We start from the raw sequence: 131,168 nt of genomic DNA on the forward strand, positions 1-131,168 counted from the left end.
CTATTTATTGTTGGCTTATAAGAAAGTAATAATTAGCCTGTGATTGGATTCTGAGAAGTTGGTTTACTTATTAATCAGTCCCATTTTATTTATTTTTTTTTGCTGGTTCTTTGGGAGTTTTTGATGTGGAAATTGTTATTTTATTTTTACTTTGTAAAATGTATAATTATTGTTTCTTTTTCTTATTATACCAGCTAGAATTTTCAGTGTGATCTTGAATAGAAATAGTAAGACATGACATCATTGTCTTGTTTCCAATCATAGAGGGAAAATATCTAATCTTTTCAGTACTAGATACAATATACTAGCTGTAGACTATTTGTGCACATTTTTTTATTTTATTGAGTTGAAGGAGTTTTCTGAGTTTAAATAGGCCTAGTGTCATATCTATTGAATTATATTGGTTAAAGCAATAATACAGTCCACTTAATTCAAAGAGAAGGATGATAGGTCCACTTTTATCATGAGAGGTATTTCAAATATGCAGCCATCTTTACCCATCATGGTTTGCCTTGAATTGTAAATAGTTTATATTTGTTCTACATGGAAAATATACTCACTTCTAAATCTCACTGTCTCATCCTCTTTCAGTATTATTATGAATTCCAAAATTTCAGTCCACTTGAAATGAGGACTGGTATGTATTACACAGCTTTATGTATGGCTTCTCTGGAGCTTAAACTGTGATTAAGAGCTAAATTATCTTTTTTTTCTCAACACACAATATACAATGATGATATAGTCATTAAAAACAGCAATAGACATGTTTGTTAAAAAAGGAGGGGAAAAACAGGAAGCATATGGGAATGTATGGCCCATAGCAATTGTGAAATCTAGTTAGGTAATGTGGCCATTTTAATTATTGGAGTCCAGTGCTGTTGAAGGATAAGATTCTCATCTGGGACATTGGATTTATTTTTCCATTCTATAAAACATGGTTTATGTTTGTAGCTGAGTAGTTTTCTCAGCTTTATGTTTATCTACAGAAAATTAGAGACTCAACTGCCTTTTTCATTCTGTAATGTAACTATATTTTTCCAGTCCAACTGGTATAAATCTTTTAAAAGCTTTGTAAACTTTTTGTGTATTAATTTACAATTCATTCCAACAGACAACACTACACCCACAAATATTTTCAAAATAGATTCTTCTACACTTAGAGCACTCTGTGAAGTTAAAAAAATGACCTCAAGATTTTTGTAAGCCTACTATTTTAACAAATATATTCTACAGGTTTTTCCTAAGAAGATTTTTTTTCTTTTTGTCCTTTGTAGTCATTTGGTCCAAATGAAAGAAACCATGAAAAAACACCTTTAGTCTTGCTGAGGTCTTAAAAAAGGGTTTTACATGTTCACTCTTGGCTTCACTTTCACCCTCAGACCATGCATTACTAAGAGGGACCTGCATGTGACATCTTCTCTGAGTCTATTTCTTACTTTTTAGTTTGGAAAAGATGTCCTGAGATGTTAGTATTTTTTCCAGGAGTTTTTCAGCAGTTTGGCTCTTTAATCTTTCATTTTGGCTCTTTAATCTTTCATTTTCATAGGAAGTTAGGAAAATTTGAGCCTGCAAATCTTAGCAAGATTTCTGAGATCACAAAGTTCTTTTATGTTTTCCATACTATTGTAAACAATAGTTTTGCTAGCTGCTCTCTCTGTATATAACTCAACTGTACTTTATAATTGGCCTTTAATAAAGTTTTCCTCATCATCCATAATGTTCCAGTAGTCTCCCTAAGGCCATTCAAATGTTCATCAATAGTTCCATCCAGTTCCTGTCTACATACAACTTGAGTTTCAAATATTCTGTTTTAAAAACTTTTTTTTATAATAGCAACACGTTTACAGGTATCAAATTTTGTCCTATCTATCTATTTCTGAATAGCAAATTACCCTAGGACTTAGATGCTTATAACAAGATATGATTTATTATATTTCATGATTTTCTGACTCACTAATTTGATAGGGCTTATATAGCCTATACTTCTCTTTATGATGTTGAACAGTGCCATTTTCTAAGATTCATCTGGTAGATGGGATAGTATGCAAAGTCAATATTACTTTACAAACATGCCTGGTCCCTAAGTCTTTGATTTGACTCTTGGTCTGGTCTGAGTTCTCTGAGACTTTTGAACATAACACATTTATCTTAGCACTGAGTTCTTCTAGTAGATGGATTTAATATTGCAGTTCAAAGTTCCCAAAGTATTTCAAGAGACAAAGAATTCAAGAGAGTCTTCTAAGGCCTTTGGCTGGAAACTGACTTGAGTATACATCCAGTATATTCTATTACTCAGAACAGTCACAAAACCCAGGCAGATTCAAGTTTAGTGAACATAGAGCCACTTCTTTTGGGGAAAAGTCTCAAAGATTCTTTTTGGTCATTTCTAATTTATCATACCTTCTATTTTCTATTTTTAATCAACTGTAACAAATTGAATCTTGAAATATGAATTTCTTTTTGTCATAGTAACTGTATACTTTTACAAGTCTTGAAACTCGATTACCAATTAGTAGTCATTCTGTTAGGAAAAAATCTATTTAAAAATAAAAATACATGTTAGATATTATCTAGCCCTGTTTCTTGGAAGAACATACCTTTAAAAATGGAGGATCAGAAGCTTCCTGGTCAATGCCAGTTCTATTATCTATTACTCTTATAAGAACTTTGATTTCCTCTTTTATAAAGTAGGAATTTACATCCATAGTATTCATATAATTTAGTCTAAATTGCAGCATGTTGGGGAATACTAAAATTAAAATGGGCATGTTTCATTTGTAGTAGTCTAAACTTGAGATATCTCAGTCAAATTTCAGGTTGTCTTTCTATTTCTCAAGACTTTTTGATGGCCAATGTTATGATTTAAATGTAAAATATTCCCCCAAAGCTTTTGTGTGAGACAATGTGAGAAAGTTTATAGGTGAGATGACTGGGCTATAAAAGCCTTAATTAAATTAGTGCATTAATCCCCTGATAGGGATCAATTAGGTAGTAACTCTAGGCAGGTAGAGTGTACCTGGAGGTGGGTCACTAGAGGTTTGCCTTTGGGGTATATATTTTGTCTGTGGTAAGGGGAGTCTTTCACTGTCTATGTTTTCTGATGCCATGCCCTGATTGCCCTAGTCTGCTTTTCTCTGCTATATCTTTCCTCCATGATGTCCTGACTTAAATCAGGTCCTGTGAAATGGAGCCAGCCATCTCTGGACTGAGACCTCTGAATCCCCAAATAAACTTTTCCTTGTCTAAAATTGTTCTTCTCATGTCTTTTTGGTTACAGTGGTAAAAAGGCTGACCAAAAGAATCAAATATATCAATGAATATTCAAAAATATCAAACAAAATAGGAGTAAGGTAATGATACACGTCCAAAACTTTGGGGGATTATTCTTATCATTTATTTAGTAATTCTAAATCTGTTCAAATCATTTTCACAATAATAAATGTCTACTGCTGATCTTTAATTGAAAAATTGTCATAATATATTTTAAGGTAATTCCTTTGATCACCATCCACTTAGGCATGGTAGTCTTTCCTGATCTTTTACAGCAACTCATGTCTTTTTAGTTGAACAATTGTCAGATTAAGTAATACTGGGTCCTTTATGTCCCATGTTTCTTCTTATTAATATAGTTTTAATTACAAATCTCAGGACAATTTTCAAACTCATCACTCATTAAATAAAGCTATCCTTTTACTTAACTACAAATGAAAATCTTTAGCTTAGCACTTGCAAATTGAAACCATTCTAAAACACTCTAATTCAAAATAGTTTATTATAGACAATAGTCAATATTCATTCTGATTTTCCAGGTCCAGAATATAAGGCTCCACTCTGGCATTATATTTTGTGAATTCTCTCCTCACTCCTGCATTGTTCGTCTTGCTGTTTGATTCTGATACAGTAGGATCAGCATATGGGGAGCTGTATTCTTGATAATCCTGGGGTAATAAAGACATGGAAGAATGACTCTGAACAAAAACTTGAAGCCAACTGTTTGCAAATATAAAAGTGCTCTTCAAAGACAGTAAATTTCTTCTTTGTGGGAAATGGAGGTACTCAGTGACTGTCTGGAACTCAGGTGTGAGGGAACTGAGAGAACAAGATCAGATCATGCCTAGAAACAATTTTGACCCAATTAGCTGTCCAAAGAGTAATGATTAATCTATGGCCTCACACCATTCCAGTATTGGACCTTGGGTTTTTATTTGAAGAGAGTTTTATCTTACAAAAAAAAAAAAACAATTGTGATCTCTGTGTTTAGAATCTATGTAATATATGTGAGATTTGATTAACTTTGCTAAATGTACAATAATAATAATGAGTGCTTACAAAATTTAACAAGAACATGGAAGACAAAGGTGAGTTTGGAGGTTTGAAAAGTTCCAGGGAGCTTCTCTTAACAGGGGATAATCATCTATTAGAGTGCTTAGTTCATGTTTGGGTTCAGATTGGGGAGTGTCACCAAGGTGTTATGAAAGGAAGCTCAGGAAGTGGTATCATGTACATATACACAAAACTAGAAAACTGCTTCAAAGTGAAGTTTTAAAAACAACTACCATAACCCAATTTATCCAAGATTTGATACACTCATATCATTTGTAATTTAATGTTGTATTTGTTTAATTTCTCATATATTTTGCAGTATTTCATAGACTTTGCTTAGAAATGTTATTTTAGTGTATATTTTCCTTCTATTCTAGGCTTTTTCTAATGTTAGATTACAAATACTTTCTTGTAGATTAATAAAAAGTATCAATGGTGCCTGCTTAAGTGGCATCAGTCTGAGAAGAGGTATCAGCTTTGCACATATTGTCAACAACAGACTTAAGCATAGTGTGAATCATGAGTTCCCACTGTAGTATTAAGAAGAAAACTACAGCACTCTTTTCCCCTTTTAAAGTATGGCATTTCATTCTTCTGTCCAAAGAATAATAATTAAAGAAACAATCCACGGTGCATGGTGTCATGGCAATATTTGGTAGAAGGTTACTTGTTTTGATAATTTATTTCACCAGTAGTTTTATTTGCAAGAATCACTTACTTAAAAGTAACTGTAATAGTCACAGAAAACAGTTCTATTGTTTTCATTTTGAAGAAGTTGCATTACATGGGATGAAAGAGACTTTTCTTTCTTTGATCTCCTTGTCCTTACATTTCTTTATACCGGCAACAAATTTGTATATAACCACTTTTTACTATATAAGATATTCAAAGTTGATAAAATGAATGTTCAAAGTCTTCAAAGGTTTTTAACAAATAAGACTTTAAAATTCTAGCTAGTAATCTTTGACATTAGGAAAATATCCAAAACAATAGTGTTCTTTGAGTTGATATGATTAAACTGTGAACTAGATACATTTTATTCATTAAATATAATGCTATTTAGCATTTAGTTCTGAGATGATAAAGCTAATGTTATTTGCTTTAACAATCCTCTCAATGAAAATATACACTATGATTGAATTATTGCCAGTTACATAAGTCTTTGTGCTTTTTGTAAGTTTTTCATTTTTAATATTAAATATAAAAATCAACTATTTTCTAATTATATTTGTCTTCATCATACTCATATCCAAAGTTCATATTAACCCTGTTACATCTTTCTTTGAAGATTTTGTGTATGTGTATGGTACTAGTGATTGACTCCAGAGCATACTAGACAAATGTCTTATCATTAAGTCACACAAAAGTCCCATAATTTCTTAGAATGTTTCAAAATGAGGAAGTCTTAATTTTTATGTATTTATATCAAGGGTTAAACTACTTTATATCTCAAATGTTGAGTTTTGATTATATTTAGTTTAGATAATGTTACTAATTATTATACAACACAGAAACATTTTTGTTCAGATATTTTCTTTTTGCCTATGTAGTTGTATTATCCATTTTACCTTTTTCTTAATGAACATCATAGCCCCATGATCATATTATATTTTATTTTTTTTTCTTTTTGCAGTGCTGAGAATCAAACCCAAGACCTCGAATATGCTAGGCAAGTGCTCTATCAATGATTCATGCTTCTAGCCTTTTTTAAATAGTTTTTAAGTTGATTTTTTATTAATATGATCTTTATATTTTTAGTATATTTGATGAAACAGTTCTTATTTTTCCATTTTAATTTTTCCTATCAAATTACTCACAATTCAGCTAATACTAGTAGATTAAAATTTATTAAAATATTATTTGGACCTAATTAATTCTTAAACTAACATGGTCATTATGATACAGTGGACACAGCATTGCAAAACCACACAGGAGAGGAAGGATGGTTTTTCCTCACCTGATACCACCTCTCAGATATTTTTTTTTATTTAGTATTTGGGAAGTGTGGTGGTTACATTTGTAAAATAGGTAAATCAGAATTAAACTACTGGAACGCGGGAATGTCTCTTGCGTTTCATTCTCATTCTATGATCCCAGATTCCCTGATCTTTGATTTCCTTGTTGGTGTGGAGCATTTGAATTTTTGATGTTTGTTGATATAAACAGAATTTTTTCTATAACCCTGAGTTTTTAACTTCCATTTAGAAAAGCTTAGACAATGTCCTTACTCTTTCCCATCTCACATTATGTATATTACATGCTTACACAATATCAGGTGTAAAATTATTGGGATGTGACTTGATATGATTCCAGTAAGGAAACTGAGTGTGAACAGGTGTTGAAAGCAATATAAAAAGAAGTGTATGTCATACATAGAAGAGAAGAGAATGAAAGTCTGCTAGTTCTATGACACTGTCAGAAGAAGAATGGAAACAACTATCTCAATATCTATACTGGCCTTTGAGTTATTTGGTGAGGATAGGGTAAGAGTGGGGAAAGGAGGAGATGGAAAGAGATAGTAACACGTGCTGGGGTTGTGGCTCAGTGGTAGAGCACTTGCCTTGCACGAGTGAGGCATTGGGTTTGATCCTCAGCACCACATAAAAATAAATAAATAAAGATATTGTGTTCATCTACAACTTAAAAAATATTTTTTTAAAAATAGGAGGTAGTAACACAGCTCAAGGGATGGATGTGGCTTTTGTCAGAACATTAAAGAATATCTTCAGTTTCACAGTACAGATAATATTTTAAAATAGCTAATAAATTAATGATTGATGCTGACCACTACTATGAAATATGGTGCTATAACTTCAAGGTTTGTAGTGAGCCACTATTGACATCTCTGTTACTTCCCGCAAGTCTTTCTTTAAGTTTGTGAAGTTTTTAAGGGAGTTTCATGATTCATGGGTACCCATTAAATGATCAATTTTTCTTTATTAGATTTTTTTTCTGCAATATTGCTAAATAAAATAACATCAGGATTATTACATAAAACCTTATACTGAGATTATCTTTAAGAAGATTTTATAATAACTTATTACAGTCTAAGCCTATCTCCCAAAGATCCACGTGTTAAAGGCTTGATCTCAGGGATGTGCGTTTAGATGGTTTTGTAGACTTTTGGGAGTTGTGTACCCTTATAGGAGGTCTTTAGATCACTAGGAGTATGCCTTCAAAGGGGACTGTGGGACCCCAATTTAATTTTTCTCTGTTTTCTGGCTCCTGATGTGAGAAGTTTACTCTGTAATGTGACTTGCACCATTACCATCTGGTATCCCCACTAATGGCCCAAAGTGACAGAGCCAAACTTTCTTGGACTGGAAACTCAAGGACTGTTGAGTTAAATAAACCTTTTCTTTTTTATAAGTTGCCTCAAGCATTTCATTACAGCAATGAAAAGCTGTAGTCTGAAGTTGTAGTCTTCAGTTAGTCTCAAGTGTCTTGTAGAGAAATAAAAATTTAGAGTTCTAGAAATTAGATATGAAAAAATAGATTTTTTCCCACATTTATATTGGTGCATTATAGTGGTACATAATGGTGGTATTTGTTGTTACATATTCATAAATGCACACAATATAATAATATAATTTGGCCAATAACACACCCCAGTACTTTCCCCCTCCATCCCACGAACCTTTCACATTCCACCTGTTGGTCCATTTCCTCTACTGATCTCCCTTTAATTTTCATGAGATCCACCCCCATCTTTCTTTTCCTTTTTCCTCTTTTGCTCCCACTAGAGAAATGAGAGAGAACATACCACCCATAACCTTCTGATTTTGACTTATTTCACTTAACATGATGGCCTTTACATTCACCCGTTTTTCTGCAAATGATGTAATTTCATTTTTCTTTATGACTGAATAAAACTCCATGGTGTATATATACCACATTTTCTTGATCCATTTATCCATTGACGAAAATCTAGGCTAGTTCCATAGTTTGGCTATTGTGTATTGTGCTGCTATAAGCTGGTATGCATTTATCAGTATAGAATAATCACTTTAATTCTTCAGGATAAATATGAAGAAGAGGTATAGCTGGGTCATATGGTAGTTCTATGCCTAGTCTTTTGAGGAACCTCTATATTGATTCCATAGTAGTTGTACTAATTTATAATCCAACCAACAGTGTAAACGTGTTCCCTTTCTCCATATTCTCTTCATCATTTATTGTTATCTGTATTTTTGATGACTGCCATTGTGACTGTCATGAGATGAAATCTCAGTGTAGTTATGATTTTTATTTTCTCTAATTGCTAATGATGCTGAACACTTTTTTCTATATTCATTGATCATTTGTATTTCTTCTTTTGAGAAGTATCTGTTTAATTCATTTCCATTTATTAATCGGATTACTTCAGTTTTTGGTGTAAAGTTTTTTGAGTTCTTCATATATTCTAGATATTAACCCTCTGTCAGAAGAGTAGCTAGCAAGATTTTTCTCCCTTTCTATATGTTACTTCTTCACATTCTGAACTTAGTTCTTTACTGTGCAGAGCTTTTCAATTTGATGCCATCTCATTTATTAACTCTTAAAAGTATTTCCTGAGCTTTAAGGGTCCTATTGAGAAAATCATTGCCTGTTTCTACACCCTAGAGTTTTGAACCAATGTTTTCCTCTATGAGTTGTATCGTTTCTGATCTAATTCCTAGTTCTCATTCTTCTACATATGGATAACCAGGTTTTCTAGCACTATTTGTTTAATAGGCTGTATTTTCTCCAGTGTATGTTTTTTGGCATCTCTGTCAAGGGTTATATAACAAGATGCATGGGTTTGTCTCTTTGTCTTCTATTCTGTACCATTAGTATATATGTCTGTATTTATGCAAGTTCCATGATATTTTTGTTACTATAGCTGTATACTATAATTTGAAGGTTTTGTGATGCCTCTATTATTGCTTTTTTTTTTGGTTTAAAATTGCTTTGACTATCCTGGGTGTCTTTTTTCCTTCAAAATGAATTTTAGGCCTTTTTTGTAATTCTATGAAGAATATCATTGTTATTTTGATAAAGGATTGCTTTGGGAAAAAAAAAAAATATATATATATATATATATATATATATATATATATATATATATATATATATATATAAAATAATGGTACATAATGGTGGTATCTGTTGTTACATATACATTTTACATATTTGTTGTTACATATATATAAATATATAGTTTTGTTACATATATATATATATATATATATATATATATATATATATATATATATATAGTTTTGATAGTATGACCATGTTGATGCTATTATTTCTGCCTCTCCATGAACTTGAGAAGTCTTCCCATTGTCTGAGTTCTTCTTAAAATTTTTGGTACAATATTCTATAGTTTTCATTGTCAAGTTCTTTCACCTCCTTGGTTAGATTTATTCCTATGATTTTTTAAAGGCTATTGTCAATAGAATTGTTTTCCTGATTTATTTCTCAGCAGATTCATTGTTGATATATAGGAAAGTTGTTGATCTTTGTCTGTGATTTTGTAATCTGCTACTTTGCCAAATTAGTTTATCAGCTCTAGCATTCTTCAGGTGGAATTTTTTTTTTATCTTCTAGGTATAGGATTGTCTCAGGCATTTCATTATAGTAATGCAAAGCTGACTAATATATCCTACAGTTAGCCTTAAGATTCTTGTAGAGAAATAAAACTTTAGCACTCTAGAGATTAGACATGAAAGATATCTCTATGGAAAAAAAATAAACAAAAATTATGTGGATAAATGAGACTTTACCAGGAAATGAGGAACAATAAATGAATGGAGTTGGAAAATATTATGCTAAGTGAAATAAGCCAGTTCCAAACTAATTTTCAGGAAAGGAGGAATTCCATAAGTAGAGTCTTGGAAATGAGAAAACAAAGTATGGTCAGAGTATGTTCTTTTTCAAAGTTGGAATGGGGGAAAGAGACAGATCATGAGGTGGAAATTATGTATCAAGACTTTAGCAACAGTAACTAGGAAATATCAACAATTCATCACTATTAAATTAATATTTTAGAAAAGATGAAAAGAAATAATGTTCCTTGGCTTAAATATAATGTTGTATTTAGATAGTTTATATTTAATATTTTTTAAAAAATTAAATATAATCTATATTTATTATATTGTAAGTACATTTATAAATTACCACATTTTCTATGTGGTGATGGGAACTTTTGTGAAATATGTCTAGTATCATACACTGAGAGCAAATGTTTTAATAGATACTATTTGATAATCTACTGAATAGGGACAACATTGTGTACCATTTTGATCTATTAACTTTTATGAAATTAAAATATTGGCAAAATTTTCCAAATTCACATATTTTATTTATGCATTCGTCTGTTGAGTTGTGGAAAAAGTGATTATTTTAAGCTAATTTTGTACTCAAACTTCTTTCGAAGTACCACAAAATGTTAGATCTTTCACTTCTTCTTATAGTTTGAAATGTAAATCAATTAACATTCTGACTCTCTAATAATTCTTCTAATAAAAGATTTTTAATTGCCTTTATTTTAGTTGAGTACTAATGCTCTATTACTTGGCATTTCATGATTCTTCTAAGATAATGGCTCAATCCCAAAGTCATGTCTTTTCACAAAGTCTCCAAGAAACCATGAAGAAAGAGAAAAGGAAATAGCATTAGCCATCGCTTATGTTTAGATATAACTAGAGGGAGATGACTGCAAGTTTCAACTCACACAAATTGAGTAAATCAGCACTCAAAATAAGAACAACATTCTGAACCTTTCAAGAAAGCAGAGAATTATCAAAGATTGAACAGAGGAAAGGAGGATGAGAGGGGAATACCACTGTGAATGCAGTTTGAATCATGTCAATCAGTGCTGTGTGAGGCTGATTATGAAAAAATCTGATCAAGAGTGCAATTAAATAAAAGTTAGAAACTTAGAATGTGCTTTGGACAAGAGAATGTGTCATTTTTGAGGAGAATAGTACCTCTATGAGATCAAGTAGCAGCATAGAAATAGGAGGTATGAACCAGAGGTTTTCTTGCAAGAAAAAAAGAGGAAGAATTTGATGAAAAAGAGCCAATGAAACAGGAAAATGCTCAGTTATTAATTAGACCATCTGTGAATATACATCCACACCATACGATTCAAAACAGACTCATATATACAACCAAAAAACCTAATCAATAAATGGACTAAGGAACTGAACAGGTAATTCACAGAAGAATATATATAATCTATAACAAATATATAAAAAAATGTTCAACATCTCTAGCAATTAGAGCAACTTTGATTTGTATTTCTGTAAGATTTCATCTCACTCTAATAAGAAAGACAATTATCAAGTATACTAGCAACAATAAGTGTTGGCAAGGAAGTGGGGATTGCTGTTGGGATTGGAAATTAGTGCAACCACTCTGGAAAGCAGTATGGAGATTCCCTAGAAAACTTGGAATAGAAGCACCATTTATCCAGCTATTCCACTCCTCAGTCTGTACCCAAAGGACTTAAAATCAACATACAGTAGTGACACAACCACATCAACGTTTGTATCAGTTCAATCACAATAGCTAAAATATGGAACCAACAGAGATGCCCTTCAATAAATGAATGGATAAATAAACTGTAGAATGAATATATGAATATATGGGTACACACACACACACACACACACACACACACACATACACACACACGATGGAATATTCAGCCTTAAAGAATAGTGAATTATGGCATTTTCATTTAAATGAATGGAGTTGGAAAATATCATGCTAAGTGAAATAAGCCAGTCCCAAAAAATCAAAGGCCAAATTATCTCTCTAATATGTTGATGCTGATCCCTAATGGGATGGGGTGGCAAGGGAAGATTGGAAGAACTTTGGATTGAGCAGAATGTTGTGAGGGTAGGGAAGTGGGTATTGGGGTGGAAAGATGGTGAGTGAAATGGACATTATTATCCTGTGTACATGTATGATTGCATGAATGGTGTGACTCTGCATCCTGTATAGCCAAAGAAATGAAAAGCTGTGCTTCATTTGTATATAATGAGTCATAATGCATTCTGCTGTCATGTATAACTAATTGCAACAAATTTAAAAACTAAAAGTTTTTAAAAATAAGAGCTGACCAAACTAAGGAAATAATTTAAGGAAAGAATAACCATATCAATGATTCAGATTCATTACAATGTGCCCACAGGAAAGTAGGTACATTTGATAAAAGCAAAAAAAAAATAGTAATGAGAACAAAAAAGCTGAAAGAATAGAATGATCAAGAGCAATGCAGAACAGACACCAGAATGGCAATATGTAAATCAATGGTTGTGCAACTGATGTGATTCTGCAATCTGTATATGGGGTAAAAATGGGAGTTCGTATCCCACTTGAATCAAAGTGTGAAATATAATATATCAAGAACTAAAAAAAAAAAAGAGCAATGCAGACAATCATGGAGAAAGGGACTGTTGTAATTGGAGCCCAAGAACAAGAACATCAAAAAATGTGATGATGGAAGTGAACTACAATTTAAATTAATGATCTAAGAAAATATCCCAGAAATAAAAGAAGACATGATTATACACACTGATAAATGTCTTCCATACACTGAAAAACTTGTTTTTGAAATGTATTCTAGTAAAATTAGTGTACTATAAGGATTAATTTTTTTCTCCAGGTTTTTAAGACTTAAAAGGCCACTTAAAAAGAAAGGAGTACTAGCTCACCTCTGGAATTCTTGATAGCAATATACAAATCAAGACAACTGAAAAATGGATAAATGTTTTCAAGAATCGCTAGGGTAGAATGAGTAAGATTTAATATCTAGTCAAATTTTCTTCAAAAAGTTATGCTTAGGGAGCGATATTGGCCAAATTAAATTGTTATATTGTGTGCATGTATTAATGCATAACAACAAATTTCCATCATTATTCACAACTATAATGCACCAATAAAAACTCTGGAAAGAGAACAAAAGTTATGCTTAAGAACTGGATATGGAGATTACTGAAACACAGTAGGAATCCCAAGGACTTTGGGAAGCTAAGGAAGAAGGATCATAAGTTATAGGGAAGCCTTAGCATCTTAGTGAGATCTTAAGCAATTTACCAAAACCTGATCCTAAAGTGAAAAATAAAAAGGCACTGAGGATATAGCTCAGTGGTAACATGTCCTGGGTTTAATCTCCAGGACTACACTATACACACACACACACACACACACACACACACACACACACACACACACACATATATATATGTATATTATGTTAAAGAAAAACAGTTTAAACTTGTAAGAGGTTGTGTGAGACAATATGAGAGGGTTCAGAGGGGAAAGGATTAGGTTGTGAGAGCCTTAAACCAATCAGTGAATTAATATCCTGATGGGATTAATTGAGTGGTAACCAAAGACAGGTGGGGTATGATTGGAGGAGGTGGGGCATGGGGGGGCATGGTTTGGGGTGTATATATTTGTGCCTGGCAAGTGGAGAGCTATCTCTCTGCTCTCTGATCATAATGTGAGCCACTTCCCTCTGCCACACTCTTCTGTCATGGTGTTTTGCCTCACCTCAAGCCCGGAGGAATGGAGCCTGTTGTCTATGGATTGAGACCTCTGAAGCTGTGAGCCAACAAATAAACTTTTTCTCCTCTACAAATAATCTGGTTGGTTCCTTTAGTCACAGCGGTGAAAAAGTTGACTAAAACAGAGCTCAAATATATATATATCACAATATATTCCTGAAGAAGAATCCACACTTTGGAGCTATCTACTCATTTTGCTAAAGGAATTTGTATCAAATACAATAGATAGTGAAAGTTAAAAATGTTCAGATGGATTAAAGTATGGAATAGGAGCATGGACTTTGGAACAGTGCTTGACAAAAAAATAGTACAACTAAAAAGGAAATGAGAGGAGACGGGAGAAAGTGTTAGTAGTAAAACCTCATGAAATAGTATGTCATTAGCATTTTGGAGTAAAAAATTACTAAATTACTATTTCAAGCTGAGAAAACAAGTAGGAGAATCTTAAGTAAAGAAAAAAGAAGAATAAGGACAACATAAGTAAATATTATCCCAAAAGTAATCATTAGGAAAAATACAAAGCTTTTTATCAAAAAAAATTAAAAAAGACTCCTGACCTCCATGAAGTGAGAACAGGGATCCTATGGGTTAAATAAGTTGTTCCAAGCCCTGCAGTAGCTATCACAGAGGTGGTTGGGTATTTTTCATGACTCCAGGACACATAATCTACCCCCCACAATCAGTAGTCCTCTAATTTGAGAAGCAGGGCAGTATTAACTGCAGACCCATTTTATCTATCCTGGTTCTCTGGAAGGGTGTCCAGGCCACCATGACATTAGGCCAATGAGGTTCATGGGCACATACTTTGGACTCCATCTTGGACTGCTCCCTGTATGGGAACCTCCAGCCAGAAGGTTAGGATGAATTTCTATATGGAAGAAGATGAAGGCCTTGTGGGAGTGTTTTGGTTGGAATTGTGGTCATTTGTGTGGTGGTTGTAAAAGATGACTGGGTCAACCTCAGCTTGAACTCTGTTGTGATTCCCATTAGAGACTCAGTTCTGGAACTGACCTCAGAGAAGTATTTCCATGAATAGTGTTGGGATTTGAGGAGGCCAAGCATAAGAGATGCCCTTGGAACCTAAGATCTAGCCCCAGGGTGGCTTTCTCCACTGCACTGGGAATCTTAGCCATGATGTCACATGATTTTCTTGTGAAAGCCTTGTCAGCCATAGTTGAGAGCCAAAACACACATGGACCTCACATTTTGCACCCCAATGGGCCTGGCTTCTTGTGACCTTTTGGCCACTCTTTCAAAAGACTTCCCTGTGTGAGTTGTACAGAGCTTTCTTTGAAAGAATATTCCTCACCACTTAATGGTTACTAAAAGAATCAAAACCTACAGTGCCACCTCCTTCATTCTTGAATGATGGTTAGACCAAGAGCATGAAATATTTGAAATTCCCATGACCAGGAAGCACTGGAGAACCTTTGGATCTCTTGTTGCTCATCATGACTGAACCAGATAGTGCCTTTATTGACTAGAATTCATGAAAAAGGTTTAGAACAGAGATTCCATTGAGTTGGATTCTGCTGGGAACTGGGTCTGGAGTAGTGGAGTGCAGGTATGTGATAAAACATCTGTGGTGGGGCCATGTGGATCTGCCTTTGGCCTCCAAATGACATGTGACTGACATGGGGCAGCCATCAGACCCTTATATATAAAGGCATCTTGTTGTGGGGAGATGTTTTGGGGTGATGCTCAGAATCAGGTTATTATGCTCAAGTGGGAAATATGTATGGGATAGCAACCCAGTTGGTGTTTTCTCCTTCAGACCATGACTCACCACCCGTGACAGAACTTCCTCCAGTGCTGTGTCCCAGTTGATAGTCTTGTATTTCATGAAGCAACTACCAAATTCCCAGTGAAACTGAAATAAAAGCCATTGGAGGATGACCCAATGGCTTCACAATTCACCCAGGGAAACATTAAACCCACAGTGGACACCATTTATCTACAAAGAAAGGATTTAGCTCTGCTGCCTCAATTTCACCGGAAAATATTAAACCACGTCCTCCAGTTCACACAGATGCAAAACAGCTTTGATGGTCTCACTACAAAGGAAGCTAATGCTCCTAATATGAACATATATTTCAAGAGCCCAAAGATCAGAGGCAGGTTGTCAAGAAGTCACTAGGACAGCACAGTGCCATGTTTGTGGAATATTTACCCTTTCCCCTACTTTTGTAATCTCCTCTGCCACCTCCAGTTGTGAGCTCCTGAGGATTTTTCATTCCCGATATGTATTCACAGATTTTCTTCCTCTTTTGCTCTAATTGTGTCTTGGGGTGATGGTAATGTCAAGGCATTGTTCTGGATGACTGTGGGAAGTTTTTTGTGTAGCACATATTCGCATACACATTGCATACATTTTCCTATTTTCCATTCAACATATTGAATCTCTGACATTAACCCTTACCCTACTAGACTCTGACTACTAATCCTAACATTATGGATAAAAATAACCTAAATGAAAAGAAGTACAGGCAGTTTATAGGAGGCATGTTGTATACTTGCACTTTCCTTTTGCTTTATCAAGGGTATGTGTTATAAAACTAGTCATTTTTTTATTCTAATACTTCTCCATGAATTTTCAAAGTTAACACTTTGTAACTTTATAACTCCCTTTCTCTGTAGCCTGGGTCAGACTATATATATAATTACTCTTCACATTTTTTCCCAATATGAAATATATGTGTCATATGATACACTACCTTGATTCTTTCATATTCATGTATGTGGATTTATAATCAACTTTTCACAAGATCATTCTCAGAAATATTCATTTTCCCGACATAGATATTCATTTCCTAGTACTCAAAACTAACTTCAGTGAATATTGAGTACTAATCCTAATATTTCTACTGTAACTGACCCCCATTTAACATCAATGCAAGCATATTTATATGGGACATGATGTTTATTTTGACATTAATTTTCATTCAACATTGGTACCTTAGGATTTCTTCAGTATATAGACTTCATAGGATATATCCTTTCATCTACAAGTTCACATATTTTTATGCATATGATTCACATTCAATCACTTCCTGCATTAGAACACATGTATTCCTCCATGTTTCTTTACTTGCTTTTTCATGAGACTTCTTTCATAACACAGTTTTCTATTTCTATATTTGTTTTTAAAGCAAAACTCACACACATTTCGGTATAAATAGTAACCCTAATACTAGCACAAGATGTATAACTAGTTCGAATGAATGTATGTATGTGAATACCAGATTTCATGCATATTTTAAAATACCAATTCAATCTATTACTTACTATTGGAACCAGTTATATTATTTATTCCCAGTATGGTCTATTCATGCATCATGTCTATATTCATAGACACAGGGTATACCTATTTGTATCCCCAAATACTAATTTAAGAGTTTCAAAACATGCTCCTAGACATAGTGGAAGAAATACTCATGTCACCTGATCTACATATCTCTTTCATCACAGTAATATTCTGGACACAAAATGCAAAGCTCACACTTATGATTCTACCAAAGCCTAATTTTAATGAGAGCCTGGATAACTAAAACATCCATGTCTACATTGCCTAATGTGTTCCAATTTTAATCCTATTTGTGACTATATATTAGATTCCTTCTAAGATTATATATTCAACTGCCCACATTTGAAAATATTTCTAATCCTATCACTTACTTTATACTTTGCCTTATCTCCTAACTTCTATATTGATATCTATTTTTCTACATATTTTCCCAAGTCCATTCTTGTGACTGACTCTTCAAGTGTGCTGATATTCACATTCACTCTCTAACAGAAACCCTATTGCAAAAGGACTTTTTGTCCAAATCCTAAACTCACTCATCTTTCTAAACCTACACTTCAATCCTACCTACTAACTATTTCTCAGGATTTCTCTTCTACATTCAAAAATCCGAGGTACCAGATTCTTTGCCATTGTATATTGATTAATATGATACATCTGTGCAGAACCTATTTCAAAACTATGTATCCATATCAAGAGCCCAATGTCCTTCTGTGCTTTAAATCTTACCTAGATTTCTGTTTTCATACTTATATTTCACCTTACATTCTTATAAATATCAAAGTTTCTTAATACCAGTATTCATCCAGCAGAATGACTCCTAACCCATATTGAACATGATATTAACCCTAACCATACTCTGTTCCCTGTATCTCATTTCATTTAAGACCAGGTACAGAGTTTATCTTGAAATTTAGGTATGAAGAAGATCCTACACCTGCTGAAAACCTCAAAGATAGATGCAGAAATGATCCCTGGAGAAGATGTAGGCAACTATGTAGGATCTGAGAGGCCTAAAGTCATCTTTCATGGCAAACAACCTGTCAGGATGATGGGATCTGTCTGAATCAGCCTCTCTCTTCTCAATGCAGGCAAGATGGACCAAACCAGGTCTGTGTGGATAGCTGATCCTGGGGCGCCTATGGTATGTATACCTTTCTAACTTTTGAAAAGGTTACAGGAACATGGGGTAGCCACCATCTCCTGGAACCCTTGGAAACCTCCATTAGGACAAAGTGGTTGCCAAGTGAGTGACCTTCCTTGAAAGAAGTGACCTCACCTCACTTCCTCTCTAACTTTGGATCCAGGTATCCAGGTACCCAGAGCCAGCCCAACTCCCAGTGGGCTCACTTTTTTGGATTTACCAAGGACAGAGTCATTCTTCCTTGGCACCTACTGATGTGGGGATGGCCAAATGCCAGGAAAGCTCTGAAGAGGGGTCTTTTCTGAGAAATAAGGTACTGGCTCATTGTTGGTTCCTGACAACTTCACAGTGTTGTCCAAGGAGACCAGAGCTGAGACAGGATAGGCCACTCCTGGGGAACACAGTGTCACCCATCAGTCAGAGGACACTTTGGATAGACGCAGACCAACTCAAGATGGGTGTGTGTGTGTGTGTGTATGTGTGTGTGTGTGTGTGTGTGTGTGTGTGTCCTTGTGGTTTTGTCTCATGTTCTAAGAATATGGAGGAAATATGAATTGTTCGGTTTGGAGTGGACTGTTTATTAGTGAGTCCTTTTGCTCAAGGTGAGTGTTTCTAGGTTGATGTATCCCAGTGTGTCTGTGGTCATAGAAAGTAGAAAAAAGAATGTATCAGTGGATGTGTCCTGTGTAGTGGAAAGCTTTCCACCACTCATCCTGGCCAATTTAGGAATGGACTGCTGCTTGCCTTGCAGATAGGCAACACCTACTATGGTCCTTATTTCCTGTATTCTTCCTGAATTTTGGACACTCTCCGGAAGGGGCTTGTGGTTTTGCATCCAAGATATGTACCACCTTCAAGCTCTGTGACATGGCAATGGACTTGATTGCTGAAGAGAATGCCAAGCATCTCAGAAAACTCAGAAATCAGTGTGAGCAGTAAGGCTCTGAGTGGAGAAATCCTGCTTGGCTAGATAGCAACCCAAGTAGCATGATCAAGAGCTGTCAGTGCCCTAGTGTTAACCATGTGGAAAAGTCTGCCCCAGGGCTTTTATCTTACCTATTGTTCTGTTCCTCTGAATGTCAGGAAAGTCTTTGCCTCAGGCCACCCCTTTGTGAAACCTCAAGAAAACAGTTTCAAAATGAAAATAAAGGTGCCTCACTGTGGCTCTTTGGTAAAGTGCTTTGTAAAGGGATGTGTCTGAATCAAACTCTTGGCCCTGTGTGAGGCTGTGCCTTAGATTCTCAGCACCCCATTAAACTAAATAAAGATGCCATGAGTCTATCCAAAACTAAAATGACCAAAAGAACAGTAATTTTCGATGAAGTCTCTCACCTTCCTCTGGTAAGGCTCCTGACTCCATGAAGTGAGAACAGGGATCCTTTGGGTTAAATGAGTTGTTCCAAGCCCTGAAGTAGCTAGCACAGGTGTGGTTGGGTTTTTTCATGACTCCAGGACACAAAGAATCTACCCCTGGCAGTCAGTAGGCCTCTAATTTGAGAAGCAGAGCAGTATTAACTGCAGTCCCATTTTATCTATCCTGGTTCTCAGGAAGGGTGTCCAGGCCACCATGACATTAGGCAAATGAGAGGCATGGGAGCTTACTTTGGACACCATCTAGGACTGCTCCCATATGGGAACTTCCAGAGAGAAGGTTATGATGAGTGTCTATATGGAAGAAGATGAGGGCCATGTAGAAGTGTTTTTGTTGGAATTGTGGTCATTTGTGAGGTGGTTGGAAGAGATAACTGGGTCAATCTCAGCATGAACTCTGGTGTGATTCCCATTAGAGACTGAGTTCTGGAACTGACCTTAGGAAGTATTGCCATGAAGACTGTTGGGATTTGAGGAGGCCAAGCATGAGAGGCACCCTTGGAAACTGAGCTCTAAGCCCAGGGTGGCTTTCTCCACTGCACTGGGAATCTCAGCCATGATGTCACATGATTTTCTTTGAAAGCCTTGTCAGCCATAGTTGAGAGCCAAAACACACATGGACCTCACATTTTGCACCCCAATGGGCCTGGCTTCCTGTGACATTTTGGTCACTCTTTCAGAAGCCTTGCCTATGTGAGTTGTCCAGAGCTTTCATTGAATGGATATTCCTCACCACTTAATGGTTACTGAAAGAATCAAAACCCACAGTGCCACCTACTTCATCCTTGAATGATAGATAGATGAATAAAATGAAATATTTAAAATTTCCATAACCAGGAAGCACTGGAGAACCTTCCAATCTCCTGCTGCTCATCATGACTGAACCAGATAGTGCCTTTATTGACTCGAATTCATGAAAATGGTGTATAATAGAGATGTCATTGAGTTGGATTCTGCTGGGAACTGGGCCTGGAGCAGTGGAGTGCAGGTATGTGATAAAACATCTGTGATGGGGCCATGTGGATCTGCCATTGGCTTCCAAATGACATGTGACACTGACATGGGGCAGCCATCAGACCCTTATATATAAAGGCATCTTTTTGTGAGGAGAGGTTTTGGGGTGATGCTCAGAATCAGTTGCTATGCTCAAGTGGGAAAGATGTATGGGATAGCAGCCCAGTTGGTCTTTTCTCTTGTAGACCCTGACTCACCACATGTGAGAGAACTCCTTCCCGCAATGTGTCCCAGTTTGTTGTAGGGACAAATGAATCAAGGCATTGAACATAGCAGGAAACAGTTTTATTTGACTGCAGCCAGGTTCAGAGATCACAGTGTTTGTTTGTAATCAATTAATTTTCTGAACCCTGGGTTTAGGGAGTTTCAGAGTTTTATACCCAGCATGTAAGGGGAGAGGCTTAGAAGTTCACAGTCCGCAGAAGTTCACATAAAAGCAGCTTTTTCTTTCACTGTTCTGGGCAAGTTAACTCTTCACGGACAACACCTGAGAATAGGAGAGCTTCTTCTCCCCTGCTTTTCTCCCCCTGCCAGCTGTTACCATGGAGCCCATTTGTAACTTATCTCAAAAATGTAGACATCTCTGTGAAGCCCAGATCAAGGCCAGAGTCCTTGTTTGCACATTTCTTCAAAGTACTATACTGGGGCTGGGATGTGGCTCATGCGGTAGCGCGCTCGCCTGGCATGCGTGCGGCCCGGGTTCGATCCTCAGCACCACATACAAACAAAGATGTTGTGTCTGCCAAAAACTAAAAAAATAAATAAATAATAAAATTCAAAAAAAAAAAAAAAAACAAAGTACTATACTGGATACGTTTGTGAAAAACTAGTAAAGGGGTGTCCAGCACCTCGAGTGCTGGTATCTTCCCAGCCAGTGGCCAAGTAAACAGGGCAAGATGAAAATGGGAAGTTTATCTACATTGATCTCTTTTGCAGAGACTCTTTGGCTGAGGGTCCCCAAATAAGCCATAGAGAAGAGGGAATCAGTGGAGAAAGGGGGTGCCACTCCTTTGGGTCCCCTTCTTCCTCCAGGGAGATGTCTTTTCTGCTGTCCTTTAATAAAGCTTCAACTTTCCACTCTAAACTTGCCTTGGCCTACTTCTCTGATGTTATACTTCAGCATTGTGGAAGCAAGGCCTCATTACCAGTAAACAGCGGTAACAATAACAGTCAAAGTACAGATATAATGCCAAAAATAAAATCAACATTTAGAATTGAAGATAAAAATAATCTTTAGTGATAAGAATTTCTTAATTTGATACTTATAAATAATAACAACTGTCTCCAGGGGGCAAATTTGTGACATATGCAGTCAAGGGGAGAAATAAAGAATGTGCAAAATGTATAAGACTTTACTCAGAAAATCCTGAGATTGCTACTCATTAGCATTTGTTTTATCTCAGTGAAGTTTAAAACATGAGTAAATATAAAATAAGGAAAATAAATGGATCATATGTATTAGGGATAAATACTTACCAGTAACTTATTTCTAAGAACACATTATGGTATGCCACTGTTTCCAAAGTTGTTTTGTACTGAAGTAGGAGATTACTTGGAGCAAAGTGTTTGTTTCTCTTCTCAAAAGGGAGAAAATGATACACAAAACCAGAATATTTGCTGTACCCACTTTTCCTCTTTGCTTAACAGTGTGAGTAGTAATACACATTAACACAACAAGAGAGTGAAGTCACTTTCCCAAACTATAAGATCTACTATTAGAAGCAAGGGTTTTGAGATCATAGAAAAATCATCTCTTCCTGTGGAAAATATTAAAAGTCTTTTCTCTTTATAAGGCTACTCTGAAAGTCATCATGGGACTGCTTCAGAGAAATAGAGTTGAATTAAGAACTTAATTCAGTGGGACAAACAATGCCACCCTCACCTCCAAGATACGTACATTATGGTTATAAACATATAGATTTAAAACACCCTATACTTTCCCATGATTAATAGAGTTACTCTTTAACCATGTTACACACACACACACACACACACACACACACACACACACATTTGAAAACAGAAGAAAATAATTGAGGAAACATTTTCTTTCTGCACATATCTATCTCTTTTTGTTTGCCAAAGTGTATTACTGAAATTTCTTTGTATAAATTCTGGCATTCTGGTCTCGTGAAAATTGTAGGTTTCATTTTGTTCTGCTAAACTCTACAAATTTATTTCAGCAAGGTTTTGGCTGTATATCAGAAGGTGATAGAAGTCTAAAAGCTTAATTTAAGAGTGGTACCTTCAAGGTTAAAAAATAACAAAAAAGACTTATTCTTTATGAGTCATTATCTTAAATTTCAACTGCACAAATGACAGACAAATTTGGGTGAGTGAAAACATTTCTTAAATACAGGCAGATATGTAATTATGAAACCTTTTAAAAATTTTTAAAGCAGTTGGAGAGCTATTTAGTCTGTATCTTAACATAAAAACTCCTAAATTGGGGGCTGGGGATATGGCTTAAGCAATAGTGCGCTTGCCTTGCATGCGTGTGGCCCAGGTTCGATCCTCAGCATCACAAACAAAACAAAGATGTTTTGTCCACCCAAAAACTAAAAAAAAAAAAAAAATTAAATATCTCTCTCTCTCTCTCTCTCTCTCTCTCTCTCTCTGTGTGTGTGTGTGTGTCTCTCTCTCTCTCTGTCTCTCTCTCTCTCTTTAAAAAAAAACTCCTAAATTGGTATTTTTTTCAGTGATTAAACTAAATTTCTTCATTCAGAAAACAAATGCTGAACATCTATCAGATGCTAGGATTTGCTGTAACTAGTTTTGTCATAAATGTCATCATTTAATTTTAGAGTCAGATAACATTGTGTTTTAAATCAAAATAGGAGTTCACACCCCACATACCAAAGCTTTGGAAAACAGCAGACTTCATATAAACAGAGGTCCTGTAAGTCTGTATTTCTTGGCATTGCGAGAGATCTGAAGTGTGTGGGTGTTCACACCCATGATAACTGCATGTTTTTTTGAGTTACTGCATGTTCTTTTGAAGTATATCTGAAGTTAAATATGGTTACCTTTAAATTGATTTTTCCTAGAAAACAAAAATGTATTTTTATGTTCTGGCTCTTTGTATACTGTTTTAGTATCCTAATGAAAATTCCATATTCTCTGAAGCTTTTCTAGTTTAACACTTTTAATTTCTCCTTTAATCTTGTCTAAAACAAACATAATTGAAAGTAGATCGTACAGAAAAGGAATTTTGAAATAATTTGGTAAATTTACAAGTTTAAGGTGATTTTTTTGCCCTCTCTTAGATCCTCCCCAGTTAAAAAGATAATTTCAAGTCAAATAAGTTTTAAAGACTTATTGTTTATATACAAATTTATGAATTAAGTAGTAATAGATTTATCTTCATAAAATGTGTCGGGTATACCTATAACTGGGTTACAGAGTAAAAGCATATTCAGAAATTCTTCTTTCAGTATGTATCTTTTGGGGCTGGGGCTGAAGCTCAGCAGTACAGTGCTTGCCTAGCATGAGTGAGGTGCTGGGTTCAATCCTTAGCACCATATATAAATAAAATAAAGATGTAAGAAATTTATCTTTTGTATTACTATAACCCCAAACTGGGATAAGAAATCTAAAACCTGTTATACAGTTTTTATGTTTCTTTTATGGTAATACTTTCAGCTTACCTTGGTGATCACTATGTACTTTACAAACAACTTAATATCCACTTTTGAACAAGAAAGGACCTAGTATTTCATCTAATAATGAAGACTAATATCCTTCAACAGATGAATGAAGAATATGTCTGTGTGTGTACACACACACACACACACACACACACACACACTAGAGTATTAGCCATAACAATATATAGTCTATTGTCATGTACACCTAAAAAACATAAAAAAGTATATGTCCATTCAATATAGAAATCTGAACAAATTTAATTTATGAACAAGAGTGAATTTGAATAAAATAACTTATAATCAGTTTCCATTTCATTGTTTAATGAATGTTATTGTTGAAAGTATAGCTGAGGGTCTAGCTCAGCACTAGCATATCACATTACCACAAAACCCTGGTTTGTTCCCAAGCATCAGAATAAAATCTATAAATGTATAAAAACATGTTTTAGGGCAGTGAAAAATGCCTCATTGGTGGAATACAAACTTTCTTGAGAGCAACTTATAAATCCTGAAATCTTTTTAAAGTTTCCCAACTTTAACCAAATAACTCTATATTAAATTTTTTTTCAAAAGTAAACAGAAATATAGAAAATTATTTTTTCTTTTGTTCTCATTCCCATCTTTGGTACCAGGAATTGAACCCGCAGAAGCTAAATCACATAAAAATATCTCAAAGCCTTTTTCATTTTATTTTTAGTTGAAGACAGGGTCTCACTTATTTTCTAAGGAGCTTGTTAAGTTGATGACACTTCACTTGCTTTAAACTTTTGATCCTTTTGTCTCTGTCTCCCAAGCTGCTGGAATTATAGGCACATGCCATGGTATCTGAGTAGAAAATGAATTTTTTCTAAATTTCTTGAAACATTAATTGTTTCAAGAAATTTTTTGAAACATTAATTGTAATAAAAAGTTAAAATATAAACAAATAACAATCCCATATTCTGTTTGTTAAATCAGTAGGTTTCTAACAGATGGGGTTCCATGGAGCCATTAAAATTGTGATGGGGAAAAATAAGCACTTAGTTTTTAGTAATCACATTTAATAATATGTTATTATATTTGTAAGAATTTTATAATTTATTCAAATTTTCTCCCTTGCAAAGTGCTAACAGATAAGTCAGCAGTTAAAAAATATCTCCTTTTTTCTATTGGTATACAGGAAAGATTCCACCCATTCTTTCAATGAAGTATATAATACCCCAAATTGTGGAGTTGTTTTAATTCTATATTTTCTTGCTTAAACTCTGATACCCTTGTTTTTAAGCTCACAAATCTCATTTTCCAGTTGTGCATTTTTTTAACATGTAGTGAACACTGTGTGCAGTGACTTTTTTGTGTTTTATTATTTTTTGAAGTAAAGAAACTGCTTTCTGGGTTTTTGACCGGCTAACAAAATCTGTCAGAAATAAAAGAAGATAGAAGTAAAATACTTGACTAATTTACATATATGAATGCTATATGTTTCACATGCATTATTTATACACTAAACCAATGAGTGCATAAAACATGTGACACAATATGGTGTACTGCCGCAGTCCCTGGGTGGGCACAAATCATGAGCCACTCACAGCTTGTAGATTCAAACAGCAATTCTTTATTCCCGAACTCACACCAGCCGTCTACAAACACGTTCTGGGGAAATCCACATTCTCTGCCCAAATCCACACTCTGCCCAAATCCACTACTCCTGGGCTTCTGTCTCCCAAAAATACTGTCTGACCCTAAGAACTCAAGAGGAACTCAGCAGCAGGATACGCCCTATTCTAAAGGGGGAACACCCTAATCTCCTATTATGCTAAACCGCCCTATTCTAAAGGGGGAACACCCTAATCTCCTATTATGCTAAACCGCCCTATTCTAAAGGGGGAACATCCTAAACACGGATCCGCCCTGGTCCTTGAGCAAGGTCACCTTACATGCAATGTCCTGCAAAATGTCCTATTTCCATGAGTCCTTCCACTAAAGAAACATGGGGGTACGCTGGCAAGGAAATTGTCATACCTACTTGGCTGATGGCTCCCAGCAGTGTACTCTGCACATATAGCAGATGAGATTAGTCCCCTTTTATTATTTAGCTTAAAGTCTAATGGAGAAGACAGACACATAAAAATGATCATTATAATTTCAGACAGATGATTTTAGAAAAGAGGTTTCTGATCTAATAGAGGAATCTGAGCTACAGAAAAGATTCCCTGAAGAAAATGAGAATACACTGAGAAATGAATAGAAAACAAGTAGAATATAAAGAAGAGTACTCTTTCAAACATAAAAATTCAAGTTTTCCAACTTCCCTTTGGTCTCTGCATGTATTGTATAGAAATGAAGGGGACACTCCCTCTATAACCTGCTGCAGGACTTTGGTCTTAAGATAGACAACTCCTTATCTTTCTTGATTTTTCATTATTCCCTGTTTATTAGGTTCATTTCTTTTTAGTTCTCTCTCAGAGCAACATGTTGTTTACTCTACCCAGATTCTGTGTGCTGCTTTCTGTTAGAGTCTATAAACAAGTCAGGATGGCGCCTGGCAAATGTTAGAGTCTGTAAACAAGTCTGGATGGCGCCTGGCATTTTGCCAGAGGGAGTGGCTTGCGAAGTAATGCCAGCAAGCCATTAAGTGTGAAGATTCCTTATTGGTTGACCGCTGTATCGAGTTTATGTTAATTAGACAAGCTATGTGGAATGTATAAATACCTCTATTGTCCTACAATAAACGGCTTCCACTCCTGCTGTATCAATCTACACAAGTTGCTCGTCACCCCCCAGTTCTTTTGCTGCAGCCGGACATTCTTGAGAAATATAATTAATATTATTTTGCATTACATGTTTTAAACAATAGACCTACAGAATTCTTTAGTGTCAAAATATGAAACTTGGTTTGATAAGAGAGTTGGAATTATATGATGTTTAGCAGGAACAAACCCTTGGTGGGCTTACTTTATTTTGATCATCACAGTCTCACAGGATCTAAAGATCTTTTAGTAATTGTTTAACTGAGAGGAAATTCAGTTTAATAAAATGACAATGTAGGGTGAAGAAATGTTTTTATCATACAGTTAGAAAGCAGCACACAGAATTTGGGTAGAGTAAACAACATTTTGCTCCAAGAGAGAACTAAAAAGTACACCAGTGAAGAAAGATGACAGCAAAAAAAAAAAAAATGTACAGCACTTCCTGACTATTTTTCAGAGCTTGAGTCATATTGGCTCATGTGTGTTTTCTGGATGAAAAACAGGATCTGTGGGGGTGGACCTGGAGCAGCACTGTAGAGAGCCTCAGACCAAATGAAACCCAGAATTTTGGCTTTTAAAATTGTAAATGAATTTATGGGATGTAACCAGCCATCCATGGGCTTTCTGTGTGAGCTATGCACATTGGAATATATGAGGAAAACTGGTCTGAAATTGCTGCCTGATTGGGCTCTGCAATGTGTGTGTGTCTTTTCACTCTCCCTGCCTGTGATCCCCACACAGCACCTGAGATGGGTGTGATTTTCCAAGATTTCAAATGCTGACCAACACATCACCAAGCAAGACCTCACACTCTGCAACCTGACCCCTTGCCTTATTTGGGTGAAATATTCTATAACTGGCTTCTCCCCAATAAATAGGTGGATTTCAGGCATGCTCTCTTTTGCATGCCTCTCTTAATTTTGTCTGGCTCCCTTTTATGAGCTGAGGTTGACGAGGAGCCATCCTGACACTCATAGAAAAGTATTTTCTGTGTCTGTGTAGTTATTTAGTGCCAGGACAATTCACCTTAAGTGATAATAATTCTGTCACATGTCAGGACAATAGGAGAAATATTCTGATGCAGTGTTAGAGGAAAATTCCATGGTGTAAACAAAGGAAATCTCTTCTCTACTAACCTGAGAAGAAGAATTCTACCAACCCCATTAATTATTAGAGGATACAGTAAACACTTACTCACCTACATTGTTGGTGAGTCTGAAAATAAGAACTTCCACTCTGGAAAGCAGTGTGGAGTTTCCTCAAGATATCTAGGAATATAACCACCTCAACCCCAAGTCATACTAAACCTTGATATTTATCATGAGGAACTAAAAATCAGTTTATAAGTAATTTAGACACATCAACATCACTGTTTTTAGCAGTGCAATTTATAGTACACAAGTTATACAACAAGCCCAGTGAAATGAATGGACTAAAAATTTCTGCTAGCAGCATCAGGGTGCTGGAAAGAAGCCATATTTTCTCAGGGTCATTTTTCTAGTTATTTATCATAGGAGATAAAAATCCCCAGAATTTTTAAAAAATATTTTCAAGATTTTACTGTATCATTAATTCAGTGGCTTTGGAGGCATATCCCAACACTATTCTGATTGGTTTTTAGAGAGAAAATGAGAGGCAGAGACACTGAAAGCTCTTGGCAGCCACAGCATGTCTTGTGGTCTATGGAAGAACTAGAAAAACCCAGGGCACTTTCATTCTGATGTAGGTGTTTGCAGTTATGTGACACATTCAGGAATGGATGTTTCTGGTATAAAACTCACACCATGCATCACCATATATGTGAGCAGATATCCCAGGTAAAGTCAACCCACCATGATCAGTGGCTTTTGGAATATTTGCTCCCATTTCTGCCACAGAGGTGGTTCTAAGCTCTTCCCTTAAAAGAAAAGAGTGATTGCAATAGACTCATGTGGTCCACCTCCTTTTGGAAGTATCTCTCTGTGTGAAACATCAAAAAGAACTGCCTGTCTTGTTTCACTGAGAGGAAATCCAGTTTAATAAAAATGACAAAGTAGGGTGAAGAAATGTTTCTATCATTATATTAGAAAGCAGCACACAGAATCCAGGTAAAGTTCTCCTCACAGGATGGCAGCTCTTCTACCTGATACTAGGGGTTTATGACAGAGACTGAAGGGAATGTGCTGAATACTCTCACTAGCAAGAGGTTTGTTGTACCAACTAGACAATCTATACAATAGAGGCCAACAGGGACACTGCACATTTCAAATAGGTACTTTGAGAATAGTGGTTGTGAGGTACAAAACCTGTGTAGTAATTCAAGAGACAGAAGGATCCAGGAGACCTGGGGCAAGTTCTGGTGAGAAGATAGTTTCTTGCATTTTCCAGAACAAAGCACAGATTCCATCAACAAACCTCATCTATCATGCTCAAAGAAAGTGTCAGAAAACCCCTCAAGACACTGGGAATCTTGCATACCCCTGAGATAACTGACTGCAGGAGTCTCCAGCTGGGGTATGACAGGCCAGTCCCCTGACACCATGGTGAAAGGGTTTATCAGAGAGACATACTCCATCTCTGAGTGAAAAAAAAAAATACTGAGGGTGGGTTTTCATCTGCACTGGAAATCTTCCCTAAGAGCCCTCTGCAAGTATCTGGGCATAACCGAGAAAAGATCAGCTTGTGTACTTCACCATCACATCACTACCAGATTAGGTGTGTTTCAGCTGGAAAGACCAGGAAAGAGTTGGCCTACATCTGCCTTGAAGCAATCACACCATGGTTTTGGTTTCTATAATTGAAGATTCTGAACAGAAATTCCCCAATTTTATTAACAAGGAAAAATTTTATGCTTTTCTTGCTGGTCTGTCATTGTGTAAGGGGTTTTCTCATTATTTCTTTCTTCATGTTCCATCTCATTTTCTAAGATTTTGTATTATTTCTTGTATGTTTTCCCCTAAATCACCTCTTCTTGTCACTTCAAATTCAATACTTTCTCAGTTTTGTTTCTTTTTCTCCTTGTTTCCTCCTATAGATATTTTTAGTGACATCAGTTTTATTCTTTTTTCTTATTGAATTGCACCCAAATAATTTTATGAACACTATTGCCTATTTTTTTCATCCAGGTGTATACTGCTATTTTGCACCATAACTCACCAATTTGTGGACTTATAAAGATCACTTTTAAACAATCAATTTCTTAATAAGTGATGTATGTTCTGCTTTAAATTGTCATTCTTACTGGAGCTTATTCTCTACTCTTAGAAAGGTCCTGGTGGGAAAAACTAGCAACTCAGTCATGTCAAGTTGGGTAGTTGATCCTGAGATATCACCCCTGCCCAGGGTGCTTTCCAAAGGGAAAGCTTTGCATTAAAGGACACACAAATATACTAGGAAGAGAAATACATGACAATGCATAAAATACCTTGACCTTACTAACACAGACAACATAAAAAATGCAAAAAAAAAAAAACACATCAAATTTCTTAATTCTCCAATAACAGCATTCAAAGACTTCTTTTCCTATCCTTCACTAAAGAAGTTGGATAAAAATGTTTAATAATATTGACTGCTTTATGGTATGGAAAGAAAAAAAAATTAGGGAGTTCCTCCTGTTACCCAAAAGCAATGGTTCATTCTGGGAGAATTTAATTTCCTTAATGGGCCATTGTGTATCTTATTTGAGGGTACTATTTGAATTGAAAGAAACACTGATATTTAGGCTATATGAAAATCTTTCACTTTGGAATGAAAACTTGTTCATATTTAACTAAAACTGAGCCACTGGGATGAATCATTTTTACCATAAATGCATTGAATTACAATCACCACTATATATGTTCATTAATTAAAATCGGTATTCACAGAGCTGGGGATGTGGCTCAAGCGGTAGCGTGCTCGCCTGGCATGTATGTGGCCCGGGTTCGATCCTCAGCACCACATACAGACAAAGATGTTGTGTCTGCCAAAAGCTAAAAAATAAATATTGAAAAAAATTCTCTCTCTCTCTCTCTCTCTCTCTCTCTCTCTCTCTCTCTCTCTCCCTCCCTCCCTCCCTGTCTCTCTCACTCTCTCTTTAAAAAAAATTTTAAAAAAAGGGTATTCACAAATCCACCTAACTTTAACTTCTTTATCATTTAAGGGGGTTAGAAAAATGGAAGTCCAAACAATATTCAGAAAAAAATTCTGCCTCAATCACAAGGATAATGTATACCTACATGTTATGCTGAATTCTAATGCCATTTTCAGATACATAATCAGTTAAAAATTTTTAGGGTTGAAAATTATCTTTAGATTTCAAAACACTGTTATGAAAGATAATTGAATTTGCTTGTATTTACTTACTTAAAACAAGGAATACAGGGGGAAATCAGAAATTTAAATATATGTATAAACACACTTGTGGCTGCTTATTTTTGGTGTCATCAAGACCTTCCTTCTCTTCTTCAGATGATGGGAACCAAAGAGGTTCAGCTGTAAAGTGTATGTAGATTTACTTAAACTACTTAGAACATTTAGAGAATGATTGTCTATCAAAAATAAAAAGTAATAATCAGCTTGAATTTTAGGTGATATTAGTTTTTAACTCTATTGGTGAGGTATACTTGTGTGTACTCAGTGATTTAACCTCAGAATATTGCAACATTGGCAAATGCTCTTCCAAAGTTTTATATTTATTTATTTTTGGACTGTTACACAAGGTTTCAAATGACATTTTCAAAGTGTTTGTACTGGCATGAGACTTTCCATGCTCTTGTCTCAGTCTCCCAGGTAGCTGTGTTTGTGACCCACTGTACCAAGCAGATACTGAGTATTTCAGGGAATGATTTTAGTGATATAAAACTTTAACAGTTTACTTGGGGGGGGACACTACATTTCACCAGGTTTAAGACACAAAAATATCTCAAAGTTATGTGTCCATCTTATAAAATGCTGCAACTCATAAACATCAAACCTGCTGCTGTTTGCAACAATCCTGGTCTCCTGAGTACCTGGCCAGCACCTTGACCTCTGCATGACCTGCCTCCTCTGTGTGACTGAGGAGTGAACAGACAGGTTCCATTATTTAAAATAGTAACCTGTTATATTTTTTATTCACCGTATGGTCTATTCATGCATCATCTCTATATACATAAACCAAGGGTACACCTATTTTTATCCCCAAACTCTAAATGATAGGGATTCAAAACATGCTTCCAGAAATGGTGGAAGAAATACGCATGTCACCTGCTTTATGTATTCCTTTCATCACATCATCTTCTGGACACAAAATGCAAAACTGACACTTATCTTATTCTTCTACCAAAGCCTCATTTTAATGAGAGCATGAATTACTAAAATCATCTACGTCTGCATTGCCTATTGTTTTCAAATCTCAATCCTATGGTGAGTATACACTTGTTTCTTTCGAGGATAGTGTGTTCATCCACCCCCCTGTTGAAAATATCCCTGATCTTATCACTCATTTTGTACTTTGCCTCTTCTCCTAACATCCTTATTGATATCTATTTCTCCAAGTGCCTTGTTGTGACTGACTCTTCATGTGTGCCTACATTCCCATTTACACTTTAATAGAAATTCATTGGATTGCAGAAAGGGCCTTTGGTCCAAATCCTAAACTCACTCTTTTTCCTTACCCTACACTGGAATCCTGCCTGCTATCTCTATTTCACTGCAAGTTCTCTTTTACATTCAGTAGTCCCAGGTACAAGATCTTAGGCCATTGTCTATGGATTTAGAGGATTCATCTCTGCAGAACATAATTCAAAACTATGTATCCAAATCAAGGGCCCAACAAACTTGTGTGCTTCAGATTTTACCTAGTTTTCTATTTTCATACTTACATTTCACCTTACATTTGTATAAATATCCCAGTTGCCTAATACCCGTATTCATCCAGCAGAATGACTCCTAACCCAAATATGATATGACCCTTAACCATACTCTGTTCCCTCAATCTATTTTCACATAACAGCAGGTCCTGAGTTGATCTTGCCATACAGGTATGTAGGGAATCCTCCAGCTGCTGAGAAGCTCAAGGGTAGATGCAGAAATGATCCCTGGAGCAAATGTAGGCAGCTAGGTAGGACTTGTGAGGTCTAAAGTCATCTTCCATGGCCAACAACCCAGTCAGGACGAAGGGATGAGGCTGAATCAGCCTCTCTCTTCTCAATGCAGGGAAGCTGGGCACAATCAGGTCTGTGTGGATTGCTGATCCCGGGCTCCTAGGATATATAGACCTTTATGTCTTGTGAAAATGTCACAGGAAGGTGGGGCAGCCTCCATCTCATGGGACCCTTGGAAACAACTGTTAGGACAAAGTGGTTGCCAAGGCAGTGACCTCATTCACTTCCCTGAAGGAAGTGACCTCACCTCACTTCCTTGGTGATGGAACTCTCTGAACTTGGGATCCAGGAGGTGAGGCATCCAGAGGCAGTTCAACTCCCAGTGGGATCACTTGTTTGTCTGTACCAAGGCCAGAGTCATTCTTTGTTGGTACCTAGTGATGTGTGAATAGCCAAATGCCTTGAATGGTCTCAACAGGGGCCTTTCCTTAGAAAGAAGTGTTGGCTCATTGCTGGCTCCTGACAACTACACAGAAATGGCCAAGGAGAACAGAGCTGAGACAGGACAGGCCACTGCTGGGGAACATATTTTCACCCATCAGTCAGAGGACAGGGTGGATACAAGCAGACCAAATACAGGGGTGGTTTGTGTGTCTCAGTGGGTGTGTGTTTCAATTTGTCGTTTTTTCTCATGTTTTGAGAACATGAAGGAAAATCTTTTTTTGTTGTTGTTGGTTTGAAATGGACTGTTAACTAATGAGTCTTTTTATGTCAGTGGATCCCACTAGGTTTGTGGTTAAAGAGAGTAGAGAGAAGAATGCAGCCGTTAATGTGTCCTGTCTAGTGGAAATCTTTGTAGGACTCCTCATGGCCAATTTATGAATGGACTGCTGCTTGCCTTGCAGATGGGCAACACCTACCAAGATCCTAAGTTCCTGTATTCTTTCTGAATTTTGGCCACTCTCTGAAGGGGTTCCTGGCTTTGTGTCCAAGATGTGTACCACATTCAAGCTCTGTGACATGGCCATGGACTGGATTGCTGAAGGGCATTCCAAGCATCTCAGAAAACTCAAAAATTAGCATGACTGGTAAGGATCTCTCTGGAGAATCCCTGCTTGGATAGATAGCAACCCAAGTTGCATGATTAGGAGCTGACAATGGCACAGTGTTCAATTAAAGAAAAGTTTTTCTCCAGGCTTCTTTCTTCCCTATTGTTCTGTTCCCCTGAATGTCATTGAGGTGTTTGCCTTAGGGCACTCCTTTGGGAATCCTCAAGAAAACAGTTTCAAATGGAAATGAAGAGACCTAATCTGTGCCTTTGAAGTAAAGTGCTTTGTAAAAGCTGTGTCTGAATCAGACTCTTGGCCCTGTGTGTGGCTGTGAATTACATTCTCAGCACCCCAGAAAACTCAAGAAAAAATCCCATGTGTCCATCCAAATCCAAAAGGATGAAAAAGAAGTGTACTATTGGATGAAGTCTCTTGCCTTCCTCTGGTCAGGCTCCTGACCCCTATGAAGTCAGAACAGGGATCTTCTGGGTCAACTGAGTTGTTGCAAGCCCTCCAGTAACTAGCACGGGCTGGGGGTGGGGGGTGGGGTGGGGGCTGCCTGGGAAGAATGTGGCCTCAGTTTAAAGGCAGGAGTTAGGTCTCTTTGGCATTGGTTTCAGAGGGCTCACACACACCTTGGAATTGAAAGCAAAAATCAGTGTGTGTGTGTGTATTTCTCTAGAATCCACAGTTGCTCACTAAATTCTCAGGTGATTCTCTGATGCCCCGAAGGTGATGTTGCACTTGATATGCAGCTTCACAGATCTTCCAGAGTTTCTCCGCTTGGTGATGATGCACTTGTTGCCAGCTTCTCTGGCCTCCTTTGTGATCCTCAAGCACACCAAAGCCATTCAGGCTCAGGGTCTTTGCATGTTTATCTCCTGTGCCTGGAATGCATCCTTCCCAGAAGCCCCAGTGGCTGTCTTTTTTTTTAATCTCAGGTTTCAGTTTCCATGTCACCTTCTCAGAGAAGCCTGCCCTGATTCCACAATTATAGGATTCCATCACCTGTCAGCATGTTCCCCTGTGCTACAGTTTTCACCTGCACTGTCCCCCAGAGGTCCTTGTGTTGAAGGCTTGATTTTCATGCAGAATGGTGTTAATGGGAGGTGGTGGAGCCTTTAAGAGGTGGAGCCTAGGGGGAGGAAATTAGGTCATTGTGAGTGAAGGAGATGGTGGGACCCCATCCCTTTCTTTTCTGTTTGCTAGCCACCATAAGGTGAATAGTTCTCCTCTTTCACATGTTCCTGCCATAATATACTGCACTATCACAGGCCCAAAGCAACAAGACATACTTGTTCAAGTGACCATGAACTGAAACCTCTGACACTGTGAGCCAAAATAAACTTTACCTCCTTGTAAGTTGATTTACCTCAGGCATTTGTTACAGTAACAGAAAGCTGACTAATACACCCTGTTTCATTTCTAACATGGCACTTTGACCATCTCGTCTGTCTTTGCTATGCATCTTTGTCCAGTAGTGTGTAAGCACCATGAAAACAAGAACCATTCTGCCTTTTTCACCATGCTATTCCCACTGCCTACAAGAGTGTCTGGCACATGGCAAATACTCAAAATATTTACTTTAATACATGAATAAGTGCTTGTCTTCTCTACCCATTGCAAAATATTTTCCCTTACATATCCCTCTTACGTCTTCTTTATAGCCTTATAAAATGTAGACAATGCAAACATACAAAAATGTTCAGACAATGATCTATGTACTTGCCTCTAAGATGAAACAGAGGTTAAAATTTTGCTTCAGTAACTTCAGATTTATCCTATGTTTCTTTTATATTTTGAGTAAAATTTCATACCCTGTGTTTAGCTCTGTCCTTTCCTTTCAGTGGTAGCTGCTATCTTGAAGGTAAAGAATGCCATTTTAAAATATGTTTTAATAGTTTAATGATATGTTTGTGTTCATAAAACATAAAGGTGATTTTTCTTTGTTCTGAGCTTTTGGATAAATTGTTGCATGCATTATCTTTTGGTCATTTGGTCTCGGGTATTGAACAGTGCTGCTGAACCACAGAATTAAACAATGCTGGAACCAACCTACCTACTTACAGTTATAGGACATAATAAAGCTACTTATTATTTCAACCACGGAATTGGATTTGCCATTATGTATAGCTGGAAGCCTCCTAACTGTGATAGTCTCACTCTACTAACATTTCCCAGGGTTGAGTCCTTAAGCTGTAGCCAGGCTAGCAGTTTTGATTTGACTGTGGGTCTACCCAGGCATAGACAATTTTCTTTTCTCTTCTTCCACATTTCCCAGTTCAGAAGCTTTTGTATTTGTAATTGGTTGCTGTGTGCTATAATCTGACAGTTTGTGCCCCTTTACGTGTTGAAGTGGTTTTAATGAGATGGCAGGAGGAGGTGGAGATTTGAGGAAGTGATTAGGTCATAAAGGTGGAGCCCTCATGAGTGGGATTAGTGCCCTTATAAGGAATTGTCTTGTTCCATTTGGACTGATAGAACAAACACACCTTAGCCTGGGTAGTTTTTAAACAATAGAAAAAAATTGTTGTTCAAAGAGCTGAAGGCCGGGAAGTTGATGATCAAAGTGCCAATAGGCTCATGGCCTGGTGGGGCCCACTCTCTGCTGAGAAAGTGAACAAGCCCCCTCGGCTCTTTTGAGAGGGCACCAATCCATTCAGGAAGGCTCTGCTCTCAAGACCTCATCATGCGCAAAGACCCCAGCTCTTTGTACCACCACCACATTGGAAATTAGGTTTCAACCTAAGAAACCTAATTTAGGAGGAAACAAACACTCAGATCATAACAGGGGTTGAAGAGATCAGACTTCCTCCCTTCTGCTGCGTGAGGAAATACCTAGAGGGGACCAGCCATGAACCAGATGTAAGCACTCATCAAACACTAAATCTTGATGTTGGCCTTCCTAGCCTTTGGGACTGTAAGAAACAAATTTCTGTTGTTTATAAGTCAACCTATTTATGGTATTTTGTTTTTGCAACCTAATGGACTAAGACACTGTGTAACAAATTTTAGCGGCATAAAATAAAGTGGATGATCTCACCCAGTTTCTGAGGATCAGGAATCTAGGAGCATCGTAGCTGCATGGTTCTGGCTAGGCAATCTCTCATGAAGTATGTTGCTGGCTAGAGCCATGGCACATGGTCATTCATGTGACAGCTTTCAGGAGAGTTCTGTTCCTTTCCATAGGGCAGCTCACATAATGTGGCAGCTGGCTTTCCCCAGAGCATGTCACTGTGCACCCGCCCACACCCATGTGGCCATCACACTGGGAGGTATTTGACACTCACTGTCATGTTCCACAGTGCCCCTTAGATCAAGTCACTTCTCCCCACCCTATTGAATGGAGGATGCAGAGGAGGCTCATCCCCCAATACAATCTGGACCCACCACTGTCTTCCCCTCAGATTGCTTCTCATGGCCTTTAGAATAAAGTTACTGTTTTCAAGGTTTGCATATATCACTAGCCCATCTCCAGAACATGTTCTATTCTAATTCTTTATTCTCTACTCTCTTCACTTTGTTGTTCTTTTTAGGTCTGAAGTTCAATGTCCCTTTTTTTAGGGAAGCTTTTCTGACCCTCACATCCTGTTACCACCTTCCAGAATGTTCTCTCCTCTCTTGTGTTACTTGTCACATTTGCTTGATGTATAATTCCCATCCAATCTGTAAGTCTGCAAGGTAAGGGATCATGTAGATTGTATTCAGAGCCCTATCCCCTGGACCTGAAATGATGCACACAGTAGGCATGCAGTAAATTATACTAAGTGAAGATGAATAATGTTTACTTGATTAAGTTTTTCTCAGTGTCCTTTACTTCCTTCCATAGATAGAGAAGAGTTGCTTTATTTCCAAACCCTTCTTACTCCATTGAACCAGACATTCAATGTGAGATCTCCTCAGGGGATTTTCTGGATCCTGGGCAGCTTCCAATTGGAACAGGCCTCTCAGTTTCATCCTCAAGTAAATTCCCCCCTCTGCCTCTGGACATCCAGCTGGAAGCATAAATTCTGAGGCAATATATATTTTAAATGTGCATTTGCCTCAAATCAATATAGAAACATAACCTAACTTAATTTACAGTATCTATTAATTTTGACCAACTACTTGAAGGGAGGGTATTTTTGAAAACCCCAAGATAAGATGTGCATAGATAACAGTAATAGTCAACATTGATGGAGCTCCTCCTGTAAATACCAGCCTCATTTTAATCTTTTCACCGAAATGATAAGGTGGCTACTATCCTTTTTATGGATGATGAACTGGGACCCAGGGGGCCAGTGAATTTGCCTGAGTCCACATGTCCAGTAGGGAGTAGAGCCCTGATCCATACTGGGTCTGGGACTACAGGGTCCTTTATTGTATCACCATGCCCACCCCCGCAGGATTGCCTTCTCTGGGAATTAGTTTATTTTTTATTTCCTTCCTTCCTCCTGGTTTTAACTCTTGGGCTTGCCACTTGGATCATGAACAAACTTTTTGCCAGTGTTATTTATAAAACTGTGCAGTTCAGTTGCATAACAGATAGTTTTTAAAAAAAAAATGAAGTTCATAAATATCCATATGAAAGCCAAGACCAGGTTTCCCCTGGTGATTCAGGAGCACATTGACTGTGAAGCATAGAAGCTCACCGACTTTTAGCAATTTGCATGAAGAATGACACACAGTCAGAAGAATGTGGTCAGAGAAAGAACCACAGACGTCCTTACCCCTTTGCATGGTTCCAAAGTGGAAAGAGAACGGAGCTGACCCAGACCTGGAGGCTGAACATGGTTGCCTGTTGTGTAGGTCAACAGCCGGAATTCATTAGGGCTGGAGACTACCTCCGTGGGGCCAGCTAGGGCAGGCTGTGGTGGAAGGGCCACAGCCCTTCTGTCTTTTTCACAGTGCCACCCTTCTCTGTCCCTGGCCCTGCCTGACTTGAGCTTTGTGTTTTGTGCTGTTGGTGAAAACCGAACTTAATTACCAGACGTCTGGGACGCCGCTCAGTTTGCAGACCCCTCTACCCAGACTCTTGCTTCTGGCTCTTCCAGTGTGCGGTTGCTGCTAGCTGCTGATCTGCAGAAGTTACAGCTTGGGAACCGTTGGCATCCACAAAGACCGCCTTCTCTGTTGTTCTCCCTGTGTAAGCCACATGCTACCAGCCTCCCTGGTGGCAATGGAAAAGAGGACAGATTTTGTCAAAGAGTCTCATCCTTTCAAGTGAAAATTAGTGCATATTATAGCTTGAATTAAATGGGTGTCCTGACTCCATCGACTGCAGAAATTGTTGGTTTCTAGTTGCTGATAGTAAGGGATAATTCTTAATTCCAGGTATCAGTCTCTACTTCCCAGTATGCTTCTTAGCCTTTCCCACCCATAGGCTTTCATGTGATTCACTCTTCCCTGGAGTGTTTGTAGGAGGTAAAGGGAGGAGGAGGAGACCAGCATCAGGGAAACAGCTAACATTTATTGAATATCTATTCTATTTTAGGCACTGTTCTGAGCTCTTTACTCCAACCTTATACAGGCAGGTACCCTTATTTTTTTCCACTTAGCAAATGCAAAAACTAAGTCCATCATAGGTGAAATAACATGCCCAGGTGTTCGTAAGTGGTAAGGGGTCTATCTGGATTCAGAACTAGCTAGCATGTGCTAACTCAGCATTCGGGAGAGTCCTGCAAGTGTGCACGGTGCAGGTTATAGCTTAGAGCCAACAACTGTACGTATGCACAAAATCACTTTCCCCAAATCTAAGAAATACTTGGTCAATTTTTCAATTTTATCTTATGACAATGAATGAATCTAAAAGAGTTGGGAGTTTGCAAGTGAGACTTTGAACAAGGCTAGGGGATGCCTCTGACTCCACAAACTGTAGGCAAAAATGTTGCATATAATTTTGAGAAGTTCAAAGTCCCTCTAAAGTACTTCTTCTAAGGGACCCCATGGAACTCCCAGATTAAGAAACTGTGACTTGGAGCAATATTAAACTTGATCAATATGAGAAACTAACTTGATATAATAGCAACAGAGGAAGCTAAACTCAGGTAGGAAAATAGAAATTTGTGTAGGATTATATGGCCTCAGGTGGACTTTCCTGTTTCAGATAATAGCTTCCCTGACCTTCTCCCAGCTCAGGGATTATTGTGGATTTCCACAAAGTAATAGTAGTTTATTGCTTTGAGTTCTTTGAAGAGATGAGTTCACTCCTTTGTAGAGTATCTTTCTGACAGTTTCCAGGTTACCTAACCTTAGAAAATTTGCAAACTCAAATTAGTGACACAAAAAGCAAGCAGACTCCTGCGGAGATTCTAGGAACACAGGAAGGGCCTGTTTTTAGGTCTCTGAACCTGGGACTTTCTTAGCCAATCAGCTTTGTAGGGGAGGAAAAAAAATCTTTAAACATCTGAGGTTTACTGGAATCCTGTAAATTAGACTAGCAAAAGACAGATTAACAAGAGAAAAAAACAAAAGACATTAATTTAGAGAAATACAAAAACTTTTATGCATGGGAACAAGTACTGATGAATAGCTTAAAAGGGTGGTGAGGATTTGGGGTAGCATCTTAGCTTAACAATAGCATCTTAACAAAAGAACAACATTTGTAGAGAAGTGGTAAGAGAAGGAAAAGGATTTTGAACTTCCTGACAAATATATGGAAAACTCTTGGAAAATAAGGATTGCTGTGTAGATTCTTCGTGGGCTGATAAAAGTCCCCAAAGGCTCACATGTGAGACAATGCAAGAAGGTTCAGAGGAGAAATGATTGGGTTGTAAGAGTCTTAACCCAATTAGTGAATTAATTCCCTGACAGGGATTCACTGGTAACTGAAGTGATAGGGTCTGGCTGGAGGAAATGGGAATTGGAGCATGGCTTTGGAGTATATATTTGTATCTGGTGAGTGGTCTCTCTCTGCTTACTGATCATGATGTGAGCTGCTTCCCTCTGCCACTCTCTTCCACCATGATGTCCCGCGTCAACTCGAGCCCAGAGGAATGGAGCCTGTTGTTTATGTATTGAGACTTCTGCAATTGTGAGTCCCTAAACTTTTCTTCCCCTAAAATTACTCTGGTTGGTTCCATTAGTCTTAGCAGTGAAATAGCTGACTAAAACAGTGAGGGTTTTCTCTGGGCATCCTTAGGACAGATAATACAGATGATAGTTAATATTTATTGTGATGGCACATGCCACAATCCCAGGGACTCAAGAGACTGAGGTAGGAGGATTGCAAGTTTGAGCTGAGTCTTGGTAATATATCAAGATTCTGTTTGAAAATAGGAAATAAAAATGGCTGGGGATCTAGCTCTGTGGTAGAGTAGCCCTGGGTTCAGTCTCCAGGAGTGGGAAAAAAATTGTGCAGCTAGAATGTGCTAGGCACTGTGCTACAGGTCTTCCATGCATAAACTCATTTAACCCTTCCAGTGGCCAAGAAAGTGGGTTTGATTATTATTTTCATTTTGTAGAGAAGAACACAGATTCAGAGATTTAGTTAGCTTGCTTGAAGTCAAGCAGTCAGAAAGTCACGACTGAAGGATTTGAACCCAGGGCTCTGAGTGCTGAGTGCTCGCTTCTGGTCACTTCATTGCAAGGTGCTCCTACCAGGACTGGGAGTTTAGAAACTCCTCTTTAATGAAGCCATTCATGTCAGGGTTCCCACCTTTCCAAACCTGCTCAGAGCCCTGGGCTTTCACCCTCCCTCAGGTTTTTCTCACTTTCTTTTCCCTTCCACTTCAAATGCTTACTCTTTACTTCTGGCCTTCAACAATAGTTGAGGATCACTTACCTTCTTGTGGGGCTTGCTTTGGGCTCAGCACCCTCCAGTACCAAATCATCAGCATGCTCCAACAACTTAAAGAATAAAATTGAAACACTCTGGTGGCACTCAGAATCTTTGCTACATTCAAACTCTACATCCATTTGTCTCTAATCTTCAGTTGGCTTTTCTATGGTTGGTTTTGTTCTGTATGCCTCTACATAACTATCTTCTATCATCTATCTGTCTCTTCTATTTATCAAAATTGCTTAAAAGGCATTTTAGTGGTAGGTCTTGCCATGGATCTTTTGGGGGAAAGTACAAATGCAAATTATGACCTACAATATAAACACCCACCATTTCCTATGGAATCAGCCAAGTTCCTAGATAGTCCTTTTTATACTCCCCTCTCTGGCTTGTGATAGGTCTTTCTTAGACTTCAGGCCAAGCCTCTTTGCTCCAGGAAGCTTTCTTACTAGTCCTGGCTTGAAATGGTCACCTGTTTCTCCTGATTTTGGCTTTTAAATCTGGTAGTACAAACTGGGACCAGCTATGGTCCAAGGCCCAATTCCACATTAGACCTGGGCATATCTTGCTTTGCCATGTCCAGCTGAGTGATATTGAGCAGGTTAGTTAATCCTCTGAGTCTCCATTTCTGCATCCATATTATGTAGATAATACCACCTACTGTACATCATGACTAAATGATTAAATACAATTCTGTAGAGGCAGAAATGTACCTAAAATATTTAAATACAATTTTATAAGGGCAACATTGTAAGAGTCTGTATAGCCTAGTGGCTTGGACAATAGCCTCTGGATCTGGTTGCCCTGCACGTTCCTATTCTAGCTCTACCCCTTACTGTGTGACCTCACATGTGTTATTGAACTCAGTAGCTCAATTTTCCTACTCTTGTAGGAAACGAAAAGATGGGTTTACTGTGAAAAGACAGGAGGGAAGGCACCTGGCACAGAGAAGCTGATAAAAATCAGACATCTTGTAAACCATTCTTTTTACTCACTTCAAGATGTGGTTTGCAGTGCAGGTACCTAAACTGAGCTTCCTCACCGTACAGTGTCTCCAAGCTCCATGACCTGCCTGACATATGCTCAGGAGTCATTTATACCGCTGAACTTACTCACCATCATAAGAAGATGAGCAACTGCCCCCTGCAGCCTACAGATCCAGACTAGGATCTCTTTCCAAACTAGGATTCTTAGAGCAGAGGGAGGGGAAAGAACTTAGAGGTAAGAGTGTTGGGAGGGAAGAGGGGTGGGCGTCTCTTCTCCTCCCATCACCGATTCCCTCTCCCGAGGCCATTGGGTTCCACGTGTGCCATGAGGGCAGCCGCAGCCAACCCGTGTGCCAGGCGTCCACGGTGGTGGGGCAGTGGGGTGAGAAACCACCCCTGCCTCACCTGAGTGGCCCGTGGCCCCGCCTACCTGGATACCCGTCCAGGTGCTGCGGGACGCACCCTCCACCCAGGTGCGGGATATCTGGAGCCCAGAGGACCCGCAGCGTCCCCGCCCGCCCTGGTCCCCGGCCTCGGGGCACCGCCACACCTTCCCGGGACCCACAAGGGTTAAGGCAGCGGAGAGCAGAGGTTTGGGCTGACGTCGCTCTGGCTGAAGGTGGTTTCCCTGGGATGAGGATGGGAGAGCCCGGCAGCGAGCTGAAACCCGAGCTGCCGCTCAGCCGGAGCTTGGGGAGGTCCCTGGAAGAGCCGCCATCCCGCGGGCCTCCCGCGTCCCTCCTCTAGCTCCCCCGCAGTCGCTGGGCTCGGCACCACCGCGGGAAAGATGGAGCTGGACCGGTGGACGCAGCTGGGGCTCACGTTCCTGCAGCTCCTTCTCATCTCGTCTTTGCCAAGAGGTACTGTAACCCATAGGGTCCAGGACGCCTCGAGAAGGGGACATTTCCCTCTAGGGGGCTGACCCAGAGCAGGACCGGGAGTCTGGGCGGGGGACTTTCTCTGGTGATAATCTCGGGGCTTTACTGGTGACCCCGGAGGGTCTGTTGCCTTCGCTTAGTAGGGGATACAGTTTTGTCATCCGTAATTGTGAGACTGGACTGCCTCAGGAAGGGGGACGAGCTCCAGTATGATCTGCTCAATTTTAGTTTATCTGCTTTAAAACATGAAATTACCTTGGGGAATCAATTCAGAGTGAGTTGCAAGCTTTGATTTGCAAAAGCAAAGTTTCCCCTGGAAAGAGCTCCCGCAGAGGTGAGCTGGAAAGAGAGGGGAATAAAGAGCAGGGCTTGCCTGGGTGTTCCTCCTAGTGAATCTTGCTTAATGCTGTCTTACAACAATGTATCTGAACAGAATTCCAACACAAGAGATTTCTTCATCCAGCATAGACACACTTTCTGATAAGAAAGAGAAAGAAGAGAAAGAAAGCTGGGGTTAAAAGTGCAAGCTGTTTCTGGGATGTTTGTTTTGAAGGAATTTTGGTTTCTTTGTTTCTCACATGCCATTTTTCTGAGCCACAATTCCCAGGTCAAATGGGCTTCCAGGACAAGTGAGGCTGGGACATGACTCAGAGCTCCTGGAAGCCTGTTGACCTAGCAAAGGACAAAAGCCAGGGAGTGGAGTATCTTCTAATGGCTTGCTGCCAGGCAGGGAAGCAGGGGCTTCTTAGGAGCCTCTATCCTTATATGGCTCCAGGGATGAGGTGTCACATCAGGTGAGACTTATGAGGTAAAGGCTTGAGATGTACAGACGTGACAAAATAGGGCAGCTTTGTGCAGGAGCAGGTATTGTGAACCTGGCTGCCTGTTCCCTGTGCTCCATCTCTGCAGGTGGTCCAAGTAACAAACAGAATAAATGGGGTGGTGAGGATGCTGAGTGCTATGGTCTGCGATAGGGAGGGGGACACAGCCTAAGATACATCCCTCATCATCAACAAAAAACCTCTCCCCCACTTGGGCTGATCCTTTTCATTTACTTGGAGCCTGCCTGCCCCCAGGTAAATCTTCCTTAGTGATGTATCATCAAAATGGTGAGAGTGTTTCATTTGAATTTTACCTCCAAACTATCTGGAGCAGCCCAAAGACTAATGAAGGACAGAGGAGTTCTTCAGCAGTGGCTGATAACCCATAAGCCTAAACACTTGACCAGGGATAAGTTGAGGACTCCTCCCTCCTCGATCTCCAAACTTCCAGGCTGTGGTAGCCTTCTTTAGACCAACTCCAGAGGACCCTGGTTCTTGTCTGAGTGCCAGGGCTTGGTGGATGAGATTGCTCATTAACAAACAAACAAACAAATAAAACAAAACAAACAAAACAAAGCTCAGCTGCCCACTGATCTGAAAAACCCACTTCTTACCGACCTGAGAATCTCTTTTACCTTTTGCTATGGAAAAGCATTGGGGAGGGTGTGTGATTTGTTGTCAGCCAATCTGTTGATGGAACTGGAGAGCTGTTCCATGTGTTTAACAAGGGTATTTCAGTTGTTCACATTTGGAGGGAAGGCAGAGGAATAGAGTGGAGAAGGAAAATATTTCTTCATGTAGTGAACGAGTCCACTCCCTGTTGGAATTTTGAATCTGGCCCCTGACAAGAAAAGCTTGGAAGCGTGTTTGTTCTAATTCCTTTGCTGAAAAGAGTGTTGGATAAAACGTAAACATCCACTGGGATGGAATGGGTGATTGTTGTTGCTCATGAGCATGTGATACATGTTGGAGGATGAGCATCCAGACACTGGGCCAAGTGATAAACCTAACATAAACAGCATGTGAGAAGGGAAACCCAACTCCAGTGACTTCACCAACAGCAGGAGCTCTGCCAGAGTAACTCTGCCTAAGAGGAAAACCTCATTTAAAATATGGGTCTCTTGGGAAATGAAACCTTAATATGGATAACTTCACAAGTGTTACTTCCAACAGACGTTAGCTTGTGGGGAATGAACACAAATGTCAGTGGGGGAGATAATTTGAAGTGCAGATATTCAGTGGGTAGGAGCAGCCCGCTGAGAAGGGGAATGTGGAGAGGAAGCTAGGGAGAAGGAGTGGTAAGAAAAAATGAGATTTTTTTTTTATAATGGGATGTGTTAGCACATTCCAGGGTCAGAGCTAGGAAAACTGAGGAAGAGGGTGTTCATCCCAATATACTCTGAAAGTTTCTGGCACCTCAAAAGGAAAATAATTTTGTGGTGGGATCATGGATTTTTGGAGCTGAGAGTGACTTTAGTGGTCAGTTTAGTTTGGGTCCTTTGTTTTCAAAAGACAAGGAGACTGGACATCTAGCTGACACCTAGTGACATTTATGATCCAAAGGCTTTAGTGCATTAATTATGAGATTTCCCCACTTGATAAAGTAGGTATTATTGCCATCCCTGCTTTACAGATGAAGTTCAAAGAGGCTCTGTGATTGGTTCCAGGGTACACATGCATGATTCTTCAAAAAAGTTAAACCTAGAATTGCCATTTGATCTAATGATTCCACTTCTGGGCATATACACAAAAGAATTGAAAGCAGAGACTTGAACAGGTATTTGTAAACTTATGGTCCTAGTATATTACTCCCCAAAGTCAAAAGATGGAAACAACCCAATGTTGGTCGGTGGATAAATAAAATGTGCTATAGGCATAGAATAAGATATCATTCATGTTTAACAATGAAGGAAACTTTGATACATGGTATAACATGGCTGAACCTTGAGAATAATATACTATATGAAAGAAACCAGACACAAAAAAAGACAAACATCACGTGATTACATTTATGTGAGGCACCTAGAATAGTCAAATTCATAGAGACAGTGGGATGGGAGTTGTCAGGAGCAGTGGAGAAGAAGGAACAGATGTTATTGTACAGAATTTCAGATGTAAAAATTCTAGAGATAGATATGGGTGATTGTTGTACAATTGTGTAAATGTATTTTTAAAAAATTTATTTTAGTTGGGTGTAAGACCTTCGTTTCATTTATTTATTTTTATGTAGAGCTGAGGACTGAACCCAGTGCCTTACATAGGCCAGGCAAGCACTCTACCCACTGAGCTACAACCTCAGCCCCTGTGTGAATGTATTTAAGGCTACTAAACTATGTATATAAACTATGTATATAAACATAGTTGGAAAGATGGTTTTATGTTATATACATGTTGCCACAATAAAAAAAAAAAATTAAAGTCTACGTAAGCAGATTAGGGGAGCCTATGGTGAACCGCATTGTCCAATGTCTGAGCCCAAGTTTGCCCGTTAGCTGATTGACTTACACTCACACATTTAGCATGTGGGTAGATGGTGCTTATGCACATCTAACCTTGACAAAGTTCCAGGACACACAGGAAGAGGGGAAAAGCCCTTGCTAGCTCCCGTTGCTCTGTCTTGGCTGACTGTGGCAAAGAGGAATGTTTCAGAGCTGAAAACTGCAAACTGGCAAGCTTCAGGTCACATGGCCTGCAGAAGTATTTAGCAGGACACGGTGCTTGGAAATGTGTGAACCTGAATGCCTTGAGGGAGTTTGGGTCCTCTCTATGGCCTAACACTCATCTGCTAGTCTCCACTGGCATTTAAGTTTATGACCTCCATTTCTGAGAGGGATGGGGAGGAAGGCCACATGCTGAATGGGGACATCATGCAAGTTGAATAAAACTGCTTAGGAATAATTGACCAACAGGACTTTTAAAAGCATCTTCTACAGGAGATTTTTATAAGACTGGAATATATTTGAACTTGTGTGTTTCGTGAAATGTAATCTCAGCTCTCTCTGTGACCTCCTATTCAATGCTTTATTCTCATGAATGACTACCAGTGTGACCTTTTGGTGGAAACTGAGGACAAAGCTGGTGCTATAACTGGGCTTCATAAACTGTGAGTCAAGCACTTTTGGACATGGAAGCCCAGAAGCAAAGGTGACTTTGAGCATGTAAGTCCTTTGGAAATAGCCAGAAGTCCTGGGGAGGTCTTTGGAATGTCACTGGCACAGACTATGGGTTTGATTTAATCTTCCCTACATCTAAGTTGCACTGAGGAGTTAGAACTGGCTGAGATAATAATGTCTGAGAGACCTAATGATTGGCATTGAGTTAGAAAATGATTTCCACCTGCCTCAATGAGGGTGAACAATCCTGATACAGTAGAACACTTCTCCCCTGATCCAAACTCTAGAAATGGCAGTTGATTTGAGGCCTGTGCACATTGGGGAAATTGTCATTTCCATGATAAATGAGGGAAGGTGTGCACCTCCCTTGTCCTCTAAGGGAGAGGGGTGAGCAAAGGAACTGTCACCCTCACCATAGGGATGTTTGAAAGTCACAAGCCCTTCCCTCCTCATTTTAATTTAAAGAGGAGAGAAATACTGTGTTTATACTTTCCAGTTCCTGAATTCCAGGGCAGAGGACCCAGAAGCCAGCTGGAACATTGAATGCTACCAGATCGGTGGCAGAACGTCTACCAGATTCCAAGCCTGGTCTATGTTTAAGGAAATCTGTTTGTCAGCCTTCACAAGATGTAGGCCAAAACCATACATTTAGAACAGAGAGAAAGAAGTAAAAAAAAATGCAGGACAGATCAGGTTTCATAACTGTGAACAAAATGACTCAAAGAAGGCAGGGGATTAGGAGTTGGCTGGAGATGGTCCACTCTCTGAGGAACTGAGACTTTCTGCCTTCTCCCCAGGTTTATTTCTTATATTTTTTTATGTTACAATTACCTGTGTGGCACAGACTCAGTGCCCGTTTGGGTTGAGAGGGACGTAGGTAGGGATCACACATCAAATTCTTCACATCCATGATAGAAATTCCAAGGGTGGAAGCACACCTTAATGATCTAATCCCAAGACTGGTCACACAGATAGTTTGTTGATGGAGTTTGTGATAAGTGCCAAGCATTCTTCTATATGCCTTACATGCATTTACTTGATCCTTACAACAGATCCAGGAGGTAAGTACTGTTATCATGAGCTCCAGGTCACACACAAGAGAACTTAGGTAAAGGTTCAGTACTTATCAGGTCACATGTCAGCTGTTTGTGTATTAAGTCCAGGCAGCCCGATTCCATAAGACATGTCCTGACACCCTGCACAATATTACTACAGTAAGTGGCTGGACCAATTGTGGCAGATATGCTGGCTGTATTTTGGCTAAATATGACCCCAGTGTAGGGAGAGAAGTTTGATTATCCCTTGGACTTTCCAGGTGCTCAGATTGGCCTATATAAGCTTATGTGTGCCATTATGGGGGGGAGGGTGCTGGTTGATGCTCAGAAGGAACAGAAACAGTAGCCATGGTGGGGCCATATGAATCTTAACAGGAGACATTTGCTTGAGGAAACCAAGATGCTAAGCAGACCCTGAATCCAACCAGTTTCTGGGATAACCGTCCAGTATCATGCATCTCACTCTGATTAAACTCTGGACATGGAAAGTTCTTTGTTCCATGGTCAACTTTTATAATTCAAGTCACGCATCCGTTTCCATAGAAACAGAATTAAGGATGAGACATATTTGAAGTCTGGCCATGACACTACGTATCACTGCTCCTTTATGGATTTGTTCTGTCAAGTTCATCAATGTGTGCACTTTTAAGCCATGGGATTGCGGGGAACAGGTCCGGAATGAATAAGAGAAAACTATCCCCTTCCTTCTTTTTTTGGCATATTGATGGATATTGCAGAGAACAGACTCGATCTCCCTTCATTAGTACTAGGATGGGTTTTAACCAATTCATTTCAACCTTGAATGAGGACCTACTATCTGCAGATACCAATGACCTGGGTCTTATATCAAGTAGGTAAGATCAGTGCCATCCTTGGATGAGTGGTGAGTGAAGATGCCTCTTTTTGCCACCCTTTGGTTTCTGGAGTTGGCTCAATGCCTCAGCTCCTGCAGGCTTGGAGTTGTGATCACCGCCACTCTGAGATTCTGGCTGTCTCAGTGTTGAGTTAGTGGTTTGGCAGCCTGCATCTGGGTAAGTAGCAGTCTGGTCAGTTGGTTTGGTGATTGGAAAACCAGGACTGCTGCTGTCAGAACACAGTGAGGAACACATACTGCCAAGTTGAGCTCATGGGGAGATTGCAATTTTCCTCATAAGCTGAAATCACATTTGGTTTAAAATAAATCCCAGCCATTTTAGCACCAAAACTCTGAATGGTGGGGTGCGTGTGTGTGGGCGGGGATGTTGGCTGCATTTACTTCAGATCAAATGAATTGTTTGGGGACTCTGACAAACTAAACTGTCAAATGTTTTCAAACCCAGTTCCCCTTCCATGTACTTGAAAGGATTCCATTGAAAGTTATCAATAAACCCTAGCATCGTGGGATCACTCCTCAGGAGTTGACAGCGATGGTGGAGAACACCTGAAGTGATTTAGGATAAATTTTCTGAGCTGAACTTTTAGTTGGAAACATCTGCTTCCGTGTTTCCCAACTTGGTCGTTGCTCACCTGGATGCTCCTGGCTCACCTGGATGCCCTCAGAAGGAAAGACACTGCTGGTGATCAAAAGGCTTGGTCTGTTTTTCTGCCACTAGGGGGTGAACTGCTTGCTTCCAAATGGTGTTCAGCCTCCTTTATGGCAAGCCTGGCTCCTGGGAAATCCAGTGGTAGGACAGAGTGGGTAGGTCCTGAGTCCTTGTGGAAATTTGCTACAAACTGCAGTAAACAAAAATATCCAGGGGCTGGGGATGTGGCTCAAGCGGTAACGCGCTCGCCTGGCATGCACAGGGCACTGGGTTCAATCCTCAGCACCACATAAAAATAAAATAAAGATGTTATGTCCACCGAAAACTAAAAATATAAATATAAAAAAAAATCTCTCTCTCTCTAAAAAAAAAATCCAGCAATAATGAACCCCAAGGTCTGCTCACTCTGCATACTTGAGACTGAAAAGCCACAGCAAGAGAGGATGCTCACACGTCTCAGTCTTCGTCACAGGTAACCTTCATCTTGGCTTCACATGCCTCCCAAGTCCATGTCCAGGTATCTACGCAGCAGTATTTACCAAGCACCTGTCAGGTGCTCAGCTTGTTTCCAGGGACTGCACTGCCTTGGTGAAAAGAAGACAAAGTCCTTTTCCTTAAGCGCTTGCAATCAATTGAGAGAATTTAAGGCCCAGCCTGGCATCTCCCTCCCAAAGTGGGCCTTGGGGATTGCTAATCCTGGGAGATTTTAATCAAAAACAAACAGAAAACAGGATATAATGATGAAATAAGTCTGGGAGATGTGGAGATTGACTATACACAACGCATATATAGATCTGCAAAGTTCTGCAACAAAGAAAGCTGTAATTAGCATTTTACAAAGATATTTGATCACAGAGTCTTTCTTTTTCTTTTCTTTCTTACTTTCTTTTTTCTTTTCTTTTCTTTTTTTTGACATAAGACTGTACTATCCAATGGAATTAGTGCTCCATGGAACAAGGTTTTACAAACTCTGGTTTCTTTCTCTTAAAGCATTGAAGAATACCTCACAAAGACACAGGACTGGGTAAGAAGGGCATTTGGGAATCTGTAAAACATGAGCTTCTCTTCAGATGTTTGCTGAGAGATGGGCCGGAAGTCTGCTGTCCTTGTCATTCAGTATGTGCTAATATGTTGGAAAGACCATAGAATCGATGGCTTATCCCTGTTGCTGTGCGTGTGCAAGTCCTCGCCAGAATTGACCTGCATGTGTCATTGAGAAGACTCTTTTCGGGGCTGGGGATGTGGCTCACGCGGTAGCGCGCTGGCCTGGCATGCGTGCGGCCCAGGTTCGATCCTCTAAGGCAAGAGCTGTGTATTGACTTCCACTTAGATGTATCCTCCCTTCAAAAATGAGAATATTTGATCCTCCTTCTAATCTCTGGGGACACTGAGTCCAAGGTCCCTTTATCACCAATTAGCCCCCTCCCCCTACACACAGAGGCTTGACTCTAATCTCTTGTTATTTATTCTGTCAGTTCTGGTGTATCTCAGTCACCATGACCCTGATTTGCCCAACCTAGAAATGGTCTGTATCTCATAGAGGTGTGCATGAGTTTAAGTCAAGGGCTGGGGATGCAGCTCCGTGGCAGTCTGCTTGTCTAGCATGCATGAGGCCCTGGGTTCAATTCCTAGTGCTGCCAAAAAAAAAGGTGTTTAGTGAGCCCCTGTTTGCTCTCTCTGGGACCCACTTTCTTCCTGCCTTTACTTATATCATTCCATTGTCATGCATCACAGTTTCTCTCTTGGCCATCACATTTGGCCTGCCTTGTCTCTCTGCCCAGTCTTATTTCAGATAGAATGAGTACAGTGACTGTGGGTGAGAAATAAAACCAGCAGTTTCTATGAAGGACGTTCTGACTACGTAGAATATGGGAACCTAAGATCTTCTCTGCAAAGATTCAGCCCTACTTTCCCTATGTGTGGGATCTGTCTTGGATGTGATCTCTTGGTATGGATGTAATTGTGTTTACATGTGCAGGAGAATACAGGTGCAGATGTGAACGTGTACATATTGTGCAGATGTATGAATGTGTGTGTGGACAGGGTATAGAGTACTGGGACAGGCCAGGGTTTGAATCCTACCTGTCTTTTATGGAGAGTTTTCTCGGAGGCAAATTGATTGACCTCTCTAATGTAGCCTTATCACATTCCAATCTGGAGACTGAGTCGATTCGTGTTTATATCACAGGTTTATTGAAGGCACTAAATGAGGCAATTTATTTAAAATACTTAGCTTGATAGAAAGGTAGTATTCAGAAAATTAAAGTCTCCTACTCTCCTTCCTTCTTCTGTTTTTTCCTACGAGCACGTTTCACGAGGAATTTGAGCAGCAGCAGTACCAGGAGTTTCATCTACAGGAGAATGGACTTGATCTTGAGGCTTACTTCATCAGTCTAGGATCCCATCCTATGACAACCCTCAATATTCACCTTGTGTTTATCCCTCAAGGCTTGGTCCCTTCCCTTGGTTACATCATTCATCTGCCTTCCAGCCTTAGAGGAAATGCTTTCCACATGCTGTGTTTGAGATGGGGCCACTGGCAGGCTTTTGCAGTCTCCTGTGGGACAGTGGAGGTGGTTCTGGGACAGTGAAGTTGCCGCCTGAACACTGAGGCCCCCTTAAAAGTCTGCAGAGGAGATGTTGTTAATGATGGTGCACTTGTGCTTCAAGGGTGGAGCCAGCAGAAATCTCTGTGAAAGGAAGTTCCCCTTCATCCTGACCTAGCCTGCAGAGCTGGGGGAGGTAATAGTGGGGAAGACTTGCCTGACCTAAGATGCCACCAGTCCAGGGTTTAGGGACCTAACGGACATACCATTGTGAGTGCATAGCCCTTGCTGAGCATTCCTTCACTCTTGACATCTGTTGTGGCCAGCTGCCTTCAGGAGAAGGAGAATCTGGTTTCTGCTTGGCAGAATCTGGATGTGAAAGCAGTGCAAACTCTGGAAGCTCTTGGCAGAAGTTGTCCCTGGTAGACTCAGGCCCCAGTGAAGCCCTGATGTACTCTGACTCAGAGGACATTCGAGTGTGGAAGACTGGGAACATGTGGGATGATCTGCAGACTGCCTGGGCCTGAGAACATCTAGGTTGGGTGTTTAATGTTAAGAGTGGTCTTATTTTTAGTGTAACCATTCTTTGTTTGGTGCAATGTTTGCTGGGTTCTCTTGTCACGTACGTAGAGATGCATTATTCAATTACTTTTTCAGCAGCTAGTGCTGGTAAAAATAAGATCTATTAAGTTCATGTTCTCATATTTGAAATAACTCACAAACAGCTGTTCTTCAAGGATTTTCAGTGCCACAGCTGTCAAAGAAAATAGCCACTGGGGGCTCCTCCATGACACTAGAGTTTGAGTTTTGTTCCCCTTGGCTACTGATGTGGTGTGTGTCTATTTCTGAAGAGAAGCAGCAGGAGGTGAGGTATGTCCTATTAAATGGTGTCAGAAGAGGAAGTGCTAAAGTTTGAGCCCCCTTCCCCAAATATATGTGTTGGAAACTTAACCCCCACATGCACAGTCAGGTGGCAGTGGGACTTTGGAAGGTCATTGGCTCTGCCCTCATGAATGTATTGATCTATTCATGGATTAATAGATTGATGGGTTATGGAGAGAGCAGCTTTGTTTTAAAGGTGAGTTCTCTTTGGCACTCTTATTCTGTCCTGCCTCGTGATGCCCTCCACCACGTCATGCAGCAAGAAGGCCCAGATACTGAGCAGATGCCAAAATCTTGCTCTTGAACTTCCCAGCCTTTAGAACCAGGAGCTCCATAAGTATCCATTCTTTATAAATTACCTGGTCTCAGGTGTTTTGTTATAGCAACAGTAAACAGACTAAGATAGGATGGATTAAAGAAAAGAAATTAGAACCCCAAAGAACAAATGGGAAGAAGCCAGAATTTCACCATAGAAACACAAACAACCTATCTGAAAATTCTCTGGATGTGTGGGCCACTGAGGACACATTATTTATTGCTCATCCCATTTTTTATTTTTTTTTTAGCCATCTGAATCTTAGCCAAAGATGTGATTTAAAAGAAAAAAAAATCTGATGAGAATAATGGTCTCTGCTGAAAATAATGCCTGACAAATAGGAGTCTTTCTTCCAAAGACCTTTTTGGTTATTGTCATATTCAAATGCAGCAGCATCAATGATCTCATCACTGTGTCTCCTTCCTCTTGAGGCTTTGGGGAAATACCACGTCAAGGTCTCTTGTCTATGGTTCTCTGGAAGCATCAGAGAGGGATGGATTCCAATGTGGGTCCAGAGTAGAGCCTAGAAGGTCAGAGTACCTTTCAGAGCCGCCAAGAAGGCAGCGAGTTATTAAGTGGGAAGGGAGAACCAATGCAAAGCCCAGCTTCCCAGGGCCTGGAGGGCGGCTGGCTTAACCTGCAGGACAGGACTGTGCTCCTCAAAGGAGGATGCTTGCTTAGAAGGCAGAGACTTAGCCTCCAGCTGCAGGGATTCTAAGTGAATAGGCTCATTAACAAGCATCTCAGGTGGTTTCCATGCAGATGGTGATCTAGAGGAGAACATGGGCTTCTGATGCACACAGTGTCAGCTCTACCCCTTACTGCGCAAATCGATCAAGATACTTGACCTTTCTGTGCCTCAGTTTCTTCAACTACAGAATGCACATTCCTAATGCCATTGTGAATTAAAACGACACCACCACCACCACCACCACGTTGGAACGTATGGGAAACACTTGGCTGGGTGCCAGCTCAGAGCAAGCTCCCAGGGTGTTTATAGATGTTAGTTGCCAATTAGAATTACCAATGATATCCCTGAGAACAAGGCCAGGATGATGGTTAATGCTCGGATTGTGGAAACAGATGGCCTCAATTTGAATCCTGTCTCTACACTTTACTACCTGTGCAGTCTTGGGCATATTTCTTACCTCTCTGTACCTCAGTTTCCTCATCTATAAAATAGAGGCAGGTATTGTCCCTATACTATCGGATTATTGTAAGCTCTTGGGTTCCATGGAGAAGTGCAACTCTAGAGGAGTACCATCAGTGCCCACATTTCCCAGAGGAGGAAACCGAGACAAAGAAATTCAGTGGCTCATCCAAAGTCACATGGTCACTGCTAGAGCCAGGGTTCAAATTCAGGGAATCTGATGCTCAAATATCTTTATTTCATGGGTGCCACTTTCTTCTTACAAGTTGGAAGTGTGAACTCTGGTACATGATACAAGTGCCCTTCCTTGCATTGGTAAGAACAAGGCTTTTGCCCCAGTAAGAGCTGGGTTCTGATCTTTCTTCTTTTACCTGAAAGCTGTGTGACCTGGATTTATTTGTTTTACTCTGTTTCCTCATTAATTAAATGAAGAAAATAATAACCCACTTCCAACTGGTTGTGAGGATCCAATGAGCTGGACACCAATACGGTTAGGACTTAGAGACGGCCCTTGGAGACGGAGGTGGGATCAGGGAGCAGAGGCGCGTGATGCAGAGTCACCCCACGCAGTGTGCTTGGTAAAGGAGGAAGGAGAAAGGAAGTCACAAATCTATTTCTGTTCCCCTCGCCATCCTCTTTGTACAGGATGTTTAACACCAGATATTTAAGGAATCCAATGACAGTCCTGGTGTCTAAAGTGGGGTGACAAGGTCTTTGCTTTCTAGTTGTCATTATTTTGCTAAAATAATAATTGGCAAGACTGAGATCACCCAGGGGTGAGAACCAGCCAGGCTGGGGCTGAGGGTCTCTTGGTGACAGGATGGCTCTCAAAGTCTCAGTGGGGAGGATGGAGGATGGGCCCCCAGTAAGCATGCCATCACCTCTGACTCAAGTCTTTTTGAGTGTGTCCTGGGCTTTGTGTGTTCATCAGTCCTTCGAGCTGGTGGTGAGACCCTCCAGCAGTGGGGACCGCTGTGTGCTGTTGGACATCAATACAGTGAGTTCAGACGGCTCAGGAGGAGGGGTGGGGGGAGCAGGGATGAGTGAGGAGCTCCAGCTGCCTAATTATATATCCCTCTGATTCTTGCCTCTTTTTTTCTCTCCCTCTGGTCTCAGAAAACTTATAAAATGCAAGATAGTTTAAAAAAGAAAAAAATCCCTCAGTAGAAATTCTAATTAAATGAGGTTAAGTGGGAGGGCTGTGGGATTTTGGGTGGATTCAAAAGCAGAGTCTAACATCAAGGAAGAGGATCTGGTACATGATACAAGTGCCCTTCTTTGCCACCCTCAGGGGTGGTCTTGACTTGGGCCTTTGCTCTGGCAAGGGATGTTCCGATCAGGTATGGAAGAGGCTGCCCCTTGTTCTCATAGAGAATCCCGAGTCTTCCAGCTGGACATTACTGGTCATTGTGGCAGTATATTTCTTAATATATAATATTGAAGATCTTGGGCTTGGAGACCATGCTAAGGGGCACAGAGGCACCTCCTGCCCCTGCCTCAGTGAGCCCCCTGTTGGAGGCACTGTCCCTGCATCCTCTGAACAGTTGAAACAGACCAGGGCCAGAAAGCCTTGAAATGAACTGTCTGCATGTCCCCTGGGCAGTTCAACTGTGTGCAAAATAATGGCAGTGACAGCAAAGTACATTCATCAAGTACATGAAACCCGTGCCCATTCGTTGGCATGTCTCCTTGACATGTCTCCTTGACTTGGTATTCTCATTAATAAGACTGGGCTAAGAGGTTAAGTGATTTACATTTTTTTCAAAGTGAATTCTGGAAGAACCAGGACTGGACTGATGTAACTAGATTCCCCATTCTGGATAGAGAGATATCAGGATGGCTGCTCCTGAGCATGGAAGTCAGGGCTTGGGTGAAGAAGCTTATGGTGCCCCAAATGCTCTCGATTATTTGATTACCCTGATTTTAAAAAAAAGTGGGAGAGGGGAGTTTAGGGGAGCCCTCACATGTACAGGGTAATTATGTAGCAATTTAGAATGACTGACTTTTGCCGGCACAATAGTGCACACCTGAAATCCCAGTGGCTCTGGAGGCTGAGACAGGAGGATCAGAAGTTCAAAGCCAGCCTCAGCAAAAGTGAGGTGCTAAGCAACTCCGTGAGACCCTGTTTCTAAATAAAATACAAAATAGGGCTGGGGATGTGGCCCAGTGGCTGAATGCCCCTGAGTTCAATCCCTGGTACCCACCCCTCTCTGCAAAAAAAAAAAAAAAAAGACTTTTGAAAACCTTTCCAATTCAAGAGAAAATAACCTATGATGAAAGTGAAGGGGAAAGAAAAGCTCAATTTCTAAAACAAAACATGTTACCAATTTTGAGAGGCTGGGAGACTCTGGGTTGACACATCCATTGATACTCACAGATAAATATTATGTCCACTGGAAACAGAAGACTTGAGGTTAGATGGCAAAATGCTATTTTTGTGAATACTTTTTATTTCTTTATTTATGCTTTTTTTCATTTTCCAAAGCTTTCACAAAAAACTCTTTTTTTAATTCTTTCTTCACCTCCTCCTCCTCCTCCTCCTCAAAAGTGCATTGCTTTGGTTGGGTAAGAGGCACAGGCAGAACGCAGAGGATTTCTAAGGCAGTGAATGTATTCTGTGTGATACTGTAACGGTGGACACATGCCACATATTGGTGTCCAATCCCACAGAATGTGCACCTCTGGGGTTGAAGCCTAATATCTGTGACCTTGGGGTGAAAACCCTGTGTGGCTCCAGGTTCATCAATGGTAACAACCACAGCACTGTGGAGGGGGCTGTTGGTAACAGAGGAGGTTGCCCATGGATGGGGACAGAGCATATATTGGAAGTCTCTCTGCCTTCCACTTAATTTTGTTACAAACCTAAAATGGCTCTGCAAGTGAGGTCTTAGAGTGTTTGATAAAGATGAAATACATATTTTATTCAATGGAGAGGTTGGCAAGGAGTCGATCGTGCAGCACCCAGCACTCCCTCCGTAAGCTTGATTTTGCTACATGATCACAGCATGTGCTCCATGGCCCAGTGCCTCAGTTAATCCCAGGGTGAGGTTCATGGGCTTTTGTGTTTCATTTATGCTTGTATTACTGGAAGCCCTGACAGTAGAAGGCTCACCGGCAGATTTTGTGAGGCTGTTTTATTTTTAATTTTTAATTGATTTTTTTAAATACATGACAGCAGAATGCATTACAATTCTTGTTGCACATATACAGCACAATTTTTCATATCTGCTTGTATATAGAGTATGTTGACACCAATTCATGTCTTCATACATGTACTTTGGATAATGATGTCCATCACATTCCACCATCATTTCACCCCATACCCCTTCTTTTCCTCTCCCACCCCTCTGCCCTATCTAGAGTTTGTCTATTTCTCCCATGCTCCCCGTCCCTACCCCACTATGAATCAGCCTCCTTATATCAGAGAGAACATTCAGCAGTTGTTTTTTTTTGTGATTGGCTAACTTCACTTAGCATTATCTTCTCCAACTCCATCCATTTGCCTGAAAATGCCATGATATTATTCTCTTTTATGGCTGAGTAATATTCCATTGTGTATATATGCCACATTTTCTTTATCCATTACTCTACTGAAGGGCATCTGGTTGGTCCCACAGTTTAGCTATTGTGAATTGTGCTGCTATAAGCATTGATGTGGCTGTGTCCCTGTAGTATGCTGTTTTTCAGTCTGTAAGGCTGTTTTTAAATGTGGAAAGCAAGGCAAGTTTGCTCGGCTCCTGTGGCTGGCAGAACTGCAGGCTGGTCTAGCCTCTTCCCTGCTAGGAGCAAGCTTGTTCACCTCCCCATATCCCTGGTAATTCTGGGGACCACTTTTTTTCCCCCTCAGAATTAATTCCCTCAAAAAGATTGGCATTTCTCTTTGCCTCCATTAAAAAAAAAAAAAGTCCAGCTCTTTTCTACTTAGCTCTTTTCCTCACTGGTAAAGTGAAGGGGTTGGAGTGAATGCTTTTAATGGGGAAGAAAATGTATTACCAACCTCATTGGATCATTTTGAAGATGAAATTGCACAAAGAATACAAAGTACTTTCTGTACCGAAACATTAAAGTGCTTTAGCATACATTTCAGAAAACATTCCATAACTTTTACAGCTGTTGTTGTTTCTCTCCATCTTAGTTTCTGGAACTGGCCCTTAGCACCATATTGAAATTCCCTGAAATTTGTACAGCTGAAGCCAAATGGCCAACGTGCCTTTTCCACAAATGTACTTCTAATAAATGGAACACAGAAAATGATGGTCTGTTATGATAAGGCGACAAGACAGTGAATAGGATGTTATAACAGAGACCATGGGTTGGGGGTGTGCGGTGTGCATTCAGAAGAGAAGGCCAGGGAGGCTCTCTCTGAACAGGTATCATTTATGCTGAGGGCCCAACAGCTGGGACAGAGGCTGTGGCTAAGCAAATGCTTTTGCCTCGGGCAGGCAAAAGCTTGGTGGGTTGAGAAGCTGATAGAAAGTGGGAAACAGTGGTCAAGAGAAGGATGGAGCAGAGGGGAGGGAGCCGGCTCTCCAAACACACACACACACACACACACACACACACACACAGTGCCACCTTATCCATTTTAAGTGTGTAATTCAGTAGCATTAATTATATTCACTCTGTTGTACAAACATCACACCTATTTCCAAAATGTTTCCATCACCCCAAATGGAAACTCTTTATTAAGCAATAATTCTCCCCTTCCTTCTAGCCCCCCAATCTAATACCCCTCTAATATATTTTGTCTCTTTGAATTTGCTTATTATAAATATTTCATATAAATAGAATCGAACAATATTTGGACTTTTGTGTGTGGCTTCTTTCGCTTGGCTGAATGGTTTCAAGGTTCTTCTGTGTTGCAGTGTGTACATACTGCATTCCCTTTTTGTGGCCGAATAATAGTCCATCGGCTACACATACCTTATTTTGTTTCTCCATTTGTTTCTTGGTGAACCCTTGGGTTGTTTTTACCTTTTGACTGTTGTGAATAAATATCAGCATGCTAGTATATTTGAGTCCCTGTTTTCACTGTTTTAGATAAATACCTTGCAGTGGAATTGATGGATCATGTAGTGATTTAACTTTTAATGGAACCACTACATTGTTTTCCGCAGCAATCGGATCATTGACATTTCTATCAGCAATATAGGAGAGTTTTAGTATCTCTACGTCTTTGCCAACACTTAAATTTTTTTTTTTTTTTTTGGATTATAGCCATCGCAGTAAGTATTATCTCATTGTGGCACTGATTTGCATTTCCTAAATGACCTGTTAAGTTTGAACATCTTCTTCTGGGCTGGTTTACCCCTTGTATCTCTGTTCCAGCCACTTGTCCATTTTTAAATTGGTCTCTTTGTGGCTGAGTTGTAAGAGTTGTTTTTTGCAATGTTCTGAATGCTAAACTTATCATATAAATGATCTGCAAATATTTTCTCTCATTCTGTTGTCTGTCTTTTCACTTTCTCAGTAATGTCTTTGATACTAAAGGGGTTTTAATTTTGATGAAGTTGAATTTATGTAATTTTTTGTTGTTGTTCTTGCTTTCTGTGTCATTTCCAAAAACCCATTGACACATCTAGACTCGTGGGAACTCACATCTGTGTTTTTATTCTGTTTTTCTCTCTTTTAAACATTCAGTTCTTGCTAGATTTTCGAGGTCATCCACTTTGGCAGGTAACAAAGCCTGTAAGCTCAGCTAGTAAGTCCCCTGTGACTACAGGGGACTCTCTGAGGTTGCTCATGGAATGGAGAGGGAAGCAAAATCTCAACAGTGACCAGGCTGTGGTGACCTGTGCCAATCTAAAGCCAGGGTGAGGGTCATTGCTGGTTCAATGATATTTGTCCAAAATGATGAAAGAAAGTAAATTTTTCATAAAACTAGATTCATCCAATTTAAGAAACTGCCCATCATCTGGGTGGTTCCTTTTCATGCTATTAGAATCTTCTTATGACCCGAGACTGAGGATAGATGGTGATAGTTTCTTAAAGTGGTTGCACTTGGCAGACTTAGGAGTGATCAACCTTGGGTCAGAATTCCAAGTTTAGGGGAGGGAAATAGAAAACTAAACTATGGAGTCAAGGGTTTAGAGGTCCCCACAGACACTAGGGTTTGTTTTTATGGGCCTGTGAAGCATCTCAGGGATCTCTGCCTGATCCTTCTGTGGAAGGCTTCACAGGACCTTGCCCACATTCACTATCTTCCCCAAATATCTGACCCCTTTCTGCTTTAATCATCATCTTTGTGTGAGGATTTTTTTTAGAAATGGAGAGTGGGGAACAAAGCAAATCAAAGCTAGAAGGTTTTTGTCTGACTTCCTCTGCACAACCTCCAACTGATTCCTCTGAAAGATTTTTCCAGATGGTTTTCTTTTTTACTTAAGGTATATAAATATCAAAAAAGAAAATAAAAAACAAGAAAGGAAAAAAAAATCCTACCCCAAAGAGAACATTGCTTTCTCATGGGAAAGAATGCTCAGTTGTACTCAGGGAATTGAATGAAGTTGGGTTAATGAGTTCACCCTTGTAAAACATTAAAATTCTCCCAAACATACTAATTAAGGTACTTTTGTCTTTTCTGTTGGTTTTAGCTTTGAAGATACTATAAACTTGGCATGCTGCAAAATGGAAGAGCCAAGTTTGGAAGCAATAACATAGTCTATACTTGGCCATCAGCCTTGCACTTGAACGGCCTCATCTACAAAGTAGTCTCCGAAATTTTTATGATGGCACCATGACTGCGCTGCATCCTATAGTTCTGCAGTTGAATGATTTCCCCTGGAGTTGTTCAGTGCACAATCTACGCAACTATGAAAATACTCCAACAAAAATAGAAACGAGGTGTAGCTCAGTGGGTAGAGAGCTTGCCCAGCATGCATGAGGCCCCGGGTTCCATCCCCAGCACTGGAAAATAGATAAATAAATAAAATGAACACAGACACCTAAGAAATGTGTATGTTTTTGTAAATTGCATGCATGTTCTACTGTCAATATATTTAGATTATATATTGCTGAACATGATTTTTTGAAATAAAAATTCTATAAAAATAACCAGGCATAGTGGCCCACACCTATAATCCCCGCAGATGGGGAGGCTGAGGCAGGAGGATCACAAGTTCAAAGCCAGCTTTAGCAACTCAGTGAGACTCTGTCTTTGAATAAAATACAAAAAAGGGATGGGGATGCGGCTCAGTGTTTGAGTCTCCCTGAGTAAAATCCCCAGTACCCTGTTCCCCCCCATTCTATCAAAGTAGTTGATTAGCAGTTATAGCAAGTTTCCTCTGTGTTGAGTGCATGGCTCTGAAGATCCCTGGGGCAGGTGGTCTCACTTCCGAGACTCTGGCCCAGGAAGAATGCCACAGTCTTCTTGCACACAGCACACGGTGGCCTCCTGACAGCCGAGTGTTCCCACGTCTGTCCCTTCCTGCCTGGACCCACTGTCGCGCGTTGGTTTTCCATTTCAGAATACACGGTCATCAACGAACCTGCCCTGGAGCCGAGTGGAATATCATGTGTCGCGAATGCTGCGAATATGACCAGATCGAGTGCGTGTGCCCTGGGAAGAAGGAGGTCGTGGGCTACACCATCCCCTGCTGCAGGAACGAGGAGAACGAATGTGACTCCTGCCTCATCCACCCAGGTGAGCGCCCAGCCACGAGCCCAGGCGGCCTTCGGGGTCCTGCAGGCAGCCCTCGGCCCTCGGTGGTGCCAGGATTATTAAAAAGGACACCAGTCAGCCCGTTCTCACTACGGGCAAGGGAGTAGAGGGGTTCATACTCTTCTCAGTGTTAACTTTGTGCATCTGTGAACGCAAGAGCAAGCATGAGGTTTCAGGAATTGCAATTAGCTTGGTCAGCCAGGAGAAACGGTGTGTGATGAGAGGTGTGGAGAGAGGGAGAGAGACAGATAACAAGAGGAGAAAGCAATCTGAAGGAAAAATGGGGGACCAGATCCAGAAGGGTTTTGTAAGCCATGCTATGAATTTTAGGCTAAATCCTGAAGATATTTTGCTAGCTTTGGAGGTTTGTGTGTGTTGGGGGGAGGTAACCAGGGATTGAACCTGGGGTGCTTTACCACTGAATTACATGGCCCAAATAATAATAAGAAGAGAAGAGAACATTTTAAAAATTTTAAGATGGGTACTCACTAAGTTGTTGAGATTGGCCTCAAACTCATGATCCTCCTGACTCAGCCTCCTGAGTTGCTGGGATTATAGGCTTGCACCATGCTCCTGACCAGCATTGGAGATCTCTAAGAGAAGAGGTGGGATATGACTTGAGGCAGGAGAGAAATAAGAGGACCTTAATAAAGGTAAAAGTCCAATGGGTAGAGAGAGGAGGAGGGATTTGGGTCATTAGGAAGTGAGCTGACTACATCCTGGGTTGGCTGGGTAGAGAAGGAGAGAGGGGAAGGAAAGAGCAGAAGTCAAGGAGGACGGTCTTAGCTCTGAGTGGGACAGCTGGGAGGTGGTCCAGTCACAAGAGAGTGTCTTTGGATGGGATGGGACCTTCCCAGGCCCTTGTGTATGCCCCCCCTGCCCATTTTTTGCCTTTACATAAAGCTGAACCTGACTTTTGTACCACCACTCTCCTGCCCCCACCATAGAGGGGACTTATATGTTCTTTTTGTTTGTTTGTTCTATTTAGATGTACATGACAGTAGAGTGTACTTTGACATATCTGTACATGGAGTATGACTTCCCATTCTTGTGGCAGTACGTGATGTGGAGTTTCACTGGTCGTGTATTCACACGTGAACATAGAAAAGTGATGTCGGATTCATTCTGCTGTCTTTCCTATTCCGTTCCCCTCCCTTCCCTTCATTCCCCTTGAATTTTTATTCCAAGGAACTTCTATTCCCCGCTCTTCTTATTGGCTGTTAGGATCCGCAGTATCAGAGATAACATTTGGTCTTTGGTTTTTGGGGGGATTGGCTTATTTTACTTAGCATGACCGTCTCCAGTTCCATCCATTTATTGGCAAATGCCATAATTTTAGTTTTCTTTATGGCTGTGTGGTGTTCTTTTTAATGATTGTAGATTTGATAACTGCATTGTAGTTCTCAGCTGGGTAGGGGCCAAGGTGGACTGAACGTATAGTGCATAGTGTTTCTGATGTGATTGGAAACCTCATTGCGCATTTTCCTGATAATTGAAAAGCAAGGAAGTATTGCTGCCTTATGCTTCTGACACCTCCTGCAGTTTCACCTTTCCCTGTTTAGGCCAGGTCAGAATAAGGACCTTGAGATTTTCTTTTCTATTTTTTCTTTTTTTAAATTTTAGTTGTATATGGACACAATACCTTTATTTATTTTTATTTTTATGTGGTGCTGGGGATGGAACACAGTGCCTCATGCATGCTGCGCAAGCGCTCCACCACTGAGCCACACCTCGACTTGGACATTGAGATTTTCAAATGAGCTTTCCAAAGGCTGATGAATGCAAGGATACAAAAAAAAGGGGGGGGGGGGCTTTGGGAATTTCTCTTATTTCTGCATTTCCACTTCTTTCAAAAACAGAGAATGATACCCATTTCTGCCAGGGACTTCGTTTCATGCAAAACCATGGAAGAAGAAAGAAAATGGGGCTCAAGTCTGCAAATGATCCTTCTGAGTCCTTTCTCCTTGGAAGAGAGTCATGCTGGGCTTTAAATTAGGAGTGACTTCACCATAACTTTTGTATATTTGTTTCTAGAAAAGAAATCCACTGCCCCAATTTCCTGATGGGTGAGTGTGGTTTGTAGGAAAATGGTTGAGTAAAGCCTTCCAATTTTCTTGAAAAATTTGAGAGTAAAGCCTGGGTCTCTCTACTAGGTGTCCTTGGCAGTGATATGGGAGTCTTTGAACAATTTTCAAAAGCCTTGTGGTAACTATTGGCTGACCACTAGCATGGACTCTGCTGTTACAAGATGACCTGAGGTCAGCCGTCTGATAGGCAAGAGAACCGCATAGATGGTGCAGCAGGGCTCCTGACCCATCAGGTAGGAGGCACCCAAATCTGCAACCTTGACGCTGGGACTGATCACTGGTTCTAACCAATGAAAGACTATCCAAATAAACCATTTGGTTACCCTGAAAGGAAAGGCAAGATGAAGAAGAAAGGCCGTCTATTAAAACTAAATTATAGAAGAGTAAGTGTGAATGCCCTCGGCAGTCACCATTGATGAAAGGGGATTCTCTGTGTGTCATTAAGAAATTCTCCATTTTTATTTATATGTGCAATTGAATCATTGTCATTCAGTATCCATTTTAACCCAGGCACCTCCAGTCTTAGGACACTGGGCGCTCCCTCATGTCCTTCTATATGCTTCTGACATGACCACACTTGTGGGCTTCTTTGATTCTCCCAAGACAAGGCATTGCAGACTTGTACATTTTCTTCCCAGGTCTGGGATTAGTCATTTCTTCAAGGAACTCTGACCCAAGACCACAGTCTGGAACCTCAGGAGTGTTTCTGATAATTGGATTGTCATTGTTAATAGGTGTTTTTTTTCCCCCAGTGGATGGAGCTAACAAATCTGTTTTTTTTAATATTTTTTAGTTGTTGATGGACCTTTTTTTTTTTTTTAATTTATCTGTGTGTGGTGCTGAGAATTGAACCCAGTGTGTCACGCATGCTAGGCAAGCACGTTACCACTGAGCCAGAACCCCAGCCCAGACAAATCTGTTTTTTAAAAAAATGGATCTATGTGAGGGGCTGGAGTTGTGGTTCAGTGGCAGAGTGTTTATCCAGTACACGTGAAGCACTGAGTTTGATCCTCAGTGCCACATAAAAATAAAATAAAGATATTGTGTCCACCTAAAACTAGTAAATAAATAAATGAATGAATCTATGTGATATTCAAGATTATTAATGTCTTTAATTTTTTTCTCATTTTAAGTCTTATTTCTTATTGATACTAACCTAATTACTTATTGGCTTTATCTTATGACAATAGAATTGTGCAAAGTTAACAATAGCACTATTAATACTAACAATAGGATCACCGAATGAAGTTATGATTTCTTTATGGTTACTATTGACCTTAGACTATGTCCCATGAAGTATGTGCCATAAAAATACTACATTTAAAAATCTATGTTGGATTTGGGATTTATGCTTGGTGGTGCTTGCCTAGCATGTGCGAGGCCCTGCGTTCAATCTCTAGATGCCCTCCCAATCAAAATCAATTGAGGTAGCTAGGCGTGGTGGGGCGTGCCTGTAATCCCAGCTACTTGGGAGGCAGAAAAAAGACAATCACAAGTTTGAAGCCAGCCTGGACAACTTAGCAAGACCCTGTCCCATAAAATAAAAAAGGGGCTCAGGGTGTAGCTCAGTGGTAGAGCCTTAGTCTAGCATGCATGAAGCTGTCCTAGCTGTCCTGGATTCAATCTCTAGTATCACCACCTATTTGATGTATAGAGTGGCTTACTGTTTTCCATGTTTGAAAAAACATATATATATATATATATATATATATATATATATATATATATATATATATATATATATATATAGTGTGTGTGTGTGTGTGTGTGTGTGTATATATATATATATATCTTTCCCCATTTCACACAAAAGATATTTTACCATAAACAATGCTAACTTCCTTTTCTCATAAAAAGCTAGAGATTACTCCATATCAATATAAAGCCATCTTCACTTTTCTTTTCTTTTCTTTCTTTCTTTTTCTTTTTTTTCACAGTTGCTATAACTGCATTATATGGGTGACCATCATTTATGAACTTTTGGGTTGTTCCTAAACTTTTGTTATTATAAGTTGTATATCCCTTCTCCAAAACCCTTGGGACCAGAAGTATTCTTGATTTGTTTTGATTTTCTAATGCTTGGGTCTACATGATGAGATATCTTGAACATGATTTAAATTTGAACATGAAATTCATTTATGTTTTGTATACACCCTTTACCCAGCCTGAAGGTAATGTTACAAAATATTTTCAGTATGCCCGCATTTTGGCTGCTGCCTGTCACAGGAGGTCAGATGTGGAATTTTCTGCTTGTGGTGCCATGTCAAAGCATAAAACATTTTGGATTTTAGTGCAGTTTGGACCTCAGTTTTCAGATTAGGGATGGTCATTGTATGGGCAGTGAATACAGTTTGCACACATCAATTAGTATTATGTAAGTGTATCTTGGAGGTACACTTACCCCTCTGCTAGCAGTGGGTCCCTTGGGAGTGCATATGTCATTTTCCGGCCTTTGCCAAATAGTTTTCTGTACATTTGGCCTTTACTCCAGCAGTGTGTGAGGGTGCTGGTTTTTTTTTCTTTTTTTCAAAGCTTTACAACAAAATGTGTCTTTTTGGACTTTTGCCAGTCTCATAGGTGGAACACGGAATCCAGTGTGGCTTTAGTTGGCATTTCTACCATTATGGTAGACAGTGAGCATCTCTCTGCTGCTGGTGGTGGTGCAGGACCATAAAGGTTGAGGGACACCAATGTTAGGGTTGGTATTGTGACATCCAGCAGCATCTAGCAGCACCATGGTCCTCAGTGGGCCGATGTGGTTCTAGGATGGGCAGCCTGCAGCGGGTCCTGTGGCAATCTGTGTGCTACCTCCTGTCTTTGATCATGGCCTTGTTCATGTTAATCACTAGACTGGTTTTTGTGGCTTGTATCTTAAGGACCCTGACTTGCTGTGCCAAGAAATAGTCTTGGCAGAGCCACTGAGGAGGGAGGTTCTGAGTCCATTTACCTCCTCTGTAGCATGGTGAATAGGGATTTAAAGAGGAGCTTGGCACGTGAGGGGGGGGTTGGCTTTTGGAAGGCACAGTGGTACCCATGGGACTCTGTCATGTGCCTTATGACTTACTGGAATTTGATGAATCATATTAGCAATTCGTCTTCTCAAGAAGGAGGGAAAGGAAACTCAGTATAGTGTGGAAAGAGGGCTACAAGTCTCTTCTGTGGAACACACACACACACTTACATACACACATACACCCCCACACACACACACACATTACAGGTCAATAAAAACCTGATTTCAGTTGACAGCAAAGAAGCTCACGGATGCTGAAAGACATGCTGGCTACTGGGAACAGTTCATGAGGCATTCATTTGTTCACTCAGCCACTCAAGTAATATTCATTGAGCACTTGCTAGGTGCCAGCACTGTATTAGGTGCTGAGGATACAATATTGAGCAAGATATGATCTTGATTTGACTCTGTTATAGAAAGACGGGTCACAGGAAGTGAAAATTAAGCTTGACATTGGCCATCACAGGGATAAGCCAGGTGGGGTCACGGGGAAGCAGAATAGTAACGGTCTCACCTTGGGAATTCTTACTGTATGCCAGGTGCTTTACCTGTGCTCATTTACTTTTAAACAATTCTAAGAGGCAGATCCAGTTTTAATCCCAGTTTGACAGAGAGGGCTCTAAGGTCTGAGAACCTTAAAGAATTGGCTCCAGAACCCCAAGCTGGACAATGGAAGACTCAGAAATTAGCTCTGTTTTTGATAAATGGGTAGGAATTATTTATACCTTTCCTCATTATCCCTAGCCACTCAACAGGCCATAATTTTAAAAGATTTATGCCTGGGAATTGCTCAGCCCCTGTGCTGTGGCTTGCTGGTGGGGCTGCCTGGCACTTTTGAGGGTGAGAATTATGTCAGGCCTTGGGGTGTTTCTGGGGGCAAACTCTGGGTATAGAAAGATAGAAGAAAGAGTGTCTAATGGCACAAGAAGACATTTACTATCTGTTATTCAATTAAAAGGGAGTTATAAAAAGAGAATGGACAGTATGTAGTTACAAGTGTAGCTTTTAAAATGATGTATGTGTATGCAGGCAGAGAAAGTATTAGCGGTAGAATTCTCTAGGTCACGGGATATCTGTTTGTGTGTGTGTGCGTGCATGCGTGGTGTGTGTGTGTGTGTGTGTGTGTGTGTGTGTGTGTGTGTGTATGTGTTGCTGGGATTAAACCAAGAGGCACTTTACCGCTAAGCTATATCCCTCAGCTCTCTTAGTAATTTTTATTTTTTTGGACTGGGTATTGAACCCAGGGGTGTTTAACCCCTGAGCAACATCTCCAGTCCTTTTAAAAAATATTTTATTTAGAGACTTTTATTTAGAGGCTTTGAACTCGCCATCCTCCTGCCTCAGCCTCTGGAGCAGCTGGGATTATAAACATGTGCTGCCACCATGGCCGGCTTCCTGAGTCACACTAAATTGCTGAGGTTAGCCTTGAACTTGTGATCCTGCTGCCTCAGCCTCCTGAGTTGTTGGGATTATAGGCATGTGCCATTGCACCTGGCTAGATATTAGAATTTTAAGGGTTTTATTATTATTATTATTATTATTATTATTATTATTATTATTATTGAATTCTTTTTATTTGTCATAATTTTCTAAATATTTCATAGTAAACGTGAAGTATTTATACAAGGGCGAAAAATAACACTATATTGATTGATTCTCTTTTACTCTAAGCGATTTCATGTTAACTTAAACATCAGCCACTAACTGGGAAGTCGGTTGGGATCACTCCTAAACTCTCTAGTTAAATCCTGATAAACCTGGCATTTTCCAGCTTTTCCTAAGGACTGTGCTACCTTTCTATGTCCCAATGCCCCACTACAGCCAGTCTCTGAGCAGGTGTATCTCTCATGCGGATCATCAGAACCTGCAAGCATGGAGTCTGAGAATCTTCTTGGAAATGTTTCAGGTTGTACCATTTTTGAAAACTGCAAGAGCTGCCGGAATGGCTCGTGGGGGGCACCCTGGACGACTTCTACGTGAAGGGCTTCTGTGCAGAATGCAGAGCCGGCTGGTATGGAGGAGACTGCATGCGTAAGTAGACCCGGAACCAGCTCTGTCACTAATGCACACGGTTTTACAGTTTCACTGTACAAGGGACTAAAGTTCATCTTGATGGAATCTGAGTTTTGGAAGGTGTGGGGCCAGCGAGCTTTCTAGGCAAGACTATAAAGCAAAGCTATGTTTCCATCTGCTGGGTTGTGGACATCTGTTCATTCCGGATTGTTGACCCTGGGAGGTTTCTATCCGCCCTTTGAGCTCTCCTCTCTCCTGGATGAAGCCCAGGCCATCCACACACAGCATGACCCATGTCCCTTCCAGAGGCAGTGGTGGTGGCAATGGCCAGCAAATGTGAATAAGCCTTCAAAAATGTTGTTTTTGCTGGGTGCGGTGGTGCATGCCTGTAATCCCAATGGCTTGGGAGGCTGAGGCTGGAAGATTGTGAGTTCAAAGCCAGCCTCAGCAACTATGCAAGGCCCTCAGAAACTAGGGAGACCCTGTCTCAAAGGGCTGGAGATGTGGCTCAGTGCCCTTGCGTTCAATCCCTGGTACCAAAAAAAAAAAAAAAAATTTATCTGTAATGCATTTTTTGGAGGGGTATAGAGATCAAACTCATGGGCTCTCAACCTCTGAGAGGTTTTTTGTATTTTATTTAGAGTCAAGATCTTACTGAGTTGCTTAGAACCTGGCTTTTGCTGAGGCTGGCTTTGAACTTGTGATCCTCCTACTTCAGCCTCCCAAGCCACTTGGATTACAGGCATGCACTATTTTGTCTGGATGTAATGCATTTTATTTTATTTTTTTAAGTTAAGTTGACCTTTTAAAAAGAAATGGCAGTGGAATGCATTACAACTTTTATTACACATATACAACACAAATTTTCATTTCTCTGGTTGTATATGAACTATGTTCACACCAATTTGTGTCTTTATACATGTACTTTGGATGTCCATCACATTCTACCACCCTTGCTAACCCCCTGCCCGCTCCCTTCCCCTCCAACCCCTCTGCCCTATCTAGAGTTTGCCTATTCCTCCCACGCTCCCCCTCCCTACCCCATCATGAATCAGCCTCCTTATATAAGAGAGAACATTTGGCATTTAGTTTTTGAGACTGGCTAACTTCACTTAGCATTATTTTCTCCAATGCCATCCATTTACCTGCAAATGCCATGATTTTTTTCTCTTTTATCGCTGAGTAATATTCCATTGTGTGTATATGCCATATTTTTTTAAAATCCATTCATCTACTGAAGGGCATCTAGGTTGGTTTCTCACTTTAGCTATTGTGAATTGTGCTGCTATAAACACTGATGTGGCTGTGTCTCTGTAGTATGATGTTTTTAAGTCCTTTGAGTATAGACCGAGGAGAGGGATGGCTATATGTCTCTCCATTGGTAAATTTTTTGAATCCCAGGCTAAATTCCTGAAATCTACCAACAAATGCCAGTATAATATTTGTCCTAATAAAGGGATTCTTTCTGGAAGCTGCTTCATCTCAAAGAATTACTTAATATTTATTAGAGTTCCCTCTGAGTTTCAATAATTCTTTGAAAATAGATTGGAAAGCTAGCCTCTCTCTCTGTCCAAAATTCCCTCGATGGTGCCCTTTGCTGAACGTCCGTCTAAGAGTCTGTATCTGGAACAATGTACACATTGCTTCCATTGAGCCTGTTTTTTGTGCTACCTATTTGAATTAGAAGCAGATAGGATGGTCTTACCTTTTGAGTAGTTGTACTTCCCGGACTTATATTGCCAGTTTATAGAGATGCTGGTTGGAGTGGGATTGATATTCTTTGCCTGATCCAACCTATAGTAGAATACTATGTGTTTCAAGTGTCTAGGGCAAATGTTGAAGTATGCCGTCAGTGGCTGAAAAATTCAATCACAGTCAGAAGAAAAGGGCTTAGTCAGAATGTCAGGGTGTATTTGGGAATTTCAGAATATGGGTAACTTTTGAAGTGCTGGTCTCTCTGTCCATACACCAGAATTGAGACTTCCAAGGGAGGCTAAGGACTACCATATGTGAATGTCACAATGAACCCCACTATTTTGCACAAATAAAAACATAAAAAATTAATTTAAAAAAGTGAAATTCTGAAAAAACAAAACAAAACAAAACAAAAAACCCCAAACCAAAGTGCTATTTAATCTCAGGTGCAGGTTTAAAACTTAGAAGCCATTTTAGGTGGTTTTAGGAAACTTGATTTTGGAGTTGGTAGACAATCTTCCAGGTAGGTTAGCTGTAAGATTTAACCCTAGTCTTTCTCTGCCAGATGCTCTGGGTGTGTATGTAGAACATCCATCAGAGCCCAAGATCTGAATGACACAGACCTGGGCTTAAGTAGTAGCCTTGCCTATACTAAAGGTTACCTTGGTAATAGCAATGTCCTCTCTAAAAACGGGAAATAATAGGGCTGGTTGAAGGATTCAATGAGACAGATGCATGTGAAACATTAGTTGTCTTCCTAGCAATAGGAAAAACTCCATGAATGCAATGTACTTATCATTATTTTCCATATGCTCCTTAGTTATTGAGTTAATAGGAGGTCCAAAATAAAAATACTTTCAAAAGGAGTTTAAGAAAGAGTTCTTATTTTGGCTTTTGATTTTCTGTTGATCTTTGGAGTCTTTAAGAACTTCAGGATTTTCCTTGCTTTGGATCCCATAGAAGACTGCTCTTTGTTTTTGTGCATGAATGGGGTAGGAGGATGTGAAGGAGCTGAGGTGATCAGCAGGGGTCCAATCATACATGGCCTTGTAGGGACAAAAGTTAGGTAAAGAATTTAGATGTTGTTCAGGTGAAGTTGGAAGCCTAGGAAGAGGTGTGAAGGAGGCTTGAATTAAGGGCTCTGAGAAAGTCAGAGAACAATGAGGGGCAGGGAAAGCTCTGGGCTATGCCTTTGCACAGGTGCTGGCAGAAGGGACAATATCCAGATAGAGGGAGCTGCATGGTCAGGGTGTGGAAATGAGTCTTCAGGGAAGCCTGTGATGTCAGGTGTGCCTAGATCTGTGTGGCAGTATGAGGGAGTGGTGGGAAGTGAGACTGGAAAGGTAGGTGAGACAAGATGCAAAGGGCATAGGATGTTGGACGCAGATCTTGGAGCTCATTGTGAGGATGGTGGGTGGTGTGCATTGAATGGTTTGACCTGGAAGTGACATTAGAGCACATAATGAGTTCATGGGGTGGAGTCAAGAGCATGTCAAAGGTGGTGGTTAGCAGTGCTATTTCAGTGGTTCTGGACATGGGGTGTTGGGGGGGCAAGATGTGAGAGAAGCTTAAAGGAAGAAGTAACAGGACTCACTGACATACTGAGAGAAGAGTGGAGCACCTCGATGGGTCATGAGTTTCCTAGTCTGAGCAACTCTGTCGAAGTGGGTGCTGTTGAGTGGGTAATAGAGGAGAAGAAGTGTGTGGGGGAGAGAAGGGGAGTCCCATGTGAGATCAGTGGGAATCTGAGCATCTGTAAGAGACCCCACAGGCATTTAGAAACAGGTTCCTGGAGCTTAAGAGAACCGTGGAGGGTGAAGACACACTCATGGGAATTAGCTGAGATCCCCCAGGGACCCTGGAGCCTCAGACAGCAGAGAGCCATTGACAGAGGAAAGAGAGACCAACGGAAGGGAAATAAGAAGAGGTGAGAAAGAACAGCCAGAAAGGTGGGAGAAGCAAGAGGGAGCCGTGTTTTGGAAGCTGGGAGAAGAGTTTCCAAATAAGACAGAAGGAGAGCAGGACATGGATAGGAAAGAGGTTTTTATATTTAACAGCTGGCAGGTGACTGGGGACCTTACCAGTAGCGACTTGGGAAGGGGAGGAAATGGAGGCCAAGGGTAGAGACAGCTTTAAAATAAGTTTTACAATCATTTTTTAAGACTTTTAAAATAAGGGGCTGGGGTTGTGGCTCAGTGGTAGAGTGCTTGCCTAGCATGTGCGAGGCTCTGGGTTCGATTGTCAGTACCATGTATAAGTAAATGAATAAAATAAAGATTCATATCTTAAAAAACATTTTTAAAAAGCAACTTTAAAAATAAATAAGGTAGAGATGGGAGATAAAAAGCCACAGTCATGGTGCTTATGGAAAATTTCCTATGAAGTACTGGGATGGTCACCAAGTAATACGATGAACCCTCAAGGAATGTATAATCCATCCATGGAAACCTAAGTAGGTCGACCCCAAGAAGACATCAGTGTGATAAGGTTATGAGGTTCTTATGGGCACTGCCTAAGTATGAGAATTCATAGGAAGATGTTATTCATTTCACTATTTGTTGAATGTCTGCCTGGAGCTGGGCATTGTGGTGCCTTCTGTGTTAAAGACAACTGAGCACGTGGGTGACTCATGGCTCAGTCACAGCAAGGATCACATGGCAGTACAAGCATTTGACCAGTAGATGGCACCCAAGCAATCTTTTCAGGCCTCCCATTATCCTGAAGGAGGAAGATTTATTTTTGTTTAATTTTTAAAAATATTTTTAATTGGTGCATTTTAATTATACATAGCAGTGGGATATAATGTGACATAGTCATAAAGGCACATGAGATAATTTGGTCAATTCCATTTCCCAGTAACAAGCAGGTGGGCTCCTTGCTGAGGTCTACCTATAGGGCACTGACATTTTTTCCCCTGAGTACCATTTAGAGCCTCACTTACTAGGAAGGAGGAGCAACAGACAAGGGCCAGAAAGGATCACAAGTTATATTGGAGTTTAGAGCGAGTTCAAAGAAATGGGCAGAGTTCCTGAGGCCAGAGCCCAGCAGAGAACCAATCACATCTTCTCGCCCAGCAAGGGTGGGTTGAGTGATCTCAAAACACCCAGGAGCTGGAGATATTTTATTATCACAAGAAAGAACTGTTTTTTCTTTCCTTTCCAAATTTTTTCATTCGAAAAATTTCCTATCTACAGAGAGATTCCAGGAAGGTATACATCCATATACTCTATCTAGATTCATGAATGATTATCATGTTTTCAAGGTATGGTTTTCTTTTTTACTATACCGTATTTTTCTACGTTTCATCATGTTATCATAAGTTTTTTTTTTTTTGTCTTGATGTTCAAATTGTCCCAGATTTGGCCAGTGAAGAGCCTCCAAGTCGGCTCAACCACGTCATTCTTTGAGCACATCCCTGTTTTCTTGTTCCCTGGAAATGCAAGTTCATCTTTTCCCCTGTTTCCCAGCTTCTAGAACCAGCCATTTCCTCATGAAATCTGGGTTCCTGAGTCTGTGATCCAAATGTGGCCGTTAGAGGTACCGGTCTCTGAAGTCAAAACCAAGGCTTCCTCTTAGTGCTTCCCAGGCTGGAAAGTTGAGTTCTTAAGTGAACCCCTCTGCTGACCTCCACTGCTGACCCCTGGAGGGGTGTTTATTTAACTTGGCCTTCAGGCTGAGTTCCTTAGCCACAGAAGAGATGGGCAGGGTGAGGGTCCAGGGCCACCCAGGATGCTGCACTCACAGCTGGCATCCCAGTGGTCCCAATCGTTCAGTCCCTGAAGGATGTTGGGGACCTAAGAAGGTTAGGAAAGCAACCCAGATGAGAAGGGATTTAGGGGGAGAGATTACAGGGCCCTTAATACGTTTATCTTCTTAGTCATATTTTGGACAGAGGCAGAGGAGCAAGAGGAATTGGCTGTAAGCCAAGCCCCCAAATGTTTGTGTCGTTAGAATATCAGAGAAGATGATTTGTGCCAGCTGCCACCTGGGGAAGGATGAAGAGCCAATTTGAGAAGGGGAGGGAGGGCTAAAGGCTCAGGGAGTGGTGTGTCACAGACCTAAGGGGCTATCCTCCAGGGAGACTGTGGAACCACCTGGGTGAAGTCAGGCAGACCGGCTCATGTCACTCCAGCCTTTTGTGACCTGATTTCTAGGAAAAGAATAATACAGAGTTGGGTCCAAATTGAGGATGATAATATGCGGTCCTTGGCTGTTGGGTGTGGAATCATAGGGCCTGCATTTGAATCTCTATGCCTTCTGTGACTCTGGACGAACTTACTAAGTCTTTGTCAGTCTCAACTTCCTCCTTTGCAGGATGGGGATGATCATAGTGGCCCCCACAGAGGGTTTCTGTGAGGTCTAGAAGGAGTGCTGTCTATAAGTCTCCCAGTATGGGGTCTGGTGTGTAGTGAGACTACCTATTAAATAGGCTGAACGAATGGTGAATTCTGTTCTTATTACCAAAACAGAGCTGCTCTTTTATTGTTGCTGGTGTGAGTTTTATCTCAAGGGGGGGGTGGGATGGAAAAATTAATATAGGGCTGGATAGGAAAGATAGGAAAAGACAACTACCTAAGGAAGAAAAATTAAATATGAACGTGATGAGGTAGTCTTCCCAGGACAAGTATTATATGGTAAGTGATACCTTGTTTTCTGTCTGAGAAACTCTTTGACTCCAGGGAATTAATTTTGGAGCTTTGTAGATTCTACATTGTCAAAGAATTCCTGGGTCAAAACCCAGTTTCTGGGGAGGACGTAGAGGCATGACAGACCCCTCCTGCTCCAATAGTAAGAAATCACTACATAAACCAAAGAAAACCACAATTTTCTTTAAAACCATCAAATATCTGTGAATATGGAATCAGAAAGAATCTAAAATCCAGGGGTGTGCGTCCTTCCTAGGTGCACGAGGGAGCAAGATGGTTCCTCCCTGCTTAGTTGCTGTGGTTCAGCAGCAGAGCCAGGGAAGGAGGGCACCTCCCGGCAGAGAAGCCAGTGGACTTTCGCTGCCCCTCTAGCCTGGCCTGTGGAACTGAAATCTAGAGGAAACCCACAGCAAAGCCATCCTTTCCACCACGTACTTTCTGAAATGGGATCTTTCTGAGCAGAGGTGGGGGCAAGACTAGAAAGCAGGTCTTAGGTTTGGCATAAAGACTATCTTACAGCTTCAAGAACTTGTGGCCCCACAGAATTACACACTTCTGTAATTGCAAAAGCTCGCCGTTTCCCAGTCTTGTGGTCATGGAGTGCAGGAAGTTGCTGAGAGGAGAAGTTGAAAGTTAGAGATGCATTTTTTTTACTGTGAAAAAGCAAGACAATATAATCCACAAATCGCCCAGAGAACAGTCAGTCCAAAGAAATAGACCCTCTGTGACCAAATGTTGGAATTTTCAGACCAAGGCTTTTGGATAACTAAATGTATGAAAGAATCTCTAGGACAAGAGGAATATAATGAATGAAGACACAATGAATTTCAGGAGAGATTTGGAAAGTATTATAAAGAACCAAATGGAAATTCTAGAACTGATAAATATATGATCTGAGATTTAAAAAAAATGGAAAGGATTAAGAACCTATTGGTTACCAAAGAAGAAAGGATCAGAAAACTAAATACAGGATGATAGAAATCAGCCAAGTTAAAGCCTAGCAAAGAGACTGCAAATAGTCAGCAGACCAGACATTTTGTACCACCCTTGCCCAGACCCTGTCTTTTGAACTTGATTAGCAGAGTTGTCTTAATGTGCATTTGTGTGTGTGTGTGTGTGTGTGTGTGTGTGTGTGTGTGTGTGTACGTGCGAAGACACTTTGGGGAGTAAATACTTTCTGCAGCAGAGTGGTAGACAATATTCTTGGTGGACATTTGTTTCAATTGAATGGATGGATCATTTGACATAGGGAAGAGGGGCTTTAAAAATGGTTCGATTGGCAGTGACCTGAGAGGCTGAGGCAGGAGGATTGCAAATGCAAGGCCAGCCTCTGCCACTTGGTGAGACCCTATCTCAAAGTAAAATAAAAAATAATAATAATAATAAGGACTGGGGATGTAGCTCAGTGGTAAAATGCTTCTGGGTTCAGTTAAAAAAAAAGGTTTGATTGCAGGGAGATCTTTATTTGGTACAGTTATTCATTCAATCAACAATTGAAACATCAGTTTAATGCATACATATATTTGAACAAGACAATGTCCCTGATATCCTAAGAACTGTGTCATGGGGGAGGTAAACAGTTTAATAATCAGTCATTATAAAGAATCAACTGATTGAGGTTCAGGCCAAGCCTTGAGTGAGCCTTTTACTGTGTCACTCTGGGACCTCTGCTAATTCCCTGCAAGGAACTGGTAAGAGCTGTCACTTGGCGCTCACTGGGAAATGAGCATTGTTCACGTACCTTCCTTCTGACTCATCTAACCCTCCCTGCAACGCCGTCAGAGCCTGTTAACAATGGTGACACTGTGACACTGGGGCTGAGTGACATTCCTGCTGTCACACAGCTTGTAAGCATCAGGGCCGAGGTGCTCATTTAGAGGCTGAGCCCTGGCTCCTCTCTGCCCTCCCAGTGGGACCACCCCTAGGTCACTCGGAGTGCCTGTCTGAGGGCTGGCAGGTCATGGGAGGACGAGCCAAACCATGTGGAAGGGCAGGCTTCCATCCTGCTCCTGGCCCTGTGCAGGGGACAATCCCACGTCATCGTCCAGGCCTTGGCTTCACCAGTACTGTCTGGGCGGTGGGGCCAGATGGGTTTAGGCCTCCAGCCAGAGATGAGGTACAGCTCTGATGGGCCTGGGCAGTGACCATCCCCTTTGATTCCTGTGCCAAAATCGTCCGAGTCTCCGATCAAGATTCAAGAACAATAACAATATTTTTTGTCATTTATTGAGCATTCTGTGGGAAGTGCTTTATATAGAGCATCTTATTTAATCCTTAAGACAAGCAAATAAGGCCACGTGGCAGAGACCTACTGTTATTCTCATTTCCAAATGAAACACCTTTGCTCAAAGAAAAAAAAAATCCCAGTGAACTCATCTAGGGTCACACAGCTAGGAAGCAACGGCCTGAGGTTCAGCCCCTGTCTGGCTTCATAGACTGAATCTGCTTCCTGAGTCATCTTTGAAAGAGGAAAGAAAATGCAAATGGCTCTCCCTTTGAATGGCTTTTTAAAGTCCTTCTTTTCTTTCTAAGAGAGATTAAAGAAAAACAAACCCAAACCACTTCCCAGAAGCATAGGGTACCTCTCTCCTGCCATCCCCTCCCACCCCTGATGCTGGAGATAATGGGATTTGTGTTTGAAGGTGGAGGGGGGGGGCTTCATTTTTGTTGGGAACCTTCCAGCTCTCTTATTAGTTTAGAAATTAATGAAGATTATGAATATTTCCTTTCAACTCTGTAGAAGCAGGCTTCATCTAGCTAGCCCTCCTGTTTGGTCCTGTAGCAAAAGAATAGGAGACTGAGTCCTGGACTTGAGGACCCCGGGGGATGGTCTGGATTGATGGACAGATCCCCTTGTGCATGCACGTGTGTGCGTGTGGACACACACACACACACACCCACCCACCCACACACAACACACACACACCCTTTTCCCTGTAGCAAGACTGTTTTAGGGAATCCAAGCACGTCTTCTGGGCCCTTTGCCTGCTCTCGTCTTTTGACTCAGGACCACCTGCTTGGTTGGCCAGTAGCATTTCCTTGGCAGGGACATTGGGCTGTGTTCACTGTTCTGCCCTGGACAGAGAGGTGCAGTGAGCCTTCTCTGCACCCAGGCCCGCCAATTCCCCGAGTAGAGGCAGGAGTGGAGGGGAGGTGGGGGTCTAAGGAGTCCCTTGATGTGGGGAGCAGGGGGCTGTTCCTCCTCTGTCTTTGGGCCTAATACCCCTTCCTCCAAGCCTATTTCCAAGAAGTGGCCTCTTTGTCCCCATTTAGTTGGAAGTGATTCCCCATCTCAGGGCCAACTCAGCCCTCCTCTTCAGACTGAGAAGAAATGATATGATGAAGCACCGAGGTTCAGCCTGTGTTCTAGAATCCTGGATACTTCTGAAGGGACACGTGGTCCAGCCTTTCACTTGGCCGGCTCCCAGGTGGGGCTGGGGGCTCTGAGCCTTCCAGAGACGGCACAGAACCCTGGAACTGAGCCCAATGAACTTGCCAAGGAGACCTGAATGGATGGCCTCCAGCTTCTCTTAGATTTGGGGAGGGACCCAGGGACATGGCTAACTGATTCCAGCTCCCATATGGAGGGAAGAAACCATAAGCAGACTGGCAGCATTGGCTGCTGGTTCTAACTTGGGGTTCCCAGCAGGAGGTTTGCTTGGGGTGGGGTCTGGAATTTTTTAACACCTTGCCACCAGGGAAGCTGCCAGTCCTGTCAGGGTGGGGGCTGTGCGGGAGGACTTCTTTTTTCGTCTCTCACACCCAGCGTAGCACTTCCATAGCCCTGCATTAGATGGGCAGATGTGGGCGATGAAACGCGTGAGGTGTGCTGGAAGAAGCAGAAGCCGGGAGGGTGCAAGATATCATGTGTCTCTTTTAGAAAGAGGAGGAAAAATCTTCCTGCTTCCCAGTGGAGAGGGAGAGGGCTGGTCAGCAAGTCCCTGAGACAGCTCATCGTACCAGCCAAGACCCAGCATCAGGACCAGACAGAGCAAGGTTCAACCCCCTGCTCTGCACCCTGTAGCAAAAGCTAACATTTACTGATTTTTCTATAATGGGTTTTTCATGCGTACTCTGATTCAAGCCCTTTGCAAATCATGTGAAAGGAGGTGCCACTTCAATTCACATGTGACTCAGGTGAGATTCTGAGAGGTAGAATAATTTGCCTAAGGCTGCACAGCTAGTGGAGAGAAAGCTGGGCTTCAAACCGAGGGTGGTTTTTTAAAAAGCTTGGTTGCTGCTGGGATCAAAAGGAACTGACAAGAACAGTTAGAGGAGGAAAGGTTTATTGGGGAGCTCATGATTTCAGAGGTCGCAGTCCAAAGATGGCTGACTTGATTCCTCGGAGCTTGAGATGAAGCTGAATATCATGGCGGAAGATATCGGGATGTGGAGGAAAGTGGAGGAAAGTGGCTTGCGACATGGCCATCATGAAACAGAGAGAGAAAGTCTAAGCTTAGCTCACAAAATATAATCTCAAAGGCATGTCCCCCATGACCACCTCCTCTAACCACACCCTACCTGCCTATAGTCACAATACAGTTAATCCCTATCAGGGGATTAATACATTGATTAGGTTAAGGCTCTCAGAATTCAACATTTCACCACTAAACTTTCTTGCATTGAATCACACGTGAGCTTTCGGGGGACACCTCATATGTAAGCCATAACAGATAGTCAGACTCCAAAGATTCTGTTCTTCACTTTACAACAAGTGCAGCAATTTATAGAATCTTCTGGCTTCTTGGCCATCTGAATTTGGGGAAGTCACCTAACTCCTCTGTCCTTAGTGTTCTGCACCTGGGAAATGGGGAGACCGAATGTTGTTTTCCCAGGTTTCTAATGAGGATTAAATGAAATGACATTGGTAAAGATTTTAGCCAGTGAATGGCTTATAATAAGATCATCACTCATTCATTTATAAATATTTATTGAACACCTGTTATATGCCAGGTACCATGATAGATATACAAGCTAGCTTTACCAAAGGATGCAAGAACATAGTCTCAAATAATTTCAGCTAGTGATGTGTGTTAAAAAGAAAACACAAGGGGTCAGGAGGGCGACTGTAGAACCTTGAGGACCTACCTCAGCTGGAAGTGGAAGGTCTCATTGAAGAAGTTGCAGTGAGTCTAATTCCCAGAGGGAGGGGAGGTGAAAGAACGTGAGTCTTCTAGTTTAAGGGAAGAGCAAGTTCAAGGCCTGAATCTGGGACCAGAAAGAAGGCTGGCATGACGGGAGCAGAGCAAGTAAGCGGGTAGTAGACAGGACTGAGCCCAGCGTGGGTCTGGGTAGCCCATGGGGCAGGGCAGTGGACAGTGTGGGATGTCCTTTGGAGGACTTGGATCAAGAGAGCATAATGCCACCTGATTCATTTATTTATCTTACATGCAGCTTTTGCTGCTGTGTGGGGAATAGAATTGGGGGGCAAGGATTGACGCCAGGAGATCAGGATTATACGGAGAGATGGGCAGGCTAGAGCCAGAAGAGAGTAGTAAAACCACACTTCTCTAAATGCACACTTTGATTTCAGATGGTTTTCTTATTTTTAAAAATTTTAATTAATTTTTTTATTTATATGTGACAGCGGAATGCATTACAATTCTTATTACACATATAGAGCACATTTTTCCTATCTCTAGTTGTATACTAAGTATGTTCACACCAATTCCTGTCTTTATACATGTACTTTGGATAATAATGTCCCTCACATTCCATCATCATTTCTAACCCCATACCCCCTCCCTTCCCCTCCCACCCCCTGCTCTATCTAGAGTTTGTCTATTCCCCCCATTCTCCTGCTCCCTATCCCACTATGAATCGACCTCCTTATATCAGAGAAAACATTCAACATTTGGTTTTTGGGGATTGGCTAACTTCACTTATCATTATCTTCTCTAACTCCATCATTTACCTGCAAATACCATGATTTTATTCTCTTTTATTGCTGAGTAAAATTCCAATGTGGATATATGCCACATTTTTAAAAATCCATTCATCTATTGAAGGGCATCTAGGTTGGTTCCACAGTTTAGCTATTGTGTTATGCAACCTAGTGGTAGTTTTCACAGAAGTACTAAGCCTTACTCAGGGCTCCAGCTTTCCAAAAGTGAAGTGTAGGCTCTCTGCCTGACACTGTGGGCATGTTTCTTCTGCCATCTTGACATGGAGCAATGTCGACTGATATTAACAGTTTCTTTTTAGCTATGAGATTTTATACCTTTTTGAGGAAGTGTTGGGATATAACTGCATATCTCTATTTTATGACATCAGTCTGGATTTCTGTATGGAACTGGGATAGATAAACTGTTTTTTGGTAATTGTCTAGATAAAAAAAATTATTTTTGTGGGCCTCCTACCTCTTGTCACAAGTACTCAGCTCTGCTGCTATAAAGCAAAAGCTGCCATAAGCAATGCATGAATGAATGGATATTCTGTATTCCAATAAAACTTTATTTATAAAACATTATTACAAAAACAGGGAGTAGGCCAGATTTGACCCCCTCACGGTTTGCCAACCTCAGTTAAGGAATATAATTTATGCACATGACCCAAATAATTTTTTCCTATAAATCACTTGAAGACATTTTCCTCACTCTTTTGTAAAAATAGAGTGCATCTTCCATATCTGTGCTTATCTGAAAGGCAGCAGAATACAACAGACACTAGTATGGCAATATGTAAATCAATGGTTGTGCAACTGATGTGATTCTGCAATCTGTATACGGGGTAAAAATGGGAGTTCATATCCCACTTGAATCAAAGTGTGAAATATGATATATCTAGAACTATGTAATGTTTTGAACAACCAACAATACAAATTAAATTTTTAAAAAAAGAAAATCAGTGTTTTTCAAATCTTAAGGATTCTTTTGGAGGTAATTCAAGGGACTAGAGGAGGTGAGGGTGGAGGGCCTAGGGACCCCGCTTCTTCTTAAGCCAGGAGCCCTTCTTTGATCCATGTTTTCAATGTTCATTTTTAAAATTGGTATTCTTCAGAAGAGTTTGAGCAAAAGTACTTGGGAGCGAGAAAAACCAACCTGAAAACCATCAATACTGTCCAAGTGGTTGAAGATCATCTCTCCCTCCACATGTTTATTACAGAGGCACTTGTTACATAGATGGTCATAGAGAGGTTCACAGAGATTTTCTAACTGGATGGCAGGGGGCAAGGGAGAGGAGTAGAGGGAGAGTCTGCTTTTTGAAGTGGAGGCAGCTAGGCGGTAGGTCAGGCTCAGTCTTGGAGAGGTGGTACCATACAGTGGCTTGGACTCTATATTCAGTTAGAGTTGAGTTTCCACTCAGTCACCTATAGACTAGAGTAGTGATTGATTTAACTCTCTGATGATCTATTTCCCCAACTGGAGAACTGGGATGATAGCACTTCCCTTCCCAAGCTGTTGGGTGGATTAAATGAATTGATTTGTGCAATTGGCCTCATACATGGATAGATGCTTAAAAAAATATTGGTTTCCCTCTCCCTTCTCCCTCTTTGTTCTGTTCTAAGGGGTGTGGGATGAGTTCAAAGGCTCCTTCCTCCATCTCTTTTGTGTTGACCCCAATCTCCCCATCCCAATCCTTTTTCTCTTCTCAGGATGTGGCCAGGTTCTTCGAGTCCCAAAGGGTCAGATTTTGTTGGAGAGTTACCCCTTAAATGCTCACTGCGAGTGGACCATTCATGCCAAACCTGGGTTTATCATCCAACTGAGGTAAGGGTTGGGGTCACAATTGAGAAGCATCAAGGAGACCATAGTGGCATGGACCAAGTTCACCATTAACACTTTACTCTTCACCCCTGAAAAATACCTCCCTCTTTTCTTCCAGGGTAGCAGAGTGGTTGCATCACCCCTAAGATTTCTACTTAGTTTTTCCCTTCTCTAGTTGTGGTGAGGCCGGAGGTGATTCAGATTCCTGATCCTGTAGGGTACAACTTTCAACAAACATTTTCTGGGGGGATGAATGTACCCTGAGTTCCCGCAGGCCAGCTCTGCCATCCGGGAGGAGCAACATGGTTCCCTGAATTGGAAGGACCCAGCAAAACCTTCTCCATCCTTATCAAAGCAGGCCTTGGTAGCTGGTGTCCCACACCATGAGGACCTGGGGATTGGGAGTGAGCTGATTAATTGGGCTTTCTCAGAGGAGGGCTGGTTCTAGCAGGAACTTAGGGGGTCACAGTCTTCTGCTTAAGGGGCTCAGGACTGGGTCTCCCAGGATGCTAAGGCAGGTGTTAAATGCTGCATATTAACATTTCAGCAGCTGAGAGACCAAGATAGATGTTCTCTCAGAGCCTCTAAAAAGCTTCTCCAAGATCCAGGAGAAGATCCAAAAAGAAATAGCCCCCAAAATAAAATGTTGAAGGATTAAGAAGCACATTACCAGCCCAGGAGAGAGGCCTGATTTCTTTCCATATTTAAACTTGGGCCTTCTGGCCCCAAGTAATGATAATCATGAAAACACTTGGAAGCATATACACAATATTTAGCTTAAAAGCTCATCAGTCATTCCCTTTCTGTCACCTGCCAGGCTACCACAAAATCTATTTTCTTGCCTGTAAAATAATTTCGGGGCCACCCATCTCCCTCTGTCCCCAGAGCCCCCCTTCTACTCAGACCACGCGTCTCACTGGGATTCTGTCCAGGCTCCTGACTGGGGTTCCTGCTTCTGCTTCTGCCTGCTACCGTCTCCTCCTCTCAGAGTGGCTAGAGTGGTCTTTTAAGGTCCTAAATTCCAACAGCACCTTTGTGTTGAAACCTTCTAGTGGCTTCCTGTTGAGCTTGGAATCAAATATGAACCCCTCACCAGGCAGCATGCTACTGTCCCCTTCACTCAAGGATGTCCCCTGGCGGTATCCTGAATTCTCCTTCAGTTCTTCATGCCAAGTGCACTCACAGATTCCCCCACTGGACCACTCTTAGGCAGGACATTTACAGGTCTAGCTTCATCGCATTGCTTCCTCTCTACTAGGGTCTACTAAGTCCCTTGGAAAGGTTTTCCTTGACCACAGTGTCAGAGATGAGACTCTCACTTCATGCTCTTATCTGGTTCATTGTATTCATGGTGCTTAGCATTCACTGGATTTGCCTTTTTTGTTTGTTTGTTTGTTTGTTTTTTCTGCTCTCTCATTGCTTATTGTCTGTCTTCCAAAGCAGAGATCCATCTCCATAAGGGCAGGTCTTGAAGAGGCCCCAGGATCTTAGCACTGCCCAGGGCCCACCTGTTTCTTCTGTCATCTTCTCCACCCACAGGTTTGTCATGTTGAGCCTGGAGTTTGACTACATGTGCCAGTACGACTATGTGGAGGTCCGTGATGGAGACAGCCGCGACAGCCCCATCATCAAGCATTTCTGTGGCAACGAGCGGCCAGCTCCCATCAGGAGCATGGGCTCCTCGCTCCATATCTTCTTCCATTCAGATGGCTCCAAGAATTTTGATGGCTTCCATGCCATCTACGAGGAGATCACAGGTAAAGACCACAGAGACAACTGTGTAGCGTTTTATGGTTTGCTCCAGTAAAATCTGCTCTAGGTAAGTCCTTTCTCTCTTCACAGACTTATTAAAACCTAGCATGTTGCATTCTTGGAAGCAACCTACACACTGAGAAAAAAAAGGGAGAGAGAGAAATGGCAAGGCATATTTCGGAACCAGAACTAGAAATTTTTATCTTCTTCATATAAATAATGTGGGTAGAGCACAGAGAGACTGTATAATGTGTCCAGGTCACACAGCTATAATGGTGCAATCAGCAATTTGTACGCAAGCAGTTTGACGCTAGAGCTTACAGGGGGCGGGCACTATGGTAAAGAATATTGTCCTTGGATCCTTGGCAGATCAAGCCGTGTGACTTTGGGAAAATTCTTCTCTCTCTCTCTGGGCTTCTGTTTCCTAATTATTGTTAAGGAGATGGTAATAGATGCTGGTCCTTAAGAAGACTCTAGAATAGAGGAAGTGGTTAGCACAGTGTAATGCACAGTAAGCACCAGTAGCTGCCAACCCAAGTGTACCCTTGGCCTCCATTAGCCACCTGTAAAATAGGTCTCGAAAGTCTTAAACTAATCTGGCAAACTTGATAAGGAGCTCAAGCCTGACTTTCAATCCTGCTCTCTTTGGCGTATTTGGAAGTAGGATTTGGCCAAGATGAAGTACTCAGTCCTAAGGAATCAGCCTGGTTCTCATTGTTCTGAGATCAGATTGCAGCAGGTTTTACAAAATAAGCTCAGGCTCGAAGGTTAAGTTTTTAAAAATACTGAATAATAATAAAAACAAACTAGCGATGGCCTTCTCCTCATCATGGCTCCCTTAGGATGAAAGTTCTGATGTGAGTCTTAGGAAAGCGGGGGTGGGTGGGGTGGGGGAGTGGGGTGGTGCTGGAAGGGGGTGGGGTCGGGGGGTAGTGATAGTGGTGGTAGAGTCAGGGTTTCTGCAGTCCCCTCCATTCATCTGCCTGTTCCTTAGCAGGATGCCCACAGCAGCTCTCAGCAGTTGTTCCTGTCTCCAGTCCATGCCGGGCCCCATGGGGCTGTGCAGGGCCTGGGAGTTCCAGATGATTTGCTGCTGTGGGTGGTCGGTCCTTGTCCCTAATGACACCCTGCTGGTCCCCTGTGAGGTGGTCTGTCAGGCAGAGCCAGCTGTAAGGGAGGTTGGTTGGGGGCAGTGGTGGCTCACCAACCTGTGTGCCTGTGATGGAGGGAGGGTCTCCCTCTTATGAAATGGTCTCCTCAACTCCCTGCTCCCCTAAGAATCTAGGAAACACTAGCCTGCCCTGGCAAAGAGCCAGCACCATTTCTGCTCCTCACATACTCCATTTGTCAGTTTATATCCATTATTGCCTCTGGCTAGGGTCACCTGTCTCAAACCTGCATATCACAACCCATGCTTCAGAATCCCTATCACCTTGTCCATCCTTGGCTAAACCCTTTCTCTTGCTTCAGTGAGCTGTGACTTTGCCCTTTTATGACCACTCTGTAGCACTTTCTGTTCTTTTTTGATAATACACTAACTGCACCCTGCTTTGGGTTACAATTGTATATTTTTCTTTACATCACCTTGACCTGGTAAATAGAATCTCCTATTTGTCTTTGTGTCTCTCTGGTACCTTTCACAGAGCAAGCTCTCAGTACATATTTGTTCCACTGAATCGAGGGATGCATTTCTTCCGTCAATGTAGGAATGGTGATAACACACGCATAGGGTTTTTCAATGTCTTTTTGTAGAAAATATAGTCCTTAAGGTGCTCTGTAAAGAGCAGGTTATGAGGTCAGATAAGCTTGGGGAAGACTGAATGTTATGTGCATTCTTAGAACTTCATAATGCATAGGGCGTTAAACTGAGAGGTTCTACAGCAAAGCAGTTTGGTTAATTACCATTAATGCCAGGAGCAGTTCCCCAGTACATCTGAGGCCAGAACCTTTATTGAGTTGAACTTATATCAACATCACAAGGACTAATGGCTACAGAACATATGTTTGGAGATTCTCAAGTACACCTTTAATGGTGTCATAAAGATTATCTTCCAGTGACTGTCTCTTTTTTTTTTAAGGGTGATCTAAAGCTACCCAAGGATGCTTACCCATCCAAGAGATGCAAAGCATGATTCTGCTTTCATTTATTTAATGCTCCAGTTTATTTTTTGGTACCAGGTATTGAACCCAAGAGTGCTTAACCACTGAGCCCCATCCCCAGCCCCTTTTGGATTTTATCTTGAGACAGTGTCTTGCTAAGTTGCTGAGGCTGGTTTTGAACTTGGGGATCCTCCTGCCTCTGCCTCCTTAGTCACTGGGGTTTGCAGGCTTGAGCCACAGAACCCAGTGCTCCTGTTTATTTTTTGTCTTATGTCCCTCAGACTAGCGTCGCCTTCTGGGGGCCTCAGAAAGATCGAATAATATCAGCAACCTCTGACATGTAACGAGTACCTACGTGTTTTAGGCATTAGCAGGTCAGGGTAACATGAATTCCGTATAAGGAATAGAAAACCACCAAGACTTCAAGAAGCCTCCAGGCCTGGAGAGGAGGCACTTAGGGATGCACAGTGGCACTTAGGACACCTTATGTCTTACAGCGTGCTCCTTGTCCCCTTGTTTCCATAACGGCACCTGCCTCCATGACAAAGCTGGATCTTATAAGTGTGCCTGCCTGGCAGGCTACACCGGGCAGCACTGTGAAAACCGTGAGTATGCCTCCTGGGAGGAGCTGAGGAGCCTCGCGGGTGGGCCTGGGAGGGCTTTGGGGCTCTCGGGGTTGCTGTTTCTTGGTGTCTAGGACTCTCTGTCCAAGATGGCGCAGGGTGTGGATACAACTGAGTGGCCTCAGAAGGGCAGGGCTGCTGGAGTACCAATGTTTGCCCCTTGACATTTCTAGCCCAAACCTATTGCAAATACCTCTCAAAAAAGACACAGCAGTCTCACATACTATTCAGACCTCAGGAACACCGAGGAAACAGTCAGCTGTAGAAAGCCACCGTTGTCAGCTCTCCTGTGGTTCAGGGTTTGAGCTCCCTGTCCATCCTAAGGTCTGGAGTTTCGAATTGTCCTCCAGGGCACCATTCATGGGTCCGATGTGGTGTGGGATAGTCTGAAACCCTACATGGAGCATGGTCAATATGTAAGGTGACCACAAGCTCCAGTTTTCTGGGGACAGTTTGTCTCAGTGTGTGCATTTTGTCTAAATATAATAAGATCCTCACTCACACTTAAAGCTTCCTGAATTGGGTGGCAAATAACATGGGTATCCTATAAGGATTAGATGAGGTTTGTTGAGGCACAAACTAATGTTTTCTGAAGGACTGCTGTGCATTGGGAGTGTGGAGAGGCAGGGAAAGAGGACGCCTTGTCTTTCTCTGAAGCAGCTTCTCCCGAGTTGGTGAGACCCGTTTCAACCTCCTTTAGTAGTTCTTGGGCAGGCCTGGAAAGAAAGGGGGTGCAGGGGGTGGTTATATCCAGGAGAGCTCTCCTTGTTCTCAACCATTCAAGCCCTGGCCCAACCTTCTGCCTGAGCCAAATTCACCCCTTCCCTTTCCCCTTCCCCTCCCTTCCTCTTTGTTCTAGGATAAAACCTAGGGTCTCCAGCATATTAAGGATGCAATTTACCACTGACCTATTCTCCCAGCTCCTGAGTCATGTCATGACTGTAACATTGAACTACTCAAGTTCTCTAGTCTTATAGCTGTGCAATAATAACCCCCAGTCATCCAAACAGCAGAAACCAACTCAAGAAAATAATTCACTTCCAAAACAGGAAATCAGCATGTGATTTTCCTCCACTATTAGACCCAAGAAGAGAGAAGAGAGACTTGAATGTGCTGAGTGTGAACAAGTCTCTGACAGATCTAATCCTTATCCTTAGGAAGTGTCATGCCGACGGCTGCATGTGGTAGCACCATGAATGACCAGCCCCTCTGTGTGGTGCCAAGGACTGTGACATTTTAACCCAGTAACCAGAAATAATTGGTAGGGGTATCTGATAACTAAAACCATGTGTATGTCTTGTGTGCTAATAGAAGTTTGAGACCCAAAATTGGTGTCATGCACTGAAACCATCACCCTGGGATGAGAGGTGCAGAACAAGAAAAGTCAAAATTTGGGGAAGAGCTGAAGGAGTACAGTTTCTACCCTGGGCAGGGTTCCTCCAAGCAGATCCTGAGATGAGAATGAGTGTACAAGTGAGGTTTCAAGGTCAAGCTCCCTAGAGAAGCTCATAAGGGAGGGGACAAGGAATCAGGAAGGGAATGAAGCTAAGTAAGTGTGAGGTTTCAGGTGAAATCCCAGCCCCAGTGTTGAGTGGTAGTGAGACCTGGAATATAAAGGAAGTGCAGGCTAGGGGACTGGGCTGTCCTGTCCACACAACAGTGAGTCATTGGCTAAATTCCATGGGGAACTAGGGGACATGAACTGGGCCCACTGGCTTTCTGTGCAGGTGGATAATGTGGTTCTTATTCCTGTGGGCAGTTCTCTGAAAGTAGCAGGTGCAGACAATATTGCAGAATGGGGAGGGGTCCCTGACTATGCCACTGAGTTCTGCTGAAAGCATCCCTTGCTCTGGAGTGGCACGGCGGGTTTGAGTGGAACTCTGGGAGAGGCTTAGAAAATGATGCTCCATGGTCCCCGCCTCATTTGAGGCTGCTGTGTTGTGTGCAGGCAAATCAAGGAACCAAGGCTTTCTCTTTACATCAAGAAATTGTATGTGGTGTGATTCTTCTCATGGCAGTGCTGGACCTTGACCCTTTATATTCAAAGGGACATGATGGCAGCTAGAGTAGCTTAAAGGGAATGCTTAATGAATTCAAGAAACTGACTGCACAATATGACGGCTTTGATAAACAGGTAAAATTACAAAGAAGTGAAACATCACCAAATAAGACCAGATGCCTTTAAGAAGCTGTTTTAATTCTTCCCAAAGTTATGACTAAAATGTGCCTGGATAGCGTGTGAATCAAATATGGATTTCTCAGCATGATTATTCCACCAAGAAAAAATAAACATCACGAAAAATGAATGTAAAATAAGGCATTTTGTAACTTGATTCATACAGTATCTGAAATCACTTTAAAACACCAGCATAGATGGGCAAGAGAATTCTCCCCTGCCAGTTTATATATATATAGTTCAAAAACCATAATTCCTCAGCACGGCGCAGTTACAGCTGGGTGAAGATATTCACAGTGGAAATCTGATATGTCATTTGCTAGCATCCTTATGGGGGTCTAAATGTTTATTATTTTCTATAAGATGCAGGTTTATTTTTTTCCTGTTAGGAAGTTTGGCATGAGTTCTAATGCACTCCGTGGGGGAAACATCACAAAAATTAGCTGTGGCAGTTTACCTTATAATTTTTGAACAGATCTTCGTCATTTTTCTTTTCAGAGCAATCTGTCAGTTAGAAAAGCAGAAAAGAGAAAAAATATTAATTCTGTTTTCCTCATGAGGATATCAATGTACTGGAACAATCTCTCTAGAAGGAATTCTTTCAAAGTGAAGAAGAAACCCAAGCACTCTCAGATTCCCCCAAACTCTCAAATGCCAAAATTGGACTAGGCAATTATTTTTGAAAATTAGTTTTAAGAGCACCAAGCTCAGGATGCACATGATTTCTGTCTTTGATTTATGTGATATCAAATTTGATAAGAGGAAACCACTTCTAGATGCTGCACTCAAGTCTTTGTGGAAAATTAGATGCTCCTTTTTGCATATGAAAGATTTAAAGCAGAGGATGCAAGATGCCATTCCTCATCAGATCCAAAACCAGAAGTGAGAATTGCACATTTCCCATGTAATTCATCATGTCTCATGGTGGCTCTTGCAGCGTGACTTGGTAGGACTCCAGGTGATTGAGTGGTGAGCTCTGGTGACCACTGTGTCCCATGATAAAGTCATTTCAAAGGTCTTTCCTTCCTGATATGGCTCATCAGTCTCTCTATTTTCAGGAAAGTCCTTGATATAAACTAACTTTATACATGTGCATGTTCTTAAGTAGGGTCCAATAGAAATAGGTTTTCTACTTCCTTGAAGAAGAAACCAAAGGTCAAATAATACAGAGGTGTGTGAAATAAAAAGAGAATACTATTTTCCCTGACCAATCCTGGTTTCCAGGAAAACCACTGGTAGAAACTGTGAACTTCTTTCTATGTTGCTCCAACCTATGATTTCATATATCCTTATTTTAAGCCAGTGGTTCTGAGCCAGGGGTGATTTTGCCCTTCATCTCCACTCCTGGGTGGCACTTGGCAATGCCTTAATCAATGCTGGTGGTTATAATTGTGGGGGTAAAGGAGACAATGCTGGCCTCTAAAAGGTGGAGGCCAGTATGCTGCTAAACATCCTACACGAACCAAGACAGCTCCACCACAGTTATCTAGCCCAGAGCCAGTGGTGCCAAGGTCAAGAGATCATTTTACCAAAGTGCATTCAAGAATACATACAATCATTCAACTCATTTTCAATACCCATGTCATGGATATTTTTTCCAGATGGGTCCATGAAACGATTCCTGAGTATTCATTGTATGCATGAATGCGCTATCAAATATTCATCACATTCTTATGATGGATTGATGGATTTGAAATTGTTTAAAATTTTTTTGCTATTATGATGAGAACTGCAATGTATATCTCTACATGTGAACAAAAAATTTTTGTAAGATAAATTTCTAGATGTTGAACTGTTGGTTCAAAAGGTACATGTATTTATTTATTTGTTCTTTTTAGATATACTTGATAATAGAATGTATTTGACATTATACATACATGAAGTACAATTTTCCATTCTTGTGGTTGTACATAATATGGAGTTACACTGGTCATGTGTTCGAATATGAACATAGGAAAATTATGTCTGATTCATTCTACTTTCATTCCAATTCTCATTTCCTCTTCCTTCCTCCATTCCCCTTTGTCTAATCCTATAAACTTCTATTCTCTCTTCCCACCCTGTTTTATTGTGTGTTAGCATCTGCATATCAGAGTGAACATTTTGGCCTTTGGTTTTGGGGATTGGCTTATTTTACTTAGCATGATAGTTTTCAATTCATTTACCGCAAATGCCATAATTAAATTCTTCTTTATGGTTGAATAATATTTCATTGTGTACATAAACCACACTTTCTTTATCCATTTATCTGGTGAAGGGCACCTAGGTTGGTTCCATAGCTTGGCTATTGTGAATTGAGCTGCTATAAACATTGATGTGGCTGCACCATTATAGTATGCTTCCTTTAAGTCCTTTAGGTATATGCTGAGGAGTGGTATAACTGGGTTGAATGGTGGTTCCATTCCAGGTTTCTGAGAATCTCCATACTGCTTTCCAGAGTGGTTTTACCAATTTGCAGTCCCATCAGCAATGTACGAGTGGGGGTACATGTATTTAAAGATTTGAGAATGATTGCCAAGAAGGTCATGAAAAGGTTTTACCAATCTACGAGATGAGCCATTCATTATAAGCACCAGACCTAGAAATAAGAATTGGGATCTGCATTTCAGAAACAAAGGTCTACTCTTGTCAAAATGGAAATGGGTGTGTTTTTCAGGGGGTTCCACTGGTCTGAGGATAGAGAGTTCTTGTTCAGACTTTGGGAAGTGGTGGATTAAAGGAGAAACAATCAGCTAGGTTTGGCCTCCTCCCAGTGGTCAAGAGGGTGTGAAAGGCCTGGGACACTCATCAAGGGCTATTACACCCCCACCCCCCAACCTCAGCTTTCCTAAAATGTTTTCCAAGGAGGTAAAACTTTCCTCTGCTCTTGAGTGACCTCCTCAGAACCCTGACAAGGGGAGTGGCCCTTCCTCAGCCTTGAGGCCAGACTTACCCCCTGCCAACACCCTCAGTGACCTTCAGCCTCCCTGGGCCACCATGTAAGAAACTGAGACCCCTTCTTTCCTCTGAAGTTTCCTGTTTCTTTGTATGGAACACAACAACAAAATAAGTCCTCAAGAAAATGGTCAGAGTCTTGTTTTGAAAAAGTGGAGAGCAAGGGATTCATCGCCTGCTCCAGTTTCCATGTTGTCTTTGTTCCTCTGGCCCAGTTGACGAGGCCGGGCTTTCCCCTGTGCATCCTAATGAAGGATGATGAAACGGGCTAAATCTTGGGGGCACAATGCTCACACTGCAGGCTCTGACGCGCCTTTGAACAAAACAAACTGGGCTCCGCCAATTAAGGGAAAATGGTGAATCTGGATTCATTTGGGTTTGGAGACCCAGAAGGTTTCCCACTGGCCTGTCCCAAGGACTGAGAAGAAAGGAGCCCAGGATGAGAGGCACACTGTCTCCTTATGCTTCAAAGAGGTGCCCTGCATTTCTCATTGGAATAAGTGTTTGGGAACTTTGAGATGTTCATGGAAACATTAATGTTGATGCAAGTGAGATTGTTTGGAGACCCCTAGTGGGTAGCAATCATCTCTTCCCCAACTGACAGGTAAATAAGGTGCTGTGTGCTCACTGGATTAATGCAGACGATTCTGACATTTTTCCAATAAGGTATTGAAAAACTGCCTTTGTCTCAGGTCCAAAGACCTCTCTTAGCCTCAGTATCTGGAAGACAGGTGCATCTCTGACTTCTGCTAGATGGTGCTTGGAATGTGTAGTCAGAAAGATCTTGGATTGACACTGAATCTGAAATTGACCAGCCAGATGGTCTTAAACAAGTCATTTAACTTCCATGAGCCTCAATTTTCCCATTTACAAAGTTTAGCAAAATAATACCAAATACCTCTTAGGGTGTTTGTGGGACCCACAAAAGGCAGAGTTGAGGAATAAGAGCTGTGAATCTTATGACTGCTTCTGGCCCTGTCTTAAAGTTGTTTGAAATTCTGGCAGAAAGCAGAGGATTCTCCAGATAAGGCATTATGGCAACAACACTAGTTTCTACAAGGTGATGATTATGAAAAAGTGGAGAGCAAGGGATTCATCACCTGCTCCAGTGGTTTAAGAAAATTCCCTAAAAACTTTCTGAGTTTCCTCTTGAGTTGACCTTCACAAGTCGTTGCTGGACCCTTAATATTGCTACCACTGCATCAGCCCACAGGCAAGAAAGACCTGGTTTTAAAAGGACAAGTAGATGTTGCTGGTGTTATTGTCATAAGAAATCCTGGGTCCCAGGGGAAAATATGCCCATTGAGTGGGGAGCCTTTGCCACTAGGATAGCCTGGAGAGGGGATTTTCAGACATGATAAATGCAAGAATGTCATGAAGGAACTGGATTTGGATACTCAGAGGAAGGTCACCCAAAGCATTGTGTTATCTGACCAGCCTCTGTTCTCTCATGGGGTTTTGGTAGTCATCATTTAACACACAGTGGGATGTGTGCCTGTCCCTGTGGTTATTTTGGAGACCTGGGTTTTAGAGCATCAGTTTTGTTAGAGGGATGGGGAAGAAAAAGGAAATGAATAACCTGGCATAAGAGGGTATAAGAGTTATGAGTGTAATTCTATGGAGAATGGTCTCAGGGATCCATAGTTATTATTCACAAGCACTTAATGATCCAGAGCCTTGAGACTGGAGGAGCCCCAGGAAGACTATTAGCTGATAGACTGCTGACTTCGTACACAGTACCTGGGGCTCCCACCCACTCATTCTTCCTAACAAGGCAATGAACCTCTGAACTCCTTTTGGTATATTCAGAGGGACACCTTCCATTTGGATTTAGATCCAAAACATAAGAACTATTACTGAACACAGTAGAAGCTGCCCTTTAACAATTGTCAAGGTGTGTGTGTGTGTGTGTGTGTGTGTGTGTGTGTGTGTGTAGCTCAGAGGGAAAGTTTTCTTTTTTTGGATCAATGCTTGTTCCTAATTCTACACAGACCAAGTGACATCTAAGTTATGAACTCTGCTGGGCTGCAGAGACTCTGTGGCCTCTTAACCAAAGCATTGCTGTTGCATGCAGGGTAAGGTGCTTGGGGTTGTCTTGTCAAGGGTGCATTTGGCTAGTCAGTGAGTATTTTAGCATAGCAGCATTTCTCCCAAATAACAAGAAGGCAGGAGAGGCCATGTAAACTGTTCTCTAGCCTGCATGCCTCTCAGAGCATGGGAGGGAGCCCCCTGGAGCATGGAGGGGCCAGAGCCTCCATAATTCTACTCAGTTTTGTGTTCATCTGCTGCTCCTGGTCAAGGCCTTCTTGGCTTTGCTTTAGCAGATGAGGTCACTGAGGCACGGCTTAATGGAGGAGGCCGATTTTATTTGGGTCCCAGGTTAAGAGGTAATCCATTAGAGCTGGGAGGGGCTGTGTGCCCACCTCGGGCTGGGAAGAGGGCACAAGTTATAGATGAAGGATGAGAGCATTGCAGAATTAACTTCTGATGGAAACAAACATCCTGCTTTAGTTGTTTTTTGCCACTGTGACTGTAAGACCCAGCCAGCTCAATTGTAGAAGAGAAGAAGTTTATTTGGGGTCTCACAATTTCAGAAGTCTCGGTCCATAGACAGCCAGCTCCATTTCTACAGGCTTGAGGTGAGGCAGAATAACATGGTGGAAGAGTGTGGTGGAAGGAAGCAGCTCACATGATGACCAGAAAGGCGGCGGTGGGGCGGGGGAAAAGAGAGATCACCATTTGCCAATACAAATATATACCCCAAAGCCAAGTCCAAAATACCCCACCTCCTCCAGCCACACCCCACCTGCCTTCAGTCACCGCCCAGTTAATCCCATCAGGTAATTAATTCATGGATTGGGTTATGACTCTCACAACCCAATCATCTCTCCTTTGAACCTTCTTTAATTTCTCTCACACTTGAGCTTTTGGGGGACACCTCACATCCAAACCATAACACATTCCAGTCATCACTGGCCCTGAGATGAACCCCAGCCCTTTGACAGAGGCTAGGGATCCCCCAGTTTTTCCTTAAAGGCTTCTGCCTCCTAGATCCTTCACTACTTCTCTCTCTCTTGCTCCAGAAGGCAAAAGCTTCCTCTTCTTTAAGAACAGGATGTTCTTGCTGGTATCCATGTACAAAGAACAGCAATAGTCATTATTCTCTCCATTCCTAATATAGACTAGGCTCCGTGCTTCATGGGACATTGCCTGCTCAGTTTGTCAACTTCCTGCATGGTAGGTACTTCTGTCATCTCCACTGTACAGATGCATCCAGCCAAACACTTCTGAGTGTCCATGAAGTGTACCAGGCCCTGGGGAAACATGGCAGAGCTGCATGGCCTATATTTTCTCTGCCTTTGGGCAAAGCCATAAAACTAGCCTAATCTTAGCCCATTTTTAGTAGAGGAAAGGGTCACATGTTGCATAGTTTCTGGCTACAACTTCCTGAAGTGAAGGCCTTTGGTGGTGGCAACAGGGGTGGTGAGGATTACTGAGTGCATCTTGTAAGCCAGACATTCAGAAGAATCTCCTCAAAGGACTTGGAGGTGCCCAGCAGCCAAGGAACCTCAAATTGAAACAGACAGAGTTGTGTAGCTCAGGCCATTTTTTTTTTAGTTGTAGATGGACCCAATGCTTTTATTTGTTTATTTTTATGTGGTGATGAAGATTGAACCCAGTGCCTCACGCGTGCCAGGCAAGCGCCCTACCACTGAGCCACAACCATTTCCATAGCGAACATTTCTTATATTTCAAAACGTTAACTATGATTACCACAGAGGGACATTTCTTCCGGTAGTTTAGAGTTGCCCTCTATCCTGGAGCTGACTCAGAAACCTTCTGAGATTTGAAGAAACCCCAGGATCACTATTATTACCAAGCAGATGTAGTAGGTGGAGAACCACTAGGTTTCTAACACTCAGGTATGTTACCTATCCTACCCATTCACTCTGTCAAACAGGGATGTGCCAGGTTGACTGGGACCAAGGAATAAAATGACTAGAGATTTCTGAAAAGTTGTCAAAGTTGACCTATCTCTTAGGCACAGGCAGTGCTATCCAATTAAATAGGCCATCCAAACACCGGAAAAGTAGTGGTCGAAAGACACAGTGTACCAGAGGCCCAAGACAATCCTGATTAAGATCAAATAGCTAATTGTAAGCCTCAGCCTCCAAATTGGTGCCAGATGAATAAATAGCAGTGTGTGCAATCCAAGCATAATTTCACATGGGTAGTGTCTCATTCACACCCGCAAAGGGCTGGAAAGCATCAAAGAGGCAGGATGCCATTGGCTGGAAAGGGATGAAAAGAGATTTCAGTGCAGACGACATCATCAGTGGGTGTCATTATTCCTCGTTGGTGAAGACCTTCTTGTGAGTAAAAAGTATTTGGTTTTGTCTAGATACAATTTGAACTCAAATATAATTTGAACAGGAGAAAGTGAGGAAGAGTTAAAAGGCCATCTGAAGGTTGTCTCTGAGCACTGGCCTCATGTTCAATCAGGTTTCCAGAAAGGACAAAGCCCCAATGAGAAAGTTAATGCCTTTTCCAAACAGAACCAAAATTCTGTCACAAGTGGTTCCCTTGATTTGGGTGATGAGTGAGAATGAGTGGATCCCAAGAGTATGCTAAGAATAGAGATGAATGTCCCTCTGTCCCCAGCCCCTGCCACCAGCTCCATCGTGGGGTGATGGGCTCTGTTGACTTTGGCCCTGTTTCCCTGGCTAATTCTCAGATAATCTTACAGCTCCGAAACTCAGCTCTTTCTAAAAAAGCAGAATAGGATCCTGACTTACTTTTTCCGCTCAGCTGGTTATCAGGCTGACATAAATATTTCATCAACATACAATTTGCCCACAGAAATGTATGCTTTTTACTCACAGTTTTGTAAATTGCTGCTAAACCATTTCCAAAATCCAAGAGGACATAAGCAATCATAACTAGGTTAAAATTATTTAGAAGCAGAAATAGGACAATCCCAAAGAGAAGACCAGCAGATGGAATAGAGATTGAAAGAAAGCAAACACAGGCCCCTTTAGAGCTGCAAAGATTGTTAATTTTATTCTGACCTCTCCCTTGCTCTCCTGTGTCTAAGGGTGAGTACTGGGGAAACGCTGAACATTTCTTTTTTGTAAGTTACAGAAATATTAATATGCTTTGTTACTAGATATTTCTAAAAATGAGATCATTCCCCTTCTCATACCAAAAAAAAAAAGTGACTGGTCTTGTTTATGCTCGCACTATTCCAGTGGGTGCCAGCTCAACTGGCTCCTGCCCTCACATTCCTTCAACCCTGCCTGAGACCTTCTCCAGCTGGGAAGATCCTCTGGCCTATGGGCATCCTGGAGGCATGTAGAGTTAGTACTTATCCCATCATCCTTCAACAAAGGATTGATGGTGCTCCATAGGTGAGAACTGGTATCTTGCTCCTTGAGTGGGATAACAATGAGGCATGTCCCATTGTTTCCCAGAGTTGCTAAATGGCACTGATTCTCAGTTGCCCCCCAGTGATAACTTGCTTGATAACTTAAGAAATTCACGGTCTTTATTTTCCCTAGTCCACTGTTGGCCCTTCCTGGGATTGCCACCAAGATAAACTGCTTGTACTCAAAACCTAGTCTCACATGCTACTGCTGGGGGAACTTAACCTCAGACACCTCTCTGAAAGTGTATTTCTTGAAGAGTTAACTTAGTAGAGCCTCGAGAGCTCTGTTAGCCCTGGTTCTCCAGAGAAGTAGAACCAATAGGAGATTCATCTATGTATAGGCTCACCTGATTATGGAGGCTGAGAACCCCCATAACTGAGACACAGGAGAGCTAGTAATTTGAAGGCTCTAATGTAGAGAGTCAGTGGTGTAGTTTCCAGTTCAGGCATGAAGGCCTGGGAATCAGGAGTCCTGAGGACCGAGTGTGGATATCCTGCTCAGCCAGCCAAGCAGAGAGAGAACACAATGTTCCCTTCCTCCATCTCATTCCTTTGTTCTATTCCGGCCCTCAGTGGATTGCATGCTGCCTACCCACATTGGAGAGGGTAAGCCCTGTACTCATTATACCAATTCAAACACTGGTCTCTTCTGGAAACATCTTGGGAGACACGTCCAGATATAATGCTTAGGCAGGTGTTGGGGAGCCCAGGATCTGGTCATGTTCTCCCAGAAGATCAGTGATCACATTCAGCTAAATCACTATTTGGTGGCTTCTCTAAAGTTCTAGATAAATCTTTGATCAATGATGAATAACATAAATTTTAAGGGTTAGCCTTATCTGAAGGTTTCTCAAAATATGAATCATTTGCATTTCTGATTAAAAAAAACAGTGTTAGACTCAGGAATTTATTTATAATCTGTATACACCCCCGACACACACACACACACACACACACACACACACACACACACACACACCTCTTCTCTAGGGTCAGGGAGTGAGTGGAGATACCAGGGATGTTTGGAGAGAAGCCAATAATAAAGATTTGTTTGAATGCTCATTTAGCCCTTTTAGACAGCAATTGGAGCATGGCTGCTTCCATCACAAAGAAGCATCTCTCTTCTAATTGTCTCATCTTTGGCTTTATGCCCTGATGTACTAGCCACACTGCCATAGCTTCACCATGTGCCCTGGTTGAGGGGTGATCTCTGTCTAGTGACTTGGGGAGAACACAAATGTGATAAAAACTGGGAACTCCAATTCCAACAAGGCCCCCATGGTTAATCTCAGCAGAAGCGTCTAGATTAGAACCTGGTTCCACTTCACCCGGCTTCCTATCTGTAGATAAGTGGTTTTCTGTCACACCACACAGCAGGCTCAGACAGTTCAATCAATCACACCCAGGGACATCTTCATTGCGACCAAGGCCACAGTCAAATTTCACGCTTGACTAGTATTTGCTGAGACCCCCCCTTACCCTATTTTAATTTATTTAAGGACCCTGTGATCACCTTTATTTTATTCCTTGGTTAGGGTCCTATCTTCTGATGTACTTTTAGAAGCACAGGTAAGAAAGGCACTAGTAAGGATAAATTAATGCTAATGAAAAACATTATGTACATTCCCCACCCCCACCCTGTGGTTTCTCTCTTTTTTTTGTGTGTGTCAGAGTGAGTTGAGTCAGCCTGAGGAAATAAAACTGGATTTCTTATAATAACATTCCTTAAAATTCTAATTAAACCATGAAATCTTTGTAATGTTTTGAATAACCAATAAAAAGATAAAAAAATAATTAAACCATGAGTAATTTATTTGATTAAGATTTGTTTTTTTGGACCAGGGATTGAACCCAGGGTGCTCAACCACTGAGCCACATCCCCAGCCTGTTTTATCTTTTTATTTTAAGACAAGGTCTCACTAAGTTGCTTAGGGCCTCACTAAGTTGCTGAAGCTGACTTTGAATTTGTGATCCTCCTGCCTCAGCCTCCTGAGCTGCTGGGATTACAGGTGTGCACCACCGTACCTGGCTGATTGAGAAAGATTGTCTGGTAAGATTCTGATCTGAGGAATAAGTTGCTGGAAGGAAAGTATCCAACCATTTTTGTCTATAACTGCCTAAGGAGGCCAAGGAAAGCCTTGAGATATCTAAAGTACATTAGTGTAATCATCCTGGACTGATGTCACTTGTATTTCTGGGTTTAAATGAAAAAAGTCCTATGTTCAAGATAAAGAAAAACCTCTTCCCATGTCCTGTTCTGCCAGGAATAGAGGAGGTACTCATTAAACATTTCATGTGAAGGCAAAGGGATCAGTCAAATCAATAGGCAGCAGCACCTCCCCAGTCCTTCTCTGAAAGGTGGACCTGTTGGCTTCCAAAAGGCAAAGCAGCAACTGGATTCTTTAGTTCCTAAGAGGTTATAAACAGCTCCTGTCTCCAAATATGATCTTACAGCTTGCAGACCTAAGTAAAAGGAGAAAACAAATATGCCTTGTGGGTGGGGGGCTAGTGTATCATATTAAGATTTTAGATTCATTTAGGAAAATGTATCACTTTTATGGACGGGAATATACTGGTGAACAGAGACATCATGGAAAAAGAGATCTAATGTCTTTCCACAGCCAGAAGGTGGGTCCACTCCCTGGGTTAGGGATGAAAAATGTGGACTTCCTTTTGTCACATTCAATATTACTTTTCTGACTAGAGGGTGCAGAAAAGCTAAATTATTAGTGTGCCCTGAAGAACCACTTTTCCTGAAGACATCTGCATGTTGATCTGACAGGCCTTCTGAGGTCTCCATCGCCATGTCCCCTGCCCACCGACCTCTGGACCTAGCCTTCTCACTTGGTGCCTTTGTAACAGGTATTGCCTCTCACTCTTCCATTCAGGGGAGAAAAAGATAACATTTTATTTGCTTTAAATCATCTTAAATCCAACTCTAAGCCCCATAATTCAGGGACTCATGAGAGATTCAATTTCAATTATTGTTGAATCATCTTTGGTACCCCAGGATTGTGAAAAGAGTCTTGAACATGGACCATGCCAAATCCTCAAGGAGACTCCTCTGATGGTAGATTCTGATCTGCACTGTTTGGTCTGAGGAATCTCATTGCCTCAGATCAACTATTCTCTTCAGGTACAGCAGATTGGCTGCTGTGGGGCTGGGCTGGAGCCCAGGAGGAAGCATGGAAGCTGGGGGCTGTCTTAAGGACCAGCCTGTAGCTGCCTGGCCCAACAGCCTTCTTAAGGCTTCGTCACCACCCAGGAATGCTGAAAGGCATGTAGGCTCCATATTGGGGCTGAGCCCACTGCCTCTCTGGGGCCTCATCACAGACACCTGTGCCATGGAGAAGAAACCTGAGAGGCCCTGATGCCCAGCTAAGAAATTAACAGAGAGGTATTGGGTTAGTTTCTCCCTCAAACATAACCTGAGTCAAGCCTATGGGCCCAGGTGATTCACTAAAGGGATTACTCCTGTGATTAACCAGCAAGGAGTGGAAGAGTCAAGATAAGAAAGAGGAAGACATCAAGCAAGAATATTTTCAAGTAATCTTCTACACAGCCCATCAACCGTGGGGGTTCTGGGAATGTAAATCAAACCTCAAAGAACAGGGATTAGGTTCTTCTATTTCCACATATTGGCTACAGGTGAGCCTGGGGTGGGCCTGGGAGGAGGACAGAACTCTAGGTATTTTTTTAGTCCCCCCCATCTGGATAAGCAGATGGCCATGCCCAAGGACACCCTCTGAAGGCTGTAGGCCCCAGCTATCACATGTCGAAGGTGAGGGATGGGTGACTTGTGAGTATGAGGGGACTTGGCTGGGACACCAGTAATGGTCATGACAAGAGCCATCACAAAACCTTCACGTAGCAGTCATGTGTGAAATCACGTGGGAAGTGAACTCAGAGAACTTCCTCATTCCGTGGCCCTGGGAAAGAAAAGAGGGAGAGAGAACACTTTCTTGAAATGCTTATTTGAAACAAGACCCCAGAGAAATGTACCTCTGATGACTGCTGTTGTTCATGCAGTGGCATGTGGGGGCATGCTAAACTTAGTGTGTTAATGTCCCCAGGCTGAGTTCCAAAAGTAACAGGGCAATGTGCTATTTATTACTAATCATGCAATCTTTTATTTCACAAAGCAGGAGTTTGGTGCTCCTTCAGGGCCAGGGATGCAGATATTTTAAATTCTCAATTGGCTTTGCCTGAAAATATCCATCCCACTGAGGAGAAATGAAACCTAAAGTCCTTGAAAAATCAAACAGAATGAATCATGAATCTGTTCAATGGGGAGAGACAAAGGTTTCTAAAAAGAGAACACATAGGGGGAAAAATCATTTTGAAACCTAACCGCAGGGAGGAGCTCTGATGAGATGCAGATAGTCTATGTACCCACCAGGTAGATGTCAACTGGGAGAGAGAGGGAAGGATGGAGAAAGTTTTAGAATTCTCTTCAAAAAAACATCACAAGGGAGTATGCAAGCTTTGGAAAGTACAGAAAATGAAAGAGAAAAAATAACCCTCACGGGTTGTTTGATATAGGAACATAATTTTAAGGCTTTATTGTGTAAGATTAAACAAAATAAATGAACAGACACCCTGGTTGGTACCCAGAAGTCTGAATCAACACAGTTTTGGAAGTTCATCACGGGTAAATATTACCAAAAGCCCAGGAAATAGAGCGGAAGGCTGTGTTGTGCTTGAATAGGTCTAATAATGAGCTATTAAGATTTCTCTCTGGAGTGCTCTTTAAGGTGTATTAAATTTGGGGAACTGGCTTTTAAAGACATTGAGTGCTTTGTAAACAAAGGCAAATGAGGGAAAAAGAAACTTTGTGTTATTTCTGTGACTCCTCAAAACCAGCCCAGCCAGGTAAGTGTTATTATTTTATTTTATAGTAAAGAAATCAATGGTTGGGGAGGTTAAATGGTTCCCAGCTCTTAGTTTCTTAAGTACAAGATTGAAAAACTTTCACACTTTATTCCTTCTACCCCTAACAAATATTTATTAAGTGCCTGCTGTTGTAGACTCTGGGGAACCAGATGAACTCATATCTATCTGATCTTAGAGGCCAGTATTTTTTCTACCAGAATCTAGTTACAAGACTTATTTAAGAGATTTCATGCGAAATTGTATAATGTGATTACACAAAATATTAAAGAGATTTGCATGGACTGAGAGACAGTTGGACCAAAAAACAAGGCATAAAACACTGTATGCTAGATTTAGATGTTTAATGGACAGCACTCAAAAATATTTTGTTTGATTTTTTAAAACAATAATAACCGGGGCTTGGGTTGTGGCTCAGTGGTAGAGTGCTTGCCTAGTATGTGTGAGGCCCTGGGTTCGATCCTCCACATCACCTAAAAATAAATAAATAAATAAATAAATAAATAAATAAATAAATAAATAAATAAAATAAAGGTATTTTGTCCAACTATAACTAAAAAATAAAATATTTAAAAAATAATAAATACAGAAACAACAACAAAAATAATAAAAAACAAACTTTTATGATTTTACTTTATGATTGTAAAACTTGATAAAAGTATAAAGAAGCAAAATCAGTAAAGATAATGACTACAATTGTTATTTTATTTTAATTTTCACTTTTTTGGGGACTAGAGATTTAACCTAGAGGTGCTTTACCACTGAGCTACATTGCTAGCCAACCCCCCTCTTCCCTTTTTAAAAATTTTGAGACAGGGTCTTGCTAAGTTAGTTTGGGCCTCACTAAGTTGCTGAGCCAATGATCCTCCTGCCTCAGCCTTCTGAGTCTCTGGGATTACACGTGTGTGCCATCATGCCCAGCAATGACTTCAAATATCGGAAAGTATGGTTTTCAAATCCCTTGGTCTGTCTCCACTTTGGTTGCTTTAAAACATTCCCATGTATCTATTTTTTCATTTTTGTCTGGTTTGGGGCTTTATGAATCTGTAGGACAAATTCTTCCATGAGTACAGGAAAGTTTTCATCTATTATCTCCTAGCACATTGTTTCTGACCATTGTCATCTCTCTTCCTCCTCCTCCATCATCTTCTTCCTCTTCTCCTTCTTCTCCTTCTCTTCCTCCTCCTCTTCTTCTTTTTCTTCTTCCTCCCTCCTGCTCTCCCTCCCTCCCTCTCCCCCCACCTCCCTCTCCCCCCCACCTCCCTCTCCCCCCACCTCCCTCTCCCCCCACCTCCCTTTCCCCCTGACTCCTTTCCTGGAATGTTAATTATGTATTTCTTTACCTTCTCACTGTGTCCTATGAACCTCTTAGATTTTTTAGTACATTTTCACCTTCTTGTCTCTTTCAACTTCATTCTGAAAGTTTTCTTATAAGCTATCTTTCAGTTCTATTTAGTTTGCTGTTAAATCCATCCACTGAGTTCTGTTACTAAATTTTTCAGTTTTTGATTTTTTCTTAGGTTATTTTTTTTTCAGCATTCCTGGTTTTCTACTGAAGTTCTCAATCTTGTCTTTTATTTCTGGAATGTATCAGCGGAGTTATTTATTTTTTACATTTTTAATTTATTTTTTAATTTATATATGACAGCGGAATGCATTACCATTCTTATTACACATATAGAGCACCATTTTTCATATCCCTGGTTGTATACAAAGTATATTCTTAAGTAGTGTCAGATGACCACTTTGCTGGACCCTTTATAAATCTGATTCTGTTGTCTATATTTCCCTTGATTTTCAGCCGTAGTCTTGCCTTCTGTCTTTGTCAGTTGGGGCTGCTACAAGTCAATACCATAGACTGAGTGATTTAAACAACAAACATTTATTTCTCACAGTTCTGGAGGCTGGGAAGTCCAAGATCAAGGCGCTGGAAGATTCACTGTCTGGTGAAGGCTGCTTTCTGGTTCATAGAGGGCTGTCTTCTTGCTGTATCCTCACATGGAGGAGGAGGGAGAGAGAACTCTCTGAGTTGCCTTCAATAAGGGCAAAAGTCTCACACACCAGGGCTCAATTTTCATGACCTGATCACTTCCCAAAGACTCCCTCTCCCTAATACCATGATATCGGGGATTAGGATTTTGACATATGAATTTGAGGGGGAAACAAGCATTCAGTCCCCTGAACACTCCATTGGATCCTAACATAGAAGCATTACTTGCTCTATCCTAATGATGACATTCCACAAGCAATAACTTAAAACCAAATAATAGTTGTCATAGTTCTCCATTCTAAGATATTGAATTTAAGTTTTACAGAAATTTCCATGTGAAAACTACACTTATGACCTGATTTCAAAAATGTCAAGTTATAAAATTGTTTGCCTTTAAGAATAGCAGATGTTTAGTGGCATCCTTTACCCTTGAACAGAGGTATTTGTATATTCCAAGTTAATTTCTCTTTAAGTCTTCTTTTATAGCCTCCTGAGAAAGAGAAACAAAGGACCTGGATTGTCCTAAATCTTTATCTCCAAGGGCTCAAGAACTTTCCCAAATTCCTAGTATTTAAGCCCACATTAAATACTGTGTGTGTGTGTGTGTGTGTGTGTGTTTCATGAGAACCCGGCTGTGGCAGCCCAGGGCATGAGAGACTAGCAAACCATGGAAGAGCTTCCTTTCAAGGGGAAGACAACCCCACTCTCAGGCTCACCTATCAAAACCATCAGTAGAAAAGATTTATCTTTTGCTGAGGCTGATGTAGCTGTAGTCTCATTCATTTTCTCCCAGTATTCCAGGAATGGCCTTAAATATCACCCAATCTTTTTTGACCACGAGCTGTAGTAAAGCTCAAAACAAACGAGGACCTACGCTTGAACTGCATAAATCATAGCCTCTCAATAGGCAACTGGCCACAGATTCAAACACTTGCCAGAGCCAGGCAGCCTGGTAAAGAATGCAGCTCCCAGGTGAGCAGAGAGCCATTTCTCAGCTCCAGGTGATTGTCGCTCTGGGGGAGGCAGGCTGGGAGACTGAAGATCCAAATTGTGTGAGAACCCAGTGAGACCTATTTTTGTATGAATTCTCCCAAGTTTTATGTTGGCAACTAGTTACATTATTTTAAACATACAGGCAGGATACACTACGTTTTTTATTGTGGTCTCTGAGCTCCAGTGGTCACCCTCTGGGATATATGTTCAGACTGAACGCATCTCCTAAAAGAAGCTGGCGCCATCATGGAGGTGACATGTACTGCTTCCTCTCCCTCCCCCTCCCATCAGAGAGGTATTCCTGAAAATACTAGTACTAGGGTTTTCTGAGACCACTTGAAGCACAAAAAAGCCACATTGCCCTCTTTATACCATTTTAGTATTTTAAACAGTCTTGCTCAGTGAGGTCCCTTTTTTAACACTTAAAAATAAGAGTTTTGGATTCACCCACCAGGGAAATCACTCATATTACATAATCCCCCAAAGCACACAGAGTGTTATTGATCATCTGCCACATGGGCTATGGATAATCCTAGAGGAGACAAACCAGTCAGTTGGCTAATTGCAGCAATCTTGCCAAGTTGCACCCGGTAATGTTGTTTATTTTTAATTCTTGAATGTTTTAAAAGTGCTATTTGAAAGAAGATTCTTTTCTTGCCTGGAGGCAAGCAAGTTAAGTTGCTTGGAAGATAATTGGGACAGTTATGGGAAGGAAAGTACGTCAAATGCATAACTGCATTACCCAAGAACTGTTTTATAGGAATGAGCCTGTGTCTTAGAAGAAATGATTAAAAAGAAACCAGGGAAACTGATAGATTAGTGCCCAAATTCAGTTGAATTCTTTGGAAGACTCATTCTCTTTCCTTTGACAGGTCATATTCAGTATTGTGCCATAATCTGTATGAGAAAAATATGTTACCTATTTAACAGAATTTTTTAAGATTAAATCTAAAATCCTGTTCAGTGCTCAGAATGGCTGGGGATGCCATTTTTACTTTAAGTCATTAAGAATATTAAGAATGTTAAGTATACAGATAAAAAGTAAAATTTGGGCATCAGGGGGAATTTGTAATATTTTTGCAATGATATTGTCCTCTAGTAGTTTTAACTAAAACTTGAAACACTTTTTTTCTTGATATGAAATATAAGATTTAAATTTATTTCATGTATGTATTCTTGTTGTTAAGCAGTTCTACTTTTTTGTATACAACATAAATAGGAAACTGAACAGTCTAATTTAATTGCTCAAGCAATAGGAAATGAGGGAGATAATACAACATTGAAAACTAATAATGCCTGTATCCTGATCATAAAATCAAGGTGAAATATTTTTCTTGTCCAGTCTTGCCCAGCTCCTATAATTTGAAAAAAAAAAAGAATGATATCATGTAAGAGTCAGATTTGTGTCAAAGTTGTTTACATTTAGAATGAAATATTTCTCCATCTGAGAATAAATCATTAAAACAAGGAAAGACGTGTCTAATACATGCATTTGCTATTATGAGATTTCTCTTGGTAATTCTTTTGCGCACACTGTTAGCAGGCTTGATATCACTGTATTTTTAATTCAATGAAATAATGAAAAGATTCTATTCTAAAGTTAAATGACTCAGACTTTTAACAGTTCTTCTTTTCTCTTGTTTTTCACTTTTAGTCCTTGAAGAAAGAAACTGCTCAGATCTTGGGGGACCAGTCAATGGGTACAAGAAAATAACAGGAGGTCCTGGACTGCTCAATGGGCGATCTGTAAAAATCGGCACTGTGGTGTCATTCTTTTGTAATAACTCCTATGTTCTTAGTGGCAATGAGAAGAGAACTTGCCAACAGAATGGAGAGTGGTCAGGGAAACAGCCCATCTGCATAAAAGGTAACTTATGGGTATGTCAGGATGCTATAGGGGTAGATGGAGCTACTGTGCTTTTTGATAGCTGTAATACATTCTTTTAAGCCCCTATGTGTGTGTTGGAGTGTGGGGGGTCCCTTCCTCTCTTAAGTTTTCTCCCGAACCACATTATCTCTTAGATTGGAAACCATCCCTAAAAATATTTGCTTCAGTTTTTCTAGACTTAGGGAGGACATGCTTACTGTAATCACAGCATCTTGAGGTGATGGAGGAGAGTGATATAGTTATCAGAACAGTTCAGGAAAAACAATAGGGCTGAGGTTTATATATGCAGATCCAAGGTCAAAACTGAATGGACTCATCTTCCCTGGCTGCCTATGTTGGGAGAAGTGAGACCCATTAAGATGTTTCAAGACTAACATAGTAGATCTTTGAACACTCAACAGACAGCTGTAGGAACTAAACGGATAGTTCAGGAAAAGGAGAGAGGGAGTTTCTTGAAAGAGAGATAATTGCATGAAGCAGGTAGAATTGGGACCTGTCTGGAAGGCTGGGGAGGATTTGAGGATGTGAAGGGGAGTTGGGATGACATTTCAGATGGAAGACAGAAGGAAATTACAGAGGTGTAACTTACCAGGCATTGGTAAATGCAAAGAAAGGCAACCCAGGCAGTATACTGCAAAATGTAAGTTGGAGGCAGAGTAAAGAAATGTTATAGAGAGCGGTTGGAACCATTTCTGTTGCAGTGGGGGTGCATAGTTTCTAGCTGCTTCTGGTTAACGGCACTTCTGTTTTGGGGGACAGTCACAATGATCTGGCTGTTTACTGGGAAGAAAAGCGGGTTCTTGTCCTAGATTATCCAGATAATTGCCTCAGTCCTCTACTTTCCCTTCTGGGTGTTTGTCAACAACCTGAATCATGGGAAAAGGAATGAAAGGGAATGATTTGTGAAAGGAATAAATCACTTTAGACTTTAGCCAGAAACGACTTTCATCCCCACCAGCATAGATTTCTGATGTTTTATTTCATTAAGTATGGAACGGCGTCCTTGAAGATTTTTGTCAACTCTTACAAATTAATACAACTAAAGTACTCTAAGTCACTAATTAGACAAATGTTGGCTGCTCTTGATTGGGAAAGTGAGACAGGAAGGACTCCTTTTCACTTGTGGAAAAAAAAAGGAGACTACAGAAAAATTAAACTGAGCTTTGAGTTGTCTCCTAGAGATTTTTTGGGGTCCTTAATAGCAGAGAAAGGACTTGGAAAAAATCAATTACACAAGACTTATCTATGATTGACATTGCTGCCTGGTTTTAAATGAGAATCTTCTCATTCCCAGTATGGGCAATATATTAGGACTCCATTTGAATTTTATTCCGTTCTGATCAAGTGTGCTAATGCTAGACGCATAAGCAGATAGTCCTATCTTTTAATCGTCAAGGCCCCAAATCACCTAGGTGGAGGAGTTTTTCAGAGGCATCAGAGTTCTTCAGAGAAAGCTGTCAATTTAGGAGAAAGGCAGCATGCTTTTTTGCTAAACGAACTGTTCGAGCTTGGCTGACATGTCTTGCTTCTGAGTCTGGGGAATGAGCACGTGGTATCCAGAAAGGGGGTTAGGGATAAATCTGAACTGAGCCATGTGAACAGTGAGTCTGAAAACAGATGATGTGACCCTGTCTGTTTTTTTTTTTTTTCCCAGCCTGCCGAGAGCCAAAGGTCTCAGACCTGGTGAGAAGGAGAGTTCTTCCAATGCAGGTCCAGTCAAGGTGAGACTCTGTCAGGAAGGGTAATGGAGATTTCCTCTCCTATTCCTTTTCTCTACTTTGTGTTGGGGTTTCTTAGGGACATTTAGTGCTAAATGGTAATGAAAGAATAGGGCTTGTTCCATGGAAGCTCATTAGCCATCTGCCTTTGGCCAAGAGGTAGCAAAGGTTGGAAGATGGGCAAATTTTATTGGATCGTGGGAAAGTAGATGATTGGTGAGAAGCAAGACACTCAGATGGTCTTTGAGGAACTGGGTTGTCGTACTTGAGTCTTCCCTAAATTACTATGTATGGATTGTGGCAGCTTCTAGGTGCTGGCATCAGGAAGAACACCTTCCTATACCCCAGCTGGCAGTCAGAGGTTCTTGTAGTGGAGAGAGGAGATGGTAGTGTCCAGAAACTAGAGATGCATGGCCAGTCGCCATCAGGGATGTGAGCTCTGAAGACCACCTTGGGGTGCAGGGGCAGTAGGCCCAGTTCTATTCACCTCTTTTTCACTGTGTCTGCTCCAATAAGGAAGGCTTCCTCTCGCTGTCTCTCCAAGCACAGTTCTGCTGTACAACTTTATTCTTGTGCCTCTTTTGGTCTGGAAACTTCTTCCACAGGATCCCATCGAGGCTCGCTGCCTCCCTTCTTTCAGTTCTCTGCTCAGTTTTTACCTGACAGAGAGGCCTCCCTTGGCTTCCCTTTTAAAACTATCAAGTTTACCACCCCCGGCTGCCCTCCAACTCCTTTACCTGGTGTTCTCTGGCCATGTTCATCTCAGCTCCCGCTCTACTGGTTGTCTTGGTTTACGTGTTCAATTTCTGTCTCCCCATTCCAAATACAGAAGTTACAAGTACAGGAGCATTGTCTGCTTTGTTCTAGTGCCTGAGACAGTGCCTGCCATGTGGAAGACACTCAATAAATATTTACTGAATGAAAACATTGGAGTGACTGACAGTCAAGGGTTCCTGAGCTGGTTCTGCCCCTCTTTAGTTCTATGTATGCCTAGGAAAGTTCCTAAGCTTGCTGAGCCTTTTATTGTTTTTCTTCTCTTGAAATGCAGGAATAATCATAGCAGTCTCTGGGAATTGTTGTAAGGATTAAATCCAACATGAATAGCTAACACTTATTGCATGTTTTCTGTGTACAGCTGCTCTTCTGAGTACTTCACATGTCTAGTCTCATTTAATTCTCACTATAGCCTCTGAGGAAGGCATTATTCTTTTTATTACAGATTTTTATTACCGTTTTATTATATATGGGTAAACTGAGGCTCAGAGAAGTAAAGTAACTTGCCCCAGGTCACACTGCTAGAAGTGGCAAAACCAGGACATAAACTCAGCATCTGGCTCCAGGGTCTGCTCCCTTATGCACTAGACTAACACTTAGCAAAGCACCTTGCACATACAAGCACCTGTTAAAGGCAGCTATTGTCAGGGTTAGTAATAATGAGTTCGAGTGACCAGGCTCGCCCTGGAGTGTTCCTTGGTGAGGATGCCTGTCAGCATCTGACCCTTCCTCTTTCTCTCTCAAGTCTTTTCCTTTTAGGCAAGACATTTCCTTTGAAATGGTGGCAATGGAATTCAAACTCAGCCCTGTCTTCAGGTCTCTGTGATTCCCTGGGCTGGACTCTCCAATAAGTGGAATCCCCCTGTTCTTCCCAAAGAGACATCTCAAGGAGGAACCCCTCTCAAAAAGAACGCAGTTTTTAAGACAATTTTAATGGGAGGTTAGGTGGCAATGTGCCTGCTGTCTCATGTAAATGAGAAGCAAACCTGAAATTCGGTTTTTCAGTATCTTTCTGGAAGGTAGGCTGCTGAATTGGGGGGTGGGGGTTCTACTTATCTCCAACAGCCAGGCTCACCTGGGGAGCCCCCAAAGGCAGTGTGAACCTTCAGTTTCCTAGAGATAAACTTGTTTGCAAGCGCAGAAGCTCCCAGAATTACAGACCTGGTTAGAACCATGATAGGGATATTTGTTGAGTGAAATCAATATAGGTGGAATATTTGCTCTGATCCAAGTTCTATAGAGATGCATGAAATAATTTCTTACAGTGATATCAAATTGATGTGGTTGTGACACCACATGGAAGTCATGACAGCTAAGCACGGTGGTCTCACGAACCATCTTCCTTTCCTGTGTGCCTGTGAGCACTCTCACTTACCTATCTGGGCTTCCCTTCTCCATTCATCAAATGGGAATGAAGACATTGATTCCTAAAGGAATTTCAGCTTGTCACTCAGTGGGCACCAATATAAAACGAACACAAAGCAGAACAATGTGTGTATATCTCCCCCAAGAACCCCAGAGTGGTCTCTGGGGCCTTCACCTTCAGGGATCATTTAATATCCCTTTCCACATTTACACACAACACTTCATATTTCTCCCAATCAATGTACCCTGAGAGAAATTTCTATTCTCTGAGGTGAACTAATTACATCTGCTAATTGCTAAATCAAGCTACTGTATCAACACAGTTTAGTTCAAGTCAATTCCTAATATTGCCCCATTATGATAATGTTTGGAGGGAAAAAAAAGTACGCCTGCATTCTCTCATTCAAATTAACTCCCTTTTCTATTTAGTTTCGCAATTAAATTTGTGTGTGTGCCTGTGTAGTGTCTTTGCATAGCAGCTATTATGTCAGATGTAGTTCTCTTTGGTTAAAATCCGAGGCAGTTGGAAGCATGCCAGAAATGGAAATGGAGGAATGAAAAGATTGCGGCGTACAAGAGAATTTGCTCAGTGGTAGAGGTGAAGGGTACTGTGTGTGTGTGTGTGTGTGTGTGTGTGTGTGTGTATGAGAGAGAGAGAGAGAAGAGAAAGGAAGTGAAAGAACAGAGACATAGAGACAGAGACAGGACATTTTCCTCTTCTGCTGTAACCACATATCTACATGGGACCTGGCATGGGTGCTAAAGGGACCAGGGTGACAGTCTCTTTCTCTGGCCCCATGTGCTCTGACCCAGGGAGACGCCATTACACCAGCTCTATTCATCGGCCTTCAGCAAGGAGAAGCTGCAGGGTGCCCCTACCAAGAAGCCAGCCCTTCCCTTTGGAGACCTGCCCGCTGGGTACCAGCACCTGCACACCCAGCTCCAGTATGAGTGCCTCTCACCCTTCTACCGCTGCCTGGGCAGCAGCCAGAGGACGTGTCTGAGGACCGGGAAGTGGAGTGGGCAGGCCCCATCTTGCATCCCTAGTGAGTCAAGGCTCATCTTTGAGTGACGGTATCTTTCAGTTTCCAAAGCGGCCTGTGTAAAGCCATTCAACTTGTTGTCTGGGGAGAGTCCCATTGTCCAAAGGAGTGGTCTTGCATGGCTTTCCCTAGTTTGGTGATACCTGGAACCCCTTGGTTAGAAGTGTCTTCCTTTGGCTTGAACTTACTTCCCAGGAGAAGCGGAGTCATGAACTCCTAGGAGCATACTTTCTGTGGATAACTCTATCATGTTTACTGGGAGAAAAGGAAGAGAGCAGGAACTAAACAGCAAGTGGGGAGGGGGTTAGAGGTGCTAGGCAGCCTCTAGTTACGTCATCTTGGCTACCCTAAGCTCCATTTCACAGCCACCCTGCGGTGATTTTAATTAGGTAATTGTTATTAATTAATAAAATATTAATTACCTCCTCTGTTAAGATGGTGATTACTGAGATAATATATGGAAGTGTCTAGAACAAGACCCAGCTCCTTTTTCCATTCTCCCCTTGTGAAAGGAGAACAGCATGGTTTAGATCATGGTGGTCACATTTATCATGACGGTCATGATATTTTTGAGGGTCTGTATACATCATCTCATTCAGTCTTCTGGAACCCTATGAGACTATTATTATTGCTCTATCCATTTTACAGGTGAGGAAACTGAGACTCTAAAAGATTAAGTCACTTGACCCAAGTCCTATTGATAGTAAGTGCCTGGGATCATAATCTGCGTTTCATTTTACTATAAAACCTCCAATTTTAACCTTCGACTTTATAACCAACTGTGTTTAGATCAATATTTAAAGGGAAAAGAAATCCAGGTGAGATGGCTTAGTGGTCATTGGACCCATGGGACCACCTTTCCAGTTGGTGCTCTCCTGGCAGAGAGATGCATTCCCCTTTGGATGGAAATATCTAAGTTGGTATTACTGAACTGGTGCTTTCTCCATAGTCTGTGGGAAAATTGAGAACGTCACTTCTCTGAAGACCCAAGGGACACGCTGGCCATGGCAAGCAGCCGTCTACAGGAAGACCAGTGGGGTGCACGATGGGGGCCTGCACAAGGGCGCATGGTTTCTGGTCTGCAGCGGCGCCCTGGTGAACGAGCGCACCGTGGTGGTGGCCGCCCACTGGGTTACTGACCTGGGGAAGGTCACCGTCATCAAGACAGCAGATCTCAAAATTGTCTTGGGGAAGTTTTACTGGGATGATGACCAGAATGAGAAGACCATCCAAAGCTTACGGGTGAGAGAGGAGGGCTCAACTTGGAAACCAGGGCTTTGGCTCAACCAGTTCTAAGCACAGGAGAGCAGGACCATGTCAGCCCTGTCAACTTAGCATGTCAGTACCAGTCCCGGGCCTGGCACATACCAGGGGCATTTAGAAAGGCCATCCTGTCCTTCCCCACTTTGCTTCTTTTAAAAGTAAGAGACAAGCTCCATCTATCATCATGGTTATCAAAAGTCAATTACTGGGCTGGGGATGTGGCTCAGCAGTAGAGGGCTCACCTATCACGTGCGAGGCTCTGAGTTCAATCCTCAGCGCCACATAAAAATAAATAAATAAAATAAAGGTATTGTGTCCAATTACAACTAGAAAATAAATATTTAAAAAAAGAATTCAATTACTTCCAAGTAAAATACACATATAATTTGTCTAGTAGCTCATAATAAATTAAAAGTTAGTGAAATTATTTGTTTAATACCTGCTTGGCCTAAAACCATCTTTTCCATAAACATTCTATGTCATGAGACCCTCACAGCCTAGCACAGAGTCAAGTTCAAAGTAGATTAACAAATAGTTCGAGGATAAAAGAGAGTTAATCACCCAATGCATTTGGGCACTACCTGGTAGGCTTTGAGTACATAGACAAATCCTATCCAAGACATTCCTCATCAATTTACAGAATGCTTTTCTCTTTCCTGCGTCTCTCCCTGCCTTCTATTCACCCATCTATCTGTCCATTCATCCATCCATCTATCCACCTACCCATCTGTCCACCCATCCATCCATCTCTCGTCCTATCCTTCTATCTGTCCATCCATCTATTTGGGGGATACAACAGTTTGCCCTTCACTGAAACTAGATACAAAAAAGAACAAAGTATGGTTTCCACTCTGAAGAGTCCAGGCTAGTGGGAGAGAGACCCATATATCATGATGAGTGTGACATGAGTTTCTCACGAAAATGTGCTCAAACACAGTTCCAGTAACAGAACATGATGATGCTGATGTATATTTTCTTCATTAGTTACTTACCACCATTAAAAAATTAAGATGTTTCAGTTAAAGATCTGGAGTCCATGCTCTGGCAAATGTAGAATGCTGGTCCATTTCTGTACGGCAGCGATCAGCTGGAATGAAGTGGCCTCTGCCCATTTATTTTATTTATTTTTAATTTATTATTCATTTATACATACTGGAGATTGAATCCAGTGATATTTTACCACAAAAATAAATTCTCAGTCCTTTTTATTTTTTATTTTGGGACAGGTCTTGCTAAATGGCTGAGGCTGACCTTGAATTTGCAATCCTCCTGCCTCAGCCTCCTGAGTCACTGGGATCACAGGTCGCTGCACCCAGCTTTCTGTCCACTTTAGATAGGGTGTGTGTGTGCTCCTGTTCTCTGTAGCTTCACCTGAATACTCCACTTATTTAATGTCATCTAACAGACTCCAGTAGTCATTTCAGTTTGCAGTCCTGGAAACAGAGCAATTACTTTTTAAGATTTCTTGAGCAAAGAACGTCAAATAATGGTACCTGGTTTTTGAACAATTTCTCCCAATAATTTTGCCCCCAAACTTGACTGTCCTTGTTCACCATGGAGCTGGATGCTCACCATTGCTATCCATTCCTTGTATTGATAGATTTCTGCCATCATTCTGCATCCCAACTACGACCCCATACTGCTGGACGCTGACATCGCCATCTTGAAGCTCCTGGACAAGGCCGGCATCAGCACCCGTGTCCAGCCCATCTGCCTCGCTGCCACTAGGGACCTCAGCATCTCCTTCCAGGAGTCCCACCTCACTGTGGCTGGCTGGAACATCTTGGCAGATGTGAGGAGCCCTGGCTTCAAGAACGACACGCTGCGCTCTGGGGTGGTCAGGGTGGTGGACTCACTGCTGTGTGAGGAGCAGCATGAAGACCACGGCATCCCCATGAGTGTCACCTACAACATGTTCTGTGCCAGCCAGGACTCCAGTGCCCCTTCAGACATCTGCACGGCGGAGACCGGGGGCATTGCAGCTATGTTCTTCCCCGGCCGGGCATCACCTGAGCCATACTGGCATCTGGTGGGGCTGGTCAGCTGGAGCTATGATAAATCTTGTAGTCATAGCCTCTCCACAGCATTTACCAAGGTGCTGCCTTTCAAAGACTGGATTGAGAGGAACATGAAGTGAGCCAGCTGCAGGCCTGTTGGGGAGCTTTTCCACGCACCTGTCTGTACCTGGGCTACAGGACTCAGTGTGGATCTGAAGTGTGGATTTTGCCCATGAACTTGGCTCTGCCAGGGCTTCTGATTTCATGGACACAACTCAGTGGGGGGTGAGTAGAGCTCAGTTTCTGGTAGCCACTGCCTTCTTCCCGCCTGCTTGGAAACCACTGGGAAGATCCTAGAGCTTTCAAGACCTGAGTTTCTTCAAAGAACACCTTCCGGTTTGACTGACCTGGTGGCCTTCCCCACCTTTCAGTGAGGTGAATGTCATGGTCACCTCTGGTTGAGGGTTGACCTGAGGAGTTCTGGGCTTCACAAAGCCTCTGTGGAGGCTGCAGCCAAACCAAGTTCCAAAGAGCTGCCTGCAGGACGTCTGGCACGGCTGAGTTAGGATGTGGCACATTCTTTGTCCCTTGCCACAGTGCAGTCTGGTCCTTTTCTTTTCCAATCTCCTGTACACATTTCAATAAAACAAGGGTTGGCTTCTGACCTACAAAACAGGTGTGCTGTGCTCTCATTCCTGCGTACTGTATCTCTGGGCTACGTGTGTCAGAGCCATGTCTCCCTATAGTCCTTTAATATAGAACTAAGGGTACCAAATAGTGTGTGTGCCAAAGACCACGCTGTCTTTTCAAGACCAACTCTTGGAGCTTCGTGAGTCATAGATTAGGAGAAAAAAGACAGAGGTGCCATCAGGTGACACAAAAGAAAAACACCAGGGACTAGCTGACTTCCATGTGCCCTTGGTTCTCATGTTCTAGATCCAGTCTAAAACCCTTCTTTGGAAATAAAATAAATCTTTGTCGTATGTTTTAGAGTAGTTGGATTGAAGCCACATGTTCGCTTACATCAGATTTAGGTTTGCCAAGGACCTGTAGCCTCCCTGTTTTCCATAATACATGGGTGTTTCCTCCTCAGCCCCAGACCTGCTTCCCACTGGATAAGGGAGGAAAAAGTTGAATTCAATCCTGTAAATTCTTTATGTGATCCTCCCATTAACACCTTCTTTTTGGGGTGACTTACTCTTTTATCTTTTCTCCTTGTTATGATTTGGATCTTAAATGTCCCCTCAAATGCTCATGTGTTAGAGGCTTGGTCCCCTACATCTGGTGTATTGGCAAGAGGCAGGAACATTTGGATTTGGGGTCTAGTTAGAGAAAACAGGTCACCAGGGTCATGACTTTGAAGAATTTATTTTGTCTCTGGCCCTTTCCTTCCCTTCTCTCCTACTGGCTACCATAAAGTACAAAATTTTACTCCACAATGTCATTCTGCCATGATATTCTGCTTCACCACAGGCCCATAGCCATTGGGTCAGTTGACTATGGACTGAAAACCTGAACCAAAATAAATTTTTCCTCTTTAAGCTAATTTCCTCAGGCTTTTTGTCACAGTAACAGAAAGCTAAGTAGCACACTCCTCCTTTCCATTTTTCTCTTCTACAAGATGGTGACTTGGAAGCTCAAGTGCCTTTGAGCATTGGGACCATCGAGGGGACTCCTGACTTCATGCTGGTTCCTGGGTGCATGTGGCATGTCTTTCCCATCCTGGGTATTTTGCTGATATTTAGTGCTAGGATCTATAACTAGCTTAACTTGTGCTGTGTTCTCCTGCTTCCATGGGAGCTCAGAGGAGGTGCTGATTGGCTTCCATGGGGGCTCAGAGGAGGTGCTGATTGGCATCTCCTTAGCTCTGTAGGGACTGGCACTCCTGAGATCTGGTGGTGATTCCTATTTGATCCTGGCTTGGATTACTTGGCCTCATGGCCACAGAGATGATTTCTATGGTGATTGCACAGCTAGACTCTTAGTGACCCTTTCTTCCTCGCTTGGGGGCTTGTGGGAACTTCTCAGTCTTTTCTGTACCACACGAGAATGGGGAACCCAGACTTGTTACACGGCATCTGAGGAGATGTTCTCTGCCTGTAGATCCAAACAGGAATTTTACTGTTCTTTCAACTTGTCTCAGAGAACTTCAGCCTCAAGGACTTTGGCCCCAAGGTTGGAATAGTGGACATATTTGCCTCCCAAACTGCCTCCCTTTCTTTGTTTATACATAACCCCTTCAGTCAGAAAGGAATTACTTCTACTTTGTCTTTTGGTTGGTGTTCCTAGGGCTTTCTCTGAGTCACACTCTCTTCCTTTCACCACCCCCACCTCCATCGTGATGGCTTCATACAAGAGCAATACATTATCCATTGTTGAGTACAAATTATCCAATACTTAATGGTTTAAAACAAAAAATATTTATCTTCTCACAGTTTTTGTGGAATTAGACAGAGGCTTGATCTGATGTTGCAGTCAAGTGAATCTTTGATTGAGGCAGGGAGATTTGATTCTACGGATATTTATCAGGTCACCCAAAGACTTTGTTCTAAGCCCAGAAGACCTGGTCCTTGAAAGGTGTAATGGAAGTTGAATTAAAGAGATCTGAATTCAAATTCCTGTCTTTTAACATTTTTTTTTCCTCAGTGATCTTGGGCAAATTGCTTAAGCCTCCCTCCCTGCCCTTCAGCAGGTGTTAAATCGGCATGATAAGGTCCTGGGATTTTATCTTGGTAGCTGCATGATAGGGAGATACTGTAGAAACCAATGGACTCATACATGGAGTTGTGGTTGGGATCCTAAATATCTCCCAAAGGCCCACATGTTAAATGCTTGGCCACCAGCATACGGCACTGTTGGGAGGTGGTGTGGGAGGACCTCAGGTCATTGAAGGCAATATTGGAATCCTGGCCCCTCCTCCCCCCTCTCCGTTTCCCAGCTTTCATACCACTGTGAAGTGAGCAGCTTTCTCTGCCATGTGTTCATGCCATGATGTGCCATACTGTCATGACCAAAGCAACAGGGCCAACTGATCATGACTAAAACCTCTGATACGGGAGCCAAAATAAATCTTTCCTCCTTAGGGGCCATCTGTCTCAGGTATTTTGTCAGAATGATGGAAAACTGACTAACACACATGGCATGTGGTTGGGTTCCCACAATACTGGTAGGGCCTGAGTTATCCAGCTGAGCACAGCACCCCAAAGCCTCCACATCTGCCTCCATGGACACTGCACACATGGGGATCCATTCTCACATTCTCCTGCCTGACTGTTCTGACTCCCCACCTAACCATCATGCTCCCCACTTTTTTTTGACACCTCCTTCACTTGCATAGCATAATTTTTCCATTCTTGCCTTACCACTCAGTTCAGGTTCGCAGAACTGTCATCTCTGCCATGACTTGGATGTTCTTAGATGCTTCTTCTGGCCCCAAATCCTGGGAATGTGATTAATAGCCCCATAGCCATTTGCTATGACCCCTAGATCTTCCTACCCCAGCCACGAGTATTGTATCTCATAAGACTCAAGTCAGAACAAAACAATCAGATAATGGGCCAGTCCCTTGGCTGTGTCTGGATGCTGTTGGAATGTTCTCCATCTCTCTTTATAACACCCACCTTGCATTCTAGAATAGGACTCACAGCTGGAAATCTGGTGTGGACATCAGCCAGAGTTTGTCAGTCAACCAGAACTCTTAAGAGTCACAGAGAGTAAGGGATTATACTCACCACATAACACCAGGAACTTGTGGAGAAGACTTTGCTCCTGGTTGGTCCTGAATCCACCAGGCCAGCAGTTGGGAATGAAAACTGGATGTGAACTTGACACAGCAAGGACAAACTAGAACCTGTGAGGACAAACAGAAACCCATGTGTGTCTCTTGCTGCCCCCAACCTCATTGGTGTGAGTGACTTGCAGGAGAAGTTGGTATCCTTAGCATGTGGCCGAATGCTCACCTGATTCAAATTCCTAAAAGCCAGAACAGGATGCTGGAAAAGCTGTGGGTTTTGTTGCTGTCCCATCCCAGCAGAGGGAGTGACATGGAGTGACAATGTGTATGAACTGCCTTGGTGTTGGATGAGCTCTACCAACTTCCAGAGTGTGAAAACAGTGGTTATTTCACTTTCCATTCCAAATCTCATGAGAGTTTTTCTTGTTTTCTCCCCACCCCTAATCCAGAACCATATTGGGGAGGAAATTTTTCAGCATAGGTCCAGTGTCCCTAAGTTGACATGGAAGAAATCTTGCAAGTGCTGGGAAAGTGCTTGACCACTGAGGAGGCCTTTGGGGAGATTCAGAGAATCTGAATAGGTGCCATCAGGAGACACAACAGGAAAATACCAGGGACTAGCTGCTTGTGCTTCATCTAGAAGAGTTTGTTTATAATTCCTCTTGTGGCTGTTTTGTTTGCATATGTACACTTGTGGCCCCTGACCAGTGACATTCTATCAGCTAGGCTCTGGTGTTTAGGTGTCCATGGCAGGCCTCGTTAGGCTGTGGTGTTCTCCTCTTGAAGGTAAATACTTTAGCACATATTAGTATCCATTTGCAAACCTTCATTCATGCCAATATCCCTCTGGGTCATTCTGTGACCGGGATTGATCAAGACATAAAGAATACCACTTTCATATATTGTGTAACCACGATGCAAACTTTACGAATACCAGTTCTCTCCCTTTCCAAGGATTTAACATGAGTCACTGCTCCTTCTCTGTCAATTACAGCTTTGGTCTCAGTCTTCTATTAAGATGGCCAATTCTAGAAGTACCCCTACTTTCTGACAGCTTCCAATCCAGAACTGAGCCCCACTCCTCCTTCAAACCTCCCCCAAATCATTTAGAAGTCAAAATCCTGTAAGTTGTTTCCAAGACACTTTTGATGATATCCCTCTCAGTTCTCTGTGACACACACTGTCCCTCACTGTACGGACTGAGAAGCTCATTCAACCTCAGGAGTTTCTAGTGGTCTTTGGATGGAGGCTGTGTACATATATATGTGCATAAATGTCCTCCCTAAATCATGTAGATTTTACTTATATTTTGTGTCCCATATGATACAATTTAAATGACACCTAAAATTTAGATACAAGACCTTCACTTAAGCAAGACCTTCACTTTCCTTGGTAATGGATAGGTTTTATACCTGAGGTGGTCTTTATCTTTAATGGGTAGTAGAGGAACCAACTCGCATTGTATTCATAAATGACAACAGAATCAAGAGGAAGGGACTAAAAAGACAGAATCTTTAGTCCACTTTTTATTTGCAGTGTCTCCCAAAGACTCAACCTGTCACAGTACAGTTAAAACTTCAAATCTCCGGAGGAGTGGCAGACAGAAAGGTAGTGTAAGTAAGGATAAAACTTGGGAAATTAAGCATAAAGGGGACTGTGTTGGATAGGGACTAATCATTCTTCACCATGAAACCTTCATTACAGTGACAGGTCAGGCCTGTCAGTCAAGGCAAGGCCCATCAAAGTGGGAGGCCATTGGTGGTGGATTTCACATGCTAAGATTAATAATGTGGCTTCTTATTGTTCATTTGTGAACATTCAGCTGATGTTGTCAGGACAATGAAAAAATGGAAATGGAATTCTAAAAGGAGTTCAGGAGGACTGTATTGGACATATGGAAGCAATCAGAAAACCCAGCCTGAGCTCAAGTCTAAGCTCTGTCACTACCCCACAGTGTCAATCCCACAGTTGGTCCTCATCTGCAAATGGAGTGCAATGATGTGACACTCCAGCAGGACCATGCACCTGATAGCCAAGCCTGTGAGCAGTACCTGACCCACATACTCTGCTGGCTGCTGTGTGTGGTACTCTCCAGGAGGGGAAGACAAGAGTTCAAGAGCCAGCTATAAGAAATGTTATGAGGAGTAGGGAGAGAAAAGAGAGTTCTAGAATGTTGTTCAGGTCCAAGCCTGTAGAAATAAGCTTGGAGTGCAGTTAGCCATAGGAAAGGATGGGCACAGAAGAATGGGGACCAAGGGATAAAAGAACCAAGAACATTAAGAGCAAGGGTGGATTGTGTGAGAGTCCTCTGGATACACTTCTGAGACAAAGAGACAGGGCCTATGTGACTTTTAAAATACATTTTCCTATCTGCACTTGAGTGGGATGGGGCAAAGGTGGTACAGGTTGAACTTATCAAAAAGGACCAGGCTCAGCTGAACAAGTAGGATATTTGCAGCCTTTAATCCTCCCTCATAGTACGGTATCCATTATACCATGGAGTTGTGAGTTTAGGGTTTGAATATGAATCTTCCCAGTCCTTTGGGATTTAAGGATTTTCATGTTGTCAAATTCATCATCTGCTCAAAACTTAATGACCTTCAACATTGACTTTATGTATCAGAATGTTAGTTGATAAAAACTTCTCCCATCCTGAATTTAACCAAGAATTGTGATTTCATTGACTTTCCACCTGTTTGTCATTCACTCATCAAAAAAATTGAGTGCTTCTGTGCACCAAGGACTGGGGACATTGAAGGTGGCCAACAACATAAGCAGGTGCTTGCAATCAGTCACATAATTCCAGATTTAGTGCTGAGTTAGAAAGCATGGTAAGTACTGGGGAGAAAAGTAGAGTATGCCTAAAGAATGTATCCCAGGGGAATTGACTTAATCTGAAGGGAATGCACATGGTTTGTTCCCTGAAGAGGTGATGGCTGGGTTGGGGAGTTAACTACTAGCAAGGATGTGAAGTGAGGAAGAACATTCCAGACAGAGGGAAGAGCATGTGCAAAGATCTTGAGAAGGAGGGCTTCTGGCATGTCTGAGGATTATCTAGAAAACCAGTATGGCAGGGGCTGGGGTTGTGGCTCAGCAGTAGAGCACTTGCCTAGTGTGCGTGAAGCCCTGGGTTCAATCCTCAGCACCACATAATAATAAATAAATAAATAAATAAATAAATAAATAAATAAATAAATACATACATAAATAAAACAAAGGTATTGTGTCCAACTGCAACTAAAAACTAAATATTCAAAAAAAGAAAGAAAGAAAACTAATAAGGCTGTGGGGTAAAATGTGACCTCCTCAGTGGACTGAGGTTGGAGATGGAGCCACTGGTGAAGAGCCAGGTTTGAAGCTGGGAAAACCAGATGAGAAGGCACTGCTAGGACCAAACTGTGCATATCAAACCCTGTGAATTCCTAGAATGTCACTAGGAATTATTAGTGAGGCCATCAAGTCATCAAGGACAGCCCTTGGCTTTGACCTTGGGTTTTGCTATTTTCTAAACTGGAACATGAATGAAGACCACCAAGACTCCTTGCATCGACCCAAATGCATGTTGTTCTAACAGGGAATTATCTTAAATGAAGCAGAGAGGAGAGACAGGAAGAAAGCCAAGGGTCAATGTCAGATGCAAAGTAAGACACTTATCTTCACTCCTGCCTGCATTTTTTTTCTCCTTCTTTAGGATCCTGTGAAAATTTTGAGTGAAATACTTTGAATCCCTAGGGCTTGGGGAAGTTTATCTTTTCAGGGCTGTTGGAAAGATGAGAACATTTTGGAGTGGTTTGGTAGCAATTTGTGGTCTCTCTTTGCTTTTCTTGGCAGCAGGGCTTGCTTTCCCTGGCAGAGCTCTGCCTGGATGTGCAGCGGAGGCCCAGCATTTTAAGAAGACTGTCTCAATGGCTAAGTTTTTAGGGCTCACTTCACGTTTGTATCCCAATTCACTCAGTGTTTATCCAGTGGCTTGGGCTAGGTTTGATGGAGACCTTTGTCAATAAAAAAAAGGAATCAGTAGATAAAATTAGGGAACAGCTTCTCAGGTGAAGAATAAAATAAAAGACTGAATTATTGGGGGACACAAAAACTGCTGTTATATTCCTGCACTTAGGGCTTCTAGAACCAGGTGATTTCACACAAAAGAGAAAGCATGCTATTGATCTTTAAATATGCCCAGTTCAGGAAAAGCTGTTTAATTTCAGTGGAAAGGGAGTCAGAGCATTACAAATAAAATACTGTTCAGGTGCTAATAAATGATACTTTGAAGTGAATTGGGATAAGTTCCTACTTACTGGGATAAATTCCTATTTACATAACTCTTTACTGTAGTTATGTAAATACAAGCTTCAATTCTTCAGCCTTTGATTTAAAAAGAATCTCTGATTCTATAATCTCAATTTAGAACTAAATTGACTGGCTTCTCCCTCTGTTTTTTATTAAAGAAAATAACTTTATAAGGATGATCCTTTTGGGATTGGATACATAATCTCTCTGGATATCACCAAGTCATCTTATAAAGAAGTGAACAGAGAAAGAACAAGGATCATGCCATTGGTTTTTCTGAGGTCAACAGAGCCTGGTTTGGGTCCTTGATTCAGTCTTCTATCCAAATATCCTAGCATTTAACAGTGAGCTATTGTCAAGCAAAGGAATCCCCCCCCCAAGATAAACCATCCACCCTTTTGTTCATCATGAGGATGTCACTAACTAATACTGTTATGTTCCGATGGGACAAAGGGAAGAGGAAGGAAGGATGCTTAACCAAAAATGGTTGCTATGATGAGGAGGAAATAGGGGTACTTATTAAAATGCCAGCAACAACACTCATCCCACATTATATAAGAATTAAGCTACTGTAAAAAAGACACTCTAATTCAAAATGCTGTGGTTTTTTTATGGCGGGCTTAAAGAATTTGCGTTAACCCTGACATCAAACCTCAAGCCATCTTTTACTAGAAATGTTGACGTATGGAATGATCGGCTGAGAACTCACAATTCATCTTTTCCCATTGTCTCCTCTCCTCCCTCATCTAAACCGAGTAAATGAAACAAATCCACACTCTATTAGAATTAATCAGCCACTAAGCGTAACAATCGAATGTTTCAATGTTCTGGAGCTCTCTGCTTAATGAAATGGTTTCTGCCTGAAGAGATTATATTTAGACCAAGTTCTCAGTCTGAATTGAGATTTCTATGAAGTAACATCTGAATTGAGATTTCTATGAAGTAACATCTCTCTTTTTTTTTCATCACTTAGAAAGTGGGGTAAAAATAGAACATCCTTACTTTTCTTTTGCTAATGCATCTTAACAAGAAAAGAGTGAATGAACTCACCTTATATCTTAAAGCTCCAAACACACATGACATGGATGATTTCCTTTATTCCTATTCAGTGACCACAAGCAGACAAATGGGTACAGGCTGGCTAATGCCTAGCTGTACTATGTGGTTGTGAGCAAAGCAGTGCCACCAGTCATCTGAGAGAAGGTGGTGGTAGCCAGGAAGCTGACATAGTGAAGGTGGTGGTGAGTATCACATGTAACAGGAACTGTGCTAAATGCCTTGGGTGACATTGCCTTATTTAGTTCTTTTAGGATCCCAGTGGATAGGGTCATTACTGTACTCACGGATGCCCAGAGGATCAAATGACGTATTCAAGGTACTTCAAAATGGAAAGAGAGAATGATGAAGTCAGCTTGAATCTCATTGTTCCACACATGGTTACGCTGGTTGTTCTCAGGGTGGTCTAATTCTGAAAATCATATTATAACTTCTGTGTCCACCTGAGCATCCTGAATATGATGATGATGGTGTCACCACTTAAAATTCTCCTACTCATTATCATTCTGAACTCTTTTCTCTTTCTAAATCCTTTTCACTTTCAGCTTAATTTCAGACATATCCAGATTCTCTCTTGCATGCTCTTGGCTTCAGAGCTAATGCTATCTGAGAATAGTTCAGTATCTTTCCTCTAAAACAGCAACACTGTACTATAATTTTCATTCATGTATTTCATGCATCCCAAAATGGTTTCAGATATTTTAAAATTAACATATTTGCGTCAATTGTCTTACATGAAAGGGCTCCTACAGTTCCCTCTGTTAGGGGTGGGGTGGGGAAATGTGTCTAGTCTTGTAGTCCAGGTGACCAGGTGACTTATAGATTCTCAATTATTTGGGAAGGCCAGAGCACAGATCTTTAGTATGCCCAAACTATATGTTAGGTCCCATGATGTCTGCTTCACAGATGTAAGTTTCAAAGCTATAAGAATTATTTCCATTTTACAGAGGAGGGAGTTTAGGATCCATGGGATTTGGTGATCCATTCAATGTCACTTGTGCAGGAGTTGGGATTCAATATTGAACTGCTTAGACTCCAAAGCCCAGGCTTGCTTTACCAGGACACCTGCTGGGATGGAAACTGGGAAAAGACTTAATTTGCTCCCTGGGTGGTTCTGACTTTGCAAAGAAGAACCACAAACATGGATGTCTTAACTAATGAGCTGATGGTGGGTGATTTTCTCATTACTGAGTTCTGGAGAATGACTGTCATCTTGAAGAGCAAGGCAGATGAAACAGTAATTGCAGCTAGAGGGAAAAGTCAAATTTGTATTTCTCAGACATTACAAATGACAGTCCCTTCTGAGCGGGTAACCCTGGGGTCACTTGGCCGTTAACTTCTCTCTCTAGGTCATTTTCTTCTGATAAATTTTGAACATTGAAACATTTCTCCTCTGTTGTCATCACAAGGGGGAAATGGTCTTATTTATCAGCCTTTTATGGGAAAGCAGTGTAGGGCTTTTCCCCCTTGCTATATTAGGAGTCCCTCAAATCCTTCCCCTTTAGAGTTTCAATAACCAATCTCAAGCCATCTGAGGGAGAACCAAGGCAGGGCATGTATTTGAAACAATGGAAGAAGAGAAAGATTTCGTCTCCCTTTTGGTTTAACTAGGTTCCCATAATAATTGGAGAAGAATACTGAGAATTACAGAATTTAGAACTGCAACTTTAGACACCACCTAGTCACTTCTTCCGTGGTCTAAATAAACCCTTTTCTGATCTCTGGTAGGTGTTCTGACCAAGTCTGTTTCTCTGCCAGAGCACCCCATGGTGGAGAGGTTCCTGCATGTTATGGGGCCAACCTCTTCCAACATTATTGTCATTGTAGGTTACACAGTGGAGAGGTTAAAAGCAAGGTCCTGAAGGAAGGTGGCCTGCACTTGAACCCTGGTCTCTGCTATTGGCCCTGGAGTCCCCTTCCCACTGTTTCCCATCCTGGTGTATTTGCAGCAAGGGGAGTTTGCAAGGGCTTCCTGTGGATTGTTTCAATGGGTTTTCTGTCCTTCAGCCTCCAGCTGGGTTTGACCAGTAGGGAACCCCGGAGGGCAAAGAACAGGAGGTAACTGGGATTATGGTACTTGCAGGTTCCCTTCCACTGGGTTGCTTTGGCCATAAAAGTCTCAGCTCATGTTATAAGATTTCTGCATGCAGGACCCCTCTGAGTTCCTATAACTTCCCTTCAGGTCCAGGCTGGGTACTGGGGCTCACTGTTAACAAATCAGGAAGTCTGCCCTATCCCGTAGGGTTTCCCCACATCTTTTTCATACTCTTCTAAATGGTCATTTTATTACATTTACCACAATTGAATAGATTATCTTTTCTTATCTGGGATCCTGATTGATAAACCACTATTTGTGTGGCCTTGATCAAATTTCTTAATCTCCCTTGGCCTCAGTTTTCTCCTCTGTAAACTGGGATAATAAGTTTGTTCTCTGTAGGTCACTCTAAGAGTCAAACAGGGTGAAGTATATAAGGTTCATTGTACACATAGGGAGCATTCAGTGAATGTTATAGTAATACTACAAATCCACAAAGTGGCTTACACACTACTTTAGCTCTATAGAACTTCCTCCTCCTCCTCTCTTCCTACCCCCCACCCCCACCCCTTTCTTCTTCTCCTCTCCTTCCTCAGAAATTGAATTCAAAGTTGCTTAACCACTGGGCCACATCCTCAGCCCTTTTTATGATTTATTTTGAGACAGGGTCTCATCACTAAGTTGCTTAGGGCTTCACTAACTTGCTGAGGGTGGCTTTGATCTTATGATCCTCCTGCCTCAGCCTCCCAAGATGCTGGGATTATAGGCATGCACCATCCCTTAGAACTTTTAACTTGGGTTGGGTGTTAAGTCAACAATCAATAAGACAAAAAAGAAAAAGTTCCCTAAGGTCAAAATTCATTTTTAAAATCCTATCAGATTAGAGTATATTGACTTTTTGGTATTCAGTCCTGTGGAGTAGTTCTTATTCAAGCTGATGTTTGAGAACCAGTGAGCTAGATTTAGGTAAATCTGTGTGCAAATGTCAGAACACCTTACCTCTTCCGCTTTTGCCATAAGTGTTCCTAGAGGATACTAAGAGAGGCTAGAAAGCTCAAAAGCGCAAAGGTGGCCTCTTACTGTTGTCACATCCACTTACTGCTGGCTGGGAGACTCAAAGTTTATTGTGGGGATTGGAAGGAGACAGCAGGGTCATACTTCAGGTAGGAAGGCTAGTGGCTAGATAAGTGGTAGATAAGTTGGGTGCATGCTGCAGTGCCCATGTGTCCAGGGTGGCCTTCATTGAGCACTCTTGTCATGCCAGGCAACATATTAGCTAAACATTTCCCATGTTATTCTGTTAAATCCTCATGACAACAATTGTTATCTTCTCCAGTTTCAGAATGAGGAAGCTGAGAATCTGAAATGCCCAGACTAATGTGACACAGAGTCTAATCCATGGCAGGGGGTGATTTAAGGCAGGTCTGTCTAACCCAGAGCTGAGTCTTACCCAGCGGCTTACCCTTCATGGCTTACCCTTCATGTTCCGTGGGCACGTAAGAAGAAAGGTCTGTGTTGTTTTTATAGAGTTGCATATTAGTTGTCTAGAATAACACACAAGTGTTGGACTGAAAAGATTTTAACAGCTTGTATATGAAGACAAGAAGTTCAACTTGGTAGCATATCTTTCTAAGTTTTCTCTTTTCAAAGGCTAAATACCAACTTGCTCCAACTATTTTTTTGGAGTCCTATTTTTGGACTCTTCTCCAATAATCTGAAGGCTTCTAGTCTAACCATTCCTGACTTTAACTGCATCATAGAATTGATCACCTGGGGATATTTTGAAGAACAACCAAGCCAGAATCCCTCTGATGGTGTAGAAATCTCTAACAGGAGGCCTTAGCCTTGTTGCATATCTAAAAACTCTCTAAGAATATTTTAATGGGCAGCTAGTTTTGGAAATCACTGCTCCAGTCTGCGTTAAAAATGAGCTGGTGTGAACGATGGCAGGAGCCCTCTGGGACCAAGAAAGAATTTCTTCTTAGCCAGAGTTGTTTGTGGTGTAGTCCATATGATTTAATAAACCAGGTCCCCCAGGGCAGCTGAATGCAAATGTCTCTTCCATGTAGGAGGTGATGTCAGGGTTCCCAAACACTGTCATCTATAGAGAAGGTGGCAAGCTGAAATTTCTACTCCCATCTATATCTGAATTTCCTCAAACATGGAAAATGTAATTGAGTGGGTTTCAACCAGATGTTTTAAAAATTGAAAACAGCTTCAACTTCTTCCTTTTCTGTCCTTTTCCTTACCCGGGGTTTACGTGGCCTTAGGAGCCTTGCTGTAGGCAGGGAGTACTAATGAATGGCACCGCTCTGCCCTTTGCCGATGCAGATACTGAAGGATTACACGGAGTGGCTCACTCAGGCTCAATTTAAAGGGGTGCTGGCCATAGAGTAGTGCTGCTGGGGTCATTAATATCTAGGCCTCCTGGGAGAGATCCTCAGGGCTTTGTTCTCCAGCTGCTACCTCAGCAGAGAGGGAAGGAAAATCCCTAAATGGTGAAGGGAGAATGACAGTGAAACCGCTGTTGACCGGTGACGAGTTCTTGCTTCCCCAATGTTGAAGAATAACACCAGAAAGCACACGCCGAGGCAAGGTCAGAATAGAAATTAGAAGTTTATTAAAGGACAGCAGAAAAGACTTCTCCCAGAGGAAGAAGGGGACCCAAGAGGTGGAATCCCTGGAAGGGCTGTTCTTTCCCCTTTTTATAGTTCTTTCAGTGATGGAATGTAGATTGGAGGCCTACAGGTGGGCTTAATTATCACCTTTTGGGATGGGCTATCTCCAAGTCTGTTGGGGCTGTTTTCCTGGGCTCCATTAACATTTCTTTGAGGTGGACTTTGGCCTAGGGCCTTTAGGACTTCATTAACATTCCATGAGTTGTCCTGCGTTTTCCCTGAGTCATTCCCAGCATGGCCTCCATTTTAGATTTCACTTGATATTAGACCCGATTTACCTGACTACACTGACTACCTAACTTTAAATCTGGCTTCAACAGGATGCACACGTGACAACTTCAGATACAAAGTCACACATCTATAGGATTTATGGGAAGGCAACTGTCAAGCATAATAACCAAGGTGCAAGAAGCCCTTTTCATTTACAAATTATTT

The 131,168-nt window shown here is 41.4% G+C and overlaps 1 pseudogene; it reads left to right on the forward strand.

The window, feature by feature from the left end:
- The first annotated feature begins 43,699 nt into the window (after positions 1–43,699).
- On the forward strand, positions 43,700–117,084 carry LOC143387991 (inactive serine protease PAMR1-like; annotated as a pseudogene).
- Positions 117,085–131,168: the final 14,084 nt, after the last annotated feature.

This window comes from Callospermophilus lateralis, unplaced genomic scaffold (genome assembly GCF_048772815.1).
Source record: "Callospermophilus lateralis isolate mCalLat2 unplaced genomic scaffold, mCalLat2.hap1 Scaffold_183, whole genome shotgun sequence".
Classification (NCBI taxonomy): domain Eukaryota; kingdom Metazoa; phylum Chordata; class Mammalia; order Rodentia; family Sciuridae; genus Callospermophilus; species Callospermophilus lateralis.